Below are 136,361 nucleotides of genomic sequence, written 5' to 3'. Positions count from 1 at the left end.
GGGGGCCGACTCGAGTCCTCGGACTTCAGAGCTGACCGGAAGTGCCCCAGGTCCCACAGCCACAGCCGGTTCCCGCGGGTCCCAGCTGCCCCTTCTCCCCTGGGCCCGCACACTCACGGTTTCACAGCTTCGGTGATGGCCCTGTGTCGCCCCCTAGCGTTACTGGCTCAGCAGCGGTCACACCAACAGCTGAGTTTCCTTGGGCTTCTCTCAACAGAACCCAATATGGCGGCGCCAGGAAGGAAAAATCGCACGCGGTTATGAAGCACCGCCCCTTCCTGCTGGTTGAACACCTGATTGGGCAGTTTGTTAGAGCCACGCCCCAAGACTCTGATTGGCAACAAAGACCCACCTATTAGGCCTGGCTTTCTGGAGAAACGGCTCCCGCTTGGCTGGGTGCAGCAAAGTGATTCTAGCCGGGCCCTGACCAGGCCGGGCTTACTCTGTGTCCAGGGCTGGCGCGATCTGGGCGACTACTGCATTTGAGCATAATTGGCCCCTGGCCTTCCAGAGTGGGCACTTGCTTCTTCCTGTCCTCAGTGGGCCCTTCCTGCTTGTTCCTACTGGAAATGAGGTCACAAGTGAGCTCAGGCATTCCAGACTCTGTGTACGGTGGAGACAACCTATGACCTCAGAGAAGAGGGAGTGGCCAGGCCAGGCCACAGGGACAGGAGGAGAGTCTGGTGTTCTGAGAACTCAGGAATTTGGGATAAGACAGCTTCGTGGCCAACAGTTTTCTCATACCTTATCTCTCAATTTTTTTCATCCAAGAACAAAAAATCAGCCGGCGCCATGGCTTAACAGGCTAATCATCCGCCTTGTGGCGCCAGCTCACAGGGTTCTAGTCCCGGTCGGGGCACCAGATTCTATCCCGGATGCCCCTCTTCCAGGCCAGCTCTCTGCTATGGCCCGGGAAGGCAGTGGAGGATGGCCCAAGTGCTTGGGCCCTGCACCCGCATGGGAGACCAGGAGAAACACCTGGCTCCTGGCTTCAGATTAGCGCGTGCCGGCCGCAGCGGCCATTGGAGAGTGAACCAACAGCAAAAAGGAAGACCTTTCTCTCTGTCTGTCTGTCTCTCTCTCTCTCTCTCTCTCACTATCCACTCTGCCTGTCCAAAAAAAAAAAAAAAAAGAACAAAAAATCATGCCAATCATGGAATACAATCATTACATGAACAATCTGGAAGTTATATAGCAGCAGTGTTCTCTAAAGGCATCAAGAGGGGTAAGGAGTAAGCAATTGAACTAGCTCAGAGAAGTAACCAAAGAAAACTCATCTGCAGAAGGTTAAACACTTTCCTAGCTGGGGAGCCAAACTCTGACAGCTAAAATAGAGCCACACAGTGTAATGGTCCCTGGTGATGAGGCACAGGCACTTAAGGGTTTAACCCTGGAAGCACAGACCAACTTCCTGTCCCCTGCTCTTGTAACCCTACCAAATACGTCTTTTCCTTTTCATACTCTGATGAATAAATGCTAACTACTGAGCCTGTAACCATCTGGAGTGTCTGTTCAAACAGATAATTCTTGCTTGTGAATTGCAGAAAGAGGCTGCTGAAGTTGCAAGTCATCTGATACTCCTTGGTCAGCATGACCAGAGTGTTGAATTTATCATCACAGTCTATAAAGGGGTATGAATAATTAAGGGCACAATAATCATAGATTCTAAGTTGAATTGGTCTCATCCTGGTGAATGTAACACTGGAATCTCTTAACACAATTACTTCATCTCTTTCAGATCCCAGCCAAACATTGTTTTGTAGTCGCTTTGTTGTACAGAAAAAAAAAAAATCCTGCTACGCCTTCTTCATGACAAAGTCAAGTCACCAGCAAGTTTGCCGAAGAACTGCATTGATGCCTGAGATTGGTAAAATACCCTGTCATCAGACCTACAACTGACTGCAGGACTCAACTATCTACTCTTTTTTTTTTTTTTGCAAGGCAGAGTTAGAAAGAGAGTTATAGACAGTGAGAGAGACAGAGAGAAAGGTCTTCCTTCCATTGGTTCACTCCCCTAATGGCCGCTACGGCCTGCGCTGCGCTGATCCGAAGCCAGGAGCCGAGTACTTCTTCCCAGTCTCCCATGCAGGTGCAGGGACCCAAGCACTTGGGCCATCCTCCGCTGCCCTCCCGGGCCACAGCAGAGAGCTGGACTGGAAGAGGAGCAACCAGGACTAGTACCCAGTGCCCCAACCGGGACTAGAACCCGAGGTGCCGGTACCACAGGCAGAGGATTAGCCAAGTGAGCCATGGTGCCGGCCTCGACTGCCTACTCTTGTCTTGTCATCGGTCACGTCATTAGCAGCCCAGATTCCCTTTGGGGCTCTGGAAAAGCCCTAGGCCACCCTGACTGAGGAGCACAGTAGTTCTTGATACACACACACCCAGGTCCGCTACCTTCCTCAGCCACCAGTGAATTACAATTTCTCTCTCTTTCATCTTCAGACCTTGCTCTCATTATTCTGATTCAGCTTCACTGACAGGGATAAGACTCTGGGTAACATTCTGGGTGTGGAACCTTTCCCTCCTTCAACACCTTAGTATCACCAGCAAGAAACTCTCACCTGGAGTCTGTTTATGGTTTTCACAGTGAAGGACCCCAAATCTGGGAATCCAACGCGCTCAGGTGGTCTCCCGAAGACCCAAGCTCCAGACCGGTAGATGCAAGAGCAAGAGGATATTTATTAGGCGTTTGCGCAAACGGGCTCCCCAGCACCATAGGCGGTCCAGAGATCGAGAGAGCCCGAGCAGGGGTTACAGGCAGTTTTTAAAGACAATAGCCACCTGATTAACATACGTATGCAGGGCATTTGGTGATTGGCTATTTTGAAGGGCAACAGGCATGCAAACTCTTGTCGCGATTCTTATCGAGGGAAGGGGTAAGTTTATACAATGGTCACAGAACCTTATTGCAACTCTTTTCGGACTCCTGCAAGCATTATCGCGTGAGGCAGTTACACAGAGCAGTTTCCCAAGGTTATTCTGCAGGCGGGTAGAGACACAGTTATCTTAAGGAATGTCTACCATCAGCAGCCAAACTTTTTAAACCTTACAATAATATTATTTTAATATTTACTTTTAGCAGGGGTCTTACATTCCCTCCTCTTCTTTTTGAACTGATTTTAATCCTAAAAGCTAGGGTATTTCAGTAGTCTTGAGAGCTTGGTATTGTTGGGTTAACACCAAGGCCTGGACGACAGACAGCCATTCACGAATGAACTGGAGTAACTTATTAAGGATACACGGGCCCAATGTCAGCAGTAAAATCAGGATAACAAGGGGGCCCGTTATTGCAGAGATTAGTCATCCATGGGGACCTATTGAACCAGCCTTCAAACCAACCAAGCTGGGCCTCCCGGTCTCTTTGTCTCGCATCAAGCCTGCTGTTAAGTTTAGCCATGGATTCCCTGATGACCCCAGAGTGGTTTACATAGAAGCAACATTCTTCCCCTAGGGCAGCACACAAACCTCCCTCCTTAAGAAATACCAATTCCAAGCCCCTTCTGTTTTGAAGGGTGACCTCTGTGAGGGAGTTGAGGGACTGTTCTAATTTTGAAACGGACTGCTGTAGTGCCCGTAGGTCCTCGCTTATGGCTGCTTGGAGGTCGGTGAGTTGGGAACCTTGTACCAGGGCAGCTGTTCCTGTGCCAACCCCAGCTGCGACCCCTAGTCCCAACTTGACTGCCAGGGTTAACGAAACAGGCTCCCGCCGGAAGCGGGTGGGATGCCTGTCATACCAGTCTTCCAGAGTACCAGCCGGGTGATAGTATACCCTGGGCACCACCTGTACCATGACACAGAAGTCATTGGTACTTTTTAAGACTTCGGTGGATATACAGGGGGTAAGGCCCTGGTTGCAGGCCCACGAGGTTCCTGCTGCCGGGGTCAAATAAGAGTTGGCTCCTGTCTTTTGAATTTGAATAGTGGTATTGCAAAGGCTTTTGTGGGATGAGGGGGGGTTTCCTATACAAGTTCCTTGCCCTGAGACTTCCGTTAAGGTAAGCTGTGGCCATGAAGTCAAGAGGCAATTGCCAATCTCTGTGGTATTTTTATAAGCTCTGGGAGTTGCAATGCCTTCATAGTAGGGTGGTCCCGAAGCCAAGCATAACCAACAGGAGTCAGTTATATTGGGGTTAGTCTGATTGAGGGCCAGAAAGGCCCCTGACAGGAGATTGAGCAGCCGTTGCCCGGTGGTTGGCGGTGGTTGGGAAGGCGGCCCAGTGGAAGAGTTGAAAGAAGTGGCAGTACTATGTATAACTTGGGGTAGGGCAGCTGGCCCTGTCTGAAGGATAGCTGGCCCTGTGTGGGAGGGGGATTTCTGTTCTTTCAGGGCGGGATTTGGCCCCACCAGTAGTGGGTTGGAGGTTTGTATTTGTAGTCTAATTTATTGTGAAACCTGGGTCATATCCAGACACATAAAATCGCAGCCCCCACGTCCTTCCCTGTACCCAACCAAGTTGTGAGGAGCTTTTTCTTCCTTTTGCAGTAAAGGTGATGTTTAGTGGATTTTGGCTCATGTCGGAGGGCGTGGAGTTACGGAGCATCCTAATCCAGTCCTGACTGGAGGACGACTTCCACCAGACCGATCCAGTGGTCTCGCAACCCCAGGCTTTACAATATAGGGACTCGGGGCCCCCACACTGCCACCTTTGCTGGGGGCTTCTATCGTCCTTAGGGCATACATAGAACTCCTGTTGGTGCAGTCTATGCCTTTTTGCCTGATAACTGCACCCCATTCCCCCAGGACCAAGTCTCATGCTTAAAGTGTTTTCAGCGGTCCCCCCTTCCCTGAGAGTATCGGTGGAGTCCCGATCCGGTATATCCCAAGTGTCCAGTCCTGCTAGTTATTGGCATATATCAGGGTGTAAGGAGGGCCACCATGTCCATGGCATGCCTGTATGGTTTACAGACCAAACAACATTTCCCGTGCCAGAGAGCACTTGCCAAGAGAGCCTTTGGGGAGCATGGGGGTTGGTTACAATTGGGACGGGGAAAGTCAAAAGCATTATAAGCACTAAACAGTCTTTAAGAATCTTATCTTGAGCAGGTTTTGGGCATGCTGAAGCTTCCATTGGGTTGGTCCGTCCGGGTTTTTGTGGTCCTCAGGTGGTGCTCGTTTCACGTGCGAGGCGTGGACCCAGGCAGCAATTCCGTCTACCTTGAGAGCGGTGGGGGTTGTCAGCAGCACGGTGAACGGGCCCTTCCAGCGAGGTTCAAGAGTCTTGGACTGATGTCTCCTGATGTACACAGAGTCACCGATCTGGAAGGGGTGTGGGACAGTTGTTTCTCCGACGTGATAGGCTGCAGCAAGAGGCTTCCAGACGTGGTTCTGGATGATCTGGAGCACTCTTAATCGGGCCTGCAAGTTAGGGCCATTGGCTACAGAGTCAGTGGCAGGATCAAGCAGACCTGTCATCAGTGGAGGCCCCCCATAAAGGATCTCATACAGTGTCAGCCCATGGTAAGAGGGGGTGTTCCAAACCCAGAACGGCCATGGGGAGGAGTTGGACCCAATCTCTAGTTCCAATTTCTAAAGCTAATTTAGTTAAGGTCTCCTTAATTGTTCTGTTCATTCTTTCTACCTGTCCTGAGCTCTGGGGTCTGTAGGCACAATGTAATTTCAAATCTATCCCCAGTACTCCAGCCACCAACTGACTTACCTGGGAGACAAACGCAGGGCCATTGTCAGACCCTATTACCTTAGGCAAGCCAAATCGGGGGAAGATTTCTTCCAGAATCTTCTTGACAACCACCTGGGTGGTTTCCCACTTCGTGGGGAATGCTTCTGTCCATCCGGAGAAAGTGTCTACAAAAACTAGGAGATACTTATTTCCATATTTACCTGGCCTTATTTCTGTGAAATCAACCTCCCAGTTGGTTCCAGGCCATTCCCCTCTTATTCTGGCTCCCTCCGGAAATTTGAGGTGTCCAGCATTTACCTTGGCGCAAGGGACACAGGACTCAGTGACCTGCTGAACTAAAGAGTTAAGCCCGGGGATATGGTAAGACTGTTTCTTTTCTTGTAAGAGTGCCTTTAGTTTCTTGTGTCCTAGGTGAGTCCATCGATGAAGGTGAGTTACTAATTCTTTGGCCAGTTTTTGGGGTAGAACAACCTTTTTTTGATGTTTCCAGACCCCCGTCTGCTCATCATACTCTGCTCCAAGCCGTTGGAATATGTCCAAGTCTTGGTCCGAGTAAGAGAAAGGGGATTCCTTTGGCAACCGGGCGGGTTCGATCATCTCCAGTTGGAGAACCCGCTGCCCTAGGGCTGCTGCTCTAGCAGCTTCACCCGCCATCCTGTTTCCTTGTGCCACGGGGTAATTACCTTGTTGGTGTCCAGGACAGTGAATTATACTTAGCTTTTTAGGCAGAAAAAGAGCCTGTAGGAGGTCTAGGATCTCTTGTTTATTTTTAATGTCTTTGCCTGTTGAGGTCAGGAGGCCTCTCGTCCGGTATATTTCCCCATGTACGTGGGCAGTGGCAAAGGCATACCGGCTATCAGTATAAATGTTGACCTGCTTACCCTTAGCCTCTCGGAGCGCTTGGGTTAGGGCCACGAGCTCAGCCTTCTGTGCTGAAGTCCCTGGCTCCAGGGCCAAGGCCCAGATGACAGTTTTTTCATCTACCACGGCCTTTTTTCAACAGAACTAAATAGGTAAGTTCATAAACTCCTTCTTCAAAAGATGACCTGAAGGAGCCTTTCTCTAAGGCTGATCTCCCTAGACGTTATTCATAGATTAAAATCACAGCAACCCTCTGCATCCCAAGGCACAAACACTGACCAGAAAATGGCCCCAAGGCAACCAGAGTGGCAACCTTAGGAAGGAGTGGAAACTGCAATCACACCTGCCTGTGGGTTTTCTGCTTTCCAGTGCTCTTCTGGCTCTCAGAGGCCAGCCTTCCAGGCAGCTGGAGGCCACCTACAGGGAGAGCAGGTGCCCAGGAAGCAGTAAGGGCAATGTCACTCTTCTTCCTTTGCAAGCCCAAGTTTGGCCATGGAGTCATTGGCCTGGGCCCTCTGCTCCCCACTGTGGGTTAGTCACCTGCTTCACACCACCACTGGTGAGTTAAGTGGGAGAGAGGCCCTCAAACCCATTGCTTTCACAAGAAACCAGCAGAGTCCCTGTTTGCCTCCTGTGTTTATAAAATAGAGGAAAATGCTAAGATACTTGAAATGGATTTTAAAGCTGGCAAATAATGATTCTTTTGAGAAACAGATTCTAGCTTATGGCTAGTAAACACGTTGCTATGTACAGCAACGCATCAAAGGTGAAGTCCCCCCTTTTCCTCTCCTCCAGCAGCTCCCTGCCCTTCGCAGTTCATGGTTGCCATCAGGTGTTAGGATTTACACGTCCAGTTTACTCACTTGAAACGTTCTTTGACCCCGCCCCCCACTGACCTGGCAGTGAGGTCTATGACTAGATCCTGAATGTTGTATGAATAGCCACTTTTTCAAGCAGCCTATTGTCCCATGTTGAATCCACCTGTGGCCACCAGAAGTGCTCAGCCTAAACCATGTATTTGAAATTTTCTTCCAACATAGACAGTGTTATCTATGTTGTATCTTGGGAGTACCATGTCCCTCTTCTTTGAGCCTGTTCTTTACCTAACACATCACCTGCTCCTTAAGGGCACTGTTATGGTTTGCCACGCCATCACCAAATGCTGAACCCATGGAGCCTCCAAACCTTGAGCTTGGAACTCCTGAAACCTTGAGCTGAAATAAACCTCCCTTCTTCAAAAGTAGCTTATCTTAGATATTTCACTGTAGTAATGAAAAGACTGGCTGATAAGGCACATACTAATTACTACAATGTTAGGGCTTAGTTCTAATTCCTGACACAAAATCTTCATTCCTACTGGTCTTCCACATCACAGAAACTGCCCATCCCCCACCAGTTCCAGCTCTCCAGGGCTCACAGGTTATACCATAGTCCCTTAATGCATCATTCCTCTGTCATGCTAGACCTTTGCACTGGGTGTCCCCCCTACATGGAACCCTCTCCCACCACTCTAGAAACTAAGTGTTGATTTCCTTTGAAAAGCTAAACAAAGTTGACAACCAATTATCTGGACCAGGTAAGAAAAGACTTAAAGTTGGAAAGAAAGAGGAGATGTTAAAATTGATACCAGTGAAATACAAGAGTTTGTAACAGACTACCATAAACATTCATATACCAACAAATTCAATAACCAAATTCCAAGAAGTATGTAACCCATAAGAGTGAGTCATTCAAAAAAAAATATGAGGCTGGAATTTGAAGCAGAAAGAGAACTCCCATCTGCTGATCCACTTGCTAAATGCCCACCACATCTGGGACTGGGTCAGGCCAAAGTCAGGAGCCTGGAACTCAGTCTGGATCTCCCACATGGGTGGCGGGGACCCAACTACTTGAGCCACCAACTGCTGCCTCCCAGGGTGCACACAGTAGCAGGAAGCTGGAATTGGGGGTGGAGCTGAGACTCAAGCCTAAGGACTCCAATTTGGAATATGGTCATCCCAAACAGGGTCTTAACTGCTGTACCAAATGCTCACCCACTCCCAGCACTTCTATTCAACATAGTACTGGAAATCCTAGCTAGATCAATTTGACAAGAGAAAGAAACAAAAGGCATCCACATCAGTAAGGAAGAAGTCAAATTGCCTTTGTTTACAGATGACATGATGTAACAGATAGAAAACTCTCAAGATGCCACCCAAAACCTTATAGAACCAATAAGGAAGGGGAGGCATTGCCTGTAAGTGCCTGACCACCCAAACCAGAGAGGTTCAGAAAGGCTGGTGGGGGAAGGGTTCACAGGAAAAGTGTCATTTCAGCTGAAGCCTTCTGCTCCAGGGCCAGAAGGAAAGGAAAGGGTGTACCAGGCAGCATCTGGTGGAGGGAGGTGGGAGGAATGTGCAAAGGACCCGAGGAAGGAAAATGATTGTCCATTTGAGGAATAAGAAAAAGACCAATATTACAGGGAGCATGGGCAAAAAGGACTTGGAAGTGCCTCAAGAAGTCTAAAAAGTCAGGCAGGAGGACCCAATGATCCAACCAGACCCCTCAATAGTGAAACAAGGCAGAACCATGAGCGATCTGATTGTATACAATAAGCACACAATATCCTGTCTATGATATTCCAGCCAAGGATGCATGGCCTGGTCTTAATTAATTAAATATCACATGAGCCGAAATGAATTGACGTTCTGTAAAAGAATGGGCCTATAATCTTTCCAAATGTCAAAGTCACAAGAATCATCACAATACTGATTAACTGTGGAAGAGAGAAGGAAAACTTGAAGACACATGGGAGTGAATGCAACCCCTGGCTGTGAACTGGACCCTTTTTTTGCAAAGGACTTTGTTGGAGAATCTGGCAAAACTTTGATGGGGTGTGAGATTTACTTGATAATAATGCCCCATTATTCATTTCCTTACATTGGTGCTTTGTCTTGTAGGTTAGATATGAGAAAGTCTTAAGTACTCAAAGGCATACCAATGTGTTTAGGGATGATATGATACAATATAAAAAATTACTCTGATAGGGGAAAATATTTGATTGCAAATCTATAAATCTGTTATTGCTAAAAAATAATATTTTGAGGGATTATTACATAATTAAAAAATGGATGGGGCCTTCAATTCAACAATTCCACCTACTATAAACATGACTTTAAAAAACACCCCAGGAATTTAAATATCATTTTAAAAAATAAAATTTGATTTTATCATGGAAAAAAGTCTTCAGGGATTCCAATACAAAGGACCTTCCCCCATAGTCCCAGTGGCCCGAAGATGACACCCATCTACACTGGGGACACTGACTATGATACTCACCTAAGGGCAGGTGGGCTCCCACAGTGGCCGCAACACCTGAAAAGTGGATTTCAGGTAAATTAGATGATAACTAGCCACTCTTCAGAAGGATTTGACAACCCACAGGCTCTCCATAGCATTGCAAGGACAGAGACCTGTGCTTGTTTTAGCTGTGTTTATTGAGCAACTATGAGGTGCTGGGTGCTAGAGACACAACAATTAGCAAGTGCAGAGTGACCCTAGACTCTTAGGGGGAAAGTTGAGTGGGGAAAGAGGGTGGGTGTTGAACAAGCAATTAGTAATTTACATGACAGAGGCTGGTGAGTGTCCAGATAGAGGAGAAATCTTACAGTCACCTTCCACGGTGCAGTCTGGGTGGAATGTCCACATGGGCTGCACTTGGCACCAAGTGCTTGGCTGCGTTGGTTCCAGGGTGCAGGTGAAGGTATCCAGCCAATTAGAGCTCTGGGAATCTGGTGCCTGGGCCCACAACAGGCCACCTCCAATTTCCATTTCCATCTCTTGCTACTAATCAGACACCTGACTCTGGGCATGAGGGCTGAGCAGGAAGACTACCTGGAGACCATTCCTCTGAGGTGGGGCGCACCTGTGCTCACCTTGGGCCTGAGCTCTGGCTCAAACTTGTCTGCCTGCAGCTGCGTGGCTGATCCTTAGGGACTCTCCAACTTGCACAAGTGAAGTGGATGTGGGAATTGCGTGTCAACTTTTAATGAGTTCTCAGGTGTCATTGGAAACCCAGGAGCTTCTTCATTATTGAAACTTGCAATTGGTTTCCTTGGGATTGCTACAGCGGCAGAGTTCAGCAGTTTGTACAGGCAGGAATCCCATTGGTCTCATTAGTGCCAGTCAAGACTGTAACTTGGCCATTACTGCTGTGTCTTCCAGGAAGGATGCCCAGGGGCCGTGGTAATACGGGCACCGAGAGCTTCGGGGAGGGACTGGTGGTGATGAGTTCAGATGAACTCTGCTAATTACCTGGTGTACACATTATCGCATCAACTGAATTCCCAGAGAGCTTGTGTGGACCCACTGGCATTGTGCATTGTTGATCTCTCTTTTGGGTTTTAAAACACAGATGAAAGACACAGGGAGATACGTATAATAGGATAACTTTATGCTTCAGGGCACTGACATCAGACAGACCCAAGTTCAAATCCTGGCCCAGCTGCTTTCTAACTGTATGACGCTGAGGAAGTGAATTGCCCTCTCTGAGTCTCTGGTTGCAGATGGGACAGCTAACAGTACCAGCACAGGCCTCACAGTATGATGCATGTAAACTTATGGGCACTTAGCAAACACTAGAGTATATTATGTTGTCAGTGCGTTGAGTCCTGAAGGGGTTGAGTTGATTGCACCAACTCATCGCTTCACCTGCCATCCAGGTGAGAGAAAGAAATACTCCACCCATTGGCCCATCTGGGTCTCCCACATGGGTGACAAGGGCCCAGGTACTTAGGCCATCATCCACTGCCTCCCAGGATACATTTGCAGGAAGCTACACTGGAAGCAAAGCCAGAACTCAGACTGGTGCCCTGATATGGGATATGGTCATTGCAACTGGTGGCTTCACACACTATGACACGACACCTGTCTCAGAGGTTAGGGCTTTAACATAGGAACTGGGGGTTGGGCAGACACAAGCATCCCACCTATAACACTGGCCAGAAGCTCAAGTTGTTGGACAAAGAGCAGGAGGCCACTCCTAGTTTCTGATGGCTTGGCCCCATGACCCTGGAAGAGAATCATATATAATCTCTTTGTTCTGCAGCTGGGATAGAGGATTCCACTTCAGCCCCTGCCCCCCATACAGTGTGAGGCAGGTACGAAGGTTGAGAGCAGCGAGAACAATGACCAAATCGTATTCCTATTGGACCTGATTTACAACAACATTTGATGGGGAATGATTGTTCCCACAGAACCTGATCCTGGGCTGTGACACTCCAGCCGTGAGTGACATTCCTGTAAACAAATGAACCTGGGGGCCAGGGTCACGGAACAATCATACCTAACTCTTTTTTTTATTCCCATTCAACAGGTATTTTCTGAGCAACTATCATGATGGGTTTTAACTGCTCCTGGATACATCAGTGGGATGGGTACAATAAAATGTCACTTAGCCGGTTCTCCCTGTTGACTCAACCATTCACTCATAGGTCTCATTCCTCCCACTGTTTCTTCATGAAGAACCACTTGCACTGTTATGTATTACCTTATGTATACAGTTTAAAGTTTTTCTTCTTTCATTTATTTGAGGGAGAGTTCTCCCTTCTACTGGTTCACTCCCCAAATGCCTACAATCATTAGGACTGGGTCAGGTAGAAGCCAGGAGCCAGGAACTCAATCCAGGTCTCCTATGTGGTGGCAGAGACCAAATTACTAGAGGCATTTTTGCTGTCTCCAAGGATTTGAGTTATCAGGAAGCTGCAGTCAAGAGTGGAGCTAGTTGCAAGCATGGAAAGCCAAGACACTATAGAAAAAAAGAAATCCTACATGAAGGATCTCTGTGAGTGAGACCCCAGTGGAAAGGGACCATCAAAGAAGGATGTACTTTTCTCTGAAGGTAGGCGATAACTTCCACTTTGTTTATGGCCTTATCTAAATACTGACAGAGATTGTGGACTCAAAAGGCTTCCATAGCCTTGGCAGCTCATGTCAAGAGACACCTGGAAGTCAGAAATATTATTTCCGTATGTGTGTCCAAGCCAAAATGAGATTTTCACATCCCTTTCTTTCCTTTTTATTCTTTTCATTAACATATAGTACATGGTTCACTCCTCAATGGCTACAATGGCTGGGACTAGTCCAATCCAAACCCAGGACCCCAGAGCTCCGTCCGGGTCCCCCACATGGGTGGCAGTACTTGGGCCATCCTTCGCTGTTGTCCCAGGAGCATTAGCGGGGAGCTGGATTGGAAGCCGAGCAGCCAGGACTCAACTAGTGCTCTGGTGTGGAATGCTGGCATTGCAGTCAGCAACTGAACCACAATACCAGCCCCAGGATTTCCACTGCTTTAACAGGACTTCATGTTTGGAGCCTCCCAACTGCTCCACGCTAGCTCTTTGTGAAATATAAAGTGTGTTGCTGTGAACTGTGGTCACCCATTGTGCTGTGAGACACTAGACATTATCCCTTCTATCTGTGCTTCAGTGTGTGTTATTCAACCTCTGCCTGCCCTCTTCCCCACTCTCTGTCCTTTGCAGACTTTAGGAATCACTACTCTGTGTTCAAGGGGAGACTTTTATCTGCCACATCACTTGGATTTCCATCCTCTGGAAAGTTCAATTATCCACCACGTTGCTTCCCATCTTCCTGGAACTGAGAGTGGAAAAACCCTTTCTCTTCTCCCCTGGGGATACTTCCAGTCTCAAAAGCTCCAACTCCCATGGCTGCTAATTTTTTCTCTGACAAAAGAAGAAAGATAAAAAAGAAGATGGCCAATGGGACATCATTCTCCCAAGGCCTCTATCCTTAGAGAACTTTGTCACTGATGCCCTGGACCGAGGAAAGATTCATTAACAAGAGGTGCTGGTTTCCAAGGAGATTTTTTGTGTCAAGGAGAAGAGAGGTGTCTATAGGAGCAGGGGTGCTGGGGAAGCTCTCAGACCCTGGAAAGTGGAGTGAGAGCCAGGAGCTTCACTGCTTGTGGGAGTCTCAGATCTAAGCATGATTAGAGAGACGATATTGGGGAGCAACAAAAAACCTAAGGGGCTGACCATTTTACATTCATTTTCATGACCATGCTTGATGGACTGGATTACCAAGGTATTTCAAACATTCTTGGCAAGTATAATTACGAGATGAATTTATTTTGGTGTAAAAAAAATGTTATATCCATGCACGCAAAATTTTATTTTTCATGAACTTTTTGAAAACTGATTCATGTGCATGGATTTTTAAATTTCCATCAAAATACTTATCTTTTAATTGCATTTCATGCTTACTTTTTTTGAGAGGCAGTTAAAAAAGACAGAGAGAATTCCCATGTGCCGGTTCACTCCCCAAATGCCTACGATGGCCAGAGCTGAGCTGGGCTGAAGCTGGGACCTGGGAACCCCATCAGGTCTCCCACGTGGGGGTAGGAACCCAATTACTTGAGCCAGCACCACTGTCTCCAAAGGTTGTGCATTATCAGGAAACTGGAGTCGTGAGCTGGAGCCAGGATTCAAAGCCAGGCACTCTAATGTGGGACACAGGCATCTTAACCCCTAGGCTAAACACCTACTCGTCCATTAATTCTTTTGAAGTGCCTTCGTATATGCAGGAATTTGGAAGGAAAGTGAATGTCTCTGCATCTTGATCTTCCTCGGCATGCAAATGAGCATCTGATCATTTGTTTATTCACAAACAATCAACACTTTCCTTAGGGAAGGTCATTTTGAACTTCCACAGAAGCTGTTGAGTAGGGAAGACCTGCAGCTCTTGGCAATTGCTGGGAGGTTACACCTGGGATATGCTTCCTGGCAAAGCTGGGAGATACCTTCTACCCAGCCCCCCATCTGGGGGACAGTCTAAATCAAAGGCACTTGGAGCAGGCATTTAGGCTAGTAGTTAAGATGCCCGTGTCCTACATCAGAGCACCTGGGTTTGGTGCCCAGCTCCTGGTCCTGACTCCAGCTTCCTGCTAAGAGCTGTGAGGCAGCAACAATGTTCTGAGCAATTGGATTCCTGCCACTAAGATGTAAGACCTGGGTTGAGTTCCTGACTCCTAGCTTCAGAGCTTCAACCTGGCCCAGAACTGGCCATTGCAGACACTTGGGCAGTGAACTAGATGAGAGCAATCCACCCCTCCCTTTCTCTCCCTCCTCTCTCTCTCTTTCTCACACACACACAAATTTTAAAAATTTAAATAAAAAACAAGGCAGGGGCCAGGCCATGGCTCACTTGGTTAATTCTCCACCTGCAGTGCTGGCATCCCATGGGGGCACTGGTTCTGGTCTCTGTTGCTCTTCTTCCAGTCCAGCTCTCTGCTGTGGCCCGAGAGGGCAGTAGAGGATGGCTCAAGTGCTTGGGCCCCTGCACCTGCATGGGAGACCAGGAGGAGGCACCTGGCTCCTGGCTTCGGATCAGTGCAGCGCCAGCCATGGCGGCCATTTGGGGAGTGAACCAACGGAAGGAAGAGCTTTCTCTCTGTCTCTCTCTCTCTCACTGTCTATAACTCTACCTGTCAAATAAATTTAAAAAAAAAAAAGGCAAACACACCCTCAAGAATTTTTCAAGTCAAAACAGGTTAGCTTGCCGAGCTAAGGCACCAAGAGCCAAAACTGGAAGAGCAGAGAGAATACGTGATTTGGGATCACTCAGAGAGAGGTTCAGCTCCCAGATCTGCCAGTCAATTCCTTTGTCACCTTAGGCATATCACCACAGTAAGAATTTCCCTTGTAGATTTTACTCATTCGGCAAATCTTTATGAAGTATTTGCTGTGTGCCTGTGCTCTGTGGTTGGGAATAAATGTGAGAGGAGAAAGAGAGAGAGAGAGAGAGATTCTTTGTGAACTGAATTTTCAAGTAACTCGTTCATTGAGTTACTTCAGACAAAGGCAGGTTCATAGGTTGGGAACATTTTCCCATCCATGAGTCCCTTCCTCCAAAAAAGCTATTTTTAGTAGTAAAAAATCTATTTTACAGCTAATTATTTATTTTAAAACATATATACTCTGGGTTGGATAGAGTTGTCTTTTTATCTGAATTCTAAAACATTAAAACATCTTCATGGTCTTTAGGTCCCCTGTGCCTGATGGAGAATGAGTTCTATTGTGGAAGGAAGATATTGAGAAGGTTGTGTGGGCGACAGGAAGTCAACTGACCCTGATGTCTCTTCTCTTCCTCATTTTCAGCAAATGGCATCAGATCATAAATTAAAGCAGCAATGAAATAAATGCAAAAATAAAGAGCTGTTAAAATAAACTCCATAAAAGCCTATTACAGGGGACTTTTCACCCTAGGGCGCCAGGAGCAGATTTAGAATAAAGAGATAATGCACCCAGGTTCAACCTGAACCAAGCTCTGTCTCTGTCCAGCTTTGCCTCCCTGCCCAGGGAACGAGACCCTAGAGGAATGAAGCCTTGTTTTCCTAAGATGTCCTCAAAGAATAATGTATCCAGCGCTCAAGGAAAACCAATACCTAAGAAGATTATGGTCTTGCTGGAGAAGCTACTTGCACAAAGGTTCCAAAAGCCAATGGGGTCAAGGTCTTCTTTATAGCGGCGTCATTAACAGGCGGACCACCACCCTCCAACTCTGGAAGGAAAAGTGAGGTCGTGAAAACACAAGGTTGAGAGTTTAAAGGTAGGATGTGGGTCTTTTGCTGGGAAAGCATCAAGAAGATCTCAGTCTTCAAAGGCGGGGAGACCTGAAATACCTGGGCTAGTTGTACTGAGTTCACACCGTGTTCCAGACCAACCAACCCTTCTTGAAAGTAAACCAGAGTTGACCTGCATGACATCAACTCAAGATGAGGATGGGAGGGGCTGTTGATCAGCCAACAATGGAAAGGACCACCACCATGCCAGAGCCAGGTGAGTGATGCACAGAGCACTAGGAGATCCAGGAGCACCATGGATCCTGGGTCTGGTGGGGTAGTCTCTGCCCCAGCACCAGCAGAGACAGTCAGTTTATAAAGAGCTAAACATGACGTGACTGGGGCAGGAGACCCAAGGCTTCACATGGAGAATCCATTCCTGGATGATTCATTCCAGTGTTGGTGGCAGAAACTAAGACGTGCAGGGGAAGCCGGAGCTTTGGAGTTACATCAGCTATTGCTCAGAAATTGATTCTCATGAGCTGGATGATCATGGGCTGGTGTCTTAGTTTTTTGGCGGAGAGGCTATCATAAAATAGCACAAGGTGGGTAGTCCAAAATAACAGAAACTCCTGACTCTGAAGGAGTCCTGTTGGTTCCTTCTGGATGCTCTAAGGGAGGACCCTCCCCATGCTTCCATCCCATCTTCTGGTGGTTCCGAGTGTTCCAATGTCTGCCATCTTTTCTTTCTCTCTATTTATCTTCGTTTCTTCTTGGAAGGACACCCGTCATTAGATTTATCGTTCATCCTAAATCTAAAGTGGTTTCATCTTGAGACTTTAATTCCTTCTGCAAAGACACTTTACAAATAAAGTCACATCGAAGTGCCAAGTGGACATGAATTTGAGAGGGTGTTCAACCAAGTTCAATCAGTTACTGTACTTGGAACCTCTGTTCACTCAACCATGAAATGCAGTTAATAACATCTACAGGCTGAATAGGGGGAAATGCCGGTAAATTGCATAGAATATCTACCCCAAAATGTCAACAGTCAAGGTTGAAAACCCCTTCAACTGAAATCCATCTTCCCTTGATGACCTTAAAATGGTTCTTGGTAAATAGTGTTTGACAGCAATCTGCTCCCTTTTGTTCCCTTTCAGGAGGGATGGATGTGAAAAGAACCAAGTACTAAGTATGTAGTCTACTTTAAAATCCTTTGGCATGGTCCAGACAGTCTGCTTGGGTATAAGTTGGCCCCAAAGGTCGAGGATTAAACAAGAAACCCTTCTCTAGGTAGAAATGTAGAAACAGTGAAATTCTACAGTGATGCAATTTTATTGCTATTTCCTTTAAAATGTACCTGAAAATATAACAGAAATTTCTAGTCTTGCCTATGATATGTTACAAATCTCTACTGAAACACCAAGTCAATAGATTCAAAACACCTTCCTGAGGCTCTATCCAAGACACGGAAGAACTGGGGAACTTCAGTTCTTTTTAAAATATATATTTATTTGAACAGCAGAGTTACAGAGAGAGACAGACAGAGACAGGGAGGCAGACAGAGAAAGAGATCTTCCATCTGCTGGCTCGCTCACCCAAAGGGCTACAATGACTGAAGTTGAACGAGGCTAAAACCAGGAGCCTGGAGCTCCATCCAAGTCTCCCATGTGGGTGGCAGGGGCCACTCTTCTGCTGCTTTCCCATGCGCAATAGCAGGGAGCTGGATCGGAAGTGGAGCAACTGGGACTCAAACAGGTGCTCACATGGGATGCTTGTGTTGCAAGTGGCAGCTTAACTCGCTGTTCTATCACACTGGACCTGGATTTAGTTCTTAAAGTTGTGCTATTGGCCTTTGGATCACATAATTTTTTGTGTTGGGGCCTTGCTTGTGCTTCATAGTATGTTGAGCAGCATTCCTGGTCTCCATCAATCATGATCCATAAGCACTCCCTAGTCATAACACCCCAAAATGTCTCCAGGTATTAGCAACACCCTGAGTTAGGGTGAAAACAGAGGAACTGTCATTTTAATATAATGTAATTTAAAATGACCTAAAAATAATCAAATTTGGCCATGCAAATGAGCAAGAGCGATAATGATGAATAATATCAAGAAAGAACTAAGCCGGCGCCGCGGCTCAACAGGCTAATCCTCCGCCTTGCGACGCTGGCACACCGGGTTCTAGTCCCGGTCGGGGCACCGGATTCTGTCCTGGTTGCCCCTCTTCCAAGCCAGCTCTCTGCTGTGGCCAGGGAGTGCAGTGGAGGATGGTCCAAGTGCTTGGGCCCTGCACCCACATGGGAGACCAGGAGAAGCACCTGGCTCCTGCCATCGGATCAGCGTGGTGCGCCTGCCGCAACGCGCCAGCCACGGCGGCCATTGGAGGGTGAACCAACGGCAAAAAGGAAGACCTTTCTCTCTGTCTCTCTCACTGTCCACTCTGCCTGTCAAAAAAAAAGAAAGAAAGAAAGAACTAAAATGATCGAATAGCCTTACTACATTGCCATACACTAAGCTAAGCATCGGGCTTACATTATCCTACCCTAGGAAGAAATTTAGAAGTCACCCATTCCATCTTTCTTAATGTTTGAATTTTATTTAACTTACAAATAATAGCTGTGAGCTTAAATCAAGAAATTACCATATGGTGGTTGGCGTGCTAAGGTCTCAAACCTATCTCTTTTCGCCTTCAACAGCTATGAGGAGGGTGATAGTATCCCCACATATAGATGGGAAAAATTGAGTCAAAGAAAAGTTAAATAACTTGGCCAAAGTCACAAGGCTAGACTGTAAATGCATTGACCTCAGAATCTTGCACTGTCTAGCACACTCTCTTAATGGTATCCCAAGCAATCCACACACCTCACGCTTCTTCTCCTTAGAATGACCTCTAGTAAATGATTGCGCTGGATTTTAAGCACTCACCTCAAAGGTCTCCTGTGATACTATGGTATCTATTTTTTTGTTTTCATCCACGATTCCTGGCTGTAACTCTCTTCCCAGCACTTGCCAGAGAAACTGGAATTCCTCTTCCCCAAGGTAGGCTATCGGAACATTTGTCGTTCCCTTCCTTTCTGTCTTGGAGCCGGCCCTAAGGAAATGGTCTGCCCAACTTTCTCTGAGAGTAGACCATCAGGCCCTCACTGGAGACGAGGTCCTGTCCCACAACTGGGAGGAAGAAATCCAGTAGAGAGGCCAAGGAGAATAGACAGGTCTTGCTGGGCTTCCCCAAACAGCCTACTAGCATTAGATCAGCCCCTTTTTGTGCAACCATAGTTCAGCACTGTTTCTATGCTTTAGTCATGGTTATGAATGAAGTCTTCTTAAAACCAAAACAAACTAGCAAAGCATGATTCTGGAAGCTTCTAGTCAGCTGAACACATGGAGACTTGGAGGAAAATGAACAAGATCTCATCTGTGTGCCAAGACGGTGACACACCTCAACAGAAACACCTGCTCCCAGGTGGGCACAGAAGCACCTGCTCCCAGGACCCTCCCTGACCTCACCCAATGTATCTCTTTCCCCCAACCACTTAGTTGAACCCTTTAAAATAGCATTTATGCTAGATGTTAGTTCCGTGAGTTGATCCGGCACAGTTGTCGGAACCCCAGTTTGTAACCAGTGAGTCAGAAGCCATTTGAAACAACCTGGGGCTTACGATTGGTATCACAAGTTGGGGAAGTCTTGTGGGGCCAAGCCCTCAACCTGTGGGACCATGCACTACTCCTAAGTAGACAGACTGTCAGATTACAGTTGACTTGGAGGCCACCCAGCTGGGGTCTGTTGGTTGCTAGTAGTGTGTGGTTAATGGATCTGTGATGTGAGCTCACAGAGGAGAAACACTCTGGGGTGGGGTGGCTTCTTTCTATTTATCTCCCGCTCTGTGGTGCTCTTTCTGATGCCCCTGCCCCATCCCTACCAGGCAGAGTTGGAAATTCTGGGGACAAACTCTATTGCACTCCATCTTCCTACTGTCCTAGTCTGCCTTCCTCCCTACATCACTCTCAAACTCCGAGCCCTCCGAGAACAATGTTAAGGGGTCTTTGGGTTTCCAGCCCATGTATCTCCATTGACTGCATGGACAGATACTACCGCATAAAGCTCTCCATTCCATTTTGGAGTGGATTTCATTTTCTTTTAGAATGTAGCTAACTGCAGGGCTGGCATTTTGCTCAACTATTCAAGACATCACTTGCGATGCCAGGATTCTGTGTTGGAGCACCAGTTTGAGTCCCCACTGCTCCTCTTCTGATCCAGCTTCCTACTAATACACCTGGGAAGGCAGAGGATGATTATGGCCCAAGTCTTTGGACCCCTGCCTTCCCACGTGAGAGACCCAGATGGAGTTCCTAGCTCCCAGCTTTGGCCTGGCCCAACCCTGGCTGTTGTTGTCATTTGAGGAATGAACCAGCTGTTGGAAGATCTCTTTCCATGTATCTTACTCTTTCTCTCTCTCTGCTGCTCTGCCTGAAAGGAACTCCAACCAAGTCTCCCACAGGAGTGCAAGGGGCCCAAGGAATTGGGCGATCAGCCACTGCTTTCACAAGTGCATTAGCTGGAAACTGGATTGGAAGCAGAGCAGCTGGGACTCAAACCAGCACTCTGCTATGGGGAGCTGGCTTCACCATGCCAGACCCACCCTCAATTTAACACATCATCACCACGCTTGCTGTACGTTAGATTCCTGGAACTTGTAGATGTCATAACTGGACATGTGGACTCTTTGATCCACCCTCTCTGTTCAACCCCCACCCCCAGGCCCTGGCAACCACTGCTCAACTCTGTTTCTACGAGTTTGTTTTATATTCTTTTTTTTTTAAGATTTATTTATTTTACTTGAAAGTCAGTTACACACAGAGAGAAGGAGAAGGGAGGGAGAGAGAGAGAGAAATAAAGTCTTCCATCTGTAGGTTCATGCCTCAAATGGCCGCAACGGCCAGAGCTGCGCTGATCCGAAGCCAGGAGCCAGAAGCTTCCTTCGGGTCTCTCACATGGGTGCAGGGGCCCAAGGACTTGGGCCATCTTCTGCTGCTTTCCCAGGCTGCAGCAAAGAGCCGGATCGGAAGTGGAACAGCCGGGTCTCGAACCGGCGGCCATATGCAATGCCAGCACTGCAGGCAGCAGCTTTACCTGCTACGCCACAGCACTGGCCCCAATTGTTTTATATTCTACATATGAGTGATGTCATGCAGTGTTTTTCTTCAGTTTATTTCACTCAGTACAATATTTTCCCATTTCGCATATTGTTGCCAATGGCAGTATTTCCTTTCTTGTGCTGAAATAATATTCCATTTTATAATTTGTATTATATATAGTGTATGTGTGTATGCATACCATACATATATATCACATTTCTTTGTCCACTCCTCTGTTGATGAACACTTAGGTTGCTCTCATATCTTTTAAAAAAAGATTTATTTATTTATTATTTGAAAGGCAGAGAGAGAGGGAGAGACAGAGAGAGAGAGGTCTTCCATCCGCTGGTTCACTCCCCCAAATGACTGCAACAGCTGAAGCTGAGCCAATCCAAAGCCGGGAGCCAGGAGTCTCCTCCAGGTCTCCCATGTGGGTGGCAGGGACCCAAGGACTTGGGCCATCTTCCACTGCTCTCCCAGGCCGTTGACAGGGAGCTGGATTGAAAATGCAGCAGTTGGGGCTCAAACCAGCACCCATATGGGATGTCAGAGCCCCAGGTGGAGGCTTAACCTGCCACACCACAGCGCCAGCCCTGTCCTCCTATCTTGATTGTTGTGACTAATGCTTCAGTGAATATGAAGACGTAGAAATCTCTTCATTACACTCCTTCCATTTCCTTTGCATGTCTACCCAGAAGTGGGATTGCTGAATCCTGTGGTTATCATTATTATTAATAATAATTAATTATTACTTGGGGTAACCTACACATTGTTTTCCATAATGGCTCTACACATTTTCATTCCCACCAACAGTGAACAATGATTCCCTTTTGTCCATGCACTTGTCAATATGTCTGCACTTTTGTCCTTATAACAGCAACCCAGCAGGTGTGAGGCGCTAACTCATTGTGGTTTTGATTTGTATGAATATGATGAGCATTTTTTCATATATGTGTTGGCCATTTGCGTGTCTTCTTTGGAAAAGCACCTATTCAATGCCTTTTCCCATTTAAAAATCTGATTATTTATTTTCCTGCTATTGAGTTGTATGAGTTTTTTAAATACATATTTTGGATATTAACCCCTTATCAGGTAAACAAAGTGCAAATATTTTCTCCCATTCTGTAGGTTGCCTTGAGCCATTGCTTGCTGCCTTCCGGGATCTGCGTTATCAGAAACCTGTAGCCAGAAGCAGGAGCTGAGACTTGAACCCAGGTAATCCAATGTGGGATACGGGCATCTTAAGCAACATCTTATATGGTAAGCCAAATGCCCACCGCCACCCCCAGTTTGTTGCATGTTGACAGAATCTTTCATCTATTCAAAGAAGTCTCCCTTCAATCTCTTCATTCAAAATATATTTCTCTAGTACATTCGTATAAGACCAGTCTGTAAATTTTTTTACATTTGTTTCTATTTAAAAAGTTGATAGTTTGCTCATTCCCTTGTTTCTTCTCTCTCTCTCTCTCTCTATCTCTCTCTCTCTCTCCCTCCCTCCCTACCTACCTCTCCCCATCCAAAGAGATTTTGAGCTTCATGAAAAAAATTACTGTCCATCTTTTTCACATAGCTTCTGCCTCCTTCAGTGACTGAGACACAGCCTCATGAAATTTCATTGCATTAATAAATTAATAAATCAATATCTGAGGACAGTATAATGACGGACCCTGATGGGACAAAAAGTAGGCTGAGTCATAATTTAAGAAGATCTTTTTTTAAAAAAATTATTTATCTTTATTTGAAAGGCAGAGTTACAGACAGAGAAGGAGAGAGATCGTCCATCTGCTGGTTCACTCACCAAATGGCTGCAACCACCAAGGCTGGGCCAGGCCAAAGCCAGGAGCCAGGAGCTTCATCCGGGTCTCCCACATGGGTTCAGGGACCCAGGGACTTGGGCCATCTTCTGCTGCATTCCCAGGTGCGTTAACAGGGACCTGGACCAGAAGTGGGGCATCCGGCACTTGAACTGGCACTCATATGGGATCCGGCACTGCAGGCTTAACCTGCTGCGTCAGAGCACCGGCCCCAGGAAGGTATGAATTTCCAACTTCAGTGTGGCATCGAGGTGAGCAATACAAACAAATACAGATGGAGAGAGGGAGGAAGTAGACAGGTGTGGTGAAAATTCTTAAACAAGTTTCATGATTAGAGGGAACCAAGTCAGAGGTGCCTGAAGATATCCAAGATAAAGATCAACACATACTTGGACACCAGAGTGTCCTTAGTGGAAATCCCCTCAACCATGAACCTCCCTGGCCTCTAGGTAACCCAGCTCCTTTGGATACCTGGTAAAGAAGATTTCTGCTGGCTCTCTCCAAGGTTGACCATTCCTGGTCTTAAAAGGCCAGCTTCTGGCCGGCGCCACAGCTCACTAGGCTAATCCTCCGCCTTGCGGCGGCAGCACACTGGGTTCTAGTCCTGGTTGGGGCGCCGGATTCTGTCCCGGTTGCCCCTCTTCTAGGCCAGCTCTCTGCTGTGGCCCGGGAGTGCAGTGGAGGATGGCCCAGGTGCTTGGGCCCTGCACCCCATGGGAGACCAGGAGAAGCACCTGGCTCCTGCCATCGGATCAGCGCGGTGCACCAGCCACAGCGCGCCAGCCGCGGCAGCCATTGGAGGGTGAACCAACGGCAAAAGGAAGACCTTTCTCTCTCTGTCTCTCTCTCTCACTGTCCACTCTGCCTGTCAAAAAAAAAAAGAAAGAAAGAAAAGGAAAAAGAAAAAAGAAAAAAAAGGCCAGCTTCTCCCTACATCTCTGTATTCTACTCTGTGTTTCCTTAGTGATGGCTACAACTGCCCCTTGAACACAGGTGTTCTTAGTGTTGGGGGTGACGTGTGTGAACAGTTCTCCAGGACAGCGTGAGGGTTGAGAAGGTCAAGGATGCTTAGTGGGTTGGAGAAATCCACAGCGTTCACACAACAGTCTTGTTGAGTAGTTAACACATGTAAAGCATAATGGCCTCAAATCCACTCTACAAAATCAAGCCTCCGAGAGCTGGCTGGTGTTCTGAACAACCCCCTCCCTCGGGACATTCGGTTCCAACCTCTGTCATCCATATGTCCCTCACCTGTGGACATCTTAGATCCATATCCTAAATATCATCCCATCTCTGATTCTTCCCAAATTTTGCTTCTTTCCTTCTCTAATCCAAGAGATCCAAGCCGGTTTCCCTGTGTTCTGGACTTAATTTTTAATCCAATCTTTTTTAAAGAGTTATTTATGTATTTGAAAGTCTAAGTTACACAGAGAGAGAGGGAGAGGCAGAGAGATCGAGAGATCGAGAGAGAGAGAGAGATCGAGAGAGAGAGAGAGAGAGAGGTCTTCCATCTGCTGGTTCACTCCCAAGATGACCGCAACGGCTGGAGCTGCATCAGTCCGAAGCCAGGAGCCAGGAGTTCTATCAAGGTCTCCCAAGTGGGTGCAGGGCCCAAGGACTTGGGCCATCTTCTACTGCTTTCCCAGGCCATAGCAGAGAGCTGGATTGGAAGAGGAGCAGCCGGAAGGTGAACCGGCGTCCATATGGGATGCGGACACTGCAGGCAGCAGCTTTACCCGCTATGCCACAGCGCCAGCCCCTGATCCAATCTTATCATCCCTTATCATGTTGAGCAAGTTCCTACTGTGTGTTTAATGTCCTTAACATCCCACCTACGCCTTGGCCCCGAGTGAGTGCTCTGGCATTCTGCTGGGGCTGGCTTGTGCCTCCTGATCCTGCTGGCAGCCTGTGCTTACCTAGAAGGTGAAAGCAAGACTTGTATACAGAAGTGGCAAAAGCAGGGCATCGTGTTGCTGCCCTGTACCCTGACCAGAACAGACCACGGGTGCACCTGTTCTGTGTATCAGCTGCCTGGGACACCCGCATCCCATATCAGACTTCTGGGTCTGAGTCCCAGCTCCACGTCCAATTCCAGCTTCCTTCTACTGCACGCAGAAGCAGCAGGTGGGGACTTGAGTTGTTCTTTCCTTGCTACCCACATAGGAGACTCAGACTGAGTTCTAGGTTCAGCCCGAGCTGTTGCAGGCCTTTGGGGCAGTGAATCAGCAGATAGAAAATCTCTCTGTGTGTGTCTCTCTCTCGTTTTTTTTTTTTTTAATTTTATTTTTGACAGGCAGAGTGGACAGTGAGAGAGAGAGAGAAAGGTCTTCCTTTGCCGTTGGTTCACCCTCCAATAGCCGCCGCGGTTGGCGCGCTGCAGCCGGCGCACCGCGCTGATCCGATGGCAGGAGCCAGGTGCTTCTCCTGGTCTCCCATGGGGTGCAGGACCCAAGGACTTGGGCCATCCTCCACTGCACTCCCGGGCCATAGCAGAGAGCTGGCCTGGAAGAGAGGCAACCGGGACAGGACCGGTGCCCCGACCAGGACTAGAACCCGGTGTGCCAGCGCCGCAAGGCGGAGGATTAGCCTAGTGAGCCGCGGCGCCGGCGTCTCTCTCTCTTAAATATGTAAATTTTGGGGGCCAGTATTGTGGCTTAGTGGGTTAAGCCACCACCTGAAGCACCAGCATCCCATATGGGCACTGGTTTGATTCTTGGCTGCTCCACTTCTGATCCAGCTCCCTGCTAATGTGCCTAGGAAAGCAGTGGACAGTGGTCCAAGTGCTTAGGCCCCTGCACCCATGTGGGAGACCCAGAATAAGCTCCCGGCTCCTAGTCTCAACCTGGCCCAGCCCCAGCCATCGTGGCCATTTGGGGAGTGAACAAGCAGATGGAAGTGGGTTCTCTCTCTCTCTCTCTCTCTCTCTCTCTCTCTCTCTCTCTCTCTCTCTCTCTTTCTCTCTGCCTCTCAAATAAATAAAATAAATCTTTAAAAAAAAAAAGATAAAAATCATTCCTATTGAGAGTCCTTACCAAACTCCCTGTTCTTCCTGCAGGTGAATGGTGCTTCTTGGAGGATGGGAGAATCAAATCATTCAGTGAGCTCAGGTTTTAGTCTCGTGGGACTCTTCGGCCACACGGGGCCACACCTCATCCTATTCTCCCTTGTGGCCGCCATGTTCACCATGGGTCTGCTGGGTAACACCATTCTGCTCTTCCTGATCTGCACAGACTCCAGGCTTCACACGCCCATGTATTTCCTGCTCAGCCAACTTTCTCTGTTGGATGTCGGATTTCCACTGGTCACCATCCCCAAGATGGCGGCCAACTTCCTGCAGGGACGCAGCTCCATCTCCTTCGGAGGTTGCGCAGCTCAGATGTTCTTCCTGATGCTGATGGGTGTCTCTGAAGGTGTCCTGCTGTCCCTCATGTCTTACGATCGCTACGTCGCTGTGTGCCACCCCCTGCGCTATCCCGTGCTCATGAGACGTCGGGTGTGCCTGTTCATGGTGGGCACCTCGTGGCTCTCGGGCGTGCTCGTGGCCTCCATCCAGACCGCCATCACCCTGCAGTTCCCCTATTGTGCCTCACGCACCGTGGACCACTTCTTCTGCGAGCTGCCAGCCCTGCTGAAACTCGCTTGCGCTGACATCTCTGACTACCAGTTGTCGCTGTCCATCTCCGGGGTGCTGATCTTGCTGCTGCCTAGTTCTCTCATCGCCACTTCCTACGGCCTCGTGCTGAGAGCCGTTCTCCAAATGCACTCAACAGAGGCCCGACACAAGGCCTTCACCACGTGCTCCTCACACATCACCGTGGTGGGGCTCTTTTATGGGGCAGCCGTGTTCATGTACATGGTGCCAGGTGCCTACCACACGCCACAGCGGGACAATGTCGTCTCTCTCTTCTACAGTCTCATCACTCCCACACTCAACCCCCTCATCTACAGCTTGAGGAATAGAGAAGTTCGAATGGCTTTGGTCAAAGTCCTTGGCAGGGCGGACCTCAGGTCAAAGAGGTGACCTCATGCTTTCCCGAGGGCCCCCCCCCCCATAGCTGGCATTTTCCTTTCATTGCCATTCCATGCTGTACAAGACTTACCAAATCTGTCTGGCTGCCTTCCTCCTGTCTCACTGGGGGTGGGGGCATGTGTGTTTTCAGAAAACGAGTAAGATTTGTTCAGTCTCAGGACATGAAGATTTTTACTATATGAATGCCAATCCAAGTGCCAGCATCCAACCTAGCAGTTGGGGCATCCACGTGGCATATTGGAGCACATGGGGTCAAGTCCTGGTTCTTGCTCCTGAGTCCAGCTTCCCACTGATGCAGGCCCTGGGAGGCAGCAGGTGATGGTCCGAGTAGTTAAGTCCTTGTCATTCTTGCAGGAGACCTGGATTGAGTTCCAGGTTCTCAACTTTGCCCCTGGCCCAAACACTTGGACAATGAACCAGAGGATGAGAAATTCTCTCTCTCTCTCTCTCTCTCTCTCTCTCTCTCTCTCTCTCTCTCTCTCTCTCCTTCTCTCTCTCTCCCTCTCCCTCTCCCTCTCTCTCTCTCTCTCTCCTCTCTCTCTCTCTCCTCTCTCTCTCCTTCTCTCTCTCTCTCCTTCTCTCTCTCTCCCTCTCCCTCTCCCTCTCTCTCTCTCTCCTTCTCTCTCTCTCCTTCTCTCTCTCTCTCTCTCTCTCTCTCTCCCTCTCCCTCTCCCTCTCCCTCTCCCTCTCCCTCTCCCTCTCTCTCACCCTGACTCTCAGATTTAAAAAAAAAAGAATACCAATTCAATCACAGAGATTAATCCCAGGTTGAGGACATTTTGGCCACTGCTATTGTTTGAATATAGCTTGTCCATTCTAAGACTTACATTGTTGTTTAATACCGCATTGTGAAAAAGCTAACCTGACGGTGGTGTTTAGAGGTGGGGCTTGGGCAGGTAATTAGGGTTAGATAAGTGAGGGTCATCAAGATGGAGCCCCTGTGATTGCATCCTGATGGCTTTACAAGAAAATGGAGGGGGCTGGCTTGTGGCATAGTGAATAAAGCCACCACGGGCCACACTGGCATCCCATATGGGATGAATGCTGGCTGCTCCACTTCCAACCCAGCTTCCTGCTAATGCACCTGAAAAAGAAGCGGAAGATGGCCCCAGTTCTTGACTCCTGCCATCCACGTGGGAGATCTGGAAGAAGCTCCTGGCTTCAGCATGGCCCAGCCCCAGCCATTGCAGCCATCTGGGGAGTGAACCAGCAGATGGGATATCTCTCTTTCTCCCCTTTTCTCTCTGTAACTCCGACCTTCAAAGAAACAAATCTTTTTTATAAAGGAAGGAAGGAAGGAAGGAAGGAAGGGAGGGAGGGAGGGAGGGAGGGAGGGAGGGAGGAAGGAAGGAAGGAAGGAAGGAAGGAAGGAAGGAAGGAAGGAAGGAAATGGAGACCAGAGAGCTCATACACACATGGTCCCTGTATCTCACCATGTGATGCCTTGTGTTGTCTTGGAAACTTACCAAAAATAAGACCCTCACCAGTGCATCCCCTTGACATTGTACCTCTAGAATTGTAAACCAGAATAAATCTCTTTTTCTTTATAGCTTGCAAGCATTGTAGCATTGAGCTGTTAGCAACAGAAAAGAGACCAAGACAGCCACTGACCAGTGCCCTGCCTTGCATCTCATTCTTACACATTCCTGACTGCATCTGGGATCCTACCTTTGAAATGCAAGCAAGAAAAGGAACCCAGGGGCTGGTGCCAACAGTGAGGCTGTGAAAGTCGCAGTCCTTGATGGTTCTGGGAAGGCTCTTTGTTTGGGTCCTATTTGTTGACTGCATTTATTTGGAAGGCAGGCAGTGAGTGAGAGGCAGGAAAGAAAGAGACAGATCTCCCATTCACTGCTTCACTCCCCAAATGCCAACAGCCAGGGCTGGGTCAGCTCAAAGCCTCGAGTCAGGAACTCAATCTAAGTCTTTCACTTGGGGGGCAGGGACCCAACCCCTTGAGCCATCACCTGCTGCCTCCTAGGGTCTGCGTTAGCAGGATCAGGACTCAACCCTAAGCACTGTAGTATGGGGTGCTGGGGTCACAAGCAGTGCTCAGCTGCTACACCCGATGCTCAAATGCCACCCCTATGGTCACCATTTGTATTTGCTATAGAAGGAGAGAGCTGTCACTCAGATGTCTCAAGCTACTCAGTCCACCCATGGATTATTTTTGTTGTCTCAGATTACAGATTTGAGATGTGAGACCGTGGATCTCATTGTGGACCAAACCTCAGGGCCTCGGGGCCACCTAAGACGCTGCCGTTATAAAGCTTTCATTGTCGTCACCAATAGGCACAAGAGTTACAATTACTCAGTTCAGGAGTTCAGGGGGAATAATGCACCCCTGTCATTATTTATCTTTGCAGGGATATTGGTCTTAATGTATCTTTGGATTAAGACTCAGAGTTGGCCGGCGCCGCGGCTCAATAGGCTAATCCTACACCTGCGGCGCCGGCACACCGGGTTCTAGTCCTGGTCGGGGCGCCGGATTCTGTCCCGGTTGCCCCTCTTCCAGGCCAGCTCTCTGCTGTGGCCGGGGACTGCAGTGGAGGATGGCCCAAGTGCTTGGGCCCTGCACCCCATGGGAGACCAGGAGAAGCACCTGGCTCCTGGCTTCGGATCAGCGCGGTGCACCAGCCGCGGCGGCCATTGGAGGGTGAACCAACGGCAAAGGAAGACCTTTCTCTCTGTCTCTCTCTCTCTCACTATCCACTCTGCCTGTAAAAAAAAAAAAAAAAAGACTCAGAGTTGTGGCCGGAGTTGGCCTAGCGGGTAAAGCTGCCACCTGCAGTGCCAGCATCCCATATGGGCGCTGGTTCAAGTGCTGGCTGTCCCTCTTCCAATCCAGCTCTCTGCTATGACCTGGGAAAGCAGTAGAAGATGGGCCAAGTGCTTGGGCCCCTGCACCCGCATGGGAGACCTGGAAGAAACTCCTGGCTCCTGGCTTCATCTTGGCCCTTCAGCCTGGGCTGTTGGCATTTGGAGAATGAACCAGTGGGAAGAAGATCTCTGCCCGTCTGTCTCTTTCTCTCTATCCACTTTGAAATAAATCAATAACTTTTAAAGACATGTGTATTTCCCAGAATATAAGCTATATCGCGATTTCTGTAAATTAAAAGAGGGAAAGACAATGAGAAGGGCAGGTGCAAAGACAAGAAGACACAAAGCACAATCCTACGTCCAGGGGAGCAGGCTCGGAGTGTCTGGAGCTGCAGGGGGTGGGAGTGAGACGAACGCCAGGGGTGAAGGGTGGGGGTCCCCGCCCTGAGAGCTGCTTCAGTGTCCCACTGTTTGGCACTGATCAGCGTCAACCTCAGCGAGAAGGATTCTCGACTCTTCTGTGGAGCACATTCAAAATCAGTCACTAGGAGGCGCTAGCATTTCAAAGTCAAATGCAACGTTCCAAAAATTCTCCCAAGGCTTCAGGATCCCATTAGGCACCATCATTTCTTTCCTCAAACATCAAAACCCAGGCAATGGCACCTCCTCCCACCCACCAGCCTGAATCTCTTCGGGAGGCTGGAAATATTTGCGATCTAGGGAAAGAGTTTAAAAAAAAAAAAACAGAGTTTGGGACACAAAAGAGGCTTGGCAACTAGATGGACCTGAACCTGAGCTGGATCTTGCATCAGATTTTAAAAAAAAAATCTATTCAAGGCTGGCGCTGTGGCCTATGGGGGCTGGTTCAAGTCCCAGCTACTTCTCTTCCAATCCAGCTCTCTACTAATGTGCCTGGGAAAGCAGTGGAAGATGGCCCAAGTCCTTGGGTCCCTGCACCCACGTGGGAGACCTGGAAGAAGCTCCTGGCTCCTGGCTTTGGATCAGCTCAGCTCCAGCCATTGTGGCTATCTGGGGGGTGAACCAGCGAATGGAACTCTCTCTCTCTCTCTCTCTCTCTCTCTCTGCCTCTGAAATAAATAAATCTTAAAAAAAAAAAAAGAAAGGAAGGAAGGAAGGAAGGAAGAAAGAAAGAAAGAAAGAAAGAAAGAAAGAAAGAAAGAAAGAAAAGAAAGGAAATTGACTTTCTTCCCCTCCCTGAGATGCACCTGAACCACGTTGCCTGGTGTCGGTCTGCACCAGGTTGGGAAGAGCCCAGTCCTCACCTTCCTGCTCGCCCTTCGAGAGCTCTGCACTGTGGGAAGCTGGAATCGGGGCAGGCTGGAAGGCAAACCCAGGCCCATTCCCTCCACAAGCCTTCTGAAACCCCCTCCTACCGGCCCCAAGTCTGCCACCTCCCCCTCAGAGAGTTCAGAAACAGAGATAGCTTAAAGATAAGAACACGGAGCAATAAACGCATGTGGAAAAATACTTCATCACGGGTGAAATTTGGGGACAGAAACAGAAGTATGTTTGCCATTTTTCCCTTTTTTTAGATTAATTTATTTATTTTAAATAGTTATACAGAGAAAGAAGGAGGGGGAGAGAGAGAGTGAGAGAGAAAGAGGTCTTCCATCCGCTGGGTCACTCCCCAAATGGCCACAACAGCCAGAGCTGTGCTTATCTGAAGCCAGGAGCCAAGAGCTTCTTCCAGGTCTCCCACATGGGTGCAGGGGCCCAAGGACTTGGGCCATCTTCTACTGCTTTCCCAGGCCTTAGCAGAGAGCTGGGTCGGAAGTGGAGCAGCCGGGACTCAAACCGGCACCCATATGGGATGCCGGTACTGCAGGCAGAGGCTTTACCCACTACGCCACAGCGCTGGCCCCATCTCTCTCTCTCTCTCTCTCTCTCTCTCTCTCTCTCTCTCACTGCTTTCCCATAAGAATAAAAAGTAAATAAATATTTTGAAAAATAAGGCTAGTTTAGAAATACGCACAAAACAGAAGGGGGCAGAGGCAGAGGTGTGGGAAGGGGAGGTTGATTTGGATGAGGACACCTCCTCCTAGGCGGAGTCTGGGTCCTGCAGAGACAGGACAGGGATGGGAGAGGAAAGGCTGGGGCCACAGGTTGGTTTTTCTCAAATTCCTCTTTGGGCCTTTCCTGGCAGGGTGCGTTTCCCTATCTGGACTCTGGGGGGCGCTGGTATCTCGCCAGCTCCACCAGAAATTTTCTTAAAACAGTTCAAAGTAAGTGCGGATAAAAGTCGGTGATCTCTAGGGCGGAGGATGAAGAGTTTCACGTTTCCAAGATGAAAAGAATTCTGGAGCTGAGGCACAGTTACAGAGAGAGACACAGAGACAGAGAGGTCTTCCAACAGCTGGTTCACTCCCCAAATGCAAACAACAGCTAGGGTTGGGCGAGGCTGAAGCCAGGAGCCAGGAGCTCCATCTGGGGCTCCCACGTGGGCGCAGGGGCCCAGGCACTTGGGCCATCTGCTGCTGCTTTCCCAGTCGCATTACCGGGGAGCTGGATCGAAAGTGGAGCAGCTGGGACTCGAACCAGAGCCCACATGGGATGCCAGCGTCACAGGTGGCAACTTTGGCTGCTCCATCCCAGCCCCAGGTCCAGAGTCACTCTTTAATTTCCCCAGAACTGAAAAAAAAAAAAAAAAGGCTACTACGGTGAATTCTATGCTGTGTGTATTTTGCCATAATAATAAAAAATTAGTGAATTATGAACAAGGTCTTTAGTTCATATTACTATGCTTATGTCAGTGTGCCAAGCTGTTTTTTAAGAATTAATTGTTTCATTATATTTGAAAGGCAGGGGAAAGAGAGACAGAGACACAGAGAGAAAGAGATCTGCTGGTGCCACGGCTCACTAGGCTAATCCTCCACCTTGCGGCGCCAGCACACCGGGTTCTAGTCCCGGTCGGGGCACCGGTCCTGTCCCGGTTGCCCCTCTTCCAGGCCAGCTCTCTGCTGTGGCCAGGGAGTGCAGTGGAGGATGGCCCAAGTGCTTGGGCCCTGCACCCCATGGGAGACCAGGAGAAGCACCTGACTCCTGGCTTCGGATCAGCACGATGCGCCGGCCACAGCGGCCATTGGAGGGTGAACCAACGGCAAAGGAAGACCTTTCTCTCTGTCTCTCTCTCTCACTATCCACTCTGCCTGTCAGAGAGAGAGAGAGAGAGAGAGAGAGAGAGAGAGAGAGATCTTCCACCCACTAGATCAATTCCTCAAATGCCCACAACAGCCAGGGTTAGGCCAGGTCAAAGCCAAGAGCCAGGAGCTCCATCTAGGTCTCCCAGGCAGATAGAAGGGACCCAAGTACCTGAGCTGCCCGTGCTGCCTCCAAGGCCATTAGCAGAGAGCCAGCTCAGAAGCAGGGAGCTGGAACTTGACCCACAACTCAGCCATGGAATGCAGACTCCCAAGCAATAACTTGAGCCACAGCGTGCAACTTTGGGTAACACAGCACGGCTACAACAGGTGCTACCACCGGGCACAGTTCCTCTCCGTGCTACGTGTGACTTCCCGGTGAGCCCCAAATTCTTTCAAAATAAAAATTTTTTTAAAAAAAATAAGAAGGGGAAACAAGCATTTGGCCCACATCCCACATTGGAGTACCTGGGTTTGAGTCCCCGCTCCGGCTCCTGGGGCAGCTCCCTGCGCATGCGCACCCTGGGAGGCAGCAGTGACGGCTCAGGTACCCGGGGGCCCATGCACCCACGTTGGGGACCCGGATGGAGCTCCTGGCTCCTGTCTTCTGCTTGGTCCAACCCTGGTCGTTGTAGCCATTTGGGGAGTGAACCAGGTGATGAAAGACCTCTCTCTCTCTCTCTCTCTCTGCCTTTGCCTCTCCCTCTCTGTAATTCCACTTTTCAAATAAATAAATAAACCTTTAAAAAGAAAACTATTAACCCGCCCCAATGCTGAGAAGAAAATGCTAGACAGAGTTACAGCTAAAATGACCGCTAGGGGGCAGCACTGTGCCGCCGCTTCTGACATTCCCTATGGGGTGCTGGTTCCAGTTCCAATTCAAGCCCCTTTTCTGCTTGTGAAGGGGCAAGAAATCGGGCCCTGCACCTGCGTGGGAGACCCGGATGGAGTTCCAGGCTCCTGGCTTCAGCCTGGCCCAGCCCTGGCTGCTGTGGGTATCTGGAGAGAAGAACAGTGAATGGAAGATGTCTCTCTCTCTCTCTCTCTCTCTCTCTCTTTCTCTCTCTCCCTCTCTCTCTCTCTCTCTCTTTCTCTGCCTTTCAAGTAGATTAAAATAATAAACACAGAAACAAAGTTCTGATCTATGTTGCAAAACCATGCCGCGGAGGGAAAGAAGCTACATTAGGGTCCCCTCTATTTTTAGAAATATCCAAGACAGGCACATCCACAGAGGCCGGAAGCAGACGCGTGGTTGTCAGGGGCTGGGGGAGGGGCGATGGGGCCTGGGTTTCCTTTTTGGGGGGGACTTAAGAATGTTCCGGAACTAGATAGAGCTGATGGTTTCACAACATGAATGTATCAGACTACTGCCTTGTTCACTTTAAAAAAAAAAAGGTTAATTTTGTGTTACACGACTCACATCTCAATTTAAAAGTCTATGTTAAGGGGCCAGCGCTGTGGCATAGGGGGTAAAGCTGCCACCTATGATGTCAGCATCCCATATGGACGCCAATTCGAGTCCCAGCTGCTCCACTTCCCATCCAGCTCTCTGCTATCGCCTGGGAAAACAGTAGAAGATGGCCCAAGTGCTTGGGCCCCTGCACCCACGTGGGAGACCCGGATGGAGCTCCTGGCTCCTGGCTTCGGATCAGCTCAGCTCTGGCCATTGTGGCCATCTGGGGAGTAAACCAGCGGATGGAAGACCTCTGTGGGCTGTGGGCTCCCGCAGCGTGGAGCCAGGGGCTTGTCCCAGTATCAGGGCAGACCGGGCACACGAGGGTCCCCAAAGACTCCCCCAAGCCTCCTGGCCCAGTAGGAGGGCAGGGACAAGCCCAGAGGCAGCTGCAACCTTCACCATCCCCCTAAGAGAAGGACAGAGTGGGAAACGAATGATTAGCGGGTGCCCTAATAAGACACAAGGGACTGAGCCCCCCGGGGGAGCGGGTAGGGGTAAATCGTGCACTACAGAGCCCTTATGCCACCTCGCGCACAGCCACAAACCCGCCTCTGCCTCGCCTGCCCCGGCGCCCCGAGACTCCATCCCAGGAAGACCTGGGCCACCTCCTCCTCGCCCGCAGGTGAGTGAGGCCGCTAAGTCTCCGGCTGTGTGTCCTGGGGACAGCAGTTTGGCCTCTCTGAGCACCTCAGTGACCTTGTATAAGGAAAGTAACCACCACGCGGGACGCGGTGCCAAGGGCGCCCAGCCTGTGGATCCAGAGGGGTGGTGAGATTCCGCGAGGGGTGATTATCCTGGGAGAGGAGGTTAGAGCCCTGCCTTGCAGGGTTCAGCAGGAAGAAGCGTCTTGGCTTCCTCGCCATGCTGTCAGGTGCAGAATCCATCTTACCTTTCGTCGGCGGGGCCATGGGGAGCCAGGACAAGATCTTAAAGCCAAAGAGAGGGCGATCATCTCACCGTGGTGTTGAGCACCGTGGAGAGTGGATTAGCACGGTGAGCAGTGCGAGGGGAGCCCGCGAGACCAGCAAAGGGGCAGCTTGTGAGAGGTTGAGAATGGGGTGCACTGGCTGGGAAGAAGGGGGCTGGGGAGAAGAGGGGGGCGGGAGCCATCGGGTCAGGGTGCGGTGGTGGAGCAGCAGGAAGCCTGGTCCCTGCCCAGGTCACCAGCCTAGGTGACCCAGCAAGTCGGGTAAGCTGGGCTAGGGAGAAAAACCAAAAGTGGGGGTAGATGCTGAGCTCCTGGGGTCCTGAGCAAGCCCACCCAGGGCAGGAGGGACCCCCAGGGGGTGTCTGGACCTGGGGGTTAGGAGCACACACCCTCAACTTCTGTCTGTCTCTCTCTCCCTCTCCCCATTCCTCCCTTTCCCTATCCCTCCCTCTCCCTCTCCCTCTCTTCCCCTCTCCCTCTCCCTCTCTTCCCCCTCCCTCTCCCTCTCCCTCTCCCCCTCCTCTCTCTCTCTCTTTCTTTCCCTTTCTCTCTCTCTCTCCCTCTCCCTCTCTTCCCCCCTCTCTCTCTCTCCCTCTCCCTCTACCTCTCTCTCTCTCTCTACCTCCCTCTCTCTCATCTATCTATAACCTATCTATCTCTATATACCAAGGATCTCCAAAAACTTCATGAAAAATGGATATTACAACAAAACTAGGCATGTGTTTCAAAATTTCTTACACCAAAGTAAATTCACACTTTCAACTCCACTTTCTGCACAAGCTTTCTGAAGAACCCTTGTGCGTGCACCTCCCAGCCAATGGCCATCCATCATCGCCGTGGATCGCCACGTAGCCTTCCGTCTGCCTGTCGTCTTCTCTGTGCGTCTCTGTGTTCCATGCACGTATCACTGATCCAGCCATCTCTCTGTACGTAATCAGTCCATCTCTGCCTCTCTCTGACACTCCCAACACTCTGACATACTTTGCACTTCTCGTTCCCACGCACATTTTTCTCGCCTTACGACATAGGATGTGCCGAAGACCCATCTAGGACTCACTCTACATTTTTCACCTTTAAACAAGCAACGCCCTTGTGAGCCCCTCCTTCTGCAAAGCTCCTTCTGCCCAGCATCCTGGTGTTGAGATTCCTCCAGGCTCGTGCAAGCGTCCCACGCCTCTTCCATCTCTGCGACTTACACGGACACCCACCGAGGGGGAGCATGGCTTTTGGTGGATGCGCCCTATGGTGGACGTGGACGTGGACGGACACGTCTCCACTCCAGATATCCCTGATTTTCCCCTGGGCGCCTCCGAGCGAATTCCTCTGTGCCTAGCGTTGCTGGCTGATAGGTCACACCTGATTCCAGCCTTCTTGGCTATTACCCGACTGGTCTCCGAAGTCTCTGGTTAATCACCAGGCCAGCCCTGTCGGTCTGAGCACTCCCGTGGCTCCGTGACCCAGGCGTGGCGATGTCGGATGTTTTCGTGCTGGCCGCTCCGGTGGGCTGCTGAGGTGTCCGGTTCTTGGTTGCTTGGTGCAGTTGAGCAGGTTTCGATTTTTTTTTTTTTTTTTTTGACAGGCAGAGTGGACAGTGAGAGAGAGACAGAAAGAAAGGTTTTCCTTTTGCCGTTGGTTCACCCTCCAATGGCCGCCGCGGTAGGCGCGCTGCGGCCGGCGCACCGCGCTGTTCCGATGGCAGGAGCCAGGTGCTTATCCTGGTCTCCCATGGGGTGCAGGACCCAAGCACTTGGGCCATCCTCCACTGCACTCCCTGGCCACAGCAGAGAGCTGGACTGGAAGAGAGGCAACCGGGACAGGATCGGTGCCCCGACCGGGACTAGAACCCGGTGTGCCGGCGCCGCAAGGCGGAGGATTAGCCTGTTGAGCCACGGCGCCGGCCTGGTTTCGATTTTTTTTAAAGATTTGTTTTATTTATTTGAAAGATAGAGTTACAGAGAGAGGCAGAGACACACACAGAGAGAGAGACAGAGAGAGAGAGACAGAGAGAGGTCTTCGATCCACTGGTTCACTCCCCAGATAGCTGCAACGGCCCAAACTGAGCCAATCCGAAGCCAGGAGCCAGGAGCTTCTTCTGGGTCTCCCACGTGGCTGCAGGGTCCAAGGACTTGGACCATCTTCTGCTGCTTTCCCAGGCCATAGCAGAGAACTGGATCAGAAGTGGAGCAGCCGGGACTCAAACTGGTACCCATATGGGATGCTGGCACGGCAAGCAGTGGCTTTACCCACTATGCCACAGTGCCGCCCCAGGTTTTGATTTATTGAAAGGCTGTTAGTGTTGTTTTTGTCTGAATTAGCAGCTGCTGGGGTGGGGGACAGAACCCCATCTTTGTTACCATCTCTGAATTTCCCAGCCAAAGGTTGGGGAATATTTTACCAAAGACCATTAAGTAGGGGCCGGTGTTTTGGTACAGCAGATTCAGCCACTGCCTGCATGCAGCATCCCATGTGGGCACCAGTTCAAGTCCCGGCTGCTCCACTTCTGATCCAGCTCCCCGCTGATGTGCCTGGGAAAGCAGCAGAAGATGGCCCCAGTGCTTGGGCCCCTGTACCCACGTGGGAGACTCGGATGGAGCTCCTGGCTCCTGGCTTCAGCCTGGCCCAGCCCTGGGTGTTGGGACCATGTAGGGAGTGAAGCAGTGGACGGAAGATTGTGTGTGTGTGTGTGTGTGTGTGTCCCCTTCTCTCTGTAACTCTGCCTTTCAAATAAATAAATAAATCTATTTAAAAAAATCATTAAATAGTTGATGAATTATCAAGGAAGTAAGACAAGGAGTACAGACTTCCTGGGCAAGGAGGAGAGAGAAAGACAACGAAAGCAAAGAGAGAAGTCTTGAAAATGGAGGGAAAAGGCTGGCGCCGTGGCTCACTAGGCTAATCCTCCGCCTGCGGCACCGGCACACCGGGTTCTAGTCCCGGTCAGGGTACCGGTTTCTGTCCCGGTTGCTCCTCTTCCAGTCCAGCTCTCTGCTATGGCCCGGGAAGGCAGTGGAAGATGGCCCAGGTGCTTGGGCCCTGCACCCGCATGGGAGACCAGGAGGAAGCACCTGGCTCCTGGCTTCAGATCAGCGCGGTGCGCCAGTCACAGCATGCCGGCAGCAGCGGCCATTGGGGGGTGAACCAACGGCAAAGGAAGACCTTTCTCTCTGTCTCTCTCTCTCACTGTCCATTCTGCCTGTCAAAAAAAAAAAAAAAGAAAGAAAGAAAAAGAAAATGGAGGGAAAAGCGTTCCAGGCAGAGAAGACAGCAGGTGCAAGAGTCCTGGGGTAGGATCAGAATTAGACCGAGAGACTTGTGTGGCCGGGGTCAGTGATGGGAGCTGAGGTCAGGGACGCCAGCAGAGGACACATTTCACTGGGTTTTTAGTTCTGTTCGGGGAGGGAGGAGGGACAGGATCCAGTTTGTTTTGTTGAAGCTTCTCTGCATTCTGGTGAAGATGAGAGGCCAGGAAGAGGAAACACAGACATAAGAGAAAAGGAATTTCAAGCAGCCAAGCAGAACGGCCCTGAGGCAGGGGCTTGTCTGTCAAGGAACACCACAGACGTCACAGTGAGCCTGGGACAGAGTAGAAGCTGAGATCCGAGGGCGGCTGGAGGGACCCACGCTGTGGGCAAAGGGGGCACCCTGGCTTGGCTCTGCAGTGGTGGGTGTTGAACAACAGGGGGATGGAGATGGATCTGTGTGGGCAAAAGAGGTCCCCAAGCTGGGGGCGGGGGGGGCATTGGAAATGAGGCTCAGGGGCCAGAGTAGAAGCAGACAAACCAGTCAGGCGACAACGCCAGGATCCCAGGGGTGAAGTCGGGTGCCCGGGAGCAGGAAAGGTGGCCAGACCCGTTCCGAGTCCTGCTTGCACTTTCAGGGTGGAGGCCACCGGCTTTACGGCAGACTCAGGGGGGAGGGGTAGGAGAAGCGCAGTAGAGAGGAGGGTGACTCCAAGATCTTGGGTGTGAGTGCCCGGAAGGACGGAGCTGCTTCGGCAGAGCTGGGCTCAGGGTGAGGGCCGCCGGGTCTCCTGCCTCCAATCCCTTGTTATGTTAGAAGGGAGCTAGATCAGAAGTGGAGCAGCCAGGACTCGAACCAGCAAATGACAGCGTAACCGGCAGCACCACCCCGCCCATGCCTAACCTGATGGTTCTCACACGACTTCTATTTCTTCATTTCTGCAATATCTTACTGTTTCACTTTGCTCTTGACTTACTTTTGTTTGTCCAATATTTTTCATGTATTGTTTTATACATGGCTGCTTGCTTTTTTTAAAGATTTATTTATTTATTTATTTATTTGAAAGGCAGAATTACAGAGAGAGAGAGAGAGAGAGAGGTCTTCCATCTGCTGGCTTGCTCCCCAGATGGCCACAATGTCCAGGGCGGGGCTGGTTCTAACCCAGGATCCAAGAGCTTCTTCCAGGTCTCCCACATGGGTGCAGGGGCCCAGGCACTTAGGCCATCTTCTACTGCCTTCCCAGGTGCATTAGCAGAGAGCTGGATGGGAAGTGGAACAGCCAGGACTCGAACCACTGCCCATATGGGATGCAGGATTCGTGGGCGGCAGCTTTACCCACTGAGCCACAGCGCCGGCCCCTGTTGCTTGCTTTAATAACTGAAATATTTGTTCCTTGTAAGACCAAATAAAACATAAATAGCCCTAATAGAATTGCATGTACTAAAGCCAAATCTTTAAAAAAAAATCACTTTATTTTCAGACTACTTACTTCTTTCTCAGAATTTTTACTGAGAAGAATTTTCAAGGCTCAGTATGAGCTCCAAGCTTTTGCTGCAGGTTGAGCTGCCTGGGCTCTGCACCCGGGTCCCAAGTTGCACAATTTCAACTTCCAGCTCTTCAGACCCCTCTGCTTTGTTTTCTGCATGTTTATTTCGTGCACGGTGGCACACGTGGTGTTTCCCCAAGAAACGTTAGCATGAGTCATGTGAGTTAACATCTTTCTGGAATCAGCCAAAACTAACTGAAGAGCCTTTGAGTGAGGCCAAACTAAAACATCCAGAAAGTTCTGTGGCTATTGCCTGAAACTCCGGCTATACATCACATCCAGACGAAGTCCAAGTTTTCCACGTGAATGTTTTTCATTGATGTGTCATTTCTTATTTATTTTTTTAAAGAGAGAGGGTGAGAGAGATAGAGAGAGACAGGGAGAGAGAGAGAGAGAGGAGAGAGGCAGGGGGGAGGGAGAGAGCAAGAGGGAGAGAAAGAGACAGAGAGAGAGAGAACCTGCTATCTGCTGGTTCACTTCCTAAATGTCTGCAACAGTTGGGCAGGAACCCGGGTCTCCCACGTGGGAGACAGGGACCCAACCATTGGAGCCATCCTGCTGCCTCTGGGGCGTGCATCAGCAGGGAGCTGGGGTCAGGTAAAGAACCCAGACCCACTGATGTAGGGTGCAGGAGTCTTCACCGCTAGGCTAACTGTCTGCTCCTTCTCGCAGCTTTCTGTTACTCGTGCTGTAGAGTGTGAAACTGTGCAATGGTTCTTGTTTAATTTTTCTTACTGAGCATTGCAAATTTTTTGGGGGGGTGGGCAACGTGGGGCAGCAGATTAAGCCACTGCTTGGGACACGCACGTCCCAGATCAGAGTGCCGGTTTGAGACCCAGCTACTCCGCTTCCAATCCAGCACCCTTGGAAGCAGCGGGCGATGGCCCAAGTGCTGGGTTCGATACCTGCCTCTCACCTCTGATTCCACCTTCCTGCTAATGCAGACCCTGAGAGACAGCAGTGGTGACTCGAGTAGTTGGATCTCTGTCACCCACATGGGAGATGCGCATTGAGTTCCTAGCTCCAGACTCTGCCCTGCCCCAGCTCTACCTGTTGCAGGCATGTGTGGAGTGAACCAGTAAATAGAAGCTCGCCCTCTCTGTGTCAATTAAAAATGTTTAAATACTGAAAACAAATAGTAACATAAATGGAAAGGGGGTATAAGAGCAGCCATCTGGCTTAGTAGTTAAGCCATTGGCTGGGATGCCCGCGTCCAATAGGAGAGTGCCTGGGTTTGAGTCCTGGCTCCACCCCCCGTTCCAGCTCCCTGTTAATGGGCACCTGGGAGGCAGTGGTGATGACTGGAGTGATCGGGTCCCCTCCACCCACATGGGAGGCCTTGACCGTGTTCCTGGGTCCTGGCTTCAGCGTGGCTCTGCTCAGCTGTGGCAGGTGTTTTGGGAAGTGAATATAAAGATGGGAGCTCTGTCCATATTTATCTGTCAACCACATATTATGTATATATAGATATATATATATAATCTATCTGTATCTATCAATATCTCTCCACCTACCTATCTTCTATATCTATCACCTATCTATATATCATATATGTCATTTATCTATCAATGTTTATCATCTTGCTATCTATCTCTCAAAAAAAATAAAGCAAAAATGAGGGGGTGGGCTCAGGGGTACAACAGGCGCCTCGACGAGCACCTTGGACAGCTCCCCACCTCCATTCCGATTGCTCCAGGTTGGCCATGGAAGAAGCAAACCTCACGGGGACCTCCGAGTTCCTGCTCCTAGGCCTCTCAGAGGACCCTGAACACCAGCAGCTGCTGTTTCTCCTCTTCTTGACCATGTACCTGGTCACAGGACTGGGCAACCTGCTCATCATGCTGGCCATCGCCACCGACACCCGGCTCCACACGCCCATGTACTTCTTCCTGGCCAACCTGGCCTTTGTGGACATCTGCTTCACCTCCACCACCATTCCCAAGATGCTGGCCAATCACGTGTCAGGGCACAAAGGGATCCCTTACGCGGGCTGCCTGACTCAGATGTTCTTCTTCATCTGGTTTGCAGGCATCGACAGCTTCCTGCTGACGGCCATGGCCTACGACCGCTACGCAGCCATCTGTCACCCTCTGCACTACACCTCGTCCGTGACGCCACATCTCTGCAGCCTCCTGGTGGTGGCCTCCTGGGTGGCCGCCTTTGGCAATGCCCTGACCCACACGGTGTTACTGACCCGCCTCTCCTTCTGCACCCACAACCAAGTCCCACACTTCTTCTGTGACCTCAGTCCTCTGCTGAAGCTGGCCTGCTCGGACGTCTTCCTCAACAACGTGCTGGTGTACACCGTGGGCGCCCTGCCCATCATCACGCCATTCTTGGGCATCTTGGTCTCCTACACCCGCATCTTTGCCGCGGTGCTGAAGATCCCATCCGCCGGAGGGAAGCGGAAGGCCTTCTCCACCTGCGGTTCTCATCTCTCTGTGGTGTCCCTGTTCTACGGGACGCTCATTGGGGTTTATTTCAGCCCCACGTCCTCTCACACGGCCCAGAAAGACACAGCTGCTGCAGTGATGTACACGGTGGTCACCCCCATGCTGAACCCCTTCATCTACAGCCTGAGGAACAGCGACATGAAGGGCGCCCTGGGGGCTCTCGTTAGCAGGAAGCCAGCTTTCATGCAGTGACCACAGGGTTGGGGGGGTCCGAGTGTGCAAACACAGTATCCACCTGTCCTGAATGCCCCTGTAACACCCTCTCCTTAAATATTTTTTCCGGGGCTGGCGCTGTGGTGTAGCGAGTAAAGCCGCTACCTGCAGTGCTGGCATCCCATATGGGCACTGGTTCAAGTCCTGGCTGCTCCACTTCCCATCCAATTCTTTGCTATGGCCTTGGAAAGCAGTAAAAGATGGCCCAAGTTTTTGGGCCTCTGCACCCACGTGGGAGACCAAGAAGAAGCTCCTGGCTCCTGGCTTCGGATTGGTGCAGCTCTGGCTGTTGTGGCCAACTGGGGAGTGAACCAGTCTGTCTCTCTCTCTCTCTCTCTCTCTCTCTCTCTCTCTCTGCCTCTCCTTCTCTCAATGCACCTGGGAAAGCAGCAGAAGGCGTAGGAAACCCGGATGGAGCTCCAGGCTCCAGGCTCCTGTGTGTAACTCTGACGTTCAAGTAAATAAATAAATCTTTTTAAAAATATATTTTTGTATTGTTTTGGTTCATGTGTTTGTCACCAGATTCTTCCAACAACTGTTCATGGCACATCTGTAGTGTCCTAGGCACTCCTTTAAGGATGAGGACACAAAGGGGAGGCAAAGTTCTCGACTTTACAGAGCTTACCCTCCAGCTTGAAGCACACAGAAGGGTTCAAAAAAGTCCTCTGGGACACAGTCCAGGGCTCCAGCCCCACTTTGAGTTTAGGTTCAAGTTCAGCCGCTGTAACAGAAAGAGTCAAACACACACAGGCTCATGGGCTGGCCCCGTGGTGGAGAGGGTTAAGCTGCCATTTGCAGTGCTGGCAATCTTGGCTCTGGGCACCATTTTTGCATTCTGGTGGCTCTGCTTCTAATTCAGCTCCCTGCCAATGCACCCGGGAAAGCAGCGGAAGGACCTGGGCCCCTGAACCCACGTAGGAAACCCGGATGGAGCTCCAGGCTCCTGGCTTCGGCATGACCCAGCCCCAGCCACTGAAGGCATTTGAAGAATGAGTGAATGGAAGATTCTCTCTCTCTCTCTCTCTCTCTCTCTCTCTCTCTCTCTCTCTTTCTCTCTCTCTCTCTCTCTCTCTCTCTCCCTGCAACACCTTTCCAATAAATAAATCTTTTGTACAGAAGACTGTAGTAGAGTAGAAGCTCAAACACATAGAAGTTAATTTCTACCTTGTGTAATAGTACAAGTCCAAGGTTGCAGGGTGGATCTGCCCCTCTGATTCAGCCACTGGAGACCCGGGTTTCCTATGTGCTGTTTCCTACCCATTTCTCAGTACGTTATTCTGGTCTATGAGACTGAAGGCGTGGAGGCAGGCATTTGGTGTATCAGTTAAGGGGGAGCCAGCTCTGTGGCATAGTGGGTACAGCCGCTGCCTGCAACGCCAGCATCCCATATGGGCATCGGTTCAAGTCCCGGCTGCTCCTGTTCTGATCTAGCCCCCTGCCATGGCCTAGGGAAGCAGTGGAAGATGGCCCAAGTGCTTTGGCCCCTGCACTCACACGGGAGACCTGGAAGAAGCTCCTGGCTCCTGGCTTCGGATCAGCTCAGCTCTGGCCATTGCAGACACTCAAGGAGTGAACCAACATATGGAAGACCTGTGTGTGCGTGTGTGTGTGCGTGTGTGTGTGTGTGTGTGTCTCCCTCTGTCTGTAATTCTAGCTCTCAAATAAAAACTAAAATCTTAAAAAAAGAAATAAGATGTCTCTTGAGACCTCATATCCCATATCAGAGTGCCTGAGTTTGGGTCTTAGCCTGGGAAGAAACAGGTGACGGCTCAAGTAGCGGGGTCCCTGCCACCTCTCTGGGAGACCTGGATGGAGCTCCAGGCTCCTGGTTTCAGCCTGGCCTAGCCTCTCTCTCTCTCTCTCTCTCTCCCCCATCTCTCCCCCCTCCTCTCCCTCTCCCTATTCCCCTCCCTCTCTATCTTTACTATACCATGAAGATAATAAATGAGAATTTTAAAGATATATTGAAGCTGAGAACTCTGATTTATTTTTTTAAAAAGATTTATTTATTTATTTAATTGAAAGTTACACAAAGAGAGGAGAGGCAGAGAGAGAGAGAGAGAGAGAGAGAGAGAGAGAGAGAGATCTTCCATCAGCTAGTTCACTCCCCAGTTGGCTGCAACGGCCGGAGCTGCACCAATATGAATACAGGAGCCAGGAGCTTCTTCCAGGTCTCCCAAGTGGGTGCAGGGGCCCAAAGACTTGGGCCATCTTCCACTGCTGTCCCAGGCCATAGCAGAGAGTTGGATGGGAAGTGGAGCAGCCGGGACTCAAACCGGCACCCATATGGGATGCCGGCACTGCAGGCAGCGGCTTTATCCACTACACCACAGTGCCGGCCCCGAACTCTGATTTCAAAGCAATAATCAGAGAACACGGCAGATCCAAGCTGGCTCCCAGGAAGCGCCGCCTCCTTCTCACGTTCACTTGCAAAGGAGGCCCCTGAGGATGTGACCCCAGGTGGACAGCTGTGGCCCTGGCTGCATCTCTGCCGGTACAGGAAGAGGAGACGGACTTCTGCGGCGCTCTCTAGCCGCCAAATACAGGGGAAACAGCTTCTTCCCACCGCAGGAGACACTTGTGACTCCTCCCTGTCCCACTGAGGCATCCAGCCCGCAGCCTAAAACCTCCAGCAGGTGCAGGCTTGCTTTCTTTCTTCCTTCCTTTCTTTCTTTAAAAGTCACAGTGACAGAAAGAGGGAGGGAGGAAGGGAGAGAGGACGAGAGGGAGAGAGGGAGAGAGGGAGAGAGAGAGAACCTTCCATCTGCTGATTCACTCCCCAAATGGCCACAACAGCTAGGGCTGGGGCCAGACGGAAGCCAGGAGCCAGGATCTTCTTCCGGGGTCTCCCACATGGGTGCAGGGGCTCAAGCACTTGGGCCATCTTCTACTGCTTTCCCAGGCCACAGCAGAGAGCTGGATGGGAAGTGGAGCAGCCGGGACTCGAACCAGCGTCCATGTGGGATGCTGGCATTGCAGGTGGCAGCTTTACCCGCTTCGTCACCATGCCGGCCCCTGCTATTTCGGTATAATAACATGAGCGTGAACAAATACAGCCTGGGATCTTATCCCACTCGCCGGCTGCCGGCTCAACCTGCCGCAGCTTCACGGAATCGGGCAGAACACCCGGGACTCCAGGGTCAGAGCCACAGGACTTCTATTATCAGAGGCTGGGCAGGCAGCGTGCACTGCGGGGCTGCGTGGGTTCCTCCCAGCTCCCAACAGTGGGCGGTGACCCAATCTGTCAGAGGTCAGAGGGAGACAGTTATCTTGATTCTATGGACAGCAAACAAATCTGCCCAGGAAAAAAATTATATCTTCCCAATTCAAACATCCTTGAAAAGATAGTGAACAAAAGGTGTCCACACCCCCTTAACACAGAAATGCAAGGAGCCCCGCGGAGCACTGCATCCCCACCGCACCACTGAGGGTGGAGGCTGTGGCCCACTAGGGTAACTCAGGCTGGGGGGGCACACGGCAGGGGCAGCCCAGGGGCCAGGGCCACGGAGCCCAGGTTCCAGTCCCAGCTGTGCGGCTTCCACTTGCCCGTACTTGCGGTGCTCCGTCTGTGAGACCCACGTCACAGGTAGGCAGTGAAGGGTAGGCAAGTTGGTGTCGCCACACCCAAGGCACCCAGGACAGCGTGGTCCTACTGAGGCCCCATCCGTGTGAACTGTAATTCTTACGCCAGGCCGGCAGTCCTGCCTGGTTTTCGGCATCTGGGGGCAGCTGTGTAACCGGCTCAGGTCCCTCCAAGTGTGGTTTAGAGACTTGAGGGACGTGGGCGCTTTCTCCCTCCCCAGGGAATCCTCCATACCCAGGGCAGCAAGGCAGGCACCGTGGTAGATCCAGGGTCCCTGAGAATCAGATGGACCCGGGTTCAAATCCTGGCTTGGCCACACCCCAGCTGCGTGACCTCGGGTGAGCAATTTTTGCAGCTGGGAGCCTCCATGTTACAAAACTCCACAGATAACTCACATGTCTGGGGCACGGGTTTGACACAATAGTTAGGGCACCACCTCCCATATCAGAGGACGTGGGTTCGAGTCCTCCCAATCCAGCTTCCTGCACGTGCACACCCTGGAAGGCAGCAGGTGAGGGCTCAAGTGCTTAGGCCCCTGACACCCACGTGAGAGACCTGGATGGCGATCCTGACTCCTGGCTTCAGCCTGGCCCAGCTCTGGCTGCTGTGGGCGTTTGGAGAGTGAACACGCAGATGGACGAGTTCTCTCTGTCTGTCTGTCTGTCTCTGTCTCCATCACTCTGCCGTTCAAGCAAATTTGAAAAAATAACCACTTTTTAAAAAGAAGGAAAATTCACATGTTTCAATTCCATCTTTTGGTGAACTCTTGGAAGCCCCCTGTGGGTCAAAGGTCAAGGCGTCAATAACTCTCAACCAGGGTGACCATTTTTATCACCATCCATGAGCAAGACTCCAGGACACGAGCCGAGCACATCTTTTTCTACCAGTTCTCTGTCCCCTCACCTCGCCCCCTCGGTCTCCACGCACATCTCAAACTCCAGGAGTCACCCCGTTTGTGAGGTTGGGGCAAGGGAACCCCCCATCACCCACCGTGCCCCACCTCCGCTTAGCACTGAGTGGACACCCTCCTCTTCATTTGCATAAGTTCCGCCCCTAACCCCACCCCCTTTGAATGCTCCCCTCATTTGCCACCTCCTCAGGGAAGTCTTCCCTCACTTCCACCCAAGACTAAGCAGCTGCTGACTACACCAGGGGATTTCAAAAACCCCACGCTGGGCCGTGCTGTGGGGTAGTGACCTAGGCCCCCAACTGTAGTGCCAGCATCCTATATGGGTGCCAGTTCGAGTCCCGGCTGCTCCACTTCCAATCCAGCTCTCTGCTATGGCCTAGGAAAAAACAGTGGAAGATGGCTGTGGTCCTTGGGCCCCTGCACCCATGTGGGAGACCCGGAAGAAGCTCCTGGCTCCTGGCTTCGGATCTGCACAGCTCCAGCCATTGGGGCTATTTGGGAAGTGAGCCAGTAGATGGAAGACCAACCTCTCTTTTTAAAAATTTATTTGAAAGGCAGAGCTACAGAGAGACAGAGAGAGAGGTCTTCCATCTGCTGGTTCACTCCCTAGATGGACGCAATGGCTGGAGCTGTGCAGATCCGAAGCCAGGAGCCAGGAGCTTCTTCTGGGTCTCCCATGTGGGTGCAGGGGCCCAAGGACTTGGGCCATCTTCTACTGCTTTCCCTGTCATTAGCAGGTAGCTAGATCAGAAGTGGAGCAACTGGGATTTGAACCGGCACCCATATGGGATGCCGACACTTCAGGCAGTGAATTTACCCGCTATGCCACAGCTCCAGTTCCCATCAAACAAATTAACTCTTAAAAAAAAAAACTTAAGGCCGGCGCCACGGCTCACTTGGCTAATCCTCTGCCTGCAGCGCCGGCCAGTCCCAGTTGGGGCGCTGGATTCTGTCCCGGTTGCCCCTCTTCCTGTCCAGCTCTCTGCTGTGGCCCAGGAAGGCAGTGGAGGATGGCCCAAGTGCTTGGGCCCTGCACCCGCATGGGAGACCAGGAGAAGCACCTGGCTCCTGGCTTTGGATCGGTGTGGTGTGCCGGCTGCAGCGGCCATTTGGGGGGTGAACCAACGGAAAAGGAAGACCTTTCTCTCTGTCTCTCTCTCTCTGTCTAACTCTGCCTGTCAAAAAATAAATTAATTAATTTAATTTAATTAAAGAAAACATGGGGGGGCTGATGTGACGCAGCAGGTTAAGCAGCTGCCTGCAGAGCCAACATCCTCTGCTTCCAATGCCGCTCCCTGCTGATGCACCTGGGAGGCAGCAGGTGATGGCCCAGGTGCTTGGGCCCCTGCACCCACGGGGGAGACCAGGGCGGAGCTCCCAACTCCTGGCTTTAGCCTGGCCCTGTGACCATTTGGGGAGTGAACGAGTGGCTGGAAGATCTCTCTCTCTCTCTCTCTCACCTGCCTTTCAAATGAATAAAATATATCTTTTAAAAAAAAAAGCTCATGGATGTGGTACAACAATTTTGAAAACCATGCCTGCCAGGGATTTTTTTTTTTTTTTTTTGACAGGCAGAGTGGATAGTGAGAGAGAGAGACAGAGAGAAAGGTCTTCCTTTTTGCCGTTGGTTCACCCTCCAATGGCTGCTACAGCCGGCGCATCGCGCTGATCCGAAGCCAGGAGCCAGTTGCTTCTCCTGGGCAGGTGCTGTGGCTCGACGGGTTAAGGCCCCAGCCTGCAGTGCCGGCATCCCACACGGGCGCCAGTTCGAGTCCTGGCTGCTCCTCTTCCGATCCAGCTCTCTGCTGTGACCCGGGAAAGCAGTGGAGGACGGCCCAGGTCCTTGGGCCCCTGCACCCACATGGGAGACCCGGAAGAAGCTCCCGGCTCCTGGCTTTAGATCGGTGCAGCTCCGGCCGTTGCGGCTAGTTGGGGAGTGAACCAGAGGACCTCTCTCTGTCTCTACCTCTCTCTGTAACTCTGTCTTTCAAATAAATAAATCTTTAAAAAAATTTTCAGCCATTGGCAGTTGGTGGCTAAATACCGCAGCTCCCTCTCCGGCGTCTGAGACAGCGCCAAAGAGCTTGCTCTCTGCTGCCTCCGAGAGGTGCAAGGTGGGACTGCACTCTGCCCATGGCGGCCGCTGTTTCCTACGGCACCGTTTATTTATTGAAGAGTGATTGATTAATTGATTGATTGATTGGAAGGGCAGAGTGACAGAGAAAGAAGAGAGACGGATCCAGGGACAAGGGTCTCCCTCCAAGGCCACAGAGACGGTGGACATTCTCCCCGGGGGGACGGACCCCTTCCCAGAGTCCCCCGGAGCAGCAGGGGTTAGGAGCTGACCACTATGAGCCAGGAAGCAAAGCAAATGAGAAATGGGGATCCGAAGCCATCCAGGAGCTAACGTCTCGGGATTTGTTTGTTTTTTCCTCAAGACAAAGGGACCGCAGCGTGAGCCACCTCGTCCCGCTGGGGGCCTGAGGCAAGCTGGGTGATTTTGAGGAAGGGCCTCGACTTTCCCTTCTGTGAAATGGGAATAAAACAGTCTCCCGTGCCTCTCAGGGCTCAGCAATGCTGAACGGGTCCTTGTTACCGCGTGCTCTGCACAACGCAGTCATTGGGCGATTCCAGCAGCAGGGGAGGGGCTGAGGCGAGGGAGGGGAACCGAGGGAGCCGGGGAGGGGTCTGAGCGTTGCTTTGGAGCAAGGGGAGAAGCCAGTGTCCTTAGAGCAAAAAAAGAGGTTCTAGAACATTCCATGTGCTACCTTTGTGGCCCCAGTGCTAACAGGGGGTGGAGTTCTTACTATGGCCAGAAAGAAGAAAGCCGGTTTACAGACAGCAAAGTAGCCAGGCAGGGGGCAGGGGCAGCTACGAACTCCGGATCGTGGCTTGGTCCCCATACTCCCGGCCAGGGCGGGTCACCGCCCCCCTACCCCCGGTCACCGGTCCCTCTGCAGCCCTGGGCAGAGGGAGATGAAGCTGTCTTAGCAGCACCCCATCCCACACAGACAAGTTGTGATGCTGGCCCCGGGGTGGGGGTGGGGGGTCCAGGGCTCTGTCTAGAAATCCAGGAAGGCTCCCTGCAGGAGGAGTTCACGGATGTGAGCCTTGAGGGATGTGTAGAAGCCTCCCAGGCAGAGCTGTGTGTTACAGAGGGGGTGTGGGGAGCATGCTTATTTATTTAAGGAGGGTTTTCCCATTTCCAGAGGACAAGGACTCAGAAGGTCAAGGCCCAGCCCCCAGCCCCCACCCCCAAGCAGCTGACAATCCCAAAACGCTGAGCAAATGATAATGAGAAGAGTAATAGCTCCCAGGGCCGCTGTGGTGTCATGGGCTACGCCCCTGCCTGTCGCACCAGCTTCCCATATGGGTGCCGGTTCGAGTCCCGGCTGCTCCTCTTCTCTGCTATGGCCCAAGTGCTTGGGCCCCTGCACCCACGTGGGAGACCTGGACCGAGCTCCTGGCTCCTGGCTTTGGATCAGCTGCTACAGCCATTTGGGGAGTGAACCAGCGGATGGAAGACCTCTCTCTCTGTCTCTCCCTCTCTCTGGAACTCTACCTTTCAGATAAATAAATAAATCTTAAAAAAAAAAAAAGAGTAATAGCTCCCATATTCCAAGATGGCACTGCTAGGGCTCAGCACATGAGAGACCCGCCTTAGATCGTGGGGGGCAGGGGGACAGCACAGGCAAAGGCCCTGGGGTGGGGATGGGGTAGCCCTGTGTGGGCAGAGTTGGTAGAACAGAAGTCCCAAGGGGGGAGTCAGGAGCCTGGGTTGTTTCCTGTTCCTGTGGGTACTAGGGAGCCACAGCAGGTTCTAGGCAGGGAGAGGGAGGGTGTGAGTGCTAAGGAGGGAGTCAGGGGCCTGGGGCTGCCTGGGGCTCCATGAATTTCATTCTTTTATTTTTTAAGATTTATTTTTATTTATTTGAAATGCAGAGTTACAGAGAGAGATATATATATATATATATCTTCTATCTGCTGGTTCACTCCCCTGGTGGCTGCAACAGCCAGGGCTGGGCCAGGCTGAAACCAGGAGCTCCATCTGGGTCTCCCACATAGGTGGCAGGGACCCAAGCACTTGGGCCATCTTCTGCTGCCTCCCAGGCACATTAGCAGGGAGCTGGGACAGAAGTGGAGCAGCTGGGACCTGAACCAGCGTCCATAAGGGGATGCCGGTGCTGCAGGTGGTGGCTTAACCCGCTGAGCCACGACACTGGCCCCCAAGAATTCCTGTGAGATAACCCAGATCCGCTGGTTGTGAAGCCACAGGGGGCAAGGCAGACAGAGACAGAGACAGACGGAGGCAAAGAAGGATGGCGAGAGACATAGAGACAGGCAGGGAAAGAAAGCCGGAGGGGAGACCACATTAGAAAAAGGTGGGAGAAGGCCGGCGCCGCGGCTCACTAGGCTAATCCTCCGCCTTGCGGCGCCGGCACACCGGGTTCTAGTCCCGGTCGGGGCACCGATCCTGTCCCGGTTGCCCCTCTTCCAGGCCAGCTCTCTGCTGTGGCCAGGGAGTGCAGTGGAGGATGGCCCAAGTGTTTGGGCTCTGCACCCCATGGGAGACCAGGAGAAGCACCTGGCTCCTGCCATCGGAACAGCGCGGTGCGCCGGCCGCAGCGCGCTACCGCGGCGGCCATTGGAGGGTGAACCAACGGCAAAGGAAGACCTTTCTCTCTGTCTCTCTCTCTCTCACTGTCCACTCTGCCTGTCAAAAATAAAAAAAAAAAAAAAAAAAAGAAAGAAAGAAAGAAAAAGGTGGGAGAAATCTAGGAAGGCTCCCTGGAGGTGGTGATGGGAAGGAGGTGGGACAAAGGCCTGACCCTGACTGACAGGCAGGATCCACACCAGCCCTTCTCATCTCCCCCAACAACAGGAAAACTGAGCCCCCCACCCTACCCTAGGCCCCGCCGCTCACCCACGAGGGACCTGTGTGTTACCTGCTTAAACATGGAAGAGATAACAGGCCTCCTCTCCCTCCCCCGCCCCCACCCACGCCACGAAGAAAATCCCGGCCCAAATAAGGTGAGGGCTGCTGTGGGAGGCGGTGAGTCGGCCCCGCGAGCGAGTGGCGGCTGGCCCGGCGGTGGCTGGGCTTGGGCCGCCTCCTCTGAGACTCGCCCGGCCCGGCCCGGCGGCAGGAGGAGGGCGGTGCACAGCCGGCCGCCTGCCTGCCCGGTTATAAGCGCCTCTCCCCTGCCCTCGGCCTCACTCTCCCCAGCCCCACAGCCTCTGCAGCGCCCAGCCATGGAGGCCATCCGAAAGAAGATGCAGATGTTGAAGCTGGACAAGGAGAACGCCGAGGACCGCGCCGAGCAGGCCGAGGCGGACAGGAAGGCCGCCGAGGACAGATGCAAGCAGGTGAGGCGCCCGCGGCCTCGGCCGGGCGGTGCTGGGCTGCGCCAGGCGGGCCGGGCACCCTCTCTGTGTTTAGCTCTCCCTGGCCTGGGAAAGCAGAGGTGGTGGTGGGGTGTGGGGTCACAGAGATCTGGGAGTGTGAGGGCTGGCATGGGGGCAGGGGATCGGGGCTGTGGCTGAGCAAGGTGAGGGGGCAGCTGGCTTCCTGGGAGGGCATCCGGAGGCTGGGGTGGGGCAACTGGACACAGCCAGCATGACCCTGTGTGTGTGTGTGTGTGTACACAAGCACACGGGGTAGACGGGGGGGTGACCGTGTGCCCATGCACAGGGGCGTCCCCAGCTGTGACAGGAGCCGCCACCAAGCTCACACCAGCGACTGCCCGGAGAGGGTGGCTGTACCTGGGGGCGGGGTGGGACGGCTGGGACTCCCTGCAGGGCCGGCTGGGGAGGGGGGCGAGGTCTGGAGGCTGGGATGGAAGCTATGGGGTAGCCTCAGATCTCAATGGGTCCTGTGTGTCTGGGGTGCCTCTGCCGATGGGGTAGTGGGCAGTGGGTGGGGGCCACCCGGCAGGGCAGGGCTAACCCAGGAGGCCCTGGCTTCAAGGGAGCAGGGAGGAGCCCCCAGAGGGTCAGTGAGCAGAGGCTGGGGCTGAGCAGGGCCAAGGCTGGGGGCACTGCCAGATGTCAGTGAACAAACGCCAAGCCCTAGGAGTCATAGGGGCTCCGGGAAGCACCCCCTCCCACCACCGCGGGGAGACACCCAGGACCGTGACACACAGTCCTCTGTCCTGCCCAGCCCAGGCACCAGGCGCCCTGGGACCCACGCCCTCGGCGCTCTGCCTCCTTAGTGGCCGCCTGTGTGACTTGGGGGAAGTGACAGCTGTGTGACAGGTGACTGTGCAGGTGGAGCCCTTGGCCCCGAGCCTGGCTCAGAGTCATCGAGGAAGACTTCCTGCCCCGCCCTACTTCCTCCGGGGCCGCCCATCCCCCAAAGTTCCAGGGTTGCCCTAGCGGCCAGCCTCACCCAGCACTCCCCACACAAACTCCTCCCTTCCCTGGTAAACACAGACGCCCAGGCTGGGCCCTGGCCTGCCAGCCTCCCCACGTCCCTGTGCCCTCATCGTGACGGGGTTTAGCCAGAGATTCAGCAGTGGAAAGCAAAGTTTCGGCTCTAATTCTCACTAAAGGGTGAGTGACTGATAGGGCTCTGTTCTCCCAGTGGTCTGGGACTCAACTTAGCTAAAGTGCCTCAAGCTACAGGAGGCTGGAGATAGTGGGGACTGGGGCCAGCCTGACCCTGGGAGACCCTGCAGCCAAGTCCCCATATGACCAGCACCGTGTGGGAACAGGACCAAGGCCCAGCCTGGCCACTTCCTGCCCACTCCCCGCCCAGGTCAGAAGCATCCGCTGCTGTTGACCTTTGACCCCACATCCTGCCCCAGCCCCGTCCCTGCCTGGCCGGTGTAGGCACAGGGAGGCTGAGGCCCCAGGGGGACTGTGTGGCTCGCCAGGGTGCGGGTACACAGCCCAGAACTCAGTCTACGCCAGTCTTACCTAACTCCCCTTCCCCGCCTCCCCACCACTGCAGGATCTGGGAAGGGGTCCTTGATTCACTCCACAAACATCCAGCAGGGTTAGCACGGGGGTGTCTGCTGACCCCAGCTTCCCGGGGGAGGGGGGACCCAGCAGTGCCCTGGACCAGAGGAGAGAGACAGAAACAGAGCCAGCAGCATCAGGAGGCCGGGCCTGGACCAGAGGCAGGCCCACAGCAGTGGGAGTGGGCGCTGGCACTTGGCCCCCTCCCCACAGCAGGTCGGGGGAGGTGTGGGAGGTTGTGCCAGCTGCCGGCGGCCACATCAACTGGCTTTGCAACCCGTGTATAATTTAAGGATTCAAATTCCCCAGGTGCGTGGCCCTGGCAAAGTCACTTCCCCTTTAAGGGCCTCAGTTTCCCCTTCTGTGACACGGACCTTCAGTGAGGACGTCGTCTAGAGCGTGCTGGGGGGGACCATCTATTGTTACTTTTTTAAAGATGTATTTATTTATTTGAAAGGCGGAGTTACAGAGAGGGAGAGGCAGAGAGAGAGAGAGAGAGAGAGAGAGAGAGAGAGAGAGAGAACCGCTAAGCCAAATGCTCATCCCCATCCTAAATGTTTGCTAGCCCCCTGCCTTATTCCAGTCCACACCACTTCTTGTCCAAACGTTGCCCCCAGAGCTGTCAAAACTCCAATCATCTCCCCACCCGATGAGCTCGACAGAGTCCAGTTTGCTCCCACTCTGTGCTAGGAGAGCCCCAGCTAGGGCACACAGTCAGCGCTCCATAAATGCTGCACTCCGCAGATCTGGAAGGCAGGCAGGGTGACCTGCAAAAAATCTTTATAGAAACAGGACTCATTTATCTCAGTCGAGGCGGAAGCACAAAAACAGCCACCAGGGTGCTCACCCCCTGCTGCGTCTAGGCAGATGGAGAGGCGAGGCCAGAACAGGAAACTGGGACCACATAGCCCGGATTCTGGGAGGCAAGGCTTCCCAGTCAGCCCCTGTAGACCCTGACCTTGGCCTGAGCTGTGGCGCCCCTCCCTGCCCCCACCCTGCAACTCAGCAATGGGACGTTCAGCAAGCCCTAAAGAGAAGCCGGATGACACAGGGAGGGAGGGAGAGAGAGAGAAACAGAGAGAAAGAGAGGGAGAAATGATCCAACACCCTCTAGTTCATTCCCCAAATGCCCACGACAGGTGAGGCAGGGCTGGGCCAGGCTGAAGCCAGGAACCAGGAGCTCCACCCAGGTCTCCCATGTGGGGGGAGGGGGGACAGCCCTCGAGCTGTCACCTGCTGCTCCCCAGGGTGTGCAGCAGTGGGGAGCTGGGGACTCGCCTCTCCTTGTAAGAGAGAGGGCTGCACCCCTTGACCTCGCCTAACCCTAACCACCTCCCAAAGCCCCACCCCAACTCCAATTCCCATCACATCCTAATGGGGGGGGGGGGGGTGTTGGCTACAAGCATTTAGTCCCTAAGGGGATTAAGTGCCCTGTGGGACCTGGGGCAAGTCACTGAACCTCTCTGGGCCCTCTACTGTGAGGAAGCAGAATATGGCAGGGTCCCATGGGTGGGGGGTTTGCCTGCCCATCCAGGGAGCAGAGGTCAACCCAGAACTCAGGCCAAAGCAAGACCACCCCAGCCCAGGGCCTGGGGGCCAGGGGCCGGAGGAGGGGTCCAAGGAGAGGTTACAGGAGCTTCTTAGACCAGGGCTGCACACAAGCCAGAGGTACAGAACCTCGATTCAACCCCAGTCTTCAAGGAAAGCAGTCTCTGAGGAGTCCAGGTCTCTGTTAGAAGTCGGGCAGGAGGGAGGCAGCAGGTATGACGTTGGTGGGCCAGTCTGAGAGGCCTGGCCTCTCGAAATGGGGAGCCATGGCAGGTTGTAGGAGGAGGGAGGGCAGAGTGTCCCTGGGCGCTTGTATGAGCGAGAAAGGCTGAGCATGGGGAAGAGGCTGGGGTATCCAGGCCCCGAGAAATGAGACCCGTCTTTGTGCTGAACCCCCCCTCCACCAGGGCGGGGTTGGGGGGGTGGGGGTGACGTCCCCGCTGTGTGTGGGGGGTCATGGATTCGCCAAGAAGGGCCACACAGCCGGAGCCCCAGGACCCGGTGATACAGATGGGGAAACTGAGGCCCAGCGAGAGAAAGGGCGGCTGTTGGGGGGTCGCTAGGCTGATGCACCCGCTGTGCCCCAGGTGGAAGAGGAGCTGGCACATCTGCAGAAGAAGCTGAGAGGCGTGGAGGACCAGCTGGACAGGCACAGCGAGGAGCTCAGGGACGCGCAGGAGAAGCTGGAGCTGAGCGAGAAGAAGGCCTCCGACGTGCGTGTGCGGTACCCCGGCGCCCGCCGCGGGGCCGGCCGGGCGGGAAGCGCCCGGGGTGGGGAACGCGAGGAGGCCGCGGCGCGCGGGGGGCGGCGCCTCCCGGCGCTTTCTCCAAATAAGTCCCGAAAAGGGGCCCTTTCCAGCGGCGGCGGCCAGCGGTGCCCACGTCAGACCCTCCCCCAGCGGTGCTGACGTCGGCCGCCCGGCCCGGTGACCTCATCGCCCCCGTCGGCGGCCCGGCCCGGGGGGGCGGGGAGAGGCGGGGGCGGCCCCGGCGGCGCAGGCAAAGGCTCGCGGGGCCGGGGCGCGGCTGCTGCAGCTCTCGCCGGAGCCGGACCGAGCCCAGCCCAGCCCAGCCGAGCGCCCCGCTGCGTGCGCTCCGCGCCTCCGCGCCATGGCCGGCCTCAACTCGCTGGAGGCGGTGAAACGCAAGATCCAGGCCCTGCAGCAGCAGGCGGACGAGGCGGAGGACCGCGCGCAGGGCCTACAGCGGGAGCTGGACGGCGAGCGCGAGCGGCGCGAGAAAGTGAGAGCCCCTCCCCGGCCCCGCGCGCCCCGGCCCCGCGCCCTCCTTTCTTCCCCCCGGTGCCGGCGCCGTGCGCGCGCGCGCGCTCCCCGCCCGCCGCTGCCGCCGACCTCACCGCACCCCCCGTCCCTGGTAGTAGCCCCCTCCCCCCGCCCCGGCGCCCTGCAGTGTCCCGGATCGCAGATCTCCTCACCCCCCATCCCCCCAGACCCACGGCCGATCCTGCCTTCCCGCGCCGCCGTCCTCGCGCTGGGGCCTGGGACGGGGGAGGGGGCGCCGCATCCGGGTCGGGCGGGGCTGGCCGAGCGGGAAATGGGGGGGATGGGGCGCCGGGGGTTCGCGATCCCCCTGGGTGGAGAGGCGGGAAGGGTGTGGGGAGGGGGCGCACGGGGCGCGCGCTTGGCTGGGGATCCCGGGCCTGGGGGATGGCGGAGGCCCCGGCCGCCGGACCTGCAGGCGGGGAGCGAGGCTGGACGCGGCGAGAGGTTCCCATTGTCTGGGGTTGGTCCGGCCCGGGACGACTTGGGGCGGGGGCGTCGCACGTTCTCGCGGCTTCCCGGCTTCGCCCACCCAGCCGGTTCCACGGGGTGCGGCGGCGACGCGGAAGTCCTGCCCGAAGCCGCCTGCCCGCCGGCCTTTCTCCCTCCAGCTGGCCCCTGCGGGAACGGGGCCCGCGGGACCTCCGCCTTCCTGCAGAGGGCTCTTGGGGAGGTTCGCGCGGGGGTCGTTTGAGCGCCTACTGTTTACCTCTGCTGCGCGCTGCGGAAAACTAGGTGTGAAAGGAGGGAGCCTCTCCACCACCCCCACCTCCATCCCCTACCCTTCCTCCCTGGGGGGGGGGGGGAGGCTGGGGACAGCCGCGGGTGTTAACCGCATCTCCTACGGGAGCTTAACCTCGGGGAGTGCGCCTCCCGGCGTGCAGTGCGGCATACAGTAGGTGCTCACTTTGTGCCTTACTCTCTGCCCTCCACTATGGGAAAGGAGGTCAGAGGGGGCCGATAGAGCAGACTGATGAAGGAAGTTTGACTGGAACTATAGACCCTGGGTGCAAAGACAGAGAGGCAAGAAAAGTGGGGGACCCCCCTTCTCTCGCCTGGGGTCGCAGTCTGGGTCGGGGGCGACTCCGGGAGTTAAGAGAAGCGGCCACATGGCCCTGGCCGGGTGTAGGTCTGCAAAGTGTCCTGGCCAGAGCCGCTTCAGCATTGGCGGGGTGGCCGGGGTTTAATTCTATAAATGCCGCTTTGGCTGGAAGACGCAGCAGAATCCGGCCGGGAGCCACCAACAGTAGCTGCTCTGGCTGCTCTCGTAGGCCGGACCCTCCCTCTGAGCTCATCGGGGCATCTCGCTAGGGGACAATTACTGTGGCCTCAGAGTGGCCCTCCATAGGGAGCCAGGATTCCTGGAGTTGGGACAGGCAGGGGGAAGAGAGCCGAGCGATTTTATTTTATTTTTTGGGAAAGTGAGGGGCTCTTCTACAAAGCCTGTTTCCCTCTGTGAGTCAGGAGAATCCAGGGGAAGGGGGGAAAAAAAACCCACTCTGTGTCCGTCTGGTGGAGAAAGCCAGGCGGGTGGCAGAGTTCTGGGCCCGCCTCCCAACAGCTGGTTTCGGTTAGATTTTTGTGTGTGATTAACCGACATCTTCCTGTTCCTTTGCCACATGCATGCAGCAAGCCTCTTTTACCTTATAAGGAAAATCCTTTGTAGCCTGTGGAAGGCTTTGATTGCAGGAAGGGGTGGAGTCCCCAGATGACTACCAAGTATCTGGGTGTGCAGTGTGCCCGCAGCAGACGCGGCCACTTCCAAAAGTTAGTGGAGAATGGGGTCGAAATCTAAGTGTATTCTGGGAGGGGGAAAAAAAAAAATTGGAAATCCATCCATGAATGTTTGGAAGATCCCCTTCTAGGTATGAATTTTTTTAGAGTTCTTTTGCACCAAGATAAATTTATTTTTGAGAGGCAGAGAGAGAGCTCCCACCAGCGACTTGACTCTGCAAATGCTCGCAACAGCTGGAGCTGGGTGAGGCAGAAGCCAGGCGCTTAGGAACAGAATGCAATCCAGGTCTCCCATGTGGGTGGCAGGGCCCCAAGGACTTGGGTCATCACCCGCTGCTTTCTCAGGTGCATTAGCAAGGAGCTGGATCGGAAGTGGAGCAGCCAGGACTCCAGTATGGGGTGCAGATGGGCCTCCACCAGCTGCACCGATTATTTTATTGTCCTGGTGCCTTTGCTGCCTCCCTGGATTCAGTCCCATTTGACTAGGTCTTAAGGGCCCTACAGGGGCAGATAAGGGAAGAACCTGGCCTGGGGCTCAGGAAGTCATTCCTCACCAGCTGTGAGTCACTGAGCCCTTGAGGATTCCCATCTATAAAATGGGTATGAAGTTTCAAATGAGGTCAAACCTTGGGAGCTTGGGAGCAAGAACGGCCCTTCTCTGGTCTTTACTGCCCCTCTCTGCCCTCGGCCAGGGGCCAGCTATGCCTTGCAGCCCTCTCAGCCCTTGGGGGAGGAGTCAGGCTGTGGGCTATCGGTGTCACGTGGCCACAAACATGGCCAAGCCAGGATTCTGACGCAGCACTTTGTGGCTTTTGGATTTCCTGCTTTTTCACACAGCCCTGGATTTCCTCCTTCATAGGGGAAAACACTCTGGAAAAAGCTCCGAGCACTCTGTCAGCAAGTTTGCTTCCCTTCCTCACACCTTGTTGGTTGTTATGGAAGAGAAAATTGATTTTATTTACTTGAACGGTGGAGTGACAGACCTTCCGCTCTGTGGGTTGGTTCAGCCCCCAAAAAGGGCTGAGATGGGAGGGACTAGGAGCCAGGAGCTCCATCCGGGTCTCCCACGCAGGTGCAGGGGCCCAAGGACTTGGTCATCTTCTGCTGCTTTGCACATTAGCAGGGAGCTGGATTGGAAGCAGAGCAGCCAGGACTGGAACCGGCGCCCAAATGGGATGCCGGGGATCGCAGGCAGCTTAACCCACTGCCCCACACCTGATACCTTATTATTGTCCCACCTCATCTTCAAGCAGACTCTCAAAATGTCCTAATCAGCACATTTTGTCTGAATGCTTGAACATTTTAACAGTAACACAGGTATAGAAACAGAAAGGAAACTTATAATCTTTCGGTTCAGTTTTAACATCATGACAAGGAGCGCTTTTTCTAGCAATGATTTTTAAATTGTGTAAGTTTGACAGTATTTTGTTGTTGGGTTTTGATTTGGTTTTAGTCTTGTGCTTTTAATTTGCAGAAGTTTATAACTGCAGCTCACCTACTGCACCAAAGTTCTCGATTTTAGGAGCCCAGCTTTAGTCATTTGAACATGCTTCTAAATAAAATAAAATGAAACAAACCAAAACTATACTTTTGATCTATAATAATAGCTCAATAGCTGTGTCAAGGAAAGCTCTAATATATGCAGTGATGGTTTATGGAAGGGTGTGGCAATTTTAAATTTCTATTGTGTATGATGTTCAAATAAAGTGATATCTACATTCATGTGAAAAAAAAAAAAAATTCCAGGGCTGCCCCTGCCCAGCCAGCTCCTGCTGTGGCCAGCATGCCTATTGGACTTATCTTGCCATTTTCCCGGGACTTGCCATCGGATGCTGAGGTCGGATCTGTTGTCTCCAAGCCAAGGGTACACTTGGCTTGTCTTGCTTCTTTTTAGCATCACTCTTTGAATTGACACAAAGTAACTGTAACAGATTTGTCTCTTACCCTGTGCTGGGTCGAGTATGCCACCTGTTCTGCAGACGAGAGAGTGGATTCCTTAGGGGCCGGGCTTAGCCAAGGATGTGTAGAGGGATGGATTTTCCTTCTTAACACTGCATCCGGGACCTCTCCCCCAGGCCGAGGGCGATGTGGCAGCTCTAAATCGGCGCATCCAGCTTGTGGAGGAGGAGTTGGACAGAGCTCAGGAGCGGCTGGCCACCGCCCTGCAGAAACTGGAAGAGGCGGAGAAGGCTGCTGATGAGAGTGAGAGGTGAGCGCCTTGACCTTGACCTTGGCAGCGGCTGGCAAGTGGGGAGAGCACCACCCGCCTCCTGGGCAGTGAGGGGAGGGCTGGAGGGGCCTGCAGACAGGAGCTCGGCCACGGGGAGGCGACCTCAGGAAGTTCCCTGGGACAATGGAATGGAAAGATGTTTATTTTGGGGCTGAAAAATGTTTTCAGGAATGGGTGTTTGGCCTGGTGGTTAAGGCAACCGAGTCTCAAATCAAAGGGCCTGGGGTTTTGATCCCTGGCTCCGCCCCTGGCCCCGGCTCCCTGCTGGTGCACAGCCTGGGAGGCAGCAATGAGGACTCAAGTGCCTAGGTGCCCCCCCCCCCGTCCACGTGTGGGAGACCCAGATGGAGTTCCCGGCCCCTGGCTTCAGCCTCAGCCCTACCCTGGTTGTTGGAGGCATTTGGGGATTAAACCAGGCAATGGGCTTTCTCTTTCTCTCTGCCTCACAAAGAAATAAAAATGTTTTTAAAAATTTAATTCATACATAGTTTTTCGATAATAGACCGTTCTCATGAATTTGTGAAGATTACCTTTATGCATGGGCTTTGAAATTTTATACACAAAGGCCGGCGCCGTGGCTCACTTGGCTAATCCTCCACCTGTGGCACTGCCACCCCGGGTTCTAGTCCTGGTTGGGGCGCCAGATTCTGTCCCGGTTGCCCCTCTTCAAGTCCAGCTCTCTGCTGTGGCCTGGGAGGGCAGTGGAGGATGGCCCAAGTGCTTGGACCCCTGCACCTGCATGGGAGACCAGGAGGAAGCACCTGGCTCCTGGCTCCGGATCGGTGCAGCACGCCAGCCGTAGTGGCCATTTGGGGGGTGAACCAATGAAAGGAAGACGTTTCTCTCTGTCTGTCTTGTCTGTCTGTCTGTCTGTCTGTCTCTCTCTCTCTCTCTCTCTCTATGCCTGTCCAAAAAAAAAAAATAAGAAAAGAACTTTTATACACAAAGATGAGCTTATCTTTTAATTCCATTTTCTACTTCTTTTTTTTAAAAAAGATTTATTTGATTTATTTGAAAGGCAGAGTTACAGAGAGGGAGATCTTCCATCTGCTGGTTCATTCCCCAGACAGACACAACAGCTGGAGCTGGGCCAGACTGAAGCCAGGAGTCAGGAGCTTCCTCTAGGTCTCCCACGTGGGTGCAGGGGCCCAAGTACTGGGCCATCTGCCAGGAGTCAGGAGCTTCCTCTAGGTCTCCCAAGTGGGTGCAGGGGCCCAAGTACTGGGCCATCTTCCACTGCTTTCCCAGGCCATAGCAGAGAGCTGGACCGGAAGAGGAGCAGCCGGGACTCGAACCGGCACCCATATGGGATGCCGGTGTCACAGATGGCAGCTTTTTGCTGCGCCACAGCGCCGGCCCCTTCTGCTAACTTATTAATGGACCCTGGTACATACACATGTGTGGCTGCGCTTTGAAAACTGTCACGCTGTTGGTAGAGAAAGTCGATCATCATGGTGGTCACGAAGAAACACTTCCAACAGGCCGGGAAAGGCAAAAGAGAGGAAATAAAAACTGGAGTGGCTGCCGGCGCCGTGGCTCACTAGGCTAATCCTCCGCCTGCGGCGCCAGCACACCAAGTTCTAGTCCGGGTCGGGGCGCCGGATTCTGTCCCAGTCGCTCCTCTTCCTGTCCAGCTCTCTGCTGTGGCCGGGAGTGCAGTGGAGGATGGCCCAGGTGCTTGGGCCCTGCACCCCATGGGAGACCAGGTAAAGCACCTGGCTCCTGGCTTCGGATCAGTGTGGTGCACTGGCCGCAGCGCGCTGGCCGCAGCGGCCATTGAGGGGTGAACCAATGGAAAAGGAAGACCTTTCTCTCTGTCTCTCTCTATCTCACTGTCCACTCTGCCTGTCAAAAAAAAAAAAAAAGGCCGGCACCGCGGCTCACTAGGCTAATCCTCCGCCTTGCGGCGCCGGCACACCGGGTTCTAGTCCCGGTTGGGGCACCGATCCTGTCCCGGTTGCCCCTCTTCCAGGCCAGCTCTCTGCTGTGGCCAGGGAGTGCAGTGGAGGATGGCCCAAGTCCTTGGGCCCTGCACCCCATGGGAGACCAGGAGAAGCACCTGGCTCCTGCCATCGGATCAGCGCGGTGCGCCGGCCGCAGCGCGCTACCGCGGCAGCCATTGGAGGGTGAACCAACGGCAAAAGGAAGACCTTTCTCTCTGTCTCTCTCTCACTGTCCACTCTGCCTGTCAAAAATAAAAAAAAAAAATAAAATAAAAAATAAAAAAATAAATAAAAAAAAAAACTGGAATGGGCCATGTGCACTGATGATGGACAGGCCATGTGCACAGGTGATCAACGGGCCGTGTGCACAGGTGATGGATGGTCCATGAGCACTGATGATGGACAGGCCGCGTGCACTGACGATTGTCCACGATGCCATCAGGGAGGCTTCAGGCTCTTGGCTGGTGACAACAGAAGGCACTAACCCTCATGTCCGTAGTGTACTCACCACTGGTGGTGTAGCCCCCCGGGGCGCTCATGCTGTGTTGAGGGCCTCTAGTGGGCTGCCTTGTCATTTTAAAAAATATATAGATAGTTACTTGAAAGTCAGAGTTACACAGGGTGGGGGAGTCTTCCATCCACTGGGTCACTCCTCGATTGGCCACAACAGCTGGTGCTGTGCGAATCCAAAGTCAGGAGCCAGGAGCTTCTTCCAAGTCTCCCACGTGGGTACAGGGGCTCAAGCGCTTCGGCCATCTTCCACTGCTTTCCCAGCCATAGCAGAGAGCTGGATAGGAAGTGGAGCAGCTGGGACGTGAACCGGCAATCATATGGGATGCCGGCACTGCAGGCGGTGGCTTTACCTGCTATACCACAGCGCCGGCCCCTGCCCTGGCTGTTAGAACAGGCTTACTGTCTGTCATGCCTTGCTCAGCAGGACTGAGGGTGGATTGTATGAAGTCCCACAAGCAGTGGCCTCTGTATGCTGGTAAATGGGTTCGTTGTGAGGCGAAGGAGTGGGCTGGGCCAGTGGTCCTTGTGTAGCTGCCAAACATCACATCGAGTTGTCACTTGATCCATCCCCTGTGCTGTTTCCAACATAGACTCCTTCAGAAATACTCAATGCTGTTTTTTTTTTTTTTTCTTAAAGATTCACTGTATTTATTTGAAAGACAGAGTTAGAGAGAAAGAGAGAGATCTTTCATCTGCTGGTTCACTCCCCAAATGGCTGCAATAGCCAACACTTGGCCAGACCAAAGCCAGGAGCCAGAAGCTTCCTCCGGGTCTCCCACGCAGGTGCAGAGGCCCAAGCACTTGGGCCATTTTCCTTCCACTGCTTTCCCAGGCCGTCAGCAGGGAACTGGATCAGAAGTGGAGCAGCCAAGACTTGAACCAGTGCCCATATGGGATGTGGCAGAGGCTTAGCCTACTACGCCATAGCGCCAGCCTGTCACTCATTTCTTGGCCCACCAGCCGAGTCGTAGCACAAGGCCAGCTGTGCCCCCTTTCCCAAATTGCCATGACGACTTCAGTTCCGCCCTTCTCTGCACCCTCACCTGGTCGGTATGGGTGGGTCGCATGTCCCTTCTCCCAGAATGCTTGGGACCAGAAAAGCTTTGGATCTGGGTTTCCAGTGACTTTGAGATTTTGGAATATCTGCATAGACCTGAGATATCTGGGTGGAGTGGGGGACCCAAACTTGAACCTGAAATCTATTTTACGGTCCAAGTACACCTGCGGTCCATAGCTTGAAGGCCATGTTAGACAAGCCTTTTTGGGGTGCCTGTGTTCTGATTGCAACCCGTTATTTCATGAGGTCAGGGGTGGAATTCTCTCTTTGTGGCATCCAGTCACTGCTCAGAAAGCATCGGATTGGGGCTGGTGCTGTGGCATAGAGGGTAAAGGCGCCGCCTGCAGTGCCAGCATGCCATATGGGCGCAGGTTCGAATCCCAGCTGCTCCACTTCCGATCCAGCTCTGTGCTGTGGCCTGGGAAAGCAGTAGAAGATAGCCCTAGTCCTTGGGCCCCTGTACCTGCATGGGAGACCCAGAATAAGCTCCTGGCTCCTGGCTTTGGATCGGCCCAGCTCTGGCCATTGTGACCATTTGGAGAGTGACCCAGTGGATGGAAAACTTCTCCCTTTCTCTCTCTGTCTGTAACTCTACCTCTCAAATAAATGAAACCTTAAAAAAGAGAAAAAGCGGCCGGCGCCGTGGCTTAACAGGCTAATCCTCCACCTTGCGGCGCCGGCACACCGGATTCTAGTCCTGGTTGGGGCGCCGGATTCTATCCCAGTTGCCCCTCTTCCAGGCCAGCTCTCTGCTGTGGCCCGGGAAGGCAGTGGAGGATGGCCCAAGTCCTTGGGCCCCGCACCCGCATGGGAGACCAGGAGAAGCACCTGGCTCCTGGCTTCGGATCAGCACGGTGCGTCGGCCACAGTGGCCATTGGAGGGTGAACCAATGGCAAAAAGGAAGACCTTTCTCTCTGTCTCTCTCTCTCTCTCACTATCCACTCTGCCTGTCAAAAAAAGAGAAAAAGCAAGCTTCAGATTGGGGGATTCTTTCTCGGAGCAGGGATGCTCAGCCTTGCACCTGCCACTCACCTGGGGCTTCCTGCCATAGCTCACCCTGGTCCCCACACACTGCTGTATAGGGAACGCTTCCAGTGGGAGCAGCTCCCTGCACCTCCCATCCGGCTCCAGAACGTACCGTTACGGCTCTGAGAGTGGTGCCCAGCACTCGGTTCCAATGGCGTGGGCTGTGAGCCGGGTGGCAGCGGCTGGCGGTGGGGAGGGGCGGGATGAGACCTGCGGAGGCTCCCTCAATTGCCGGCCAGGCCTCCCGTGCCGCTCACGGCACAGGGGTGGGCACGGATGGCAGTCGTTGACGGGCGTGTGCCTTGTGGGGGTGTGCGGGGTTGCCTCTTTGCAGGGGAATGAAGGTGATCGAAAACCGGGCCATGAAAGATGAGGAGAAGATGGAAATCCAAGAGATGCAACTCAAAGAAGCCAAGCACATTGCGGAGGAGGCGGACCGCAAGTACGAGGAGGTGAGTGAGCGACGGCCGGGAGGAAGCTCCTGGTGGTGGGCCATTCTGTGGGCACGTCTGCCTGGCCAGGGAGCTCTGGCATCCTGGGGATGCTGGGGATGCCCCTAACTCGCTTCTGTCCTTTCGCTGGGTGTTCTGGAACAATCTAGGAAGCATGCAAGATGGTGATAGCCCAGCCCTTTCTTCATCTTCTTGTGTGCGCCCCTCTCCCCTCCGGGGACTGAGAGTGAGCGGAAAGGGGCCCGTGCGTGCTGGGGGAGAGCGGGGTCAGCTGCGGGGGGGCGGCCTTTTTTTTTATTTTTCCTCTCTCTGTGCACAGGTAGCCCGGAAGTTGGTCATCCTGGAAGGCGAGCTGGAAAGGGCAGAAGAGCGAGCCGAGGTGTCTGAGCTGTGAGTCCCAGGGCGGGCCCCCCAGGGGTCTGGCCCAGCCCACTGAGTGGCTTCTGTTGGGAATGGGCTCTGTGCTCGGGTGGGCTGGGGTGGGGGACAGTGCAGGGAGGGACCTCCGGGACTTGGCGGCTCAGCAGACTGGGAAGCGTTGCCCACATGTTCACAGAGCTCACTGGGCGGGCGGGAGGAAGCTCTGGGTCCTGTTTTCCCAGAGAGGCTATCCCAAGAAGACTGCCCCGCCCCCCACCCCCATCCTTGTTTAAATACTTGGCTGCTGATGTCAGTATTAGGCAGTGATAACATTCCTGAGGTGGGGAGAACTGAGCATCCTATAAGTTCCAGCAGACAAAATGTATATATATGTATATATATATATATATATATATATATTGATAAAATAAATGCCTTTCCCCTGGGGATGAGGAATCCCAGCTTCTTTCTCTCCCACCCCCAACCCCCTCCACACACACACACACACACCCCCCCCCCCCCGTCGTTCTTAACCCCTTCCGGAGCCTGCCTCATCCAGCCTAGATTTCACAATCTTGCTTCAGCCCTTGGCGGAAGCACAGGGTCTGCTTAGCAAACCCTCCACGGAACTCCTAGGCCTGCCCGGGGTGACGGGGCTTTGATAATAACTACACAGGCCTAAGGATCAGAAATAAATAGAAAATCCTTTTTTTTTTTTTTCCCCTGCATTCCTTCCGGAAGCTCCCAGGGCAGTGTGGGTTTTGCCTTCTGAAACTTTTCTTTGTGGGGGGGGAATTGCCTGCTGTCAGGGAGGATGAGGTACCAAAATTAAAATAAAATATTTCGTCTTTTTTTGGGCAGAAAATGTGGCGATCTGGAAGAAGAGCTCAAGAATGTCACCAATAATCTGAAGTCACTGGAGGCCGCCTCTGAGAAGGTTGGTGACTCCCCTGGGGCCCTGGGTGAGGTTTGTGGGAGTCGGTGCCTTTTGCACTCGCTGAGGTGCATGGGGAACTGGGTTCTGAATGGAGGCCCCACACATGACCTCATCTCTGGGTCCCTATGGAAACGCCATCTCATCATCTTGGCTGGTCCCCAGCTCGGTTCTCAAAGTGCCTTCTTCACCTGTATCACGGTTGCCCTGGGAAGGAGGCACCTTGCCCATTTTATGGAGGGACAAACTGAGGCAGAGAGAGGCGAGGAACAGCAGGTGTCAGAAGTGGGATTGGCCTTTCTGTGGCACCCTTAGTTCATCTGTAAAGTGGGATTTTTTTTTTAAACATTTATTTATTTGAGAGGTAGAGTTACAGAGAGAGAGAGAGGTCTTCCATCTATTGGTTCACTCCCCAAAATGACCACAATGGCCAGGACTGGGCCAGGCCAAAGCCAGGAGCTAGGAGCTTCTTCCAGGTCTCCCACACGGGTGCAGGGGCCCAAGGACTTGGGCCATCTTCCACTGCTTTCCCAGGCCATAGCAGAGAGCTGGATAGGAAGTGGAGCAGCTGGAACTCGAACCGGCAATCATATGGGATGCCGGCAATGGCTTTACCCGCTACGCCACAGCACCGGCCCCCACTCCTTTCTTCTAGGAATAGGGAACCTCTCTTCTTGGATGCTTTTTTTTTTCCCCTGCTTCTTTTTAAAAGCCAGTATTTTGGTTTCTCCCATAGTATTCTGAAAAGGAAGATAAATATGAAGAAGAAATTAAACTTCTGTCCGACAAGCTGAAAGAGGTGAGCTCAGGGGCTGGCCAGCCGCTGGTGCCAAGTCTCTCCCAGGGATGGTTCTAGAATAATGGGCGTGGACTCTGTCTTCTTCCACAGGCCGAGACACGCGCCGAATTTGCAGAGAGAACGGTCGCCAAACTGGAAAAGACCATCGATGACCTGGAAGGTAGGGATGGACCAGCACAAAGTTGCCATGCCTCCCTCCCTGCCCCGGCTGACTTCCCGTGGGTCTGTGGGTCTGTGGCCCGGGTTGAGCCGGGCTTTTGTTTGCCTGGAGAAAATCAAGTGCAGAAGGAGGAAGTCTTTAGAATTTTCTGCGGGTTGCTTATTTTCAGAAATGCTTTGCATTTTTGGTATTTTTTTTAAATGCCTGGCATTTTTATAGAGAGCTCTCTCCCAGAGAGCTCCAAGCTTATCACAATCTGAGAAAACAAGAAAAAAAAAAAACAAAAAACTAGAGAATGTAGTGACTTCCAGAAAGACTCCATCCGATCTGCGAGCCTGATGCCCACATAGCCAGGAATTTCTCAAAGAGTTCCAATTTGTAAAATTCTATGTCCGCGAGATAGCCGGAGGAGAGGGGAGGGGGGTGCCGGGGGAGGATTCTAGAAGCATGGGGTTCCCATGACATCTCACAGTCTCCTCATTAGGAAAGGAGACGAAGCTCACCCCTCAGATCCTGTGCTCCAGTGTTTGATTTGGGGAATGAGGTTTCCATATAAGGAAAAATGCCCCATTCTGAAGTCTAACCTTTGGACGGGGTGACATCATTGGAAATCAGAGCTAGTTACCCAGGAGCAAGTGTTGGTGGGAAACGCTGTGTCCCTCTCAGGTCACCCTTGCAAAGATTCACTGTGGCTGAGTGCCCTGCGGAGATCTTCTGTGGTGGCTTTTTTTTTTTTTTTTTTTTTTAAATAATGTGTATTACCTAGTGCATGGCTTGCTCCTAGTTCATGCTGTGTTGTCGCTTCTTCTTTCTTTTCTTTTTTTTTTTTTTTTAAGATTTATTTATTAATTTGAAAGGCAGAGCTACAGAGAGAGGTAGAGAGAGAGAGAGAGAGAGAGAGAGAGGTCTTCCATCCACTGGTCCACTCCCCAAATAGCTGCAATGGCCAGAGCAAGGCCAATCCGAAGCCAGGAGCCAGGAGCTTCTTCCAGGTCTCCCACGCAGGTGCAGGGGCCCAAGGACTTGGGTCATCTTCTACTGCTTTCCCAGGCCATAGCAGGGAGCTGGATGGGAAGTGGAGCAGCTGGCACTCGAACCAGCGCCCATATGAGCTGCCAGCACTGCAGGTGGCAGCTTTACCTGCTACGCCACAGCGCCAGCCTCTTCTCTTGTTTCTGTCTTCCTCTCCTCACTCATCCACAGCACTCCATTCTGACCACCTCGTGTTCTATCCCCTATACCTCTTTCTCCTGAAGCTTGCTTCCTCCACCCTATGGATGAGCTCTGCACAAGGAAGTTCAAGTTCAAGGCTCTCAGCCAGGAGCTGGACCATGCTCTCCATGATATAAGCTATCCATCTCTGAAAAGGCAGCTGGGGTGCCGAAGTTGTGTGCCCTTGACCATGGCTGAAACCAAAACATGGGCGCTTAGGCTTTTCTCACTCCCAAAATGCTTTGCCAAAGCCGTGAAAGACGAAAGCCAACTTGGCCGTGAGCTCGCCTCACTTAGCTAGCTGCAATCTGTGTGCCAATAGTTTTTCCTTAAATAGCAATTGGTTTTGAATGGAGCCTGATCCCCATAAACCTCTTTGGCAGCTTTAAAAGAAATCGGCAGAACTTGCAAAAGCCAGCAGGCCTGGGTTTAACAGGAGCCGGCGCTTGAATGGGATTGGAGCTATGAATTCCCACAGCAGCAGGGCCGTCTTGGTCTCTTTTGTTCTGTTAACGCTCAGGAGGGGGCATTGGGGTTCCCTGTGTCTTCACTCCTTCATGGGAACCTTCATGAAGCTCCTAGTCCTGGGAGAGAGTTCACCTCCATACCGTCTCTCTGCCCTTAAAGATTTATTTATTTGAGAGGCAGAATTACAGACAGAGAGAGAGAGAGAGAGAGAGAAAGAGAGAGGTCTTCCATCTGCTGGTTCACTCCCCAGATGGCCGCAACAGCCGGAGCTGTGCCGATCTGAAGCCAGGAGCCAGGAGCTTCTTCCAGATCTCCCATGCAGGTGCAGGGACCCCAAGGACTTGAGCCATCTTCCACTGCTTTCCCAGGCCAGAGCAGAGAGCTGGATTGGAAGTGGAGCAGTCAGGACTAGAACCGGCGTCCATGTGGGATGCCAGCACTGCAGGTGGAAGCTTAGCTGGCTGTGCCACAGCGCCAGCCCCTGAAAATGACTTTTGATCCAAGCCACATCTGCCAGACATGAAAATCTCCAATTATATCACTCATCTGGGACACTAGCTTGTTGTGCCTCATCCTATACTTTTTTTTTTTTTTTTTTTTGCTTTTGTAATTCAGGTGGGAACCTCTGTCTCAATTCTTTATGTTCATTCCTCCAAAAATACAGCTCCCTAAACTGCCCACACCTTTGCACCTGCCCCTTCATCCTGTTCTAACTGCCTTCTAACCTGAACATTGGCATCAACTGTTGGCCTCATGTACTAGCATATGTACGTCCCGCCCTTGGAGAAGGGAGGCTATGGGGGTGGTTGGAGGAGTTGTTTGGTTTGCTCTGTGTATCTGTCCCTGGGATTTTTTCCAGAAACTTGCCACCTCCGCCCTTTGAAATGACTCCACAGCCCGGCCTATCCAGTTATGCTACCTAAGCGCTTAAGCAGGTCTTCATTGACAAAGATTGGTGTTAATGGAGCTTTCCTGCCATTTGACTTTATGTTCTGATTCTCCAGGGTAAAAAAATCCACCTTTCAAGGGAAAGGTCTTTCCCTCTCAAGACCTACCAACAAAATAGACACCAGAGAAGCCAGGTATCAAGGTGAAGTGCAGTCAGGCTGTGTAGACAAAAGGACACATGAGTTTCAGTCCTGCCTAGCTCTCTAACACTGTTCACTGTGCAACCTTGAACGATTCTATGTCACTTTTCTGCAAAACAAAGGTGAAGCTGCAGGTTATTGGGAGGTCCAGTGAGCTCATGGAGAAATTGGCTCTCACCGTAGGGGGCATTCACTTAACACCTGTTCATCCAGACTAGGTGGGCGGATGGATTCTCTGATGGAATCCTTCCAGGTCAGGGTCTCAAGTGCCTTGTCAAATGAATAGTAGAAATAGTAGAAAGGTAGCCATCTCTTGCACTTTTTTTTTTTTTCTTTCTGAAAATTTCCAGGCTGACCATATCACCTTTTATGAGGCTCTTTGCTTTCCTCCAGTATTTTAACAAGTGCTGGCCTCGCCCCTTATCTGTCCCCACTCACTGCAAACCAGTTCTGCCTCCTGCTCCGACATGCATTGCTTTCAGTGGCATCTTGTTGTTGGTGCTGGTGGTGGTTCATTTCATAAGTCACATCACTTCATAGTGTGTCTGTAGTCTGGCTTAAAGTTCAGTCTTGTTGCATTTACCCTGGGGCTGACTGCCTTGCTGTGGAGCCAAGACACATTAACACAATTATGCCTGGAATTTAAACAGGCATTCCCAGGACCTCCAAAGGAAGCATGGGTTACAGGATTGTGTTTGCTTACCCACGGCTTGGCTCTCGGGGACTAATTCACAGGTCCTGGGAAGAAGTGTATTGAATCAGTTTTATCTAACGTGGAAATCTTAGGTGCTGAAGCAGTTTCCATGGGTTCTTCATAATCCCATACCACACTGATACTGTGGACCCCATTTGACAGGTGAAGAAACTTGAGACCCAGAAAGGGTCAATGGCTTATTTCAGTGATACACCTGGGGCATAAATTCAGGTGCCCTGTAACTGGAGGTTTGCCATATTTCGCAAACAAAGATAACAGGATGTTACGTAAAATTTGAATTTCAGGTAGGGAGTGAGTCATTTCTTTTGGCATAAGTACATCTCAAGCAACAGTTGGGATAGACTTTACATACGAAAGTATTATTTGTGGCTTATCTGAAATTCAGTTTAACTGGACAGCCTGTATTTTACCTTACAATCCTGACCCTCCAATTTGGGATCTGATCCCTGTTACTCTGTGGTGTTCTGCTATACTTCCAATGAAAAGGACTTTTCTCTGCCGTCATTTGTTTTTCTTGAATGTAGATGCTTATTAACTTATTTTTACCCCCCTCTCAATCCTCACCAGAAAAACTCGCCCAGGCAAAAGAAGAGAACGTGGGCTTACATCAGACACTGGATCAGACGCTAAACGAACTTAACTGTATATAACCCAAACCGAAGAGCCTCGTGCCAGCAGAGACCACAGGGTTCCACGTGTTTGTCTTCTCTTGTAAGACATTCCTATTGTTATTGCATCTTTGCTTTGCTGGATATGTCAAGCCAATTAAGAATACGTGACCAAATATTTTATATATCAGAGAAGCTTTGAGCACCAGTTCAATCCAATGCCTTCCTTTTTTTTTTTTTTTTTTCTTCCAAATGGCACCAGCTTTCTCAGCTCTATTTTTAGCCTGAAGTTGCATGTATTCCTAAGATAGGCAGGGTATTTCCTACCGAGCATCCTCTCTAAAAGACTGAGAGCATTTGGTTCCTGGGCAAATAGACAACCCTCCTCCCCCTGATTTTTCGAGAACACAGACTCTACATAATCTATCTAGTCATGGGTTGATTTAAAATGCTGGAGAATATAACCTTCTGGGCCCCTGTTGTGAGACCACAGGAAGCTGGTGACTGTCACATTAAAATGGGTGGGGATTTTCCATCCAGAGCAGGGGGGGAAAAAAAGGGCTATTGTGGGAAGTCGTAAACCACAGATCAACCTAATCGCTCTGGCCCTTCTCCACACTCCGCTGTGCAGAAATAACATTCTCTGAGCAACCAGCATGAGAGTGCTTGGGGAGTGGTCACCATAATTTCCCAAGGATTTTCTGGATAGTTCCTTGAGGTTATGCTTTTCTCCTAGTTTCCTTCTCTGAGGAGCAGGTGCCTTGTGCCAACGATGACCCATGTTTGTCTGCCATGAGTATGAAGTTCAGTCCTGTTCAGGTCAGCCATATCAGAAGGCTGCTCGTCGCCAATAAACTGAGCGAGCTTTTTTTTTTTTTTTTTTTTTTCCTGTTAACACAGTATTAGGCAGAAGAGGCCTGTCTGGTAGCCAGAAAAGTTACTGGCTTCGTGTCATCTCCATACTTGAGGGAATTGCAAAGTGAGGATTTTCTGTATGTAGGACTTTGGAATTCCTTCGTCAGGACCAAGTTAATAAAAAGACCAAGAAACTCCTGATTAAACTGGATATGGAGTATTTGGTAGACAGCAGCTGCACATTTTCACTTTCTTACATTTCTGCTTTCTCAGTTAACATCTCAGAGTTGAAACATTCCATATTCTCCGACAGTGTGGGGGCCAATTCAAGTTTACAATTCTGACTAAAAAACACCCTGCTTCTAGCTTACCTGAACCCCCTGCCCTTCACTTCTATTTATTATTAAGCATCACACTACCCAGGAGATACACTAGCCAATTGTGCAATGGAATAAAACCCACACTTTTCTTTAGATTCTTGCAACTGTATCATATGTAATAGTATCACTTTTTCTACATTTTGGTCAAATAAATTTTTACAGAAACTCCCATTTGTGTGAATTTTGTTTCAATGAATGTTGTTAGTGGGGTGGCGAGGGGGAGATAACTGGGCCAAGAACTTTGCAGATGTTATTTATTTGCTTTGTACCATGACTTCATGATAGAAGAATGAATGATCTCCCTCTTGCACATGAGAACACCTGGCCTCAGCAACTCAAAAGCTCTTGTCCTTTGTTATCCGAAATCCTGTCTGAGCAGGGCTGTGAAGAATGAGTAGGATTTTAATAGATGGTGAAGACAGGCAAGATGGGCTCACTGTTTGACTTAGGAAAGTGCAAGGCCTGCCCGGACAAGGTTTTCTATGTGTTGTGCCTTAGGTAGAAAAGCTGGAAGGTTGGCTGGATCCAAGTTGGTAAGAGCTAGAATTTAACTTGCTGAGGAGTAGAGACCCAAACTGAAGTAAACACATAAAGACATTGGGAAAATGCACTTAGCACCTGTTTTCAGGTGGTGGCCTGTACAAACAGGAAGGCGTCAGGAAGATGTTTCAGTACACAGAGTGGTTGCCATGCAGTAAGAGGGAAGAAGTGATCAGAAAGAAGCAATCTTAAAATGTAGCTGACTTGATTGCAGGGATCTGAGAGATGAGAGTGTCAAAGTTGACTAGTTTCACTACCTGAATTGCTTTGATAATCTGGATAAAAGATCCAATCCAGAGAGGGAGGCAGAAAAATCAAAAAGGTATGAAAACCTTTTAAAAAATTAATGTGATATAGAAACAATCTTTTTGCACTCAAGTACAATTAAAACATTTCTTTCATGTTAATTAAGCAGTAGCTGACAGCTTAGATGGAAGGTGGGGGGAATGTTGATGGCAGTGTAACTCCCTCCAGTGTGAGCCCTACCATTTCTAGATTGAAGTTCCTCTTTTACGTCTCTCTTCCCCCTCCTCTGTATCCACTTTGGGTGTAGTCTAGTCTCTGGATACTGTTTTAGTCATCCTTGTACCTCAGCACTTAACATGAATGTTCCATGTTTGTTAAACTGACTTGTCCCAGCTCTTGGGGAGTTCCCAGTCCCATAAAGTGTGGGTGGAACACAGGGTGAGAATAGGACAAGGTGGTGAGAGGTATCATACTCGAAAGTATCTTTATCTTTATTGAGATCAATATTAGTTAAGTGGGTTAGAGTGAGCACACTGCAGGGTGGAATCTAGGCTAGGGAAAATGGCCAGGGAGACCAGTGGCAATCTGTGGCAGTGGAAGAGCAAGACTCTTGAAAAAGCAGGATGTGAGAGATGAGTCAAAAGGTAACTCCGGGTAAGTGAATGTGAGTAGATGAGATTAGTTATGGACATAGTGAGTGTGAAGTTATCTTTGGCAAATCCAAAAGTAGATGTCAAGAAACTAGTTGGACATGGAGGGATGGTGAGCTATGGCTTAAGAAATGAGACTCGTCAGTGTGGAGGTATTAGAAGCCACCAGACTGAATGAGATCACCCAGAAATTGAGACCAGAGACAGAACCATGAGGAACATAAACATCTAAGGCACAAATAGAAATCTTCCAAAGAAGCAGCACCCAGAAATGGGGAAGCAGACACAATAGAAATAAAATCAGGGAGAGAACCAAAAAAAAATCACTTCCACAGTTAGTGGTCGAGTTGTCAAATACCTCAGAGGCTGAGGTTTATGAAGTGGTCAGTGGCTCTGGCTGAAGTTTTCTTAACCCTGAGTGAGGTCAGCGGAAGAATGAGCCTAGGAAGTGTGGAGGAGAGGCCAGGGCCATCTTCCAGAGAGCCTTAGGCAAGCCTCCAGGCCTCTCTGATGCCCCCAGTGTGACCTACAAGAGACTGGACCATCGCTGAGAGGCACAAACCCCAGTGGTTCCAACCTTGGTTCTCTGATGCTTGGTGGTTTGAGTTCAAAAACTAACTTCCCACTTGAGAGCCTGGGAAAGTCAATCTCCTGTGGGCCTGTTTTCCCACCATAGGAAGAAAAAATACAAAACTATAATAAAACTTTTTTAAAAAAGATTTATTTATTTGAAAGGCAGAGTTACAGACAGGGAGAGATATCTTCCATCCGCGGATAGCTGGGGTTGGGTCAAGCCAAAGCCAGGAGCTTGGCTCCTCCCACGTGGGTGGCAGGGGCCCAAGCACCTGGGCCATCTTTGGCCGCCCTCCCGGGCACATTAGCAGGGAAGTGGCTCAGAAGTGGAGCAGCCCCATACTTTTTTTTTTAAGTGTTGGTGACCACCGCCAGGCACAGACGCAACGCTCCATAACGTGACCTAGAATTGCCGCCGCCCTGAGTCCCCGGGCGGGTGACTTGACCGCCTCAGACAGCAGGCTGGGCGTGAGGCTGACGAGGCTGGGGGGTGGACACTGGAAGCTGAAGGTGGCCGGGACAGCCTCTAATTAGGTCCGAAGGCGGGTCTCGCCAGAGGCGTCCCAATTTCTCCTCAGGGCGCAGCTGGCGGCGGGAAAGCAGCTCAGGTCGCCCAGGCCTGGATATTGCTCTTGGCCGAGAGCCCGCAGCCCGTCTCGAGGGGCTGCATTTCTGTCTCGATGAGCTCCCGGATCGCTCTGTTTCCTCTTCGGCTCCCACTGACGGGCCTGACGCGGAAAACTCCACTTGGCGTTGCCTGGCTACCCAGCCTTCCCGCGCTCGCCTTGGCGCCTACTGCGGCTGCGCGAGCCGTCAAGGCGGGCCCCAGAGGCTCCTCCACGTGCGTGCGCCCTCTGCCGGCGACCAACGATCTTCTAAGTGCGCGTGCGCGTATCCACCAGGCCCCGCCCCTGGGCTGCCGGCGCGCGAAGCCGTTGGCCCCGCTCCCGACTCGCCCCCTCCCCTCAGAGGATGGGGCGGGGCCTCAAAAATGCCCGAGGCGGGGGGAGGAAGGCGGGGACACGGGATGCCACACCCCCGCTCCGGTCCCTGTTTGAAGCCCCTCGACTTTTCACCGCTGGCCAATCCCAGCCCGCCCTGTCCCGAGCGCCGACCAATGGGAAGCGCGCTCGAGCAGCTTCCGGCTCCGCGCTCCGCTCGCCCCTTCCTCAGGTCTCCCCGCGACGGGCGGGGCTCGGGGGCGGGCGTCGGCCGCGGTGACGCGCGGCGGGCCGGGAGCCAATGAGGGGCGGGCTCGGAGCTGATGGACGGGTCCAGCGGCCAGTGGCGAGGCGCTGGCCGCACTTCCCGTCGAGGAGAGAGTGTAATATGGCGAAGACCTACGATTACCTGTTCAAGCTGCTGCTGATCGGGGACTCGGGGGTGGGGAAGACCTGTGTCCTGTTCCGCTTCTCCGAGGACGCCTTCAACTCCACTTTCATCTCCACCATAGGTAGCGGGGCTGGGGAGCGGCCGGGGGCGCCGGAGGCCCGGGCCGGGCGCGCCCCTGAGGGGCTGGGGCTGAGGCATCGACCCTGGCCGAGGGGCAGCGGGCTCTCAGGGGGCCTGAAGGGAGCCGAGCAGCTGGCCCCGCCGCGCTTCGCGGGTTCCCGGGCCGTGGTGGTGCTGGGGACCAGTGCCTGTTTGGCGAGTGGGGAGACTGAGGCTCCCGCCTCTCAGCCCGCTCCGTAGGGAGTGTCGGTCCCGGGCTGGGGTTTTGGCGCCCATCCCCTCGTGCCGTCCTCGCAGCCCCTTGCCAAGCCAAGTTCATCTGTGGGCGTTGTGGGAGGGGTCGGTCGCACAGAAGTGGATGCTGGGGCATTTGCGCTCCGCCAGCTGCGTGATCGCGCCCTCCCGGGGCTGCAAGTGAAGGTGTTTGTCACGAACCCATTTCGCGGATGCGGGATTTGAGGCTCAGGGTGGCCGGGGGGATTTGTCCAAGGTCACACAACCTGCAGAATAAATGGCACGGATGAGACTTGAACCTCGATGCGTCTTGACAGCCCAGAGGAGCCACTTGGGAGCAACACTGCAACCCCCACTTCTCTCTCTCCTGCTTTTCCCTCTGGGACTGGACTTTAGGGACTGAGCCCCTTCCCTGGCCCTGGAATAGTGAGGGAGAGTGAGGAGCATTTACCCTGCCCCGCCCTCTATCCCACCCAAGGGTGACAGCCCCAGTGAGTGACAGCTGCCCGCCCAGGGACCTGTCACCCCCTCCCCCAAGGAGATGCAAGATACAAGGCTCCGTGAGAAGCCACAGACAGCACCCACTCCCTATCACAGGGCCCAGGACTCCGTGGTTGTCCCTTTGTGGGAATGGCGCTTCCCGCCGGGCCACCCCACGTGGCGACTGAGCGGAATCCACTTGTCTTTTTCTGTCGGCCCTGCTCACTTCTCATCACCATGCCACAAAAGCCAGCCCCTGCCCACGATGACAAGGCTGGACCCGGGAGGCACAGCCGTCCCACAGTGGCCTGCGAGCTAGGTAGCCCTGTTCAGGAAGCAGAGGGGACAGTCACCCAGCCCAGGGGTTGACCCCAGACTGAGGAAACTTAGGGAATGGCTTCCCCCCACCCCACCCCACCACTGCCGCCACCCCATGGCACTTGAGCCACATCTCATTATCACCCAGAACCCCACCGTGCTGGGCAGAGGAAGGCCCTGGAGGTCACCATGCCTGCTTTCCTGTTGCTCTTTGCCCTGGAATAATCACTACCCCTCTCTGAGCCCCGTGTCTTCGGATTAGGACTCCATACAATGAATGAATGGCCACGCGTGACCCAGAGCGACACTCTGGGGGAGGCCAATTGGTTCCTGGAGTCGCCTCGCGTGGCGGGAGGTGGCACTGGAGCCAGGGTCCTGTCCTGCCCTGCCACACCAGCCTTCTTCCTGTTACATTTGGAGCCGCCTTAACGGGGCTCAGGCTTCTAGGAAAGCTTCGCTCACCGTGACCTTGGAGTTAACAGGCCTCGTAAAGTGTGCGCTTGCTAATTGAACCTCGCGTGTTCCTAGAGCCCAGGAGGACCGCAGGACAGAGGGCTGCCGTAGGGCTCAGGCGACTGAACAGTGCGTCTTGAGTTTGTACAGCCCGGTGACAGGAGGTGCCAAGGATCCGCGCCCAACTGCGTCATCCCTGAGACAGAACTCAGGGCACAGCAGCCCTTGGATGTTGGTATCGGGTGCCCCTCTGGGTTTTCTTAATAGATCGGGGACTGAACGGCTGTTCATTTGCTTCCCTGGGGTTACGTCTTGCCAAGGCCCGTTCTCGGGAGCTCCATCCATCATCTGTGGTGTGAACTTGGCCCTGAGGCTCCCTGCGATCCATTCTCTACCAGCCTGGCTCAGTCCCCACCAACTCCTCGGGGACCCCGCTCCGTGCCTTCCGCGAGACAGATGATGTTTGTGCAAGTGCTTCCCTCACCACGCGCGGCCACCTACACCCTGTGGCTCTGTGGCATGACAGCCGCCTTCCATGGACATCTGGGCGTCAGCCCTGGAGCCAGAGCTTCGGAGCTGGCTCGGGTGCATCAGGAGGGGAGGTAGCAGCATCACGAGGCTGGGCGTTTTGTCCCTGTCCCTGTAAGTGACAGCAGCGAGGAAGCCGCTTGCAGCCCATTGCCTTGGCAAAGTTGCTAATGGGCAGAGTTCAGGTGCATGCTTGGGTTTGCAGCCACGAACCTGGAGCTCCATCCGGGTCCCCCATGTGGGTGGCAGGGGCCCCAGGCACTTGGGCCATCTTCGGCTACTGCCTTCCCAGGCGCATCCACAGGGCGTTTGGATCGGAAGTGCACAGTAGCTGGGCCTTGAACCGGCGCTCATCCGGGATGCCGGCACCAGCCCCTTTGTAACAGCTTCAGTGAGATAATCGGGTGCCGTACGGTGTCACCCACTAACCAGGTACAATTCAGGGGTGCTTTTTGTACACTCACCACAATCAGTTTTGCATTTTGGTCGTGCTGTACAGAAACTCCCACCCTCCTCCGCCAATCCTCCAATCTCCCATCCTCCCCAGCCCCCGGCAACGCCGAACGCACGCCCGGTGGCTGTGGCCTTGCTGCTGTGGACATTCTGTCACAAGGTAGAAGGGGTGTGGCCTCGTGCGTGCAGTTTCTCTCGCTCAGCATCACGGCTTCCAGGGTGCATCCCTGCTGCAGCGAGTGTGGGCGCTTTGTTCCTTTTTGTGGCTGGGCAGTATTCCACTTTGGGTTGGTCCAGTCACCGGCCAGTGGACCCACAGAAAGGTCTGGAGCAGAGGTTTGCTTGGTGACCTGGTTAGAGCTACAGGAGAGCACTGGGGTGCCGGCTGTGAGGGCCCCGCAAAGGCACCCTTGGCAAAGGAGATGAAGCAGGAAGTGGGGAAGGAGGAGCAGGTAAGGTCAGGACAGTGTCTTGGGAAGTGACCCCGGGGGAGGAGAAATTAGCACAGCTGATGGGCAGAGGTTCAAGCCAGCCACAGAGAGGGACTGGCGTGTGCAAAGGCCCTGGGGCAAGAAAGGACACGGCCTGGGTGCCTCGGGGTGTGTGATGGAGCACAGTGCAGGGCCGCGTGGGACAGGGAGACAGGCACAGCTGGCGGCATTGGCAAGGGAGGAGACCAAAGACGTTGGCAGCCTGAGCTCCTGGGTGTGCCCACCACCTGTCACTCTGGGCAGCTCCCGTCGGCTCTGAGAGCCTCAGGCACCCCGTTCTGGGAAAGGAGAGGGTCTCCAGATGCTTCCAGACTTGCTGGGGAGGAGGCGGAGGGCACACACCCCCAGCAGCAGGCAGGTGAACCCCCAAGCGGAGACAGGTGACCGTTCCCCCAGAAACATAGGTTGGCTGAGCCCGCCCCCAGACAGCGCCCGGGACAATGGCTGACAGTGATGGGTCTTCTTTTTTTCTTTTCTCTTCTTTCAGGAATTGACTTTAAAATTAGGACCATAGAACTCGATGGCAAAAGAATTAAACTACAGATATGGTAAGTGGTGCTCTGGGGAAGCCCCTGAACCTGGCGAGCACTTGGAGCCAGGAGCCCTTGGTGCCTGCCCCTCCCCACCCCCACACCCCATGACCTTAGCCTTCGTCTCTTGGTGCCCAGGGCTGCCATCAGGCTGTCTTCAAAAGCTCTCGAGTGCTCTCCCCATCAGGGACTGCTGCCGTGGCCCAGGGGACTGTGTCCACACCTGTTGGGGACATCACCCCAGGCCCACTTAGCTCAACCTTCTGTGTTGTTTTTGTTTTTTTGAGATTAATTTGAGAGACAAGAGACAGACAGAACTCCCGTCTGCGGGTTCACTCCCCAGATGCCAGAGCTGAAGCTGGGAGCCAGGAACTCCGTCCAAGGTCTCCCACATGGGTGGCAGGGACCCAGGCCATCATCTGCTACCTCACAGGGGGCCTGCATGAGCAGGGAGCTGGAGTCAGGAGCCAGAGCTGGGACTCCAAGCCAGGCCCAGCATTCTGACGTGGACAAAGTCCAGGTCCATGCCCAGGTGTGGAGCCGCCCTGACTGCACCTTTCCTTTGGAGCCCATCAGCTCATACTAGAGTGTAAAGGTCTACTAGCACTTCCTCTTTTTTCTCCTGGGGAAGCCCAAGCCTCGTTTCCTGGCATGCAGACCTGAAACCCAGCCCCCCAACACACACACACACACACACTCACACACACACACACATACCCTGAACTGAAATTCAGCCAAGGCCAAGCCCAGTTGGGGAGACCCACTTCCACCCCTCAGAGCTGAGGGTGACTTCCCTGACACGTAAAATTGGGGAAGTCGTGAGTGGCCAAGTCCCCTGCATGGGCACTGATCTGCAGCCCGTTGTACTAGGGAGACTGAATTCACGTTAGTCAGAGTGTGCCATGCCGTGGGTAGGACTCTGTGCAGGACAGCGGGTCCCATGTCAGGCGTGCCTGGGTTCAGTTCCTGGCTCGGGCTCCTGCCCCAAGTTTCCTGTTACTGCAGACTCGGAGGTAGCGGGGACAGCTTTGCTCACTGGGTTTCTGCTTCCCACATGGGGGACCTGGATTGAGTCTGTGGCCCCAGCTTCAGCCCCGACCACTGAGGGGCATTTGATGGGTGAATCAGTGGATGAGAGCGCTGGCTCTGGCTCTCAGGCTTGTTTATTTATTTGAAAGGCAGAGTTCCAGAGAGAGAGAGAGAGAGATCTTCCATCTACTGGCTCACTCCCTAAATGGCTGCAGTGGTCGGGACTGGGCCAGCCCGAAGCCTGATTCCAGCTCCCTGCCAGGGCACTCCCCGGGAAGCAGCAGGCAATGGCTCAACTAGTTAGAGGTCCCTGCCACCCACGTAGGAGACCTGGATGGAGCTCCCGGTTCCTGGCTTCTGCCTGGCCCAGCCCTGGGCTGTTGTGGGCATCTGGAGAATAAATCAGTGGATGAGAGCTCTCTCTGTCTCTTTCAGCCTCTCAAATAAATAGAAATAAATATGTTGCTTTTTTGTATTTAAGATTTATTTGAAAGGCAGAGTGACAGGGAGAGACGAGAAATCTTCCAGCCACTGGTTCATTCCCCAAATGGCTGCAACAGCCGGGGCTGGGCTCGAGTGGAACCAGGCGCTCCATCCGGGTCTCCCACGTGGGCGGCAGGGACCCACCTGCTTGGGCCCTCACCTGCCGCCTCCCAGGGAGCGCCTTAGCAGGGAGCTGGACCAGAAGTAGAGCAGCCAGGACACAAAACGGGTCACTCTGATGTGGGCTGCTGGTGTCACAAGCAACAGCTTAACTCTCTGTGCCACAATGCCGGCCCACAAAATAAGTAAATAAGTTTCGAAAGCATCAGCTTGGTGCTAGGTGAGGCATTTCTGTGCAGTGCATACATACAGAGTCCTCTAGGGAGAGAGCTGGGGCCACAGTAAGAACCCTGGAACCAGAGGCGTGGTCTTGCCATGACCTTGGCCCTGATCTTTCAACCAAACACGGAGGCCCCTCCGTGCCAGGAGCCAGGCCCCGCCCAGCTCTGTCTTCCCCAGGCGTCCGCTCCCGCCCCAGGAGAAAGCAGGTGTCCTGGCCCCCACTGGTGTCACTGACCCCATTTCTCCTTCTCATGCTCAGGGACACGGCTGGCCAGGAGCGGTTTCGGACCATCACCACGGCCTACTACAGGGGTGCAATGGTACGGACTAGAGGTTTGATTTGGGTGTGGCTTTTTTATGTATTTGAGAGGCAAAGAGAAAGGTCTTTCATCCGCTGGTTCACTCTTCAAATGGCCACAGCAGCCGGAGCTGGGCCATTCAGGAACCAGGAGCTTCTTCTGAGTGCAGAACTTGGCCCGTCTCTGCTGCCCTCCCAGGCGCATCAGCAGGGAGCTGGATTGGAAGTGGAGCAGCTAGGTCTTGAACCTGCGCCCGTATGGGATGCCGGCGCTACAGGCGGAGGCTTAGCCCACTATGCCACAGCTCCAGCCCCATGTGTGGCTTTTCCCTGAAGTGGAAATGAACATCCCCCCAGGGCTTTGAGTCCAAAGCCCGGATGTTTCTATGGAACCCAGGTCCCGAGTTAGGTTTTGGAAAAGGCCGTGCGCCCTGCCCAATCACCCCCAGGCACATGTGTTTCCCCCTCCCCCCCACTCCAGTCTGGCATCTGAGCCAGTGCCAGGTTAAAGCCGGTTCCTCCGGGCGAAATGGGTGAGATGGGCCGGCATGCCCCAACATCTCGGCCCGGTCCCGTGGCCCACGTCATCCTCCATGGAATTCGCTACTGAAAACTTGGCCGCTCCACCAGGACCTGATAGGTCCAGGCTGTTGGCCGTTGGCTCTGGTGCCCAGGGCTGTGGCAGCTGGGTGACGTGATTGGGAGATCCAGCCGTCATCTCTCAGATATTTTTTTCAGTTTATTTGTTTTACAGATTTATTTCTTTATTTATTTGAAAGGCAGAGTGATGGGGGGCGTGGGAGGGGGCGCTCTTCCATCCATTGGTTCACTCCCCAAATGGCCCCCAACAGCCAGGGCTGGACCAGGCCAAAGCCAGGACTTTGGAACTCCATCCGGGTCTTCCACATGGGTGGCAGGGGCCCAGGCACTTGGGCCATCACCAATGCTTTCCCAGGCGCATAGGCAGGGAGCTGGATTAGAAGTGGAGCAGCCGGGACTCAAACCAGCACCCACATGGGTGCTGACTTAACCCACAGCACCACAACCCCGGCCCCCCAGAACACTCTCTGGGCCTGAGTCAGGAATGAATGGGAGAGGGGCGGGGTCCTGTTCCTAAGGGTCCCGAGTCCATCACACTCGTATGAGGTGGGCCCCTTGGAACGGAAGCCGGGAGCCTGGGTCACCCACCCTCACTCCATCCATCTCCTTACTTGGAAAAATGGAACCCAACAGGAATCCTTCCAGGTGTTTGTCTCCCCACCCCCAGCTCCCTCTCCACAGCAACCCCCCCATCACTTAACCACACCAAGCACCAGGGCGTGGGCACCAGGCAGGCAGTGCCCCGCGCCTGGGAGCCCTCCAGGGAGACATGAAGTATTCAGAGCGTGCCGCCCCGCAGCGCACGGAGCACAATGGAAACTTGACCCGAGCACAGTGCAACCTTAGTGGTCCTCATTAAAATTAAGCGACTGTTTTTCCCCCTCACCTCACGGTACTCCCGTGGAGAGAGGGGCAGGGGGCACTCCAAAGAGCTGTGTGGGCCGGCGCCGCGGCTCACTAGGCTAATCCTCCACCTTGCGGCGCCGGCACACCGGGTTCTAGTCCCGGTCGGGGCACCGATCCTGTCCCGGTTGCCCCTCTTCCAGGCCAGCTCTCTGCTGTGGCCAGGGAGTGCAGTGGAGGATGGCCCAAGTCTTTGGGCCCTGCACCCCATGGGAGACCAGGAGAAGCACCTGGCTCCTGGCTTCGGATCAGTGTGGTGCGCCGGCCGCCTCGCGCCTACCGCGGCGGCCATTGGAGGGTGAACCAACGGCAACGGAAGACCTTTCTCTCTGTCTCTCTCTCACTGTCCACTCTGCCTGTCAAAAAAAAAAAAAAAAAAAAAGCAAAGAGCTGTGTGGCCTCAGGCTTGGTCTCACCCCACCCCATTCTCCAGGCCCTCCCCTGCAGCAGCCCCCCAGCCCTGGGTCTTAGCCGGGGTTATCTTGCTGCACCTTGACCGTGAACCTAAATGGACAGGTCATTACTATCCCTGGGCTTTTTTTTTTTTTTCCTTTTTATGTGAAAGGCACAGAGACGAAGATCCTCTATCTGCTCACTCAACTCCCCCAAATGCTTGCCGCAAGAGGGGCTGGAGCAGGCTGAAGCCAGGAGCCAGGAGCCCCAGCCTGGTCTCCCACGAGAGAGAGGCAGGGACCCCAAGCACTTGGGCTGACACCTGCTGCCTCCCAGCGCGTGCGTGCGCAGGGAGCTGGACTCAAACCCAGGCCCTCCAGGTCGGGATGTGGGTGTCCCAAGGGGTGTGGCATTTTAGCAGCCACACCAAACCCCGGCCCTCATTATTGTCCTACCGAAAGGCGCCAGAGGCTCAGCCCAGGGCCCTGCCCTGCAGAGAGGGTACAGCTTGCTCCATCCCCCACTAGCCGCCGATGAACTAGACTAAGCAGCCTCAGACCGTGTCCAGCACCATTTAAGTGGCACTCAGTCCCCCCCAGCCCCTGGCTGACCCTTGGCAGGTCGGGGCGGTAGGGGACAGGAGGGCCCACTCTCCACGTGTTTCCCTTTGAGTTTCAAGTCATTTAAACCTGGACAATCCAGCCCCGAGGTCGTGCCGGCCACGCCTTCGGCAGCTCAGAGCTGCCATCCCAGCAAGGGTGACCACCGCAGCCTGGTGTCCCGGGGTGAGTTTGCGAACAGTTGCGGGGGAGGGGACCAAAAGGGAGCCGCGTGGCCCCCTGAGGGTGCGTTCCGGAATCTGGACTCCTGAGGGTTTGGTGGTGGGAATCCTGGGCCCTGGGTGAAGGGGTCGGAGGGCCCTCCTGCTCCCGCCCCGGGAACTCCTGTCCCTGAGGGTGCCAGGGCAGCGGCACGGCAGAAGCCCTTGACGATGCTGTCATCACGGGGTCTGCCCACCAGGGTCTCCCTGCGCCATCCACGGCCTTGGCTGGCACATGATGGGCCTCGCGGGCCAGGCAAACATCAGGCACAGTGGTTAAGATGTGGCTCAGGACGCCTGCATCCCCTGTCAGAGGGCCTGGGTTTGAGTCCCAGCTCAGCTCCCAGATCCCAGCTCCCTGCAAATGCACACCCTGCAAGGCAGCGGGTGATGGCTCAAAAACGGGTGCCTGCCACCCACGTGGGAGACCTGGACGGAGCTCCTGGCTCCTGGCTTTGGCCTGATCCGGCCCTGGCCCTTGCAGGCATCTGGGGAGTGAACCAGTGGATGAGATGGGAGATCTCTGTCTTTCCACCTCTTAACTATATAATAATTAATGAAAGTAATTGACCTTAGGGATTTACCAAAAATAAAAAAGTCATCTCATGTGACAGTAGACAGGGGACCAGCCACCCTTGTCCCCAGTCCCTGGTCTGCAGCGTAGGGACTACGGTGGCTGCATGTGCCGGAGCAGGCCGCACCAACCAGGCTTGGGATGCAACTTGGCAGTGGGGAGGCAGGTCACCGTGGAGGGGCCCGTGGAACACAGCTCACGGCCAGAGGGGCTGCAAAGGGTCACTTCCGGTGTCGGGCCAGGACCGGTGCCTGGCAGGCCAAGACAGGGGAGACTAGTTGTACCAGGGGTTGGGGGGGGGGCCTTGTTTCCCCCTGGGGCCATTTATAACATCGTCCAGGGGTCATACACAACGATCAGCTTAAAAATCAGCCTGCCATCTAGACTGGCCGAATTTCCAGTCCTGCCCACCATTGCCTTGGCACAGCCGGACCCAATGATTTCGCAGGCCCCAGCCCAGTGACCCTGCAGAAGGGTGATGGGGGATCAGGGTGCTGGCTTCCGGGACCCCTCAGGCTTGGCTGCCGGCGGGCCCAGGCTCCCATGCTTGGGAGGGGACCCCTCTGCCCCTCCCCAGGGTCCACAGCCGGCTGAGCCTGGGCATTCCCCCCTACAGGGTATCATGCTGGTTTACGACATCACCAACGAGAAGTCCTTCGACAACATCCGGAACTGGATTCGGAACATTGAGGAGGTAGCCGAGATTCCGGGGCGGGTCCCAGAGACCCCCGGGCCTCATCCCCTTCCCCGAGCTGCCGCTGGGGAACCCGGCCGGTCGGTGGAGCGATTGTGCGGTCCCGAGAGGCAGGGAGGTGCAGGGCGTTGCCGTCTAGAGGGAAGGTTCTGGAAGCACTGGCAGGGCGTGGCGGGTTGTACTTTGAGCTGTCTGCTGCGGGGCTGTGAGGTCAGAGGAGCGCCCCGTGTTCAGGCCAGCAGCTGGCTGTGAGAGGAGACCTTGAGCCATGGGGGCGGGGTGGGGGACAAAAGCCAGCATTGTCATGGGCCCGCTCCCCCAAGGCGCTGACCTCACCCCCCCAACCCCGTCTTCCTGGATGGAGGCGGGGCCTGCAGCTTTGCTGACTAAGCAGGTGGCACTGCTGAAGCCTCAGGTGTGGCCAGGAAACGGGCCCGACCCGGCGGTGGCCGTGACCATGGCGGTGGCCGTGTGACCTGGGCCGGCCCCTGGACCCCTCTCGAGTGTGTCCCCTCCTCCCCCGGGTCCTGGAGAGCACCTCTGGCGCTGTGATGTTGGGGGGCAGGGGCGCCGGCCTGCAGGCCCGGCTGGCCCGGCTGACCGGCCTCTGCCCCCTCAGCACGCCTCCGCAGACGTGGAAAAGATGATCTTGGGGAACAAGTGCGACGTGAACGACAAGCGACAAGTTTCCAAGGAGCGGGGAGAAAAGGTGGGTGTGGCCGGGCGCGCCCCCTAGTGGCCGGCGCTGGAAAGGCCAGTGCGCCTGCCTGGCTTGCTGGGAAGTGAGGGGTTGGGGGGGCGCGGCCCCAGGATGAGCTGGTCCCCCAGTGGGGTGCCTGGCATAGAACTAGAGACCAGGAAGCGCACGGCCAGCCACTGTCAGGGTCCTAGCAAACGGGTGGGGGGAATGGCCGCTGGACTCCAGGCCGCCTCTGCCCTCCCTGTTGGGCCACACTTAGCGCAGGTGCCCAAGGGGTGCCCATGGCCGGCTTCTCCTGACCCAGCTGGGGCCGTGGGTGCTCCCCCAGCCCCAACCCATCTGCTGCTGCCCCCCCCCCACACACGCATGAGGCCAGAGAGGGCACCTGGCTGCTGACTCACCCCACACGTGTGCCTCCCTCCCCCCTTCCCCAGCTGGCCCTCGATTATGGGATCAAGTTCATGGAGACCAGTGCAAAGGCCAACATCAACGTGGAGAACGTGAGTCCGCAGCGTGGGGCGTGGGCACCCGCCGCCGTCCCCCTGCCCCGCCGATGGGTGGGCAGCCGGCCTCCTGAGGGACGGGCCTGGGGCTTCGAGGAGCCACCGCTGCGTTCCCCCGGGCGCAGAGCGGGTCGTGCGGCCCCTGCCCGCCCTTGGTTGCGCTGTCTCGGCTCCCGGCTGAATGGGCTGCGATGCACAAGTGGAGAGGTGGGGGAGGCGGGCGTTTGGTGCAACCCCAAGGCGCCTGCAGGGGGCGCTCGCACCCGTCCCGGGAGGGCCTGTCAGACCTGGCCCCGCTTCCCACGCCACCTTAGCCGGGGATGGCTCAAGCCCTCGGCCCCTGCCGCCCACGCGGGGTAACCTGGGCGGAGTTCCAACGCCTGCTTGCAGCCTGGCCCCAGCTGTCTGCCGGCGTTGGGGGGTGGAGGGGTGGGGCGGGAGCTCTGTTTGTCCTTCTTCTTCTGTCTCTCAAATACAAACAAACAAATCTGCTTTAAACAAAAATCAGATCTTGGCAAGCCATGCCTAAAGAGACAGAGGGCTCCCATCTGCCAGTTTGCTGCCCCGGGTGCCCGTGGCCAGCGGCGGGAGGCGGGGACTCGGGCAGCCGTCCCAAGGTGGCTGGCTAGCGGGAATCCAGGCCCTGGGCCGTCCACCCCCGCCTCCCTCCCGCCTCAGTCTGCTGGTCTGCAGGCTGGGGGACTTGACCTTGGCCAGGAGGGGGGCGGGGCCGGGAGTGCCCTGCCTGCCCGCGGTGGGCGGCCCAGGAGTGGTGTAGGGGTGTGTAGGACAGAGCGCTGACAATCTGCGTGTCCCACAGGCCTTCTTCACGCTCGCCAGAGACATCAAAGCAAAAATGGACAAAAAATTGGTGAGTCCGCCCGGCCTGTGCCTCCCCGACCCCGGCCACGGCCGCCCCACCGCCTAGGGTGTTGGTGCCAGGGAAGAGAGAAGTGTGCAGAAGATGGGGGTGGGGGCGCCGCCTGCCGAGCGCTCAGCCAGCCGGTGACCGCTCGCTCTCACGCCCGCAGAAACAAATCCCTGGGCCCCAGGAATGAACGAAGAGGGTTCAGCTGGGTTGTGGTTCTAGACGCTGGAGACGGCCTCGGGCGGGACTGCTGGCTGCAGCGCCCCCTAGCGTTGCGGGCGCTGGGCGGTGCGCCCTCTCTGTCCTCCTGCCTCTCTGAGTAATTATTTACTTTTAAGCAGTATGGTGCTCTCTCTTTTTTGGTAAGAGTATTTATTTATCTGAAAGGCAGAGCAAGCATCAGAGAGGGAGGGAGGGAGAGGGAGAGAGAGCGCGAGACCTTCCATCTGCAGGAGCAAGCTCACCCCAAACGCCCAAAGCTGCAGAGAGGCTGGGCTAGGCCGAGGCCAGGAGCCAGGGACGCCATGCGGGTCTCCCGCGGTGGGGGCGGGGGCAGGGGCCCAGGGCTGTGGTATGGGGCACTGGGCGCAGGCCATGGCCTCACCTTGCTCTGCACCGCACACACCGCCCCAGCTGTTTGTTTGTTTGTTTGTTTTTGGAAGTAAACCCTGGCCCACCTGCTCCTCCCTCTGCCTTGGTGCGTCCTCGGGGTGGGAGTCCGTGTCCTCCCAGCCCTCGGGCCCACTGTGCCCACCGCGCCCGCCTGGTCTTTCCTCTCTCTGCTGCTGTCACAGCTCAGCCCAGCCGGCGCCCACCCCTTGCCATGGCTGCCGCCCCCTGCTCACCCTGGCACCCGGCCATCTGCCCTGCCTCGCCTCTGCTCCAGCCACACTGGCCTTTGGTGGGGTTTTTCAAGCAACTCTGGGTCCTTTGGTTCTCTCTCTCTTTCTCTCTCTCCACCCCCTTCCCTCCCTCCCTCAAATAAATGTCTTAAAAGATTGATTGATTTGAATGGCAGAGAGACAGAAAGAGATCTTCTGTCTGCTGGCTCACTCTTTTTTTTTTTTTTAAGATTTATTTATTTACTTGAAAGTCAGTTACTAGGCCAGCGCCATGGCTCAACAGGCTAATCCTCTGCCTTGCGGCACCAGCACACCGGGTTCTAGTCCCATTCGGGGCACCGGATTCTATCCCAGTTGCCCCTCTTCCAGACCAGCTCTCTGCTATGGCCAGGGAATGCAGAGGAGGATGGCCCAAGTGCTTGGGCCCTGCACCCCATGGGAGACCAGGATAAGCACCTGGCTCCTGCCTTCGGATCAGCACAGTGCGCCAGCCACAACGTGCCAGCCGCAGCGGCCATTGGAGGGTGAACCAATGGCAAAGGAAGACCTTTCTCTCTGTCTCTCTCTTTCACTGTCCACTCTGCCTGTCAAAAAAAAAAAAAAAAAAAAAAAGTCACACAGAGAGAGGAAGAGAGGCAGAGAGAGAGAGAGGTCTTCCATCTGCTGGTTCACTTCCTAGATGGTCACTATGGCTGGAGCTACGCCGATCTGAAGCCAGGAGTCAGGAGCTTCTTCCAGGTCTCCCACATGGGTGTAGGGGCCCAAGCACCTGGGCCATATTCCACTGCTTTCCCAGGCCACAGCAGAGAGCTGGATCGGAAGTGGAGCAGCCAGGACTTGAACCGGTGCCCATATGGGATACCGGCACTGCAGACAGTGGCTTTACCTGCTATACCACAGCACCATCTCCTGGTTCACTCTCTAAATGGCCGCAACAGCCAGAACTAGGCCAGGCTGAAGCCACCAGCCAGGAGCCAGGAACTCCATCCGGGTCTCTCATGTGGGCAGCAGGGGCCCCAGTACTTGGACCATGCCTCTCTGGGTTATGTGAGCAGGGAGCTGCATCAGAAGCAGATAAGCTGGGACTTGAACCGGCTCATCAGTAGGGGATGCGGCTCAACTCGCTGTTACAAATCAAATGAAATTTGCAAAATCCACCTCCCTTGGAGCTGGCGCTGTGGCGTAACAGTTTAAAGCAGCCGCCTGCAGTGCCAGCATCCCACATGGGTGCCGGTTCGAGTCCTGGCTGCTCCACTTCCGATCCAGCTCTCTGCTATGGCCTGGGAAAGCAGTGGAAAATGGCCCAAGTCCTTGGGCCCCTGCACCCATGTGAGAGACCTGGAAGAAGCTCCTGGCTCCTGGCTTCAGATCGGCGTAGCTCCAGCCATAGTGGCCATCTAGGAAGTGAACCAGCAGATGGAAGACCTTTCTTTCTCTCTCTGTCTCTCTGTCTCTACCTCTCTCTGTAACTCTGCCTTTCAAATAAATAAAATAAATCATAAAAAAAACCACCTCCTAGCATCATCTTCCTCTCCTCCCACCCCCACCTGGCCCTGCCTCCCTACCCATGGTTCACTGCTGTGGGGGAATCAGTCTGTTCACGTTGTTCCCTCAAAGGGATTTCGGTCTCCCTGTCCAACCTCTGTGCTCCACCACATGCCCAGGGCCCAGGAAAGCACCTGTAGGCCTTCAAATAGTTAGTGTGGAGTAAATCCAGGGGTCACCCAGCGCTGAGAGAGGAGAAACTAGGGGAGAGAGACCCAGATGTGCGTTCCCGGCTTGGCAGGGGCCAGGGCCCAGAGACGTGAGCACACGGAGACAGGCTTGGTGCGTCCTCACTGTAAACAGTGGGGACCCTGACGGGTTGTCCGGGTCCCCGGCACAGGCGGAAGGCTCCCTAGAAGGGAGGAGTGGTAAGGCAGGCCTGGGCCCAAGGACGTAGAGACGTGTTGAGTAGCAGTGGCCACAGGAGGTTGCACCCAGGGGTCCCAAACTAGCGCCTCGGCAGGTGCCGCGAGTGTAGTGGAAAGGAGCGGGTGGGTGGAAGGTAGGGGTGAGTGGGAGATGTGAAATCAAGGTTAGGAAAGGTGAGTTGCAGCTGGAGGAGATGGGTGGGTGGGTGGGTGAAAGGGGTGGATAGATGGGTGGGTGGGTGGCTGGGTAGATGAGTGGGTGGTGGGTGAAAGGGGTGGATAGATGCGTGGGTGGGTGGCTGGGTAGATGAGTGGGTGGGTGGCTGGCTGGTTGAAAGGGAATGAATGGGTCGTAGCTGGAAGGTGGGGCAGACGGTTGAACTGGGGGGACTGGTGGATGGGGTGGGCTGGGAAGGGTGGCCCGAGGGCACCCGCCACACCCTGGGACACCCCCCCCCCTGTGTTTGCAGGAGGGCAGCAGCCCCCAGGGCAGCAGCCAGGGAGTGCGCATCACCTCGGACCAGCAGAAGAGGAGCAGCTTCTTCCGCTGCGTCCTCCTGTGAGGACCACCTCGCTCTGAGCCTCGCTCAGCCCAGCTGACTGTGCCTGCTTCGAGTGAGCCCCTCGCTCGCTCGCTCGCCCACCCACTCGGCCACCAGAATGCCATTGAGAAATCGTTTCTATTTTAGTAACTGTCTAGAATCCTTGTCCACTTCGGAGATGGAAGAAGTTAAGAATTGGCTCTTTTTTCCTGGGACGTCCGCTGAAGAGGCCCGTGCAGAAATCGCGTACCCAGAGAGAGAGAGAGAGAGAGAGAGAGGGGTGGAGCCGAGGTGCGGGGGTCCACAGCCGCCCACGCCCGCCCGGGGCCTCTGATTCCGGGGCCGCAGCGCCAGCTCCCCGCCCCCCCTCCCTGGAAGCAAGGCCGCCGCCGCCCGCCCCCCACCCCCAAAGGCCAGCCGGGGGTTCCGGGGTGCTGGGCTCCAGTGAGGGAGGCAGCCGCCGCCAGGCCCGAGCACCTGGCACCCCGCTTGGCAAGCCTCTTCTCTCAGTTTGGGACAAGTGACAAAAGCCATCCCCGCCCCCGCCCCCCTGCCTTCTTGTTAACTGTTAAACCAAAGGGAAGCACAAAGTAAGGGAACCCCGCGTGCACTGGGAGGGAGCCGCCCGCGGGGCGGGGCGCCCAGGGGCCGCAGGTGACCCCGAGCCACGCCCCTGCCCGGTGCGGCCCCGCCCTCCTCCTCCTGCCGCCAGCTCCACGCTGGACATTTCTTTCTCCAGCGGAGGTTTTTTTTCCTTTCTTCTTTTGTCTTTTTCCAGATTCGTAGTGCCATGAACTGATTTTCCGTCTTTTTGATTTCTAGCGGCAAACCCCTGGTGACCCTGGGAACCAGCGGGAAACCCCACCCCCCTCCCGCTGGACCCTGGACACGGCCTTGAGCGAGGGTGACGCCTTCTGCGGGGGCGGGGGAGGGGGCGAGACCCCGTGCATTCCACGGCGCCAGCCCTGGCCCAGGCCGGGACGGGACAGGGGACTGGGGGGGGGGGCAGTTTGCTGTCCCCGACACAGACTGCCTGGGACCAGGTGACCTGGCCGGAGGGGCACCACCATTCCTCCCAAGCTGCTGTCGATCCAAACCGTTGGCATCATAGATTTTTTTTTTCTTTTCTTTTCTTTTTTCAAATTAAAACCAACAAACCAGCGATAGTCTGCCGCCCCCTGGAATCTCTAATATACTCTGTTTACATCGATAAATGCACTTAAGGAAACAAATTAAAGCTCATTTGAAAGTTCGCAGATTTTTTTTTAAACCACACACTTTAAATTTTTTTTTCATTTATTTGAAAGGAAGAGAGGCAGAGATGGGGGCCTGTATCCTGGGTCACTCCTCAGATGGCCACAACAGCCAGGGCTGAGCCGGTCTGAAGCCAGGAGCTCCATCCGGGTCTCCTACGTGGGTGCAGGGGCCTAAGGACTCCAGCCATCTTCCACTGCTTTCCCAGGCCACAGCAGAGAGCTAGGTTGGAAGTGGAGCAGCTAGGACTCGAACCCGTGCTCCAGTGTGCGGTGTTAGCATTGCAGGTGCCACCATCCAGGCCCCAAGAGTCATGTCTTCTGCCGTATTCACGGGCCTTAAGGAGGGCCACTGTGCCCACTGCACAGATGCAGCGACTGAGGCTGGGGGTGGTTAGCTACTCCCAGGAGGTCACACAGCAGCGCAGTGAGACCCCAGGGCTAACCCGCAACCCACAGTGCCCACCCCTGCCGTGAGGAGGAGAGGGAGGTACTAGCCAGGCTGGGCTGGGGCTGTAGGCCCCCTGGGGAGGCCGTTTCAGCTGGGAGAAGAGGAAGTGGTTTTGCCTGAATGCCCGGGGCAGGGTGGGTGTGTTGTCCATCTGCGAGGTGCAGGGGGGCTGCACCCAGGCCCCCAATACGTGCACAAGCCCCACTATGCTTTCATTCACTTTAATAGCCGAAGAGGCTTGGGAAAAAAAGTGACCACGCTGATCACGGACATTTCACAATGAACCCAGCCCTGGGCTCTGCTGATTTTGAGGCCCACACAGCTGTGAGATGGAATTCAAATGTGCTTTCAACAGGCACAGGAACTCGGGGCGTGGCCCTGTGTGGCCAGAGACCTCTCCTCCCCCCCCCCCCGCCCCGGGTGTCGGGGTTCCAGCCAGCCTCAGGGCCTTTGCTGTGCCCTCCACCTTCTCTGCACCCCACTCTCCAAATCACGCGGACTCCTGGATACCCCCAGACGCCCCTCCGTCTGGGCATTCCGACAGCTGGCAGGCCAGCCACGTTCTAATCTTTGTTTCTTGGTTTTCATGTGAGTGGCAGACAGATGACAGAGAGCACTCGGGCTCTGGTCCACTCCCCAAATGTCCACAACACCTGGGGCTGAAGCCAGGAGCTGGGAGCTCCATCCGGGTCCCCCCGTGTGGGTGGCGGGGGCCCGAGTGCTGGAGCCAGCACCTGCTGCCTCCCAGGGCGCTTGTGCACAGGGGGCGTGTGGCACAGCTGGAGCCGGGGCTGAAATCCAAGAGCTCAGACGTAGGGTGTGGACGACCTCCCCTCTGTCTTTGCTGGGCCCTAGGTACCCTGAGGGTTGTCGTTCCTGTGTCCCCTGAGGGCCTGGACACAGAAGGCACTCAGTAAATGTGGCACAGCTGCCACCAGCAACAGAGGCCACCGGTCCAAGTCGGAGCGCGGGTTCGAGTCCTGGCTGCTCCACTTCCCATCCAGCTCTCTGCTATGGCCTGGGAAAGCAGTGGAGGATGGCCCAAGTCCTTGGGCCCCTGCACCTGCGTGGGAGACCCGGATGGAGCTCCTGGCTCCTGGCTTCAGTCTGGCCCAGCCCTGGCCGTTGTGGGCATTTAAGGGACTAAACTGTATCCTCTCCTCTCCTCTCCTCTCCTCCTTTCCTCTCCCCTCCCCTCCCCTCCCCTCCCCTCTACTCCCCTCCCCTCCTCTCCTCTCCACTGCTCTCTGTTACTCTGCCTTTCAAATAAATCAATCTTTGGGAATAAGAAAAATGCTGTTGGCAGTGGGGTGAGCCAGTGCACAGCGGCCCCCAGGGCTCACCTCTTGAGGAAGCAGGAACCACAAGAGGCCGCCCCGCCCCACCCTGCTGACGCACAGACCCTGAACTGAAACCAAGGCTCCTGCAGCCAGCTCGGCACAGCCCGGAGGGAGGGCCGGGGCCACCCAGGAGTCTCCCAGGTAGGAGCCTGAGAGTCCCCAGACACCCCCCCACACACAGGGATACAGAGCGTGGGGCCCGGGCTGGGCCAGAAGGGGTCCTGACAGGCATTGAAATGAGGAGGAAATTTCTGGAGGCTATGAGGGAGGACTTCCTGGAGGAGGAGGCCTTGGAGGGGAAAACTGGGGGGGGGGGTCACTCCTGGCAGGCAGAGGCATGGAGGGGAGATGGCAAGTGAGCCCAATGCATTCTGGGTAAAGGAAGATTGTCAGGGATGGATTGTAGGGGCAAAAGCTTGAAACTCAGCAGGCGTCCACGCATCCCCAAACAGTTCCCCCTCGGCCACCGGCCACCGGCCTCCTCCCCGTCGTCCTCCGTGCCAGCCCAGCACCAAGTGATGCCGGGGACAAAGAAAACAAAGCCAAGCACGAGACCAAAGAGCCTAGCTCCAGGTCCCTGGGCAGCAGAAACAGCCAGGCAAGTAGACCCCAAATGCCGTGTGGTCACGTCTGGGGCCAGGGGAGGAAGGCTGGGAGGGTGGGGAGCAGAGAAGGGTGCGTGGGCTGCCAGGAAGAGGGGACATTTCTGTGGGGTTTTGAAGGCTGAGTAGAAGTTCTTCCAAGTAGAAAAAAGAATAAGCTTGTAAGGTTGTGCTAGGTCACCACAGGATTCATGAATTATTTTATGCACACACTTAACAAGAGCGCATCACAAAGTTTAGGGGGAACAGAATCAAAGCATTTAATTTAGGGCTGGGTGTTTGGCCTGGTGTTTCCTATGCCTATGGCCCACATCTGAGTGCCTGGGTTCCGGTTCTGGCTCGGCTTCCTGCTAACGCACACCCTAGAACGCAGCAGGTGATGCCCCCAGCACTTGGGTCCCCTGCCACCCACATGGAAGACCTGGGTTCAGTACCTGGCCCGTGGTCCAGCCTGGACCATGGCAATGGCATTTGTAGAGTTAACAGCCTGATGGGATATATATATATATATATATATATATATATATATCGCTTTCTCTCTCTTGCTCTCTCGCTCTCGCTCTGTCTCTGCACACACACGCACAGCCAAGTTGAAATCCATCTACGGGTTTTTCAAGTGCCTCTTTTCCCAGAATGCTTTGCAGGTGTGTGTGTGTGTTCTACAACGGGGACATGTTCTGAAAGTCAGCACCACTAGGGGGGTGAACAACCTATCAAATCAACCAACCTTTAAAAAAAAAAGGTTTCTCTGAATTGCATGCATAGCACTTTTTTTTTAATCTACAGTGCACACTTTTATGAACTTTTCCTTTCAATTTTTATCTACTTGAGAGGCAGGCAGACAGACAGACAGACAGCTCCCACACCCGGAAGCTGAGGTAGGAATTCAGTCCGGGTCTCCCACGCGGTTAGCAGGGACACAGCGTTGGGAGCCGTTGGTTTTCACTAGCAGGGAGCTGGCATCAGGAGCCAGGGCCAGGGCTCGAACCTGGCGTCTCAGTGTGGGCTGTGAATGCCCCAGCCGGGGCCCCAGCTGCTGCCCATGACGCTCCAGAAGACTCCCTGGCGTGGATTTCAAAAATGGTTTTGCACCAACATAAACTCACATTTTATTCTGTTTTCCATGAGCTTTGGGGAGGGCCCTCAGGATAGGTAGATACATAGACACACGGAACAGCGAATGGGTGTTAAGTGGGTGGATGGACGGATGGACGGAGGACAGAATGATACGTGGGTGGGTGGATGGGTGGATGGATGGGTAGGTGGATGGGTGGGTGGGTGTGTGGGTGGATGGATGGATGGGTGGATGGGTGTGTGGGTGGATGGATGGATGGGTAGATGGGAGGGTGGGTGGGTGGATGGATGGATAGGTGGGTGGATGGGTGGGTAGGCGGGTGGATGGATGGGTGGGTGGGTGGATGGATGGATGGGTGGGTGGGTGTGTGGGTGGATGGATGGATGGGTGGATGGGAGGGTGGGTGGGTGGGTGGGTAGGCCAGTGGGTGGATGGGTGGGTGGGTGGATGGGTGGGTAGGCGGGTGGATGGATGGGTGGGTGGGTGGGTGGGTGGATGGATGGATGGGTGGGTGGGTGTGTGGGTGGATGGATGGATGGGTGGATGGGAGGGTGGGTGGGTGGGTGATGGGAGGGTGGGTGGGTGGGTAGGCCGGTGGGTGGATGGGTGGGTGGGTGGATGGATGGATGGGTAGGTGGATGGGTGGGTGGGTGGTTGGATGGGTGGGTAGGCGGGTGGGTGTGTGGGTGGATGGATGGGTAGGTGGATGGGTGGGTGGGTGGGTGGATGGATGGATGGGTAGGTGGATGGGTGGGTGGGTGGATGGGAGGGTGGGTGGGTGGGTAGGCCGGTGGGTGGGTGGGTGGGTAGGCGGGTGGGTGGGTGGGTGGATGGATGATAGGCGGGTGAGTGGATGGGTGAATGGATACAGATAGAATGAAGAGCTATATGGATGGAAAGATAGATGACAGGGTGATGAATGGATGAATGGATAATTTTTTTGAGATTTATTTATTATGTATTTGAAAGGCAGAGTTGGAGAGAAGGAATGAGAGGAAGAGAGAGAGAGAAAGAGAGAGAGATCTTCCATCCGCTGGTTCACTCCCCAAGTGACTGCCCTGTGCCAGGATGAAACCAGGAGCCTGGACCTCCATCCGGGTCTCCCACCTGGGTGGCCCCTCTGCTTTCCCAGGTGCATTAGCAGAGAGATGGACCGGAAGTAGAGCAGCCAGGACTGGAACCGGCGCCCATAAGGGATGCCGGCGCTGCAGGTGGCGGCTTTACCCGCTCCACCACAGCGCCAGCCCCCCTAGCTCTTTTCATAATGGTGGTAATAAGACTAAACACAAAAGGGAAAGTTCTTCAGGGAATTTATTGGAAGGAGCTGCCAGGCACATAGTAGGTGCATAGGAAATGCAAGCCGGTGTTGAACGCATTGCACTGTCCAGTCTGGAGGACTTCTCGAAGGAGGCAGCACCATAAGCTGCAAGAACAGAGCCAAACTGAGCAGTGGGCCAAGTCTGACCCTTTCTCCGTCTCTCTCGTCCCCAGGTAACGTCCCCCCGACCCTGGGGCAGCCATGACAGAGGCCAGAAAGCTGCCTCCCCCGCTACCCCCACGTCTGGACTGGTTCGTGCACACCCAGATGGACCAGCTGGCCCAAGACGGGGTCCCCGCGTGGTTCCATGGCACCATCTCAAGAGAGTGAGCACAACCCATGCCCTCCCCCTGCCCTGTCTTTCCTCGGCCCCAATCCTGAGCAGAATTCTAGGCTCAGCTCACCATGTAACGAATCTGAGTTTCCCAATCCCCAACACTGCCTCCTCCTTGACTCACTGTGTGACCGTGTGCAAGCGACTTCCCCTCTCTGGACCCTGATCAGCTCTGCCTGTCCAGCACCCCCTACCTCTCCCAGGCCAGGCATCACCAATCGATAAGGAGCAGGATGCAGCCTCAGAATCCTCAACCCAGCTCCTCTCAATCCAACCGGATAGAACCAACGCGCCCTGGCGAGGACGCAAGCAAGCCAGCCCTCTGGGGCCTGGCTCCACATAGACAGAGACAAGGCAGCCAGGGCCACCCTCTGCACGCAGGAAGTGGACAGGAAGCCATGGACACGGGAAGAGGGAGCACCCTGGTGGCCCACTGGACACGGTCACAGGCATCGCAAGTTAATTCTCAGCGTTTATTTCCAGTGTAACCAAGAAAGCATCCATCATTCTGGGCACATGATCGAGCAAAAAAAAAAAAAAAAAATGCTTCCAGAGAAAGTTCCAGGACACACACACCGTTCACCCTGGGTCCCTGTGTGGGATCTGCTCCTGGGTCCCCCCACACCCCGTGGACACGCAGGCGACAAGGACAAAAACAAACAGATCAAAGTCCCCAGTATCCGGAACAGATGCTCCCAGCTCATCTGGCAATGAGGTTGCTGTGCCTTTAAGGCTGCTGAGGATCAGAGACAGACAGAGCTCGACCTGAGGTCACACAGCGTAATGAGCAGAGGAGCTGGGGGCTGGGAACCTACGACCTTCCCGACCTTCCCGGTGCCACCCGGATCCGCCCAGAGGAGCCCTAACATGGGTGGGGGTGGGGGACACGAGAGGAGGTCGTGTGACCCCCGCATCCTGCTCCTTATCCATTGGTGATGCCTGGCCTGGGAGAGGTAGGGGGTGATGGACAGGCCCTGGGATCAAGGTCCCCAGAAGCCTCAGACCACCCTGGAGAGCCCAGGCTATGATTGTTCATTTGGAAAAAAACACAAAGTCCTAGGAGGACCCCGGGGGGGCAAGAGCCTGGACCCTGACTATCTCCTCCCTGTGTGTGTGTGTCCACCCCACCCCCACCCCCCAGGACCGCCGAGAACTTGCTGGAGTCACAGCCGCTGGGGTCCTTTCTCATCCGGGTCAGCCACAGCCACGTGGGCTACACCCTGTCCTACAAGTAAGCCTCGGATTAGGGGGCCCCCTGGAGCTGGCGGCAGGTGCACTCTGGGCGTGGCCTATTGGCCTGGAGATGGCTTGTGGGCGGGGCAGGGTGTTCGGGCGGCGCGGTGGGCGTGGCCTAGGCTTTCACCGCTGCAGGCGGGCATTCTTGTCTTGGCCAAGTCGGACCCCTCTGGGGGAGGGAGACGCGGGGAGGCCCAGAGCCGGATCCGATCTCGGTGCGCGGCCGCAGAGGGCAGGTGCGGGGTTCAGGCAGCCACACCCCTCGTGGGGCGCTGCAAGGGATTCCCGCCTCTGCTCCCCTGGCAGGTAGCAGGTGCAGGCGTGGCTCCAGCGCCTGGGTCTGTGCCACCCCCCTGGGAGACCTGGGTGGGGCTCCTGGCTTTGGCCTGGCTCAGCCCCGGCTGTTGTGGATGGGAAAAAAAAATTCCAATGGCTTAACTAAAAGCTACCCACCATGGGAAACCCTTGGCCCCCGGGTCACACAGCCCAAGACTGGCTTTGTCATTTCTTGCTGTGCGACCTTAGAAAGTCACTCAACCCCTCCGGGCCTCTCGAAGCCCTTCGTGGGCCATCGCATCCGTTCAGAGATTGTCCAAGCATCTATTGAGCGCCTGCTGTGTGCTAGGCACCTAGCCTTCTTCAGGGGTTACACTGAGCCCTGGCCAGGCTTGGCGTGAACCTTCGCGGCTCCGGGTCGCCAGTGGGGAACCGGAGGCGCGCTGGGGCAGGCCGCGGGCCGCTCAAGGGGAGGCGGTGTCTCCGCAGAGCCCCCGGCTGCTGCCGCCACTTCATGGTCAAGCTCCTGGACGACGGCAGCTTCGTGATCCCCGGGGAGCAGGTGGCCCACGCCTCGCTGGGCGCCCTGGTCACCTTCCACCAGCAGCACCCGGTCCAGTCGCGTGCGGAGGAGCTGCTGACACAGCCCTGCGGGCAGGTGAGGACCCGCCAGGGCCGGGACCGGGCAGGGCTTAGCTGTGGTGGGCGGGGCACGGTTCCTTATAAGGCTCTGTGGGTGTGGCCTAGGTCTTAGCTGTTATGGGCGGGGCATGATTCCTTATTATTATGCAGGGGGTGTGGTCTGCAGCGGCACTATTGTGGGCGGGACCCGACTCCCTGTAAGGCTCAGGGGGTCATGGCTTGGGCCCTGAGACCCCCTGTGGGTGGGGCACAAGTCCTTAGACGGCTCAGTGTGTGTGGCCTACAGGCCAAGACCTGCTGTGGGCGGGGCCTGTCTCCTTAGACATTTTGGTGGGTGGGGCCTGGTTCCCCCACGGCTGCTGTGGGCGGGGGAGTTCCTGGGACCCGCCTGCCCGGGCGTGTCCAGGGCCCCTGCCCGGCCTCTTTCGCCCTGCGCGGGACTGAGCTGCAGGGCCCTCCTGCCCCAGGAGGATCCAGAAAACGTGGACTACCAAGATCTCTTCATTTACTCCACCGCCCTGGCGGAGGACGCTTGCCGCTCCGCCCACGGCCCCGGCGACCGTCGGCCCACGGACAGCAAGCCATCGGCAGAGACGGACCGCGGACCCAGCCGGGAAGCCCCTCTCGGGGAGGCCCGGCAGGGGGTCTGGAGGAACCTCAAAGCGCTGCCCCAAGCAGGCAAGAGGCTCCAGGAGCAGCTGAGGTCCCGCCTCTCGGCTGTGAGCTTCTCGTCGCTCCGGGACCCCGGGCGGACAGCGGCGACCCAGGGCTCCGGGGCCAGCACAGGCAGACAGGGACACTCGGGACACCCGGCCCGGGCGGGCAGTGTCTCCTCCTCGGTGGCCACACCCCTGAAAAGCCCCTCACAGCCCTCGAAAGACAGAGATGCCCCCTCCAGGAAGGCCACCAGGTCTACGAGCTGGAGCGAGCCAACGCCGAGGCACCGCGGCTGGCACCACGCGGCCGTGAGGGCGCTGTCCTCCCACGGGTCCGAGCCGCGGCCGGGGGACTTGGAACAGCCCGAGGACTGGCTCCCCGAGGAGTACCGCCCGCCGCCGCCCTTTGCCCCGGGGTACTGCTAGAGGATGGGGCGATCTTGGCTCCGGGCCCCTGCCGCTGGGGGGCCAGCCTCAGCCCTGAGCCTCCCCTCCCCGCTCTCTCCAGTCCCCAGGGACCAGGGACACTAATAAAGGTGCTTTGGGGACCTATTCCCGCGGTTGTCTACGGCGCCCGCCGGGTCGGGCACCTGCTGTGTGCCCGGCGCTGACCCGGCCCCGCCCCGCCCACCTCCAGGTCTCCCCGGCAGGGGCAGGGGCCCAAGGACTTGGGCCATCGTCCACTGCTTTCCCAGGCCACAGCAGAGAGCCACTTCCTGCCTTTACAAGTGTGGAAAGATCTAGACGGCAGCGCTCGCCACCCTTTTTATTATTATTATTATTTTTAAACAAATAGGGAGATCCTGGACCAGAGAGGGTGCGGCCAGCCCCTGAGTCACACAGCAAAGGCAGAGGTCGGGGGCCCAGGACCCGGACAGAGTCCCCAGGGCTCCCAGCGCGCCGAGGGCTCCCTCCCGGGTCTGCCGGCTCAGATGCGGATGTGGAAGGTGCTGAGAGAGAGAAAGAGCGCCATTGCGGCGCCAGCAGGGGGCAGCACTCGCCCTGCGCAGTCCCCGAGGCCCGCAGGGACCCCCCCCCCGCCGTGGGGGGCGACCCCGCCCCCCCTTCCCCTACCCCCCCCCCCACATCCAGGGCACCTGCTGCGGCTACAAGAGAAACATTGTATTGAAGTGTTGGTTACTGCATCTAACTGAAGATACAATGAATCGGCCTATCGCTCAACGCCGCACAACGGCCAGGGCTGGGCCAGGCTAAAGCCGGGACCCCGACGTGGCTGTCACCTGCTGCCCCCCTGGGTACCCCGGGCACTCAGACGCGGGGACGCGAGCAGCGATGGAGCCGCAGCCTGCACTGCGTGCCGGGGTCCGTGGGTGGCGCGCGGCGGACGCCCCAGCTCTGCCTGGGAATTGCTAAGGGGGCGGCGGGGAGGGGTTCTGAGATGCTCTCTCTAGGCCTCAGTTTGTACCTCTGCAAGATGGGTGAATGTGCAGGGCTGGGCACCGGAGCAGGTGCGGCCCCAGGCAGGGGACCCTCTGTGTGGCGGCACTCAGCGCTGTCTGCCAGGGAACCTGGGGCTTATCCCAGGTGAAGGTGGTCTCACGGGCTTGGACTGTCACAGGCCGGCCCTGTGGCCTAGCAGGTAGCCCCTGGGCTAATCCACTTAACCCTCCCTGGCAGCCTGGCGGTACTGGGTTCTGAGTCTCCCGCAAGGCTGTCCAGGGACAGCTGCACGGTCTGCGGCCTGCATCAGGCCGTGAACGCCGCAGGGCACCTGAGGAAGTCGGGCGCCCGCAGGATCATGTTCTGGAAGTCTTCCAGGGACAGCCGCCCGTCGTGGTCCCCGTCGGCCTCGTCCAGAACCCGCTCACACACCAGGCTCACTTCCTCGGCGCTCAGCTCCCCCCGCGTCAGCCTGCTCACCGTCTGCTCCAGGTCCCAGGCGCAGATGTAGTCATCGTTGTTAAAATCTGCAGGGTAGGGGGGACAGGCCACGGGGCCGGGGCTGGGCTGGCCCTGGTCACAGAGACAGAACCCGAGGCCCTGGGCCGGCCCCGAGAGCCTGCGGCACAGCCTGGGTCGTCTTTGCACTGGACTTGCGCAGGGACCTGCTGGGAGTCTTACTTGTGGATTGCCTAAGTATTCAGTGGGCGCCTACTGTGTGCTTGCGTGGTCTAAGTATATGTCACCCATCACTCAAAAAGTATGGCGTGAGCTACGCAGCGTGGGCTCTTTGCTGCATCGGGGTCTCCCACGCAGGTGCGGGGGCCCAAGCACGTGGGCCATCCTCCATTGCTTTCCCAGGCCATAGCAGAGAGCTAGACCGGAAGTGGAGCAGCCAGGACTCAAACCGGCGCCCATATGGGATGCCAGTGCTGCAGGTGCAGCGCCGGCCCCTCCTACGAGAAATGAAGCCCCACCGCCTGGTGATGGAGGCTGACAGGCTGAGAAGGAGCCAAGGGAAAGGTACCAGGCAGGAGCGCGGCAGGTGCAAAGGCCCTGGGGCACCCGGCATCTGCTGTGTTCAAGGCCAGTGTGGCGGGAATGGGGTGAGCAAGGGGCCAGAGTGGGCGGAGGGCCCAGCCGGGCCCCCAAAGCCCTCGGGGAGCCGTTTGCGGTGGACTCCATCTTGTTCCACACCTTGCCCACCCCGGGGCTGTGCACCCACCATAGATTTTAAAGGCATAGTAGGCCTTGAGGTCACGGGGAGCCATTTCGCTCATCACAGAAAACATGTCCAGGAAGTTGTGCAAGGTCATGTGCCCGTCGCCATCCTCGGAGAAGACCTGGGCGATCCGCTGGCGGAAGGGGTTATCCTGGGCACCGGAGGGAAACACGGAGGCTAGCCTTCCGCCAGGATCGCCGGGACACCCCCATCGGCGCACCCTCAGCACCCACCGCTCTGCTGGGCCCTCGCCTAGGGCGCCCTTCCGCCCACGCTCCAAGCCCCACTGGTCAACATGGCCACCACTTCCGGCTCCAAGGGCAGCCACGTGATCCAGGGACGGCCAATCCAAGATTGCCATTCGCTTAGCCACTGTGGATTGGCTCTGGGCTGAACACGTGACTCGAACTGACCAATCAGAGGCTGCCCTGGCTGGGAGAGCCTTGCTTCCTATTGGCTGTGGAGCTGAGGGGACCGGAAGCTGGGCTGACGGAGGGTCATGCTCCACCCCAGCTCCCTTGAGGGGCGTCAACCATGAGGCAAACAAGGACCCGGCCTTTATACAGGGCTTCGTAGGGAGAGAACCGACTCTCTCTGTCGCGCAACAGCCCCCGGGTGGAGCCCCTCACCCGAGTGACCGTGTCCCGCCCCGTCCCCAGCCCTCCATCCTGTCTCCGTGAGGCTGCCGCTGTGTGACCATGCCCAGTGTCCTGGCGTCTCTGAGCCCGGCGGGTCACTGCTGAAATAATGGCGTGGAGCGAAGTCCCCCCATGCCTGCCCGCCCCCGGCCGACGTACCTTGAGCTCGGGCATGCCGCAGATCAGCTCGTAGGGCACCTTGACCTGCGGGCAGCTGGTGTAGTCCAACGGGACCAGCTGGGGCGCCAGGTCCTGGTACCGATAGAAGAGCCTGGAACGGGGAGACGGACGCCGGGGAGGCGGGAGCCTCGGGCCCTCAGCTCACACTCAAAGAGAAGGCAGCAGGGGTGCTGGGCTTTGAAGCATGAGTAGGAGTTCGCGGGGTGGGGAGCAACTCGGAGGAGGAGACTGGTACCTGCCTGCCTGGGACGCCTGCCCACCCTTCCCGTACCTTCCTCCGTACCCTTCGGCCCCGGGGTGCTAGGCGGTGTCTCCGAGGGAGCCAGGAGCCCCTGGGCCCTACCCTGACAAAGTCCCCTCCCTTGGGTTGGGTTTCCGTGTGGCCTTGGGCGAGGGCTGCTCCCTCCCTGGGCCTCCGTTGTACGAAGCCAGGGGCGTAGGACCCCTCCCCTGGGACTCTCCTCGGGGGGCGAGGTGGGCGGTGGTCAGCGCCGGCCTGTGGGAGCCTCAGGGTGACCCCCACCCCCGCGAGCTGGCCTCCCCCGGACAATGGGGCGCGTGGGTGAGAGATGCGCCCATGAATTATAAATGGCCCATGCGCCCACACACGTGGGGGCCATGGCCCCGGGTCGCTCGGCCGCTGAACCCCGCGCCAGCTTGGGTTTCAACAGCCCCGAGTTCAAGGCCAAGGTCTTGGGGGGCCATGCCCTCCCGGGACACCGCCACCCCCACCCTGGGGAACCCTCCACAGCCTCAAGCCACCCCCCAGCAGCCCACAGCAGGCTCTGGACCCCCACCCTGACTCCAGGCCGGGGGGCGTCTCCCCAGCTCACACCGGCTCCGTGGGAGAAAGCCCAGGCTGCGACAAGAGGCGACTCCTCCCTCTGCGGCCCCTCCCCGCGCCCATGTCCCCTGCAAAGACCCCCCTTCCCCCAGCCATGGCCCTGACCCCGCTGACCTCAAGATCTCCTTCCTGGTGAAGAAGGTGCAGTCCTGGGGGGGGGGGGGGGAGAGACACCGACTTGGCCCCAACCCTGCTTCTAGAACCCTCGGGCCCCGCCTCCCTCCGGCCACACACCCGCCAGATGATCCTAACGCCCCCTCCCCCCCAACATGCACCTGCTCCAAAACCCCCAAGCCGGCCGCACACCCGGATGACCGGGGCTGGGCCCATTTCGCAGATCTGTGAGCTCCACTGAGGCCCCCTGGCAGCCGCTCTCACCTGGAATTCCTCCAGCTGCTGGGGGGTGAAAACGCTCTGCTTGTTGCCCATGGCCAAGGCCACAGCTTGGACTCTCGGGTCCCTGCGCGACCCCCTGACAAGCCCCCGGTCTCCCTCCGGGCCTCCGTCTGCAGTGGCCGGGCTGTTGTGCACCAGCGTCTGGGAAAATACTCCTGCCCTGGCTGTCACCTGCCCACCCCCCCTGCCCGATCCGCCCTGTCACCCCCCAGCCTGAGAGAGACTCGGGTTACAGCCGAGCTCGCTGGACAGCAGCCTGGACGTGTCCACGCCACCACCATCGGGAGTTCAGGGAGGCAAATCCCAGCTGTCTACTGTGTGACCTCGGCCAGGTCGCCTGCCCTCTCTGAGCCTCAGGGAGCTGGGGGTTAAGTGAGCGTCTGCCTCCTGGGGTCGTTCTGCACATCTAAAGCGCAGGTTGGGGGTTCAGATCAGCCAGCTGTGACCGGACTGAATCCTGAGTCCCGCCTGCAGCTGTCAATCAGACCAGGACTTGTCAGAGCCTTCAGGGTCCCGTGGGCACCGTGCATCCTCCAGGGGAGCAGCCTGTGAATACCCAGAATCCTCCTGGCAGAGACTCGGGTCGACAGCTCTCAGCCTGGGGCCACAGTGGTGGTGCAGCGGGTTAAGCTGACACAGGCAGCATCCCATGGGGTGCAGGTTCAAGTCCCGGCTGCTCCACTTCCGATCCAGCTCTCTGCTGTAGCCTGGGAAAGCAGTGGAAGATGGCCCAAGTGCTTGGGCCCCTGCACCCGCATGGGAGACCCAAATGGAGCTCCTGGCTCCTGGCTTTGGATTGGCTCAGGTCCAGCCGTTGCAGGCATTTGGGGAGTGAACCAGCGGATGGAAGACCTCTCCCTCCCCTTTTCTGTAGCCCTGCGTCCCAAACAAACAAACAAAGCTCCGATATAAAAGAGGAAAAACAAAGTCCAGAGAGGTCAAGCCACTTGCTCCAGGGCACACAGCATTGGAAGTGCCAATCTCCAAGATCTGTCTCAAGCAGTCTCTGAGGCCAGGCTGCTGGGGGGGGGAGCAGGCTGGCCCATCTGAGTCTGTCCTGTCCGTCTCTGATTCCGTGCGGCCCAGGAAGGTCCGGCCGGGCAGCGGGAAGTCCATTCTCAGGGCGGATCCAGCATTGGACGTCTGCCTGCTGCCCCCTGCTGGTAGGACTGGGAAAGGCCGTCGCGGTCCCCGTTTTGGGGTCCCGTCTCCCTGCAGGTTTACAGACCCGTCCAGCTTCTGCTGTCTTCGCCCCTCTGCCCTCTCCTCTCCCCCACCTCCCCCGCCTCCAAAACACGCTCCCTGGAAAACGGGGAGCGACAGCCCCCAGAAATCCGATGCACGAATGTCCACAGCCTGGGCCCAGCGATGGGGCCGCCACGCAGGGGCGGAGGCCACTTGGCAAAGCCCGTGGCCACTCGCTGGTTGGGGACCAGTCTCTGAGGAAGTCCTCTGGCCCCTGCCATCCACGCGGGACTCGGATGGAGCTCCCGGCTCCCGGCCTCAGCCTGGGCGCATCGGATTGTCCCCGTCTGCCTCCCTGTGGCCTCCAAGCCGGGAGGCTGAGAATGAAGCTTGTATTCTGGGGACATCCAAAGCTTGCCACCATCAAGCTTCAGGCTACGGAGGCGACAGGGGCGCGGCCAAGAGGAACGGAGCCAATGTCGGAACAAAAGACTCCCGCAGTGATGGTCCGACCTGGACTCGGCCCAGGTGAGTGGACAGAGCGGATCGGGTTGCACGATGGGAGAAGGCGCAGAAGCACAGGGAAATGAACTGTTAGACCCAGGCAGAGGACGGAAGAGCCTCCAGCGTCGGCCTGGAACACTGTTTCATTTATATGGAACTTTCGAAAACTGGCTTATTGATGAGAGGGAGAGAAGGAGAGAGGGAGAGAGATCTTCCATACGCTGGTCGCTGGCTCACTCCCCACATGCCCACAGCACCTGCTGGGACGCGGCCCAAGCAGCTGGCAGCTGGGAACTTAATCAAGCTGCTCGTGCTGAGTGGCGGGGGCCTCCTCCCAGCAGGGAGCTGGAAGAGGGGGTGCCTGAGACTGACACGGGACGTGGGCGTCCTACTGGGGACCTCAACCACATTTTTTTTAAAAGTCTCTTCTACTCTTTGTGGCCCCTCTACAAAATGAATCAATTAATTAATTAAATTCAATTTTAAAAATCGGGTGGGCGCCGGCGTGAGCTGCAGCCTGCGGTGCTGGATCTGCGAGCATCGGTTCGAGTCCTGGCTGCTCCACTTCCCATCCAGCTCTCTGCTGTGGCCTGGGAAAGCAGTGGAAGATGGTCCGAGTGCTTGGGCCCCTGCACCCGTGTGGGAGACCCGGAAGAAGCTCCTCGCTTCTGGCTTCGGATCAGCCCAGCTCCGGCCATTGGGGCCAATTAGGGGGTGAACCACCGGATGGAAGACCTCTCTCTACTGCTCTATGTAACTCTTTCAAATAAATAAAATAAATCTTTAAAAATTCTTTAAAAAATTAATACATCAGCAGAGTTCAAGTAATGCGGTCATTCACCAAAAGCTGGAAAATTAACGAGCATTGGTTAAGTTCACAAAATTACATCCGGGGATCCACCGACCGCTCAAATCGTGGCAAAAAACGAGAACGGGACCCTCCGCGGCTCCAAAAACATTCAGAAAGGCAAAGAGCTTCAGGCATTCTACCTAGAGCTTCAGAGCCGGAAGTGGGTGTCCAAACAGGAAGTGTGGCGGGAAGCGAGTCGTACAGGACGCCCACGCGCCGGACTCCTCGCCACGCCCCAAACCGGAAATTACTCTCCTTCCGCTCCTAAGAGCGCATGCGTGTCGCCTAGTTCTACCAATCAGGAAGCAGGGAGGCGGGCGTTGGGGGGTGGGACTAGTGTCTGCAAACAGGAAGTGTGGCATTCCGCCTTCCGAACGGCAGGCCGGCCGCCATGGAGGCCTACGAGCAGGTCCAAAGGGGTCCCCTGAAGCTGAAAGGCGTCGCAGAGCTCGGCGTGACCAAGCGGTGAGAAGCCCGGGGGCCCGGCCCCCCGCCCGCCCACCCCCATCTTTCCCGGGGGGCCTCGGGCGTCTGTCTCGTGCTCTCTTCACCTGCCCCCGTCTCGGTCTCCCCCCTCCCAGGAAGAAGAAGAAGAAGGACAAAGACAAGGCGAAGCTCCTGGAAGCGATGGGGACGAGCAAGAAGAGCGAGGAGGAGAAGCGGCGCTGCCTGGACAAGCGGACCCCGGCGCAGGCGGCCTTCGAGAAGATGCAGGAGAAGCGGGTGCGGGGCCGGGGAGGGGCTGGGGGCGCCCAGAGGACCCCGGTGCACCTACAGCCGAGAGGTGCTGGATCGGGGCCGCGGGGCCGGGGCGGCCGCGCCTGGGTCCCGGTCCGGCTTCCTGGGGAGCACGGCAACTCACGCCCGCGTCTCCTGTCTTTGCAGCAAATGGAACGGATCCTGAAGAAAGCATCCAAAACCCACAAGCAGAGGGTGGAGGTGAGGCCCGGGCCGGCCGCGGGGCGGTGTGGGCGGAGGCGGCGGGGCCCCGCGCTGACGCCGGCTCTCTGCTCTGTGCGCAGGACTTCAACAGACACCTGGACACGCTCACGGAGCACTACGACATCCCCAAAGTCAGCTGGACGAAGTAGCCCCGGCCGCGCGCGAGGGGCAGCCCTGGCGCCCCGACCCCTCTCCCCCGCGCCCCCTCCGCCTGGAACCCCATTAAAGCGAGACCGCCCCCCACCCACGCGACTGTGCGTTCTTGGAAGGGAAACCCTGGTAGTCTGGCCCCGGGGCGCCGCGTTTGCATCCGGAGGTCAAGGTCGCCTCCCCAGTGTCTGCCCCCCCACCCCATGAGACGGACTCCCCAGGAGAGAGGCGCTAAGACGGCGTGGGCGGCCTTCCAGGCTCCGTGGCCTTGCAGCTCTCCGCTCAGCGCCCGGCCGCTGAGACAGCTCGGGTAGTAGATTCACTGCTTCCGGTGAGCCTGGAGCGGGAGCCCCACTTCCGGTGAGCTGGAGGGGGAGCACTGCTTCCGGTGAGCCTGGAGCAGACACCGCTTCCGGTTAGCTGGAGGGGGAGCCCCACTTCCGGTGAGCTGCAGCAGAAACCTCTCCCGGTGAGATGAACAGAAGCAGCACTTCCGGTGAGCATGGAGCGGGAGCATCACTTCCGGTGAACCTGGAGCAGAAGTAGCACTTCCGGTGAGCTGGTTCAGGAGCACTATTTCCGGCGAACAGCAGAAACCACTTCGGTGAGCTGCAGCTGTAGCATCACTTCCGGTGATCCCGGAGCACCCTTCTTCTAGGCGCCTCTGATAGGTGTCGAGTGCCCAGGCAGACGTTGCTAATCGATCGCGACGCTCCTCACCGTGGAAGCCTTGGAGCACTAGTCCCTGAGTGGGCATGCGCGAGCTGTGACGCGGCGGCCGCGATGGCTGTCGGGAGAAACAGTGTCCGGGTGGCCCAGGCGCTCGGGAGAGGGGGCCGCGCCGGGGCGAGGGGCTGTCTGTGTAAAAGCCGCGGAATAAAGCAAAGGCGTCGCTGAAGGGTCTGGGCGTCTGATTGCCTGAGCCGCGGCGGCCTGAGGCGCGTCCTGCCCTCCGGTCTTCCGGAGCGAAGCCAGGGTCTCGGGGCACGGCGGGAGGGCGCGGGCCCAGCAGGAAGCAGCGTCCCGGGTAGCCCTGGGAGGCACCGGGCACAGCGGGTAAAGCCCCGGTCTGCAGCGCCGGTATCCCACATGGGCGCCGGTTTGAGCCCCGGCTGCTCCACTTCCTATCCAGATCCCTGCTGTGGCCTGGGAAAGCAGTGGAGGATGGTCCAGGGCCTTGGAGCCCTGCACCTGCGTGGGAGACCGGGATGGAGCTCCTGGCTTCGGATCGGCGCAGCCCCGGCCGTTGCGGCCATCTGGGGAGTGAACCAGCAGATGGAAGACCTCCCCCCGCCAACTCTGTCTTTAAATAAAATTTTTTCTAAAACAATTTTCAGCTGAAGAATGCAGACACGCCATTGGTTATGACCCGACCAGGGCCGCTAAAAATGCAGCAGGAAAGCACACGTGCCCAGCAGCGGCTGGCGGTTTTTCACGAGGGCATTCCGGGCTGGCGCGGTCACCCATGTGGACACTGACAGGTGGCCGGAGAGGGCGGGAGGCCAGAGTTTGACCTCTGCACAGAGAAGCACCGCCTTCGCCCCGCCCTAGGATGCGTCACCCTTGGTGGCTGTGTGTAGGCCACACTCCCCGACCGGGCCGAGCTCCGCGGGTCTGGAGCCGCCCGGCTTCACCAGAGCCCCGCGGCCGGAGTCGCCCCGACTCCGCCGGCCCCGCCCCCCGCGCCCCACTTCCGGCCGCTCGAGGAGCGCAGCGAGTAACACGGTCTCCTCGGGCGTACTGCGCCTGCGCCGAGCCCTCCCGCACCTGCGCAGACCTGGCCGCCCCGCCCCCCTCGCCTCAGCCCGGACATAACGGTCCGCGCGCGGCGCTCCGGGCCGGAAGTGGAGGGGAACCGTCGCCGGGCGCGCCCGGCCTCGCCCCACGCCCGGCAGTCCCCGCCGCTGCTGCCGCCCTCGGCTGCCGCCGAGGCCTCCCGCAGCCGCCATGTCCGCCAGCGCTGTGTACGTGCTGGACCTGAAGGGCAAGGTACTGAGCGCTCCCCACCCAGCCTCCCCGCTGCCGAGTAACCGGCGGGGGCCTCGCCCTGTTAGGTAAACGACCCGTGGACCCCACCCAGGCGGTAGGCGAGGCGGCCGGGCGGCCTCACCCGAGGGGCCCCCACCCAGCAGGGCGGGGGTCTCCAGTCCGCGAGGCTGGGTGGCGAGGTGGGCTGCAGCCCCGCCGTTGCCAGGTAACGGGCGACGCCGCCCCTCCCCTGCACCCCACCCACCCCACCCCCGCGTGCCCGCTGGCGATTCGGGCCGCGGTCTCGGGCCTCCGTGGCGGGGAGCGCGGGCCGCAGCCGGCCCCCAGCGTGGGAGGGGTGGGTGGACGGCGCGACCCCTGGCCGGAGGGGGCGGGGCGGGGGGACAGCGTGCGCTCGCGGTCCCGCCTTCTCCCGGGCGCCGCCGCCCCGTGGGAACCGCTGACGTCATCGTGACACTGAGTGAGGTTGGGGTTAGGTGGCGTGGGCGGTGGATAGAGTGGGGAAACCGAGGCACGGAGCGGGCCGGCGATTGCAGGGGGCGCAGCCGCCGGGAGGGGCAGGTGTCCTGGGTCCTGGGTTCGGTGCCCGCCTGCGTCCACGCAGAGCCTGGGACCGCGCTGGGGCCCCGCTACGCGCCTGGCAGGCCCGGGTCCCGTGCTCTGTGACCAGCTGCAGCCGCCGCCAGGCGCCCTTCCTCTGGGCATCTGGGGGAGCCAACCAGACGATCGCTGTGTCTGTCTCTTTCTCTGCCTTGCAGACAAAACCAGAAAAAGTTTATTCGGGTGCAAAAAAAATGGTTTTAATCGGTGCATAGTTTTGGTTTTTTTTTTTTCCTCATAAACTTTTCGCTCGTGTGCTTGGATTTCGGGGGGAAAATTGCCTCCAATTTTATTTATTTATTTATTTGAAAGGCAGAGTTACAGAGAGAGAGAGAAAGGTCTTCCATCCACTGGTTCACTCCCCAGATGGCCACAATGGCCGGAGCTGCGCCAATCTGAAGCCAGGAGCTTCTTCCGGGTCTCCCACGCAGGTGCAGGGGCCCAAGGACTTGGGCCATCCTCCGCTGCTTTCCCAGGCCACAGCAGAGAGCTGGATGGGAAGAGGAGCAGCCGGGACTAGAACCAGCGCCCCTATGGGATGGCAGTGCTGCAGGTGGCGGTTTTACCCACTCCACCATTGCGCCGGCCCCAGCCCCGATTCCACTGCCCGTGACCTCTGAGAAGCCCCCTCATCAGGGCGGCAGGGGCTTCCCTGGGGGAGAGGCCAGGTGTGACCAGACCCAGGCATGTCTCCCAGGGGCATGTGAGAGCAGCGCCAGCCGGGCGGGCCGCCTCCCCACGTGGGAGCGAGAACTGGGAGAGGCGCTGGTGCCACCTGAGCCCGGGAGCAGGTGAGCGCGGCCGCCCCTTCCTGCTCCACCCGGCGCCCTCCCCAAGTCCCTGGCCCTCTGCTTGCCTTGGAAGCCACCCAAGAGCTCACGAGGCCGCATAGGGCTTCCGAGCCCGCCAGACCCGGGAAGCGGGAAAGACAGCTTTCCCGAGGCTGCCCGGCTCCTTCCGCCAACGTGTCGGAGCCTCTCGCACGATCCCAGCCCATGGCCGGGCACAAGGTGGCCACGGTGCTGCCTCTGGCCGCGGCTGTGCACAATGCCCGAGGAAGCTCAGGCCCCGTGGGGGCTCAGCTCTGCGACCCTGGGTGGGGGGAGCACGGGGGTGGGGGAGGGCTTCCCTCTCTGTGCCTCGCCTTTCCCTCCCCGGAGGCTTTGACTGGGCTGTCGTGGTGGAGTCAGGACACCACCGGCCCCACGGGCCCAGGACAGGGCCTGGCAGTGCGGCTGGGGAAGGGGGAGGCGGGTGCCCCAGTGGGCTGGACGAGGTGACCAGGTGGCAGGTGGAAAGGAGGCGTCTGGTGGGCCACAGGGCGGGACGCAGCCGGGACGCCCCGTATCAGAGGTTTCGAAAGCCTGCCTCCTGCACAGAAGTGTTCGCTCAGAAGTAAGGCATGAGCGCCTTGAGCAATCCGTGCCGGCCGCGGGCGCTCCGTGGGCGGGCAGAAGCTCTCCCCGGCACCTGTCCACCTCTGGCCCAGCGCCCCTTCCCGCCTCTTCTGCTTCTCGCCCATTGACTGTTGGGTTCCTAGGGGGTGGGGCCCAGTCGTGTCTCCCCACAGTGCCCCTGTCTCCAGGCCCACGTCCAGACAGCTTATCTGGAGAGCTACTGGCCTCCAGGGTGCCGGGTGGTCCCGGCCATGCCCAGACTTGCTGTCCCTTCCGTGTCCACACTGGAGCCCCGGTGTTACTCTGGACTTCTCCCCACCCGCATGGCCGCTGCACAGATGTCGCCTGGGCACCCGCCATGGGCCAGGCTGTCCTGGGTGCTGGGGCACAGCTGTGAGAGACCCCGGACTGGTCGCTGTTCTCAGGGAACCTCAGATGACTGAGGACACAGATGCATGTATAGCCTGGCAGAGGGGACAGGCAGGCAGGACTTCCTGGAGGAGGTGCCGTCTGAGCTCCAAAGTAAGCAGTGAGAAGGCCCTGAGGGGAACAGTGGGGTCACTTTGAGACTAGCCAAGGGGCCGCACTGGCTGGGCTGGCATGAGCCAGAGGAGTAGATGGAGGGTGGAAGCCGGGCTGGGAAGTTCTGGTGGGCCAAGAGGCCGACCTTGGTTTGACCTCGGGCGGGGGGTGAGTGGCAGTTTATACCAGAGGGAGACCTGGTAAAGAGGCGCCCTCCACACTTGGCGGGGAAGCACCTGTGGGGGCTGCACGTGCCAGTGCCAGGGGACGGCTGGCACCCAATGACCCGCCCTCCACCTCTGGCCACAGCCCCGGCCCCAACCCCGCTGGTTCCCCGTTCCTGAGTGTAGGAGCCCTGTGCGGCCTGGTCACTGCTGTGGCTGCAGGCCCAGGGCACGCGTCTACTGACAGTGGACGCCTGAGAGACCCGGATGCACGTGGCAGCATCAGGCCCTGCTCTGCCTGTCCCTCGGGCATTCTGGAGGCCTGGGGCCGTCCCTGGGGAGGAAGGAGGGGCGGGTTGTGAGGTGTCACGTATGCACAGCTCACAGCAGTGATTCCAAGTGTGGGACTTGATGAGTGCGCTCGTGTGCCTGTGTGTGTGTCTGTGTGCGCGCACACCCGGGAGGCCATGACCACACCTTCCTCCACCCCGCCTCCCACCCTGTGACCAGCCAGCCCCATGGCCAGGCCGCCCCTGGTGTGTGTGTCGCCATCATGTGGGCTGCGCTCTGTCTGGTAAGGTTTGTTTTATTTGAAAGGCAGATTGACAGAGCGAGAGTGCTTCCGTCTGCTGGTTCACTCCCCAATGGCCACAATAGCCACGTGGCTCCCTCTGTCCCTCTGTTCGTCCTCTGTGCCTGGACCTTGTCACTCATGGTGCTGTGGCCGCCGCTGGGGTGCAGCGGGTTCAGCCCATGTCAGAGTGAGCGTCCGAGCCCCAGCTGCTCCGCCTCCCATGCAGCGCCCTGCTGGTGCACCCGGGAAGGCAGCGCAAGACGGCCGAGAGCTCGGGCCCCTGCACTCACGGGTGAGCCCCGGAAAAGGCCCCTGGCCTCAGCCTGGCCCAGCTCCGGCTGTGTGGCCGTTTGGCTGGAAAATCTGTCTGTCTCTCCCTCTGTCATTCCACCTTTCAAATCAGTAAAATAAGTCTTAAAGAAGTTGTCTGGAGAGGGGGCGGTGTGCATGAGTTCTGTGTGAACACTGCTGTGTCCTGGGAGGGCCTCGCTGTAGCATGAGAGTCTGGTGGCCGTGGGTTCCTGGCGCCGGGTCCCTGTGGACACGGAGGGCCGGCTGGAGGCGCACCTGCTCCTGGCCCCGGAGCCTGCTGTGCTGCATGGCCGTGGCCCGTCTCTCCAGCCCCTGTCGTCTCCATCGGGGGTGTTTCCCAGCTAACACCGCTGTGAGCCTGGGCTCAGAGGCAGCCCCTCGGGCGGATACCTTGAGAGGGGGCACAGCTGGGGATCCACGTGGTGGCTCCAGCGTTGGTAGTGGCTGTCCCACTTCCCGTTGCCGTCAGCGGAGGGCGGCAGGGCCGTGGGTGCTGGGAAGGCCCCTCCCACCCGAGCTCTCACCCTGGTGCCGTGGGCAGGGCTCTGAGGAGGCAGCCAAGCCCCCCCGGGTGTCTCTGGGGGAGTCAGCCCTGGCCCCTGTGCCCCTGCCGCAGGTGCTCATCTGTCGCAACTACCGTGGCGATGTGGACATGTCCGAGGTGGAGCACTTCATGCCCATCCTGATGGAGAAGGAGGAGGAGGGGATGCTGTCGCCCATCCTGGCCCACGGCGGCGTCCGCTTCATGTGGATCAAGCACAACAACCTCTACTGTATCCCTCCGCCGGGCGCCGGCTGGAGGGGCAGGAGTGGACGTGCCGGGGTGGAGGGGGCGGCGGGGGGGCGGCCTGGGCCGTGCGTGCCGGGAGAGGGAGCAGATCTCCCGCACGCCCTGCCGTCCTGCGAGGGGATTGGCCCAGCCGGGGGTCCCACTGGCCGCCCGCAGCTTTGGGGACATCATGGGGAGGGCCGCGGGGTTCCGTTGGTTCTGTGCACACGACATGCAGGGGACAGCTCTGCATGGGGGCACACGAGGCCTCGCCAGTGCAGGTGTGGGTGACGGACCGGGGCCTCCCCTGGAGCTTTTGGGAAAGACGGACTCCAGGCCCCACCCTGGCCGCCCTGCCGGCCTCCGCGCTCTGGTAGTGTGAGAAGGGTGGTCCCACCCTCGTCCAGCTCCCCGTGGGTTGTGGGTCTGTGTCACCTGTTTGGGGACAGCTCTGAAGAGCAACGCAGGTGGCCTGGGAGTGGAGTGGGTGGCCGCCCTCCGCAGCCGCCCTGGTCTACATCACGCTAATGACAGCCAGGTAATTGTGTCTTTAACAACTGTGGTGTGAGCTCAGCAGGGCCCTTGGGCCAGTCTGGACCTGTGGGCAGCTGGGGAGATGGGCGGGGCCCCTCCCAGGTGGGCGGACCTGCTCTCGATCCCTGCCACGGTTTCCAACGCCAAGGCCAGCTTGCCTTTGGCTGGGCCGGCGGCACTTCCTGGGCCCCTGAGCTGTGCCAGGGCAAAGCAGGAAGTGGGTTGGGTGCAGCCCCCGCCTGTCTCCCCCCTTCCTCCCAGAGTTCACCGCTTGGCATGTGAGCCAGGCGCACAGGTGTGGCGTGAACAGGCCACTTGGGACGTGACGTGTGGGCCTGCGGGTGAGGGCCTGGACTCCTCTGGTGGCTGCAGGCCCCTTAGGGAAAGGGGCAGGAGGCGTGCTGCAGGGGCTGGCTCCCCCGGCTGGGGTGACTGTGCCAGGCCCCTTATATGTTTCTCCCTGGGGAATCCACGCCTGGATACCCATTAGACAGGAGGGAAAATGGAGGTTTTGTTAAAAAGGTTTGCTGCCAGGGCCAAGGCTTGGATTTCCAAAGCCAGCAGGGGCTGGAGGCAGAACCGGCCGGGGCCGCTTTCCACAGAGCCTGGCTGGGGAGCCCTAGGGGGACGTTGGAGGGACGGCGCTGCTCGTGTGGAGTCCCGCTCTCTGCTCCTGGGAGGAGTCACACACCCATCCTCCCAGGGCGGCCCCTCACCCAGCAGTGTTCCAGGGTCACTGGGTGCCCCCTGGGGCCAGGGCCGTGCCTGGCTGGTCCCTGCTGTGTCCCGGGCCTCACTCAGACCAGGCTAGCCTGACACGGGCCAAGGGCATGGCGGGGCTGCCGGAGGCTCTGAGCCCGGGGGAGGGGGGTGGGGGGGGCGTGGGAGTGGGGTCGGGGCATTGTTCTCAGGGTCTCTGGAGGCTCCTTAACTGCCACACAGTGGTCGCCACCTCCAAGAAGAACGCGTGCGTGTCACTGGTCTTCTCCTTCCTCTACAAGGTGGTGCAGGTGAGTCCCCGCGGGGCTGCTCCCTGCTGGCCACCCTGGCTGCAGTGTCCCCGGGAGGGGTGGGGTCTATAGTCCTCATCCCTCTGCAGCCTTAGAGAGGGGCGGAGTGTGGATGGGAGAGGGCGGGGCTCAGGGCGAGGGTGTGTCCGCACCAGCTGTGGGGTGGGGTGACCAGTCCCACAGACAGTGGGTTGGCAGTGCTGCCCTCAGGCTGATGCAGGGCAGAGAGGCGGGGCAGCAGGTGCAAAGGCCCTGGGACAGGACTCTGTGTGGGTGCTGTGCTCAGGCAGCGTCGAGAGGCTCTGTGCCTGGGAGCAGGGCTGGACCCCACGGCTGTGGCTGCTGAGCGAGGGAGGCAGTGGAAGGCAGCAAGGAGAGGAACCTGGGGCCGTGAGGGTGAAGCCAGCGGGGTGCCGTCCCTCAGCCCCTCAGCCGGTGCCGCCCGTGCAGAGGCCTGGACCGGGAGGGGGCGGTACTCAGCGTGCAGCTGAGCGGTGGCCTCGGCCTCAGAGCTGTGCTGCTGTCCCAGGTCTCCGCACAGAGATCCAGGTGGTCAGAGCCCTGTCCCTCCTCCCTGCCCTGCCCCTCTCACTGTCCATTCAGAGGGGAGCCGCGTCTGTGTACAGCTGCTGAGCGGCTTTCAGAGTGCACAGAAAATGTGTGATGAAAGAACTGGGGCCGGTGCCGAGCCGCAGTGGGTACGGCCACTACCTGCATCCCATGTGAACGCAGGTTCGAGTCCCGGCTGCTCCACTTCCGACCCAGCTCCCTGCTGAAGCCCCTGGGAAAGCAGCACATAGTCCTGGGAACCCTGCCGCCCATGCAGGAGGCCTGGATGCAGAGCTCCTGGCTCCTGGCTTCGGCCTGGCTCAGCCCAAACCATTGCAGCCACTGGGGGAGTGAACCAGCCGATGGAAGACCTCGCCGTCTCTAAGTCTGCCTTTCAAATAAACTTTAAAAAAAAATTTAAAAACACAGGAAAAAACTATGCAGGGATTTCAAAGACCTCTTGTACCCAAATGAACCTATTTTTAATTCCATTTTAATTTTTAAAATTATTAATTTGAGAGGCAGAACTCCCATGCAGTGGTTCAGTCCCCCAGATGTCCACAGTGGCCAGGACTGGGCCAGAACCAGAACCAGGAGCTCTAAGGAGGCCCAGATAGCTGAGTCCGCTGCCTCCCGGGGTCTGCCTTAGCCACACCCTGGAATCAGGAGCCAGAGCCGGGAATCAAAGCAGTGTTGGATCTGGGTGGCTTAATTCCTGGGCAGACCGGGCAGTCCTGGTTCTGTTTCTGCCACGAACTTTTTCAAATACCTCCTGGTAGCCTGGCAGCTCGGGGTGGGGCTGGAGGAGATGCTGAGGAGGGGCCACAGGCCTGGCGCTGTCTGGCAGAGGAGAGTGATTGGGCTTTGGACCGGGCCTCTGAGGACCTCCTGCCCACGTGTCCCAGCCCAGGGCCCCGGCTCGGCCCCAGGCCTGGGAGGCGGGCAGGGCCGAGGGACCGGCGCTCACCCGCTGTCCTCGGTTGCCGGCCGCCACTGCAGGTGTTCTCCGAGTACTTCAAGGAGCTGGAGGAGGAGAGCATCCGGGACAACTTCGTCATCATCTACGAGCTGCTGGATGAGCTCATGGACTTCGGCTACCCCCAGACCACCGACAGCAAGATCCTGCAGGAGTGAGTGGGTGGGACCACGGAGGGTGGGGGGTACGATGGGAGAAGCTCCACCTCCACCCCGGGCTTGGGATCCGTTTCTCGCCCAGCACTGCTGGATAACGTGAGGCTTTTGCTGTCGGCCGCGTGCAGTCACCGGAGCCCTCGCTCTAGGGGTCCCTGCCTCTGCTTCCACTGCCGCAAGTCCCCATGTCCCTGCTTTGGAATCCTGTGTGTCAGACGAGGACTGGTGTGCGCCAAGCCTCTCTGGGAGCCAGGCCCACGGGCAGCTCGTGGGGTTCCCTCATTCATAGGGGCAGGCACCGCCACTCCCTAGCCGGAGGCTGCTTGTCCCGGGGCCTCTGCAACCCAGGGTCATCTGCCAGTCAGATCCCCCTGCCCCTCACTGGGGCTCAGACACGTGCCCCCTGCTGACCCTGAGCCCGTGGCCCCACAGGTACATCACGCAGGAAGGCCACAAGCTGGAAACGGGGGCCCCGCGGCCCCCCGCCACTGTCACCAACGCAGTGTCCTGGCGGTCAGAGGGCATCAAGTACCGGAAGAACGAGGTCTTCCTGGACGTCATCGAGTCCGTCAACCTCCTGGTAGGCGTCCGTCCGTCCTTGTGTCTGTCTGTCCATCTTTTGAGAGTGTCCTCTTCTCCATGATGGCAACAAAGAAAAGCATAATGGTGCAGCCGGCGAAGCCCTGGGGGCCGGGGGGGGTGTGCGTTCCCCTGTGCAGCAGATCAGCCCCTGGTGGGCCGGCAGCTGGTTTCAGCGTCTCCCACCAGCACTGAGCGCCAGTGCGCGTGTCGCCGCGTGGTCGCTCCCTGTTCCCCATCTGTTCCCACAAAGCCCGGTCACGGGATGGCCCTCCCTCACAGCTTGTTTTCTGTTTTGTGCGCGGTTAGGTTTCTCTTTCTTTTATTTTACATTTTATTTATTCACTTGAGAGGTAGAATTACAGACAGTGGGAGAGAGAGAGAGAGAGGTCTTCCATCCGCTGGTTCATTCCCCAAATGACTGCAATGGCTGGAGCTGTGCTGATCAGGAGCCAGGAGCTCCATCCCGGGTCTCCCACACAGGTGCAGGGGCCCAAGAACTTGGGCCATCTTCTGCTGCTTTCCCAGGCCATAGCAGAGAGCTGGATCGGAAGAGGAGCAGCTGGGATTCGAACTGGCGCCCAGATGGAATGCCAGCGCCACAGGTGGAGGCTTAGCCCGCTATGCCACGGCGCCAGCCCCTGCCTTTGTTTCCCTTCTGAATCTCAGTACTCATGCAGACATATGTGCTGATTCCCCAGACCTGGACATAGAACCTCCACATGTGGCCCTCCACTGCCCCCTTGTGGTCCACCACCTGCCCCCACCCCCTCCCCACCCCACCTCCCCACACCCACAGATGTGTCCGCCCTGGTTTTGTCATGGATGAGATTGGTGTATGAATGGAGTCCCCCAGCCCCAGGCCTCTGAGACTGACCCGGGCTGTCCGGTGTCCCAGAGTGGGTTTCTAACTTTTGGCCGCCCCCGGGTGGGTGGGGGTGGCAGCGTGTAGGGTTGTGTAGCATCTGCCTGTGCCCAGGTTCGGGTGTGGACACGTTTGCCCCTGTCTGGGGAGCGGGAAGGTGGGGTCCCATCCATTCCTCCTGCATGACTCTGCTTTTTGGCCATCCCCATGGGTCCACCGTGGTATCTCAGCACCGTCTTAGTTGGCACTTTGCTCGTGGCTTGTGGCGTGGGACGCCTTTGGGTGCGTTTTTTGTCTAAGTGGAGTTGGCTGTAAGAGCTCTGTGCCCTGCAGCTGCACGTCCTGCTGGTGAGATGCCTGCTCGTCTGCCCTGAGCAGCGACCTCAGGCCCTGCTGAGAACTCATTGTCAAGGTCAAGGTCACAGACTTTCCCTAACAGCTATACATTCAGCTCTGTAATCAGTTTTGAGTTATCGTATGTGAGGGCTGAGATTCTGTCCAGGTTCCTGCGCTGCACGGGAAATCATTCTGTGGTTGCTCCAGCTCCAGGTTCTGAGAAGGCTGCACGTTCCCCACTGGATCGCTTTTGGACTTTTGTCCAAAAAGCAAATTGGCCGCACTTCTGTGGACCTCTTTCTGGCTTGTTCGGTTCCATTAATGTGTGTATCTGCTCCCCCAGCGACAGGTCGCATCTGGGTTTGAGTCTGGAAAATCAGATAGTACACTTCTTCCAATGTTTTTCTTTAACAAAATTACTTTAACTATTCTAATTTCGTTATGTACAATTTTAAGATTAGCTCATGTATATTTCTAGTAATTTAATCCTGCTTGATTTTCTTTTTTAAGACTTATTTATTTATTTGAAAGAGAGAAGAGGCAGAGAGAGATCTCAAGAGAGAGTGAGGTCTTCCTTCCGCTGATTCACTCCCCAGTTGGCCACAACAGCTGGAGCTGTGCTGATCCAAAGCCAGGAGCCAGGAGCTCCATCCAGGTCTCCCACACGGGTGCAGGGACTAGAACCAGCGCCCATATGGGACGCAGGCACTGGAGACCGCAGCTTTACCAGCTGTGCCACAGCGCTGGCCCCCTGCTGAATTTTGATTGGTATTGCGTACACGTCTGTAGATCAGTTTGGTGAACTTTGGCATTTCCATCGTGTTAGGTTTCCCAGTCCGAGACCCTGTCAGTCTGTGGCGGGGAGGTGTGTACATGGCTGTAGACGGCCATGTGCTACGTCAGCATTTGGGTGAGTGACCGCATGTATGACAGTGGTCCCAGGAGAACCTACAGCCTGGGCAGAGCTCGCTGTCTCAGTTTCTGTGCTGGTCACACAGTAACAGAGTCGCCCTGTACGCGTGCTGTCAGGTTTATGCCGGAACTCTTTCCATTTCTGAAGCTGTTGTCAGTTGTATATTCTTAATTTTCATTCTCCAGTTGGACGTCACGAGGGTATAGAGATGTGACTGCTCTCTGTATGTTGACCTGTAGCCTTGCTAAACTCACTCATCCGAGGGGTGTTTTGTTGTTATTTTAGATTTATTCCCCTGGGGGCCGACGTTGTGGTGTAGCAGGTTAACTTCTGCCTGCAGTGCCAGCATCCTGTACAGGCGCTGGTTTGAGACCCTGCTGCTCGATTTCCTATCCACTTCCCTGCTCACTGCCTGGGAAAGCAGCAGAGAATAGTTCAAGTGCTTGGACCCCTTCCCCATGTGGGAGACCCAGAAGAAGCTCCTGGCTTCAGCCTGGCCCAGTCCCAGCCATTGTGGCCATTTGGGGAGTGAACTAGCCAATGGAAGATCTCGCTCCCTCTTCTCTCTCCCCCTCTCCCCCTCTCCCCTTCTCCCTCTCTCTCCCTTTCCTCTTCTCCCCCCTCCTCCTCTCACCCCTCCCCCTTCCCTCTTTGTAACTCTGCCTTTCAAATAAATAAACACTTGCTCGTTTATTTGAAAGGCAGAGTTGGAGAGTGGGAAGCTGGTGGTCACGTCGGGTGTCTTCCTGCACTGTCGATGTGGATGCCGCCGATGGTTTTCCCTGCCCCACGCTCCTGGAACGGCCCTGGCTGGTCTCGGTTTCCTCTTCTTCCCCTGCGTCCCTGGGCCTCAGACCATCCCAGCGTCCACGCCAGGGCTGACGTCTCGGGGCCGTGTTCCGAAATGTTCGCAGCTCTTGGTGTGCTGAGTGGTTTTGGATTGCATGCGGGCTGTCGGCAGGTGACCTATGATAAGATTCTAGGTTTCGTTTACAACGTAAGGGAAGTGTTGATGCCCTCGTTTTAGCCAGCAGGACCGCCACGTCCAGCGCCCAGCCCGTGGGCCATAGAATCATTTGCATGTTCAAGGCCTGCATGCCAGACGCGTGCTGCCGGGGCTCCGTCTGGGGCCTGGGATCTTAGGTCCCCTCACGGGTCTCTGTGTGGCCTGAGGAGGTGGGTTCCTGGGCCCCTGGCCCTCTGTTCCCTACTGGGGACTCCCTGGGTCCTGTGGTCGGAAGCCGGGGACAGATCCCCATCCCTCCCACGTGTCTCACGTGAGTGCCCTGCTCCCGAGTATCAGAAACCCACACTGCGGCCCCGCAGCCCAGCTGGAGGCTCCCCTGCTCCACCTCGCTCTCTCCCACCTGGCCGCTCTCACTCTCTCCCACCTGCCCCCCACCCTCTCTCCGCCTGAGATCTGGCTCAGCACCTGCTGTCGGGCGACCCTGTGGGTTCAGCCAGTCCCGACAGGTGTGGCACCCGGGCCACCTGCTGGCCCTGGTCGGGACTTCTGGAGAGCTAAGCCTCCAGCTGTGGGACCGGCACTTCAAGCAGAGCTGCCTGCTCTGTGACAGTGGCTGCAGTAGCTGTGATCTTGCCCAGGGTGCCCTGGGGGAGTGACTTGGAGAGAGCAGAATGTGGCTCCGCTGGGAGGGCCGAGCTCCTCCACACCCTGGCTGGCACCAGGGCAGGTATGGGGACGCCGCCTTCCAGGTCTGACTGCAGAGCCCGTGGCCGCGTCAACATTGCCTCCAGATCGCAATCAGCTGGACGGGGCAGGGTGCTGGAGCAGCCGGGCCCTTGGCAAACATCTCAGCAGCGCCCACCCTGGCCGGCTGGGGGCACTTGGGGTGCCACCTCAGCGCAGGCCACAGCCCCGAGTGCTGCCATGGGGCTGGCATCAGCGCCTTCCTGGGCCTGCCCGCAGCCGCAGGAGGCAGCTCCCAGAGGAGGGCAGTGAGGGGCCGGCGGGGCCGGGTGGCACACAGGTCCCTGACAGCGCGGCAGGTGCGATCCCAAGGCGCCCGGTCCTGGAGCCCAGGTGGGCCAGTCGCTGCTTCCCGGGGGGACACAGCAGCCAGCAGCCTGCCCCTTGCTGGAGGGGAAGACAGAGCCCAAGCCCCACGAGCACCGAGAGACGGAGGGCAGAGCCTGTCTCTGCAGGGCGCTCTCAGGGCTGTCGCCTGGCATCGCGGGGCGGGCGCCCCTTTGTCACGTGGTGCCTTCAGATCCTTGCGGCAGGCACTGGACCCCTGCTGCCTCGGCTCGGCTGGGCTCCAGGGTCAGCCCATGCCCTGCGCGTGTTCTAGTGTCCATGGGTCAGAGTCCTTCGGGGGGGGGGGGGCGGCCACAGTCCCTGCTGTGAAGGCTAGGGGAGGGGTGAGCCGGGGACTCTGAGCGGGGTGTGGGTCTGAGGAGGGCGTGGCCTGGCCTGGCCTGAGCTGGGCTACCGGGAGGGGGCTGGGCAGGGAGGTGAGAACCTTGTGGAGCACAGGATGAGCTGAGGTCCCCCCACCCCGCGCCCCCCAGGTGAGCGCCAACGGCAACGTGCTGCGCAGCGAGATCGTGGGCTCCATCAAGATGCGCGTCTTCCTCTCGGGCATGCCCGAGCTGCGCCTCGGCCTCAACGACAAGGTCCTCTTCGACAACACGGGCCGTGAGTAGCCGGCCCGCGAGGGTGCGGGTCCCGGCGCCGTCTTGTTCCCATCCCTCGGGGCTCGGCTTCTGCTCTCACCTGGGGCTCTGGGTCCAGGCTGGGTGAGGGCCACACACAGGGGTTCCCGTTCTTGCAGGCTGGCCGGTGCTCCCAGGGTGGGGCAGGGGACGCAGGGGCTCAGAGCCCCTGGGGTGGTGCAGGCCTTCTCCAGACTGCAGCAGTGGGGGCGGGGCCCGGCCGTGCCCAGGCCTGCCTAGCAGCTCTGCCTGCTCTGGGCCGAGCAGAGCCTGACCCATATTGCCTTATGTGGGGTGCAAAGCTGAGATAGGACCCAGGCGCCAGTGGGTGGTGGGGCGCAGGCCCTTGGGGATCCCCACGCTTCACCCCAGCCAGGCTGAGAGTCAGCAGACACGTCCCAAGCAGCTCCCCTGTCTGGGTCCTGGGCTGCCTGCTGGAGCCTCTGTGTGAGCTGGGCCGCCATGGGGAAGGAGGCTTGGAACCCGCGTCTCCCGCTCTCTGCAGCTCGGGACACTCTCACTGGGGCGGCCTAGGCCACAGGAGCCCACACACAGGGCACGCACAAACACACACACAGTACACACACACACATACCCGTCCCCCGCAGGACACTCTCGCAGGGGCGACCTGGGCCACAGGAGCCCACACACAGGGCACGCACACACACAGTACACACACGTACATACCCGTCCCCTGCAGGACGCTCTCGCAGGGGCGGCCTGGGCCACAGGAGCCCACACACAGGGCACGTGCACACACACACAGTACACACACGCACATAGCACACACACATACCCGTCCCCCGCAGGACGCTCTCGCAGGGGCGGCCTGGGCCACAGGAGCCCACACACAGGGCACGTGCACACACACACAGTACACACACGCACATAGCACACACACATACCCGTCCCCCACAGGACGCTCTCACAGGGGCGGCCTGGGCCACAGGAGCCCACACACAGGGCACGCACACACACAGTACACACACGTACATACCCGTCCCCTGCAGGACGCTCTCGCAGGGGCGGCCTGGGCCACAGGAGCCCACACACAGGGCACGTGCACACACACACAGTACACACACGCACATAGCACACACACATACCCGTCCCCCGCAGGACGCTCTCGCAGGGGCGGCCTGGGCCACAGGAGCCCACACACAGGGCACGCACACACACGCACACAGTACACACACATACCCGTCCCCCGCAGGACGCTCTCACAGGGGCGGCCTGGGCCACAGGAGCCCACACACAGGGCACACACACACAGTACACACACGCACATAGCACACACACATACCCGTCCCCCGCAGGACGTTCTCACAGGGGCGGCCTGGGCCACAGGAGCCCACACACAGGGCACGTGCACACACACACAGTACACACACACAGTACACACACACATACCCGTCCCCTGCAGGACGCTCTCACAGGGGCGGCCTGGGCCACAGGAGCCCACACACAGGGCACGCACACACACAGTACACACACGCACATACCCGTCCCCTGCAGGACGCTCTCGCAGGGGCGGCCTGGGCCACAGGAGCCCACACACAGGGCACGCGCACACACACACAGTACACACACGCACATAGCACACACACATACCCGTCCCCCGCAGGACGCTCTCGCAGGGGCGGCCTGGGCCACAGGAGCCCACACACAGGGCACACACACGCACACAGTACACACACACACATAGCACACACACATACCCGTCCCCCGCAGGACGCTCTCACAGGGGCGGCCTGGGCCACAGGAGCCCACACACAGGGCACGCGCACACACGCACACAGTACACACACACAGTACACACACGCACATACCCGTCCCCTGCAGGACGCTCTCGCAGGGGCGGCCTGGGCCACAGGAGCCCACACACAGGGCACGCACACACACACAGTACACACACACATAGCACACACACATACCCGTCCCCTGCAGGACGCTCTCGCAGGGGCGGCCTGGGCCACAGGAGCCCACACACAGGGCACACACACGCACACAGTACACACACACACATAGCACACACACATACCCGTCCCCCGCAGGACGCTCTCACAGGGGCGGCCTGGGCCACAGGAGCCCACACACAGGGCACGCGCACACACGCACACAGTACACACACGCACATAGCACACACACATACCCATCCCCCGCAGGACGCTCTCGCAGGGGCGGCCTGGGCCACAGGAGCCCACACACAAGGCACACACACGCACACAGTACACACACACATAGCACACACACATACCCGTCCCCCGCAGGACGCTCTCACAGGGGCGGCCTGGGCCACAGGAGCCCACACACAGGGCACGCGCACACACACACAGTACACACACGCACATAGCACACACACATACCCGTCCCCCGCAGGACGCTCTCACAGGGGCGGCCTGGGCCACAGGAGCCCACACACAGGGCACACACACACAGTACACACACGTACATAGCACACGCACATACCCGTCCCCTGCAGGACGCTCTCGCAGGGGCAGCCTGGGCCACAGGAGCCCACACACAGGGCACGCACACACACACAGTACACACACGCACATAGCACACACACATACCCGTCCCCCGCAGGACGCTCTCACAGGGGCGGCCTGGGCCACAGGAGCCCACACACAGGGCACACACACACAGTACACACACGCACATAGCACACACATACCCGTCCCCCGCAGGACGCTCTCGCAGGGGCGGCCTGGGCCACAGGAGCCCACACACAGGGCACACACACACAGTACACACACGCACATAGCACACACATACCCGTCCCCCGCAGGACGCTCTCGCAGGGGCGGCCAGGGCCACAGGAGCCCACACACAGGGCACGCGCACACACACAGTACACACACGCACATAGCACACACACATACCCGTCCCCCGCAGGACGCTCTCGCAGGGGCGGCCTGGGCCACAGGAGCCCACACACAGGGCACGCACACAGCACCCACACACACACAGTGTGCACACCCACAGCACACACACAGTGTGCACACACATACCCCATCCCCCGTCCCCTGCAGGCGGCAAGAGCAAGTCGGTGGAGCTGGAGGACGTGAAGTTCCACCAGTGTGTGCGGCTCTCGCGCTTCGAGAACGACCGCACCATCTCCTTCATCCCGCCTGACGGCGAGTTCGAGCTCATGTCCTACCGGCTCAACACACACGTGAGGGCACCTTCCCCGAGGCCCCCGGCCCCGCGCCCCACGTCCCCTCCGCGGAGCGGGCCTGCGTGTGGGCGACCAGCCGCGAGCCCGGCCCGCTCTCCCTGCAGGTCAAGCCCTTGATCTGGATCGAGTCCGTGATCGAGAAGCATTCCCACAGCCGCATCGAGTACATGATCAAGGTCAGGGGCTGGGGCCGCCTCCCCAGGGCCCAGACGCGGGGGTCCGGGCACCGAGGGGACAGGCCGCCCAGCTCCTCCCTGCCTGCGAGGGCTGCGGCCAGGCACCCAGGAAGGCTTCCTGGAGGTGCTGCCCACACCGAGTAGAGCTCCCCTGGCCCCAGTGACCGTGTGCAGCCCGGGAGATGGGGATGAGAGCCTCAGGAGGGTGCCAGCTGACTGAAGGGAGGCGTGGGGGGAGGTGGGAGCTGTGTCTGGGGAAGCTGGCTGGGGAGGGGGCTCCCCTGAGCCAGAGTCAGGGCATGCGCAGTGGGAGCGGAGCTGGCCTGTCTCACTCTCACCCACGGCCCGCAGGCCAAGAGCCAGTTCAAGCGGCGGTCCACGGCCAACAACGTGGAGATCCACATTCCCGTGCCCAACGACGCAGACTCGCCCAAGTTCAAGACGACCGTGGGGAGCGTCAAGTGGGTGCCCGAGAACAGCGAGATCGTGTGGTCCATCAAGTCCTTCCCCGTGAGTGCCCCGGGAGGTGTGACTTCCCGTCCTCTCCCCTCTCTGCTGCTGTGGGGGGCATGGGGACGGTCCCAGGGAGTGGGGGAAGCTGGGACCACAGTAGTTGTCGTGCCGTGTTCATACCTTTCCCTCAGACCACAGCGGGGCCAGGTGAGCGGAAGTGCAGGAGACCAGAGCCCACCCCCCCACGTGCCTTTGTCTCTGTGTTTCCTGCCGCCTGGCCATGACCCAGGGTAGAGGGTAGAGCCCAGTACGTATTCTCTATCTCCTCGCGAGAGCGCTTTCCCTCGGGCTGTGGGCAGTGGTCTCGGCCGTCAGTTTAGGGGCAGAATTTTCCAGGGTGAATGACGTGCTGTGTGCCCTCCTCCTGTCCCTGTGTGCATGTGTGTGTGTGTGTGTAAATGAAAACCCGGTGGAAGAGGAAAGGAAAATCACAGAGGGTAGTTCCTGGCCCTCAGAAGCAGAGGGAGCCCCTGTGTACCAGGTCGCTCCCCGGCTCTCAGAGGCTGGGGTTTGGATTGTCCCGCTGGCTGGAAGCACCGTCCTGGAAACGGCGAGTTGTTGGGGTCTTGGCCCCGGCTGCTGCCGCACGGTCAGCTGTGTCTGGTGCGTGTGGCCCCCAGCAGCCCCCAGTGGCCCTGCTGTCAGGATGGAAGCGGCCCCCGGTCTACAGAGCACCACATAGCTGATGCGTCTCACACTTGGAATGGCTTCAGCCCCGGGGCTTCATCAGGCTGTGGCCCCGCCGTGAGGCAGGGAGCAGCTGCTACCTCCTCCTCCCTTCGGTTTCTCCACACTGCCTGTAAGGTGGGGTTTGATGGTGTTTGAGAGACAGAGAGAGCTCCAGTCCACGGGCTCGTTCCCCCGAGTGTGCCGCAGCGGCCGGGCTGGGCCAGACCGAAGCCCGGAGCCAGAAGTGCAGTGCCGGCCTCTGTCGTGCGTGGCAGGAGCCCAGTGCCTTGGAGCTCTCACCGCCGCCTCCAGGTCACGCCTTTCAGCACAGGAGTGGAGGGTGTATCCAGGCCACACAAGGCCAAGAAATTGCTTGGCCTTGGCCTTGGCCTGCCCAGGCTTCGGCAGGTGGAACTGAAAAGTCAGCAAGGCGAAGGCAGGCTGATTGTGGAGTTGGTGGTCTCATCCGGCCTCCAGAGGGCCCAGCCCTGCATAGCAGGACGCTGGAGCGGGGGTGGAGCTGAGCCCTGGATCCGGCACTCTGGTCTGGGTGGAGGCGGCGTGGACCACTGCCCCTCGCATCCCCCTTCTCCACCCCTTCCTCGGTGTGGCTCTCGTCCCCCACAGTCGTGCCGTGCTGACAGCCTGTGCCCTGACGGTGACACCCGAGCGCCTGGGACATGGGCTCGCTGGGTGCCGACAGCACGCATCCGAGCTGTTCCTGGGTTGTGCCGGCTCCTCTGGGTGGGGCTTGCGCCGCCACCCCCAGCGCCCCCAGCAGAGCTGCGCTCTCTGCCATTGTAAGCTGCGCTTCTCTCATTATCCACAAGATGAGGGAGTTGCATTTCTGTGTGTGGAGATGGCACTGCCTCGCGCTCACGTCCCTGTGAACTGTGGTCTCTGCTGCTTCGTTTCCCAGGCGCGCTCTGTTTGGGCACCGTGGGCACTTGCTCAGACACGGGCCGCGTGTGGCTTCCTGGCTGCTGCTCTCTGCTGCGTAACTTTGCCTCGTCGTGGGCGCTGACTGACGCAGTCTCCTGCTCAGGCTTTTTTTTTTTTTTTTTTTTTTTTAAGATTTATTTATTTTACTTGAAGTCACAGTTACACAGAGAAGGAGAGGCAGAGAGAGAGAGAGAGCGAGCGAGCGATCTTCCATCCGCTGGTTCACTCCCCAGATAGCCACAATGGCCACAGCTGAGCTGATCTGAAGCCAGGAGCCAGGAGCTTCTTCCAAGTCTCCCATGTGGGTGCAGGGGCCCAGGCACTTGGGCCATCTTCTAATACGTTCCCAGGCCATAGCAGACAGCTGGGTTGGAAGTGGAGCAGCCGGAACTCTAACCAACGCCCATATGGGATGCTGGCACTGCAGGCGGAAGCTTTACCCGCTGTGCCACAGCACCAGCCCCAGGCTTTTCCTTTTTGTGTGTCTGCATTTCTGTTTAAGTTGGATGCATTATTTGAAAGGCAGAGTGACAGAGAGGGACAGAGAGCTCTCCCGTCCAGTGGTTCACTCCCCTAGTTGGCCACACCAGCCGGGGGTGGGCTAGACTGAAGCCAGCAGGCCGGGACTCCATCCACGTCGCCCACACGAACGCAAGCACTTGAGCCCTCTGCCGCTGCTTTCCCAGGTGCGTTAGCAGGGAGCAGCCGGGACTTGAACCAGTGCTCTGATACGGGATGTGAGTGTCGCAGTGGCAGTCACTGAGCCTGGACTGTCTGTCATTTTTGAAAAGGCCTCTGTGAGGTTGGCGCGGTGACTCAGTGGTTACACCGGGCCTGTGGCACCGGCCTCCCCTACCAGAGTGCCCGTTTAAGTCCTGGCTTTGCTGCTTCTGATCCAGCTCTCTGCTGTGGCCTGGGAAAGCAGTGGAAGATGGTCCAAGTGCTTGGGCCCCTGCACCCGCGTGGGAGAGCCGGACACGGAGCACCAGGCTCCTGGCTGCAGCCTGGCCCAGCGCTGGCTGTTGCAGCCATCTGGGAGTGAACCAGCAGATGGAAGATATTCTCTCTTATTCATTCATTCTCATATTCTCTCTCTCTCTCTCTCTCTCTCTCTCTCTCATGTGTGTGTGTGTGTGTGTGTGTGGGTCTTCTCTCTAACCCTGCCTTTCAAATACATTAATTAGTATTAAAAAAAGCTTTAACAAATAACAAAGGCTTCTCCATCACCTGTCCTGGGGACTCCACCTCTGCTCCTGGAAGCCTCCAGGGGGCGCTCTTCCCCTTTTGTTTCACCCTTAGCAAGGCCGGTGTGGCCAGCAGGGCGGGGCGCAGACCCTGTTTCCCTGTCTCCCAAGCTCGCTTACTAGAGAGCCCCCCCAGCCAGCGGTTGCCAAGCCTGTTTGTCAGACCAGCCCTTCCCCAGCCTCCTCTGTCTCTGCACTTCCTCTTGCCTGGCCACCCATGCGGCAAGCTGGAGGGTTATTCCGGGCTGCACACCTGCTGGGTAGGGCCCGCCCCTGCCCCGCCCCACCCCCACTCTGCTCTTCCCTGTTCTCCAACTCCTTGCTCACTTCACTTCGCTCGGGAACCGCAGAATCCAAGCATCTGCTCAGGACGTGTAAGGCAGCTGGGGAGAATTCCCACAGCGTGGCGACGCTCCGCTGTCCCGTCTGGTGGCCCGTCCTCGTCCCCACTCTTGTGCCTTCTGAGAGCTCCCACGCTGACCTCATAGCGTTAACACAGGCCTGCCCGTAGCGTGCAAAAACAGCGTGCCAGTGAGGCGCGAACAACTCCCGGGAGTCTTCCAGGAGGGAGCCCCTCCCACCCTAAGCCTGCGACCACAGAATGCCTGTCCCCTGTCGCGGTTAGGGGCAGGTCTTGTTCAGATGGTTTTCTCAGCCCCGCATTTTGGGAGTCGGGTCCCCCCTCCGTTTTACCTTCCTACGGGTCATGAACGCGTGTGCACCAGTATCTTGGCGCCTGCCTGCCTTTTGTTGGGATGGTTTCCTTTCGGTTCCGTCTTAGTGTTTGTGAGAGGCAGTGTTCTCTCCCTCTCCCCTTCCTGGGCGTCTCCTGGCTTCCGGCTACTCGTGGTTGTGGCCGTGGCCGTGGCCAAGGGGAGAGCAGCCTCCCGGTCGTCGGGCCTGCCAGGGCCGCCCACCCAAGCGGGCCCTGGCTGCTTCCCTGTGCCTTCGGCGTAGGTGGGTGATGAGCTTGACCACGCGCCTGTTCTGTGTCTGTCGACAGTCACGGGATTTCTCTATGAGTGGGTTGGATCTCAATGAGCTCCATGCGACCGTGGCGTGTTTTCTTTTTAATGCTTTGCTGAATGGAGTTGCTAGCGTTGCGCAATTTCAGGACCTTGGCCTGGTGTTTGTGACGGGGCTTGTGGATTTGGCACAGTCTCCAGCAGGTTTGGGGTCAGTGTTGTCCCGCTCCCTAAGAGCGCTGTCTCCCCTCTCCGCGCCGTGGAGCCGTTTAAGTGGACTTGAGATCGTCTGCTCGTACAGGTTGGGAGAAGTCGGCCGCGCCCCCGACTGTGTCTGCTGCTCTCTTGCTGTAGAAATTGGGTCAACGAGAGCTTCCATGTTCGTGGGGGTGGGGGAGGAGCCACTTAGGGGGGCAGTGAGTTCGCCCTATCCGAGAGACGCACACCCTGGGAGGCAGTGCAGGTGGCTCAGGTGTCGGAGGGAGACCCCGGGGGAGGTCGTGGATCCTGGCGTTGGCCTGGCCCAGTCCCGCTTCTTGCATGTGGACCCTGAGCCCACAGATGGGAGCCCTGTGTCCCTTTCTCGCGGCCTGTCGGAGCGGAATGTTCTCCCCTGTTGGAGTCAGTCTGGGTCACTTCCATCCTAATCAGATTTTCAAACGAGTCTACATAAAAGGTTACACAAAGCAGCCCTTTTTCCTTTAAGACAACTGTGAGTTTTTCCTTTATGATTTCTCATTGTGTGTGCCTTGATAAGAGTACCTAGGGCTTCGTCTGCTTAGTTTTTTCCAGATTTCCTTTTTAATGAATTTGTTGTACCGGATACTATTTTTATGCTCTGTCTTTTTATTTATTTATTTATTTATTTATTTATTTGACAGGAAGAATTATAGGCAGTGAGAGGGGGAGACAGAGAGAAAGGTCTTCTGTTCGTTGGTTCACTCCCCAAAAGGCTGCCCCAGCCGGCGCGCCTATCCGAAGGCAGGAGCCAGGTGCTTCCTCCTGGTCTCCCATGCGGGTGCAGGGCCCAGGCACTCGGGCCATCCTCCACTGCCCTCCCAGGCCATAGGAGAGAGCTGGCCTGGAAGAGGGCAACCGGGACAGAATCCGGCGCCCACATGTGATGCCAGTGCCGCAGGCCGAGGATTAGCCAAGTGAGCCACGGCGCCCGCCCCATGGTCAGTCTTTGAATTTCTCCCTCCTTGCTTTGTTCTGATCCTAGCTTTCCGAGTCGCTAGCTCTCAGCTTTGTGCTGGCCTAGGCACTCACACCACAGCTCCTCCTCCGAGCCCTGCCTTAGCCGCATTGACCCCCAGGTGCTGACGGGCGGGCAGTCCTTGGCCATGTGATTTTCCAGGGCGCAGTCCGCTGGAGAGGTTCTGCTCCTTGAGTTCCTAGCTGGAGGGCCTTCACGCTGGCGTCAGAGCGTTACTTGGGTGAGCTGCAGGAGGAGGTCAGCCACGTGCGTTCCCGTGGGCACCCGGGAAGACGAGCCGGGTTGCTTGGTGCGTGGATACTCAGCCCCGCTGTGTCTCCCTGCAGCGGCGTGGCTGTGGCCGCAGCCCTGTCCTGTTCTGTCGGCCTCTAGCCTCTCTGTTCTCCTCCTGTAGCCTCTCTCCCTCTGAGCCAGCCTCAACAGCTCAGGATGTGACCCACGGGGCGCGCGCGGCCTCCCGCGCCCCACAGGCCTGTGCCCTGCTCTTCCTGCCTGAGTCTAGCGGGCACGCGGAGACCCGGTCCGCCAGCGTCCCCACTCTCGCCCTGGCCCCGGTGGCGGAGGGCAGAGACTGACCCCTCGCCCCAGCCCTGGGAAGGGAGTGGGAGCCCAGCTGGGGAGCCCTTGCGCTGCCTGAACTCGGGGGGACGGTGCCCGCCCTGCTGGACCTCAGCCAGAGCCCTGGGAACCAGAGGCCCTAGTGGCCCGGATGTGGCCCGAGCTCAGATGCCGCCTGCCCAGAGCAAGACTGGGCGCTAGGGACAGCCAGGCTGAGCCCTGCTGCTCCTCGTGGCCAGGAGAGGTCGGGGCCCCAGGCCTTCCTGGCCCTGCTCTGGCCCCCAGTTTACCCTTGGAGGACGTGGGCTACCCCAGCCATCCACAGGGACTCCTGGCTTTTGTTCCTCCCCGTTGATATCCTTCACGTGTAATGCCCGAGCCCAGGTCATGGATAAGGGGTTGGAGGTGCCCTGGCCGGGCGCCTGCGTCTGTCTGGGTGAGTGAGGGCCTCCTGACCTCCCCCAGTCCTTGCCTCCAAGTCCATTAGCGCAGGAATGTGGGGAGTGTGGCCGTTCAGTCTCCAGCACGTGAACTTTGGGGCTACGTTTGAAGCACAGTAGGCTGTCCACCGGGACCTGTGGCCCGAGCTGGTGGCGCCCTCGCCCGCTCTGCCTTCCCGAAGCCACTCTGCCTGGTTTTCCTCCCTGGCAGCCGCCCCTCCCCTCCCCCAAGCTTGTGAGCCTCTCGCCCCTTCGGTTTCGCGCTGGCCCCCTGAGCTGCAGGTCTGGGACCCCTGGCAGCAGGTGTGGTGCGCTCGGCTCGGAGGGGCGGCATGCTCGGGGAGCCAGGGACGGGGTGACAGCAGCCCACCCAGGCCTGCTTCAGGGGCGGCTGCTGACCAGGCTGGGGTCAGGCCCCGCCTCACGCGCGTTCCCGTGCCCACTCCCCAGGGCGGCAAGGAGTACCTGATGCGGGCCCACTTCGGGCTGCCCAGCGTGGAGGCCGAGGACAAGGAGGGCAAGCCCCCAATCAGCGTCAAGTTTGAGATCCCCTATTTCACTACCTCCGGCATCCAGGTATGCGGGGCCCACAGGCCGACGCCACGGCCAGCTCGGGGGCAGGGCAGAGCAGGTGTCCCACGGCCTGTCCAGGACTCCCCGGAGCCTCTGGGCTCTGCCTTCCACGGTGGCCGCACGCACCTTTCCCGCTTCCCCAGGGGTCGCCTTGTGCCGCGTGCTGTAGTAGCAGGCGGCGCCTCCGCCCCCCAGCCTGCCCCCCCCAGCAGCCCTGGCAAGGCAGGGCCCAGGGGAGGGAACGAGGGGGTGGGCGTGAGCCTGCTCAGGGCTGCTGCCTGTGCCCAGGTGCGCTACCTGAAGATCATCGAGAAGAGCGGCTACCAGGCCCTGCCCTGGGTGCGGTACATCACCCAGAACGGAGGTGAGTGGGGCCGCCCGGGGATGCGGGGTGGGGGGGCAGGCGGCGGTGGGGGGAGTGAGGGGGTGGTGATGGCCGCCTCCCTCCTCCTCCTAGATTACCAGCTCCGGACCCAGTGAGGACACAGCTGCCAAGCCCACCGCCGAGGAGTGCGCTGGCTCCCTGGACTCCGGGCTCCCCCGGCTGCGTGAGGGGCTGCGCTGTCCAGCGCCTGCCGGCTCTGCCCGGGAGCTGGGCGGGGGCCCTCCCCCTCGTGCCATCCCGGCGCCGGGCTCCTCCCCGTCGGGCATGGCGGCCTCGCCCTGGCCGTGCGGCCACCTTGTTGAACCTCGTGCGCCTGCGGGCGTCCCGGGCGTTTGCCTTCAGTTGCCAACGCCGTGCCCGCGGGCCTCAGCGGGGGCGGGGCGCTCGCTCCTCCCGGGCCGCGCCACGGGACCTGACCCCCAGCCAGATCAGTGTTCCCCACGGGAGGTGGGGCCCAGCGAGGGACACTGGCCTCAGCCTTCCCGCCAAGGGTCCGGGGTGGGGGCCCGCGCCGTCCGCGGCTGTGCCTGGCCCCCGCCCCTCCCCCAGTGTGTGTTGGTGTCATGGTTCCAGTAAATTCCCTCTGAGCGCACTGGCTGCCTCTGTCCCGTGCGGTGCCGCCAGCTCCTCCCCGGGGGACCCTCCTCCTGCCCCCGCGACCCCCAGCTGGCCAATGGTCCCCGGGGGCTGCGGAGAAGCGCCCCGGCTCGCAGCCCACGGCCCTGCAGTCAGGTTGGCTGCCGTGGTTCTTGGTGTCACGGCCACAGCCGCTGGTGGGGGCGGGGGGGCACACAGCAGAGATGGGACCTCGCCTCCCCCTGTGCGCGCTCCCACCCCCGCGGCTCCCTGGGCCTACTGCTGCCCCTCTGCGGCACACAAAACCGTCGGCCCCGTGCAGGCGCCGGGGCATCTGTCGGGGTGGGGGCTGGCGCACGCCACCGTGGGGCTGAGGACCCCGGGGTG

The 136,361-nt window shown here is 56.6% G+C and overlaps 8 protein-coding genes across 13 annotated transcripts; 7 read left to right on the top strand and 1 right to left on the bottom strand.

Annotated features, from left to right (window-relative positions):
• Window positions 1-26,088: 26,088 nt before the first annotated feature.
• On the top strand, window positions 26,089-27,033 carry LOC133749916 (olfactory receptor 2Z1-like). Its single transcript, XM_062179284.1, has one exon. It carries the CDS (start codon window positions 26,089-26,091, stop codon window positions 27,031-27,033), a length of 945 nt encoding a protein of 314 aa, XP_062035268.1.
• Window positions 27,034-41,890: 14,857 nt separating this feature from the next.
• LOC133749161 (olfactory receptor 1361-like) lies at window positions 41,891-42,832 on the top strand. The gene has a single exon (XM_062178348.1). It carries the CDS (start codon window positions 41,891-41,893, stop codon window positions 42,830-42,832), a length of 942 nt encoding a protein of 313 aa, XP_062034332.1.
• Window positions 42,833-52,562: 9,730 nt separating this feature from the next.
• Window positions 52,563-73,838, top strand: TPM4 (tropomyosin 4). Of its 2 annotated transcripts, XM_062179135.1 has the most exons (9): window positions 52,563-52,713; window positions 56,442-56,567; window positions 60,944-61,077; window positions 65,973-66,090; window positions 66,410-66,480; window positions 67,312-67,387; window positions 68,121-68,183; window positions 68,274-68,343; window positions 72,394-73,838. In XM_062179135.1, exons 1-9 carry the CDS (start codon window positions 52,600-52,602, stop codon window positions 72,474-72,476), a joined length of 855 nt encoding a protein of 284 aa, XP_062035119.1. In that variant the 5' UTR covers window positions 52,563-52,599; the 3' UTR covers window positions 72,477-73,838. The 2 variants fall into 2 exon arrangements, with proteins under 2 accessions (XP_062035119.1, XP_062035120.1); XM_062179136.1 differs by lacking the exons at window positions 52,563-52,713; window positions 56,442-56,567 and adding an exon at window positions 56,909-57,096.
• Window positions 73,839-76,969: 3,131 nt separating this feature from the next.
• On the top strand, window positions 76,970-93,377 carry RAB8A (RAB8A, member RAS oncogene family). Its single transcript, XM_062178622.1, has 8 exons — window positions 76,970-77,131; window positions 80,575-80,635; window positions 82,731-82,791; window positions 86,676-86,753; window positions 87,373-87,462; window positions 87,888-87,953; window positions 88,777-88,827; window positions 92,050-93,377. Exons 1-8 carry the CDS (start codon window positions 77,008-77,010, stop codon window positions 92,140-92,142), a joined length of 624 nt encoding a protein of 207 aa, XP_062034606.1. The 5' UTR covers window positions 76,970-77,007; the 3' UTR covers window positions 92,143-93,377.
• Window positions 93,378-95,067: 1,690 nt separating this feature from the next.
• Window positions 95,068-101,847, top strand: HSH2D (hematopoietic SH2 domain containing). Of its 4 annotated transcripts, none has more exons than XM_062178650.1 (6): window positions 95,068-95,306; window positions 95,618-95,763; window positions 98,334-98,486; window positions 99,636-99,725; window positions 100,496-100,664; window positions 101,119-101,847. In XM_062178650.1, the coding sequence occupies exons 3-6, from the start codon at window positions 98,362-98,364 to the stop codon at window positions 101,728-101,730; spliced, it is 996 nt and encodes a 331-aa protein (XP_062034634.1). In that variant the 5' UTR covers window positions 95,068-95,306; window positions 95,618-95,763; window positions 98,334-98,361; the 3' UTR covers window positions 101,731-101,847. The 4 variants fall into 4 exon arrangements, with proteins under 4 accessions (XP_062034634.1, XP_062034631.1, XP_062034633.1 ...); XM_062178647.1 differs by having other exon boundaries at window positions 101,116-101,847; XM_062178649.1 differs by lacking the exon at window positions 95,618-95,763 and having other exon boundaries at window positions 101,116-101,847.
• Window positions 101,848-102,232: 385 nt separating this feature from the next.
• Window positions 102,233-106,028, bottom strand: CIB3 (calcium and integrin binding family member 3). 2 transcript variants are annotated; one of them, XM_062178815.1, is made up of 6 exons: window positions 105,968-106,028; window positions 105,704-105,738; window positions 104,725-104,836; window positions 103,931-104,078; window positions 103,037-103,232; window positions 102,233-102,254 (listed from the first exon to the last, which is right to left on the bottom strand). In XM_062178815.1, the coding sequence occupies exons 1-6, from the start codon at window positions 106,016-106,018 to the stop codon at window positions 102,233-102,235; spliced, it is 564 nt and encodes a 187-aa protein (XP_062034799.1). In that variant the 5' UTR covers window positions 106,019-106,028. The 2 variants fall into 2 exon arrangements, with proteins under 2 accessions (XP_062034799.1, XP_062034800.1); XM_062178816.1 differs by lacking the exons at window positions 104,725-104,836; window positions 105,704-105,738 and having other exon boundaries at window positions 105,968-106,018.
• Window positions 106,029-108,871: 2,843 nt separating this feature from the next.
• Window positions 108,872-110,514, top strand: FAM32A (family with sequence similarity 32 member A). The gene is made up of 4 exons (XM_062179147.1): window positions 108,872-108,989; window positions 109,106-109,247; window positions 109,410-109,463; window positions 109,547-110,514. Exons 1-4 carry the CDS (start codon window positions 108,916-108,918, stop codon window positions 109,613-109,615), a joined length of 339 nt encoding a protein of 112 aa, XP_062035131.1. The 5' UTR covers window positions 108,872-108,915; the 3' UTR covers window positions 109,616-110,514.
• A 960-nt stretch (window positions 110,515-111,474) lies between these two features.
• On the top strand, window positions 111,475-135,981 carry AP1M1 (adaptor related protein complex 1 subunit mu 1). The gene is made up of 12 exons (XM_062179556.1): window positions 111,475-111,605; window positions 115,791-115,947; window positions 117,420-117,487; window positions 119,036-119,166; window positions 119,600-119,747; window positions 124,393-124,519; window positions 127,572-127,714; window positions 127,822-127,893; window positions 128,245-128,403; window positions 134,891-135,016; window positions 135,302-135,377; window positions 135,471-135,981. Exons 1-12 carry the CDS (start codon window positions 111,564-111,566, stop codon window positions 135,491-135,493), a joined length of 1,272 nt encoding a protein of 423 aa, XP_062035540.1. The 5' UTR covers window positions 111,475-111,563; the 3' UTR covers window positions 135,494-135,981.
• The last annotated feature ends 380 nt before the right edge of the window (window positions 135,982-136,361 follow it).

The sequence above is a fragment of the Lepus europaeus genome, chromosome 20 (genome assembly GCF_033115175.1).
Source record: "Lepus europaeus isolate LE1 chromosome 20, mLepTim1.pri, whole genome shotgun sequence".
Taxonomy (NCBI): Eukaryota; Metazoa; Chordata; class Mammalia; order Lagomorpha; family Leporidae; genus Lepus; species Lepus europaeus.
The sequence above is the reverse complement of the archived record's forward strand: the minus strand, read 5'-3'. Positions and strand labels throughout refer to the sequence as shown.

What these genes read in the sequence shown, in the direction of transcription:
- LOC133749916 (XM_062179284.1), top strand. Translation starts at nt 26,089, where the DNA reads ATGGGAGAATCAAATCATTCAGTGAGCTCAGGTTTTAGTCTCGTGGGA.
- LOC133749161 (XM_062178348.1), top strand. Translation starts at nt 41,891, where the DNA reads ATGGAAGAAGCAAACCTCACGGGGACCTCCGAGTTCCTGCTCCTAGGC.
- TPM4 (XM_062179135.1), top strand. Translation starts at nt 52,600, where the DNA reads ATGGAGGCCATCCGAAAGAAGATGCAGATGTTGAAGCTGGACAAGGAG. An exon ending in GCGAGAAGAAGGCCTCCGAC is followed by an intron (nt 56,568 to 60,943) that starts GTGCGTGTGCGG and finishes CCTCTCCCCCAG; the next exon opens with GCCGAGGGCGATGTGGCAGC. An exon ending in TGGAGGCCGCCTCTGAGAAG is followed by an intron (nt 67,388 to 68,120) that starts GTTGGTGACTCC and finishes TTTCTCCCATAG; the next exon opens with TATTCTGAAAAGGAAGATAA.
- RAB8A (XM_062178622.1), top strand. Translation starts at nt 77,008, where the DNA reads ATGGCGAAGACCTACGATTACCTGTTCAAGCTGCTGCTGATCGGGGAC. An exon ending in GGATTCGGAACATTGAGGAG is followed by an intron (nt 86,754 to 87,372) that starts GTAGCCGAGATT and finishes CTGCCCCCTCAG; the next exon opens with CACGCCTCCGCAGACGTGGA. An exon ending in CAAAAATGGACAAAAAATTG is followed by an intron (nt 88,828 to 92,049) that starts GTGAGTCCGCCC and finishes CTGTGTTTGCAG; the next exon opens with GAGGGCAGCAGCCCCCAGGG.
- HSH2D (XM_062178649.1), top strand. Translation starts at nt 98,362, where the DNA reads ATGACAGAGGCCAGAAAGCTGCCTCCCCCGCTACCCCCACGTCTGGAC. An exon ending in CATGGCACCATCTCAAGAGA is followed by an intron (nt 98,487 to 99,635) that starts GTGAGCACAACC and finishes CCCACCCCCCAG; the next exon opens with GACCGCCGAGAACTTGCTGG. An exon ending in TGACACAGCCCTGCGGGCAG is followed by an intron (nt 100,665 to 101,115) that starts GTGAGGACCCGC and finishes CTCCTGCCCCAG; the next exon opens with GAGGATCCAGAAAACGTGGA.
- CIB3 (XM_062178815.1), bottom strand. Translation starts at nt 106,018, where the DNA reads ATGGGCAACAAGCAGAGCGTTTTCACCCCCCAGCAGCTGGAGGAATTC. An exon ending in ACCAGGAAGGAGATCTTGAG is followed by an intron (nt 104,837 to 105,703) that starts GTCAGCGGGGTC and finishes TCCCCGTTCCAG; the next exon opens with GCTCTTCTATCGGTACCAGG. An exon ending in GCGGCATGCCCGAGCTCAAG is followed by an intron (nt 104,079 to 104,724) that starts GTACGTCGGCCG and finishes TCCGGTGCCCAG; the next exon opens with GATAACCCCTTCCGCCAGCG.
- FAM32A (XM_062179147.1), top strand. Translation starts at nt 108,916, where the DNA reads ATGGAGGCCTACGAGCAGGTCCAAAGGGGTCCCCTGAAGCTGAAAGGC. An exon ending in AGAAGATGCAGGAGAAGCGG is followed by an intron (nt 109,248 to 109,409) that starts GTGCGGGGCCGG and finishes CTGTCTTTGCAG; the next exon opens with CAAATGGAACGGATCCTGAA. An exon ending in CCCACAAGCAGAGGGTGGAG is followed by an intron (nt 109,464 to 109,546) that starts GTGAGGCCCGGG and finishes CTCTGTGCGCAG; the next exon opens with GACTTCAACAGACACCTGGA.
- AP1M1 (XM_062179556.1), top strand. Translation starts at nt 111,564, where the DNA reads ATGTCCGCCAGCGCTGTGTACGTGCTGGACCTGAAGGGCAAG. An exon ending in CAAGCACAACAACCTCTACT is followed by an intron (nt 115,948 to 117,419) that starts GTATCCCTCCGC and finishes ACTGCCACACAG; the next exon opens with TGGTCGCCACCTCCAAGAAG. An exon ending in TCCTCTACAAGGTGGTGCAG is followed by an intron (nt 117,488 to 119,035) that starts GTGAGTCCCCGC and finishes CCGCCACTGCAG; the next exon opens with GTGTTCTCCGAGTACTTCAA.